Source organism: Schistocerca nitens, chromosome 1, assembly GCF_023898315.1.
Source record: "Schistocerca nitens isolate TAMUIC-IGC-003100 chromosome 1, iqSchNite1.1, whole genome shotgun sequence".
Taxonomy (NCBI): domain Eukaryota; kingdom Metazoa; phylum Arthropoda; class Insecta; order Orthoptera; family Acrididae; genus Schistocerca; species Schistocerca nitens.
The window spans coordinates 538,643,258-538,787,436 of record NC_064614.1 but is presented as its reverse complement, the minus strand read 5'-3'; the positions used below and the strand labels follow the sequence as shown (position 1 = coordinate 538,787,436).

General features: G+C 39.5%; 1 protein-coding gene across 1 annotated transcript; it reads left to right on the top strand.

The window, feature by feature from the left end:
* Positions 1 to 31,059: 31,059 nt before the first annotated feature.
* LOC126236313 (uncharacterized) lies at positions 31,060 to 142,610 on the top strand. Its single transcript, XM_049945528.1, has 6 exons — positions 31,060 to 31,196; positions 38,340 to 38,663; positions 38,755 to 38,789; positions 96,096 to 96,219; positions 110,652 to 110,993; positions 142,474 to 142,610. The coding sequence occupies exons 1-6, from the start codon at positions 31,119 to 31,121 to the stop codon at positions 142,603 to 142,605; spliced, it is 1,035 nt and encodes a 344-aa protein (XP_049801485.1). The 5' UTR covers positions 31,060 to 31,118; the 3' UTR covers positions 142,606 to 142,610.
* Positions 142,611 to 144,179: the final 1,569 nt, after the last annotated feature.

Genomic DNA, 144,179 nt, shown 5'->3' with positions numbered 1-144,179 from the left:
AGTTTGTGGTGTCGCAAGAAGTCAATGCCTAGTACAGGCTCGTCAGTTTCGCACACTAAGAAAGTCCACTTGAGTTTGCACTTTGTGGAAAGAGAGATGACGTGTGAAGTTGAACCCGAGCATTGTAGTTTAGTTGAATTCACGGCTTGCAGTGAAGTATGACGAGGGCGGATGTTCGACGATGCGAAGGACGTGGGCAGCAGTGAAACATCAGCGCCTGTGTCCACTAGGAAAATTAGCAGGGTGGTCTACAGTTCCGTGCTGCCTCACCAAACAGTGTGTGGAAGTAACAGTACGGGTAGTGCGGTTGCATTTCCTGCGGAAAGTTCGTAGCCAGTGGTGGTGGCCGAGGTTCGGTAGTCACAGCAGGTTCAGTTGCAGGAGGGGGCGTGACCACGGGAAGAGCCGGTGATGTCCCAGTTGCTTGTTTACTGCTTCCCGGAGCGAATGGAATGGTCAGCACAGTACGGCCCTGGCTGTGTCTGGCCGCAGGGCAAAGAGCATGAACCTGAGACTTGTCAGGTAGGCAGTGACTGGCGAAATGGAGCAGTGATCCATCATGTAGCTTGTCAGCAATCGTCATTCTTTACTCGACAGGTTCAGGAGGCCTTTGAGCCAGAGCAGAGCGAATGTGAGGAGATAGTTTATCTGACTAGATGGCAAGGAGAGCTGTGTCAGAGAATAGATCGGCACTGACCAGGGCACGTAGCCATCTCCAGAGCTAGGAAGATTTGTCATTGCCTAGTTCCTTGATGTGGAGCACTTGCCGTATTGCTGCCTCAGTTGAGCGTGCAAGCTGACGTAGAACTGTCTCTTGAGTCGGTGCATGGGCGACAGGTGAGAAAAAGTTCAAAGTTTGAGAACGTGTGTTAGTCCGCGGAAAGCTCGACATAGGATCAGAGCTGGGGCCACCTGTGTTGCAGGAAGGCTGCGGAGGTGCAGGCTGTTCAGAAGCACAGTGTGGGAAACGTCGAACGTGGGATGGAATGTGTGAAAGTTCACTGTTCATAGTCACTCCACTCAAAAGGGTGTGTGGATAAGGTGAACGTTGTGGCACAAAACACTGAGGCATAGCAGTGGGACGGAGGTGGAGGTCAGGCACAGATAACAAGTTATTATTCCTGTTGCAGGCCGAGGTATTGAAGTAGGAAGGCAAGTGATGATGCTGAACCGAGGCAGGCACGGGCGTGGTCGGATACTGAGTAGGTTGACCTGTGAACAAAGCATTTCCGGCCATGTGGCAGGTATCTGCATGATACTGCATGGAATGAGGCATGGCAAATCGTTGTCCTGGGGGTGGTAGGTTGTCCAACGAAGCATCTGCAAAAATTGGCATTGGTCCCGCACTGCATAGAGATCCGTAAGAAGTAACTGCACAGTTGATGAGGGAGGGCATGGGTGGCAGGAACAAAGACGTTTGATAGCCGGAGTCATGCACACTCCTAACCTCACTTATTGTTGCAGGCTCGAAAACGTCCGGCAAAATCGGCGTAATTGTCGAGTGAGAGGCATCGTGTTGTAGTCCTGGCAGGTGTACATCACCTGCAACACGATGCATGTCAATCACAAAATCTGGTGTTAGGCGTTGGACCGAAGTCATTGTTCAAAAGCTGTGTTGATGTAATACACGCGAAAATAATGGACGCAGAGGTTGCGGACACAGTAAAACGGTGAAAACAGAAGACATTACAACTCGGGATCACCAGTGAGGAGGAAGTTTGGGTCAGTTACACCAAACAACGCACTCCCATTTTGCAGTAGTTCATTTATTCACCTGAACACATCAAAGGCTTACACAGAACTGACATGGCAGAACTACACATATATAATGTTTAGCTTAGTTCAAAGACGATACTCAGATCGATGCTGGTGTCGACTTCATCGGTGCCACAGTCTCATGCTCTCTGGAGATAAGTGTGGCTTGCACTGGTTGTGGAAGCCTGAGAAGCCATATTCTCTGTAAGATGTCATCTGAATATATGTTGTGACCCACTGTGTGCCTCTTGTTCTGCCTCTTTTGTGAAGGTGTGCTTCAGATATCCTCTTCATACAAGGCCTTGCATATTTGTTTTACAGGTGTCTGACAGGCATAACAATAATTCCTTTTTTATCGCATCAAACTTCTCTGAAGTAGCTGGAATGTCAATAATGTCACTAATGACATGAGAATGTTTGGCTAAATTGTTTAGCACTGCTACAAATTTATGTGTATCATCCACCATTCCTTAACTTTGTAAAATGAATTAAATTACTTGAAACCAGATCTGTGGTTGGTTCGGTTGGAGTGCTGATAACTTTAGTATGACTTACGCTTGCCACTGTTTAGCACTAATCACTCGCTTGAGAGGCGTTGCATTGCAAGATATGTACAACGAAAGTTCGTGACATGCTGAACACCTGATCCACATTTTATGTGAGTATACTGTTAATACTAGTGAGGTTGAGTCATTGGAGCACACATCATGCTGTTCCAACAGCCGCAGAGTATAATGCAAAGTGGGCAGAAATGTAAGGTATGAACCAGCATGGTAGAATCTGGCTCCATGGTCTCTTGCAATAGCACTGGCTGATTGTAAAACTGTTGCACCTCTGCATATCTAGGTTTCACTGTACATGGCAGCACACTGATACACGGTTGTATCCACACCTTAACACAGTTGCTGTCTGTTACTTGTTCACATATTGGTCCTCCATTATCACTACAGTCCATGAAATTAATAGTCATTGCCTCATTTCCTCAGATTTGAGTCTTCTTTTGTTGATGAAGTAATGATGGTGTGAAGTTTGTCATTTGATTCTTCCTTCAAAAGATGGAACCGATACTCTGGCTGATGATACAAATCAGCCAGTGTGAGCAAATGTTCCACGTTGGCTCAGTGTCAAAAAACTCAAAGTAATGAAGAACCCACGAAATCAGGGTCACCATTGTAGTTAACTGGCATAGGCAGTTGAATGAAGTATGAGTAATATCATTTAAACATATGGTAACTATTATTCATAAGCTATGAACAAGCACATTAGCCCTAGTGACATCAACACGAAAGCTGAGAGACTGTGAGAGCCAAACACTCTAAGGAAGTTCTACACCTCAGTCCATTTACATAGGAAAGTCTTGCCTGACCAAAAATTGACCTCGCTTGACCTTGTTATTTCCAATCAGTGTTATTGCCATTGTAGCTGTTACAACCTCATTCACTTTCTCTGTTTCATCAGCCACATTAATGAGAAGATTTTTAACTTCAACATAGTGCGATATTACTGTGCACAAAAGCTTCCCTTATTCTCCAGTACTCACTAAGTACTTCAAAGTATGATTGGAATAATTAGAGAAAGCTGTTCTATATATCATATTCAACCAAGCTCCACCATGAGAATAGTCAATACATTGTCTTCACAATTTTAGCATGATGGTAGAAACTACAGGTCTTATTCTCTGTCTTCCCATTAATTGGTTTCATCATTGTTATACTTGTAACTTTGCAAGTCACATCATAATAATTATATGACTGTAACCCAAAAGCATGACAAAATGTACTGGCAGCGTACTACACAAAGCCTAATCACAAATTTCCTGCTCCAACTAAAACATAAAAATTAAGAAATATGTTTGTGCAAGTAAGTTAAAAAAATCAGTCTGGTATCTGGATACAGAAAGTTTTCACAAAATTATTTTCCGTATCATAACTCCCTAATCACTACATTTCTCATAAGAACTATTTCACTAATTGTGATGTTCCCTGTAGCTAGGTTACCACAAAATTAATAGAGTAACTTGGACAGCATAATAGTGAATGACATTTGTTATTAAAACACCTAATGATTAAATCAAGTAAGTAAATATCTAGGAGAAAGTTAAAATTTTGAAAATGTACAATATTTCACTAACTCGTGGTCAGCAGTGTATGTGTCAGTCCTTACTTTTCTCTTTCTTTCATACGTTTATTAGTAGTCATCTTCAGTCAGTAAGACATTTAGGTAATAGTTCCATAAATTTTCCCAAAGGTACACTGTCGATAGTTTGATTGATGAGCAGAATGCAATTTCATATAATTATTTTACTAACTACTACATACCATCTTCAGTAGGACAGTTAGGGTAATAGCTTACATTTCCTAGTAAAAGGCACATCATAGACAAAGAAATATTGAGTGAACAAAGAAACATGGTAATAATTCAGTAAATAGACAAAGGAAAGTTATCAACAGTTGGTACTCATAATAAACTGTAAGGTTTAGCATAAACTACATCATAGCAAGATTCAGAAGCACACTGAAGCATTTCCATTAATTGATTTTCAAAACATTTACTCCATAAACTGATATCTCCTTCAGAGCTGGTTTGTTAAACTAAGATTGCTGCATTATTTGTCATGTTTCTACCACAAGATTATTTCATAAAAATAGTTATCAGTTGTGGACATAAGTATATTTTGAAAAATTTTAATTACTGTGAAATCTTACTGTATCACTCAGCAAAAGTGGAGTGTATCATAAATAACTTCCAACTAAAAACTAACAGAGAATGCATAGTAATGACAGTAATAGGTTTACAAGCTGCACAAAACATAATTACCGTGTAGTAACATTTATCACTTCAATCAGAAGTATAATGATTATGTAAACATATATGATGCGCAATTTAATTGATGAAAGGAGAAAATACAAAAATGCAGCAAGTGAAGCAGGCAAAAAGGAATACAAACGACTCAAAAATGAGATCGACAGGAAGTGCAAAATGTGGCTGGAGGACAAATGTAAGGATGTAGAGGCTTATCTCACTAGGGGTGAGATAGATACTGCCTACAGGAAAATTAAAGGGACCTTTGGAGAAAAGAGAACCACTTGTATGAATATCAAGAGCTCAGATGGAAACCCAGTTCTAGGCAAAGAAGGGAAAGCAGAAAGGTGGAAGAAGTATATAGAGGGTCTATACAAGGGTGATGTACTTGAGGACAATATTATGGAAATGGAAGAGGAAGTAGATGAAGATGAAATGGGAGATACGATACTGAGTGAAGAGTTTGACAGAGCACTGAAAGACCTGGGTCGCAACAAAGCTCTGGGAGTAGACAACATTCCATTAGAACTACTGACAGCCTTGGGAGAGCCAGTCCTGACAAAACTCTACCATCTGGTGAGCAAGATGTATGAGACAGGCGAAATACCCTCAGACTTCAAGAAGAATATTATAATTCCAATCCCAAAGAAAGCAGGTGTTGACAGATGTGAAAATTACCGAACTATCAGTTTAATAAGTACCAGCGGCAAAATACTAACACAAATTCTATACAGACGAATGGAAAAACTGGTAGAAGCCAACCTCAGGGAAGATCAGTTTGGATTTCGTAGAAATATTGGAACATGTGAACCAATACTGACCTTACGACTTATCTTAGAAGAAAGATTAAGGAAAGGCAAACCTATGTTCCTAGCATTTGTAGACTTAGAGAAAGCTTTTGACAATGTTGACTGGAATACTCTCTTTCAAATTCTGAAGGTGGCAGGGATAAAATACAGGGAGAGCGAAAAGCTATTTACAATTTGTACAGAAACCAGATGGCAGTTATAAGAGTCGAGGGACATGAAAGGGAAGCAGTGGTTGGGAAGGGAGTGAGACAGGGTTCTAGCCTCTCCCCGATGTTATTCAATCTGTATATTGAGCAAGCAGTGAAGGAAACAAAAGAAAAATTCGGAGTAGGTATTAAAATCCATGGAGAAGAAATAAAAACTTTGAGGTTCGCCGATGACATTGTAATTCTGTCAGAGACAGCAAAGGACTTGGAAGAGCAGTTGAATGGAATGGATAGTGTCTTGAAAGGAGGATATAGGATGAACATCAACAAAAGCAAAACAAGGATAATGGAATGTAGTCGAATTAAGTCGGGTGATGCTGAGGGAATTAGATTAGGAAATGAGACACTTAAAGTAGTAAAGGAGTTTTGCTATTTGGGCAGCAAAATAACTGATGATGGTCAAAGTAGAGAGGATATAAAATGTAGACTAGCAATGGCAAGGAAAGCATTTCTGAAGAAGAGAATTTTGTTAACATCGAGTATAGGTTTAAGTGTCAGGAAGTTGTTTCTGAAAGTATTTGTATGGAGTGTAGCCATGTATGGAAGTGAAACATGGATGGTAAATAGTTTGGACAAGAAGAGCATAGAGGCTTTCGAAATGTGGTGCTACAGAAGAATGCTGAAGATTAGATGGGTAGATCACATAACTAATGAGGAAGTATTGAATAGGATTGGGGAGAAGAGAAGTTTGTGGCACAATTTGACTAGAAGAAGGGATCAGTTGGTAGGACATGTTCTGAGGCTTCAAGGGATCACCAGTTTAGTATTGGAGGGCAGCGTGGAGGGTAAAAATCGTAGAGGGAGACCAAGAGATGAATACACTAAGCAGATTCAGAAGGATGTGGGTTGCAGTAGGTACTGGGAGATGAAGAAGCTTGCAGAGGATGGAGTAGTATGGAGAGCTGCATCAAACCAGTCTCAGGACTGAAGACCACAACAACAACAACATGATGTGCAAGTAACTCCAGATGCAACAGATTTAATCATATAAACTGCAAACTGATTTACTTATAATTACAAAGTAATGCAGAATGAATAGTAATGACAGTAAGAAAAGATTAACCTCCAAGCAAACACCAAGTTTTGCAGCTACAAACTTCACCAAAATATGAAACTTAGGACAATTCTCAGATCATTAAGTTATCACAATATGCCATAGTCCTTAGCATACACTATACAGCATAATCAGTAAATTAAACAGCATAACAAATTTTTAAGAAAGTATAATGCAAAATAGTCCCTAGCATAAAATCCTACGCAGAATAATCAGTAAGTTACACTGCATATTGCAACATGATTTCTGGTACTAACCACTGAACAGCATAATTAGCAAATCAATCACCACAACTAACTACAGTTTCAGCGTATAGTGTGAGAATGACTGAATTATTTAATATTCCTAACATGACTTTAGTTCTACCACAAAATAGACAAACCATAAAAGAATAATCAGAAAAATCATTAGTTGTCAGTGTTCTTAGTACAGCATAAATCTTAGGATACAATACACAAAACACTCAAATAATCATGAAGTAGTCTTGGCACAACGTACATTCTTAATATAAACCTCCACACAGCAAAAATAAGAGTTCATAGAGTGAATAAAATAAAGAAAAAAGTCCTTTAGTTCTCACATGGACATGTATCTGGCTCCATAACTTTTGTTTCTGTGTTCATGTTAATCAATCTGGTGTTTTTTTATTTACATTCTGTCATAGCTTTTCCCTCATAGTACCATATCTAAACATAAGTCTACTTTTACATTTTGCAGATAATCTTTCCATAACCCTACTGTTAAAACTATGCATTTTGAACAAAAACAAACATAGCTCTACAGCCATAAACTGCAGCAACCCATTCTCTTAATGTAATTGAAATTATGTAACTTCTTATGAGAAGCACACATTTCGTATGGATTAACAAAATTTACTGCATTGACCAAAATTTATTTTGCTTTATTTTTAAACTGTTGACAAAATTGGCTCTGATACTTCTCCCACCAGTCAAAAACATTTGTTTACAAAATTTAGATAGCTTTTCCAACACAGATTCATTTCTATAAATTTTAGATTTCAGATAGTTATATGGACTTAATGTTTAAAATTCATCTATTTTTTACAGGATAACAATTCACACTTTTTCATTCTTCTGGCAAATACACATACTTCAAAGTGAGAACATTTTATCCCATCATCCATGAGCTTTATTCAAAACTTTGGCTTCCACATAATTATTACAGAAATTAATTTCATCCTCATTAATTTTAGCCACATCATGACGTTAACATTTTCATCGTTAATTGCACTCAACTTCTAAGTTAACTCCCACCTGAGGATTTGACTGCATCTGCCCTGATTCAACAGCAACTGTTTATTTTCAAATTTCTGACTTAACCTCTGCCAGATGAACATTATTTTTCTGAATCACACAATTTCTGACTTAACCTCTGCAAGATGAACATTATTTTTCTGAATCACACTTTTCAAATTGTCTCCTGCTTGCAAAAATTATTTACTCAATTTACTATTTTCCATACTGCTCACTATAAGCGGGGAGTCCATGTTTAGAGTCCCAGTCTGGCAAAAGTTTTCAATGTTGTCATTCCATCGTACAACTGAAGGTTGTCCACATTCACAACTGCAAATACATTTCATGTATTTCATAACAGCTGTAATCAGTGTAGTGCCTGTTCCTCGGACATGCATGTACTGTAGTATCATACTATTCATTTTTGTAAGATTTGTTATTCATTGCTTTAATTTGATCACTCTTGATCTTTAAATACCTAGTTATTTTTTCTTTTAATTTTCTATCCAAATAATATCGAAATTCTGCCATTCTTCACTATGTGATTCTCTGTCTGTTATGGTATATACATTACCAGAATTTCATGCATAGAACTCACTCATTACAAAGGCTTAATGTGGAGTCCTCTGATTCTTCCCATCAGCTACAAAAAATGTAACCGCATGGATACAGTACTTTCCCATTGAAACTTGAACAAACCATCTGGTTGCATTACTTCTCAATTTAATTTTACTAGTTAATTTGGAAAGTATCTTATGAAGTCAGGTCCTCAATAATTTCAACAAGAGTGAAATCATTTAACAAGTTATTAAGGCAGTTGATGTTAACAATCTGAAGGAACAGTGAGTTATTTAGACATAACAGCTGTATGAAACATAGTGAGGAAAGTGAATGAAAAGTTATAACTGCTCTGATCAAACTAATATTCTAATCATGGATACTGCCATAATATAACAGACAGATTTTCTTGACGGAAAGTCTTATCATTCCCCACAATCTTCTATGTTGCTGGGCCCGTGATGATGGCATTCAAAGCAAATTACCTCATTTTTGTATCCATTAGTGTGGTACTGATTTTTTATTGTACAGTTTGTGCTTAAGAAATGACCAACCATGAAAAAAAATGTAGGGTAGACACAAAGAAAAAATATCACACATTGAAAAAATAAATAGCTTCAGTATTGTTCGATTGTATTGTAAACTTGTCCATCTCCATGGTTTGTACAGATAAACTTGTATGGAAGAAATATTCCTTCTTCTGAGCAGATATTATGCAACTAAACTAAAAGCACCTTGAAGCTATCTACAGTCCCATGTCAGTTTACATTGTCCATTGTCAAGCCATGATAAAGAGGCTCTACACAGGAGTTGATATTTGGAGGAAAAAGCTAAGAAAGCAGATACTGTAGTATACCATTTCAAACAAAAAGTTCATTGAAATTTTACTTATCGTTTGATGACTTCCTGCATTTTGCTTATCTGGCAGCTCTGAAATAGCAAATGGTCAGCTGTAATTGGCAATTAGGGTGTTGGAAGTGCTGGCAGATCACATTTATTTCAGGTTTTTAAGATTCCAGCTTTTGCAATGAGTTTTTTAGCCACTTATCTTGCCAACGAGAGACCATTTTATATTTTAGAGATTTAGTGAGTGTTTTGATCCTCATTTTAGATAAAAGCAATTACAATTATCACACATAAGAGAGTAAAAGGTACTGTACCTAAGTGTATATGACACATTTGTTAAGATACTGCAGAATTAAATTTGAGAGAAGTGAGATCCGAATCCCTGTGTTGCCATCTTGATTTGTGTTTTCCATTGTGTTACATGAATCATTTGAAGAGGCTGCCAAAAAGGTTTCTTCAGTGAAGTCATTGGCCAGATGGTCTCCTCAGTCTTTTACAATCTGAAATACTATTCCATCTCTAATAATCTGTCACCAGGATGCTGAATTCTTAACATTCGTTTCTTCTTCATGATACTGATACCTTAGAATGGCTTAGTTGCTGACATGGAGAACAGTGAGAGAGCAGATATGTTTCAGTTTTGTAAAGCTTTTGTCTGAGCACATCTAGATCATTGGGTGCCAGATGTACAGAGCAGTAAGACTAACATGCATGAAGAAGCTTGGTGAATATCTCACAACATCTGATTTACACAACAACCTCAGCTTCAACTTCAATGAAAATATGATCACATGCAGCATCTAATGTTGGGGCATCTGAATTTGAAAGGGACGGGCAAGTGAAGGGGATAGGAAGTAAAAAATATTATGACAAGAGGTAATGAAGAGATGCAAGAAATTTCAACTTTCAGTTTCACTATCAGTTCACTGACAGTTAGCTGAATATATCAAAACTACTACTCCTTCAGGTAAAAATTTTCATTCCAACAACTATGTGCTTCAGATGCCACCACATACCTATAGCTGAGGTAGTTGCTCATGAAGCATGATTCACATTCTTGGTCCAGTAGAAATTGCTCAAGCAAGCACCTTTTATCAAGCAGAGACTGCTGAACATACACTGAAGAAAGAAAATTGAGGTACTCAGGGTAAGTAAGACTGTGCATATCATGCTGCAAGAACAGAAAATCATACAGCCTACAGTACTGGTGACATGTAGATCACCTGAAACTGCACATCTCCCAGACCACTGCAAACAATAATACATAACAGAAGAAAATGAAGCCAACAATCAGAGATAAAAGTGTTAAAAAATTGAGTGTAAAAGTCAGTGGAGTGTTAGCAACAGCAGCCTCCTCCTCTCCACAAACAGAGGTATTATCTAAGAAGCAAAAACTGAGAAAAACAAGTCATAAGTCATGAGATAGTGCAGCACTGGTTTTCTCTGGAAGGTCTGATGATGACATTCTTCATGACCACATTGAAAATTAGGTTTGCCTGGACAACTATCCAGTGCCTCACATAAATTCTCACCTTAATGGAAAGGCAGCGAGAAAGAAATGGAGAAGACTCACCAATAAATGGCTTCCATATTCCCATGGAATATTAATGAAATCATGGTTCCTGTGATTGTATTAAAACACTTGTAACAGCAAGAACTCTGTTTTCATATCTCCAGAAAATGCATGTTAAAGCCTCTGTACTAAATGGACATAGTCTCCTACAGAAACGACGTCCTCCATGGGCAGTTGATTAAAGGTGGTTTGACGCCTCACCACTCTCATTCAAGCAATTGCTGTTAGTGTTTGAATTTAGTTACATCTATCAAATTAAGTAGTGCCCAAAAGAACCTCACCAAAATCGATGCTGAGCAAGGATAAGTGGATATTGTATAGACAAAGGTTGCATTTTCAAATCATAATATGACTATGACGCATCAAGATACTGATGCAGTAATTCTGAAGGCTTTAGATGACCTGTAAGGACTTTTGTCCTTGGAGGGATAGATTCAACTGATTCTCATGCCATTAAGTAGCATTTCCAGCCAAGAACTGCAGTTTTCTTCAATTGCTATGACACTAGGATATATATTAATGTGTGACAGGTAACTGATCAATTGAATTCTTAAAAAAAAAAAAAGGTCATAAGCCATGAGATCATGCAGCACTGGTTTGCTCTGGAAGGTCTGATGATGAACTACATATATTTGCGTTGATTTAGCCTGGCATTTGTTCATGGGAAATAGTCACAGCAATTTCACCTGTAAGAATAGAGACTGTTCAAACCATGAGATGTGTATGTTGATATTCATTAAGGACACTGACCACCATACTTTTAAGCACCTTGAACCCATCAACATCATTGTTGTCATCATTTGTGTCAGTAGAATGCTCTCTTAGGAGAATCTGCAACATATCAGCACACAGTACAGTGGAGTATTTCCAGATATAATGTAAATGATGCACCCTTGAATATCTTTGTTTTATTCAAACAAGTAAAGGAGAGTTGTACTAAAACCACTGTAAGAAATTCAGTTTCCTTATAGCGGGGTGACAACCTTGTTTGCTCTATGGTGTTCCCCAGTCATATCCTCAAGATCTTCTTACTATATAGTTTAACAGTCTATGACACAGAGGTATACATGATGTTAAAGTGCACTGGAGTAGGCAGGATGTATTTGAACCATTAAATTTCTTGTTGCAGTCATTTACAGAGGAGGCAATATATGGCATGAAAAGCAATAAAGTGAATGGCCACCGCAAGTCTAGAGAGCAGCAAAGCTTGACCAGAATGTATACATATCTATCTACAGAGTGGCGTAAGGCGTAACACGCCTTTTACTTCATAAATTATTCCAGATATCAAAACGAGATTTCCCACAATTCATAGTATAATGAGGGGCTACGTTATGTTTTGTAGGGATAATTGCCTGAGCCCTGGTATCAACGGGGATATTGAAACTGTTACTTTTTTTTCTTTTTTAATTGAACCATATTTAATGGAACTGCTTTTAATGAAACTGTATTCATTAGCCCTTGGAAAGACAATTACAAGGATTTAGCACTTGTTAATGTTGATATTGGAATCTTTTCCAAAAGAATCTGACAAATCTATTACAACTGAAAAGCAATACTGCCAGAATTGGCTTTTGGTTGTAAACACTGCCAAGCAGAACTCTCATGCCAAGCTCTGTCATTATATATGCTAAGACAGGCCTGTGATACTAAGATGAAACCTCATTTCCTACATGACATAGATACAGGGTCAGCTAAGATTTTTGTATGTAGAGCTATGATACATATTAGCTTTTGGTGCATCAGACAGGGCTTAGGAAAACTATTTCAAATGTGTGTAGGTTTCCAGGTTTTTGTTAAAACAAACTACAGTTACATCAGGCAGTTTTCCCCATTGCTGTTTACTTGTCAGAACTGAAACTGAAGTGTCAGTTCCTCATATTTCATAATGATAAACAGCCCTATTCACAAAAAAGAAACTACTGTATTAACAATATCATGAAAAGCTAGATTGTTACTCATTGTAAAGATGACATGTTGAGTTGCAGACAGACACAATGAAAAGACTGTTACACATTGAATTTTTGCACTAAGACTCTCTCAGAATAGAAAACACGTACACATTCACACAAACAGGCTCACCTCATGCACACATGGGTGCTATCTCTGGCAGCTGCAGCTCTTCTGTTGAATGAAAGCATCAATCCAGTGGGGTTTGGGGAATGGAGAGGGATAGCAGGTTATGGGTGGGGGAGGGTAGAGCACTATCTGGTGGAGAGTAAGGATTAGATAGCAGCATGCCAAGGGTGTCAGGTGTAGTGTCAGGAGGCTGTGGTGGAAGGAGGGGTGGGCAGGGGGATGGAGAATGAGGAGTGAATAAGGAGAGGAACAGATAAGGGTAAAAGATCAGTGGGTGCATTGGCAGGGGGCAGCACACAATTGAGGGTGAGAGGACTTGAATTGGGAGGAAGTGATAGGACAGAGAGGGCAGAAACTGTTGGGTGGAGGATGTGGGGACGGTAGGTTACTGCAGATTGAGGCCAGAATAATTTCAGGAGCCAAGAATGTGTTGTAAGGATAACTCCCATCTGTGCAGTTCAGAAAGGTTGATGATGGAAGGTTGTCTAGATGGCCTGGGTTGCGAAGCAGCCATTGAAATCCAGTGTGTTATATTGAGGTAGATGTTGTACAGGGTTGTCCACTTTGTTATTGGCCACAGTTTGGTGGTAGCCATTCATCCTGGCAGACAGCTGGTTGCTAACCAGACAAATATAAAAAACTGTGCAGTGATTGCAGCAGAGCTGATATTTGACATGGGTGCTTTCACAGGAGGCCTGGCCCTGGTGAAATAGGATTAACTGTAGTAACTTCCTTAGGACTGAAAAAAAAAAAAATAATACATGACCTATCTGCTTGGAGACAACTGAATGCTTCATAAAGCCAAAAATCTGCTATTGGATAAATTTATCTGTAGATACTACTTGAAACTGTAATTGGGTGGAACACACTTTAAGCAAACTAAATATTTTATTCAAAATGACTGATGACATGTCAGCCACAAAATAAATACTTTTCTCAGTAAAACGTAGTTTCGCAGTTTACTTAAGTATGTGCTCAAATTTTTTACCATTTATTACAAGGCACAGATGCAATCACTGCTCTAGAGATAAATAGATGAAAGTACATTGGATGATATTCCATTGCATACTGTGGCAATTTGATGGTGCATATTGTCTGGTGTAGTTGGGGCTTCAAGATACTCTGCATCTTTTAGTGTTGCCCTTAGAAAGAAGTGAAGAAGAACTGGCCATTGTACTGCAACTTTCCATCCTAACCAACAGTCAGGAAACTATTGTGCTGCAACACAGGAAGAGTGCACTGGGCAGCCATTGTGTTGAAGCCACATGCACTCTTGCTTATTTGGTGGTAGAATGTTCATAAGAAAATGTGTGTATGTTGTTCTGTTGAACACCCTTGGGATCAAGGAAGGTACCACAGTGGATACCACAGTGGAATTTCCTTGGATGTGACACAGTTTTTTTACTCTCCGTGGTCATTGGTATTGTACTTGATGAAGAAGGTAGTATGGATTGCATGCTGTTCGGTAGCGCAAGTTACATAAATTTACATTATCATGATTAGAAAAAGTTGTTTCGTCGGTAAAGAGCGTGCGTTGGATTATGTAGTGTCATCTCCCTGGTGCTGCAGAGCTAACATATAAAATTTTATATGATGTACAAAGTCACACCCTCCAAGTAGCTGATGGAATGACAGATGATAAGGGTGGAATTCATGTCACACAAGATGCAAATTACATTTGTCTGGCTGATATTACCATCCTTGGCAATTTGTCTAGTGCCACCTCACAGACTGAAAAGCATTGTAGCCAGGACAGCTTCTTCAAGCACTCCGTCAGTTGCAGTCTTCATCCTCTTGACACCGAAGCTATTTACTCGCACTATTGACCCAATAATTCATGCAAGTGCCTGGCACAAAGTACAGCAACTATCAGGATAGACACCCCTATAGTGCCATACTGATTCAACAACATTTCTTTGGCACTCACCATATAAAAGTAACATGTCTAACTTTTTCTGCTTGGTGTACATGACTGTGTGCAAGAAATATTGAAGCAGAAATGACCTACTGATAGCTCTGTTAGTTCTGCAATGCAGACATGTAAACAGTTGAAATGCTAGATACGTAGCCTGGCATGAATGTGTTCAGAATGCGATAGCTGAGTCCAGTAACTTCCCTTTCAATTTTAGAATAATTCTTGAACTTTTTTGTGAAGAATTTCAACCTCAAAATTAACAAGAATTGTATCAATGTACTCAGCTTTTCAAAACTTTTGGATGCCATTAAAAAAAGTATATCATTCTGTTTAAAAAAAATCATACTTGTTTGAATATCAGTTGACTCATAATTTAAGACTCTTTATGACATAACAAAAGTACGTGCCTCTTAGCCTCTTGCCAAAAACCTTGTTTATATATCTCAAACAGTTTAAACAATAAAACGGATGTTCTGTCTTATGTGACACATCCTGTATTATCTACACACATTATAAATTAGTCTCTCCATGTTTTTCTGTTAGTATCTGAAGGCAAATCTCAGGATCTACTGTGGGGCTTTTGATACAGTTTTCACTGTTAGAAGACTGATTCACAAGAATGGTTTGTGTATAAAATTTATTACTTCTATACCAGATAAGTTGTCAGACCATTGATACGTAGTGCTATCTGTGTCACCAGTAATAAAAATTTGAGGAAATTTTATTATCAGTTATGTTTGCTCATCAGACATAAGTACTAATTTCTTAACCTGACAGTTTGTATAGGTTGTATAGGTAGATACAGGATGGACCTGTTAAGAGATGACACCCGAGATACATACAGAATGGAAAAATATGTTGAGATGCATCTTTTACAAGGTTATAGGACACAGTGTGACAAATTTTCTGATGGATCCAGAATAATTTTTACTGTTATAGCAACTGAATTATGAAACAGAATTTTTTGTTTTTAAGTAGACGATTATATCTTTTACTGTGCCGTTTGAAGGGTGGAACTCCATAAAATGGTATAAAGATAGCATTGCTATGAACAACTATCCCATCATCAGGAAAAGAGATCCAACAAATGTTGCTGTACTGCTTGGAAGGTTCTCTGGTACTGTGTTGGATCGTATTGTGTAAAGCGCACAGTATTTGCGTGAGGCAGCTGCTCATCATCTTCAGGTGCAAATGGGGATACCTGTTGTGGCTGACCAATTTATAGACTGATTCATTAGAAAAGTACAGGTGCCAAGAGGCGATGCTGTAATCTCATCGCAGGAGAGATTGATATCAGAGAGCCCTGCTATAGAAACAAGCCACTGATTCAGCATGTGCAGTACAAGGGCATTCGGCTGCAAGCCACAGACTCTGTTCAAAGTGCATGGGAAAGATGTTGGTGCCTGGCTTAGCTTTCCTGGTTTCAATATCCCATCGGTGTTATCTCACTGGATTTGTTTATCTGCAGCTGATGACTCCTTAATGCTGGTTCCATTTCAGTTCATAGGTATGAATGAGAAAATCTTGATCTTTCCATAGTTCATGCCATGTCCTATATCAAGACAGTGCTCAGAAATGGCAGATTTTTCTTCATGACCTAGTCTGATGTTCCATCACATCTGCATTGAAAGATAAAACAGCATCATCTCATGAGTGATGCACTCTGTCATCAACCTCTTGGATGAACCTAGACAAAGGAACCATTCTGGCCCTGAACAGAGAACTGAATTTTGCCCTTATGAATTACAAGCTACCTAACAAGGATGTAAAGGAACCGGGCATTGTTGACAGGGTAAGACTTGCCAAAAGTCAGATATTAGCCACAGTTAAGTCTACTAAATAAAAAAATCAGTGGAGCAGAGAGAGAGGAATTCTGTGATTTGTAGAGAGATGAAGATCTGGTTGTGCTTCAGGATGAAATGCCAGGGCGATTCCTAATGCTTCAGAGTATCATAACAAAGTGTCATTTCTGTCAAGGATAATATGTACAAATGCCTAAAAGATCTGCTGAAGAATTGAGGTGAAAAGAGGCCAAAGGAGGTGACACTTATTAAATTCTGAGAAAAGTAAGGTCACAATTTACGGATTATAATTATTCCTGCAAATATTTCATTCTAAAACTTTATATTTCTATTAGCATAATGTTTTATTTCTCTTTCCAAAAATGTAACATTATTCAACCAAATGTATTACTGTTATCAGCACATTTCTGATGAGGCACTGCACTTAGCTGTATCAACCTCTAAGGAAAAATGTTGAACTAAAAAAGAAAGTCAGTTCATCAGTGTATTTCAGGAAATTCTTACAATGTTAATACAATAATAGTACAATAAATGAAAAGTATTAGCACAGCAATGTATTTTAGGAAATACTTGAAATAATAGGTTGTAAGCAACAATGTTTCCTTTCTACTTATCAGAAGGTATTTTATTCTTGATCAGAATCAGTAAAATAAATGTTATCTGGTGCTTCACAGTCTAGGTGTTCTTCATCGTTACCATTCCCTTTGCCATGCTTTTTTCCCCCTCTGTTCCTTTCTATCCTGCCTTTGCTACATATTTTAGCTCTTTGTAGAATGAATTTGTTATGGACAGGGAGAAGGAGAGGAGGAGGAACTCAGAAGCTGTAGAAGACTGTTGTATTTTGCTAAATTGATACGATTCGATATGATTTTTTGCTCAAGTTCTGGAGATATTTGAAACCATCTGCACAGTGTTTGCTAAGGTTTAAAATATTTTTTGGCAAAAGCCACTGGTGCACTGAGATAGTCTTTATATAAGTGAAGTAAAAGTACCTTTCTTTTCTGGTCAAAACCATGTCATCTTTTGTATTCTGGGAACTTTTGATCCAAGGTGTTTGTCTGAAGAGTCTTCCAATTTGAAGAAGGAACTCCACATATCAACTACTAGAAATTTGCAGCTGGCCTTTACTACAAGTCTTTGTCAGTGTTGTGGGACAAACATCTTCTTTTGAAATGTTTTCTTTGCATTTTCAATAGCAACAAAATCTTAGTAACACTCCATAAATGAATGACCTTGTACAAAAAAGCCATGATCAACACACTCAATCTGGGTATTGACTTCAATATAAGAACAATACCTGATCATTACAGCACTCTTATTTTGTCCTCCACAATTATCGATAGATGCAAAAATGCATTTGATGGTAGATGCAAAGTTTTCAATATATTTTAATAAGCAGGTTGCAATTTCCTGGTGACCTTGCTCAGCTTGACCTTTGTGCCACATGAACATTGTGACTATAGAAGTTTCTAAATCGTGGATGCAAAAATTGTATGTCCACAACTGTCTGCAGGAAAACACCTTCTACAAGCAAGTACTGGGGTTGGGAAGTTTTCTTTAAATCAAAGCATGTAACTGCAGTAGTCTCTTCATCTCTAAAATACTCAACTGCATTAGATTTTGCCTGCTTTATAGTTTCTACATTCCTCAGTTGTGATCCCCTTTTGAACTCTGAGTGCACTAACATTTTCATTGCCATTCTTCTTCAGGTTTTCCAGTCTGTCACAAGTCATACACAAATCAGAGTGAGGCTAAGAACTTGAGATCAAAATGGTTTGCAAATATATACTTATAAATGGAATCTTTACAGGTTCAGCTCTTCTTGTTGTACAAAATTCTTTATACAGGTCAATAGGTTTCCTAATATTTAAATTTGAAGAAAGAAACTTATTTGAGGGGTGTCTTGCTCTGGTACCACAACTCATATGCTTAGGGAAATTGTTGATATGGTCTTTTAGTAAATTAGTTAATTCCTGTGAGAGTTTATTGATTGACTCTTCCTTTCCTCTCCGATCTTTATGTGAAACTCTGGTGTTAGAGCCTTTTACTTTTTTTCATACAACATTGTCAATCCTCCAGTTAGACTAATACAAAGTTAAGTGAAAAATTCTTTACAAACACTTTCCCCACATATTTGTTTTTATTTATATATTGGACCTAAGCTGATTAGGGCCATTAGGCCCTCTCTTGCATCGGACCAGGGTTTCACACATACAAAACTTTTTTTTGCATCATACTTACATAAGAAATAACAATTTTAATAGGACAAATAGTATTAAAATTATTTGAGTGTTTATAAAGACAATGAAAGTAAATAATACTATGAACTAATAAAGTAAATACTGGCAGTACTATGCACTTAATTTGCTATCTTTTACTTTCTTTCCTTTTTTAATTCTTTTTTGGTCTTTCAGTGTGACTGAAGAATATTGAAAAGGAGTTTACTATGCACTTAATTTGCTATATTTTACTTTCTTTCCTTTTTTAATTCTTTTTTGGTCTTTCAGTGTGACTGAATAATATTGAAAAGGAGTTTACAAATCATGGTTACTCAGTTTCCAGTTATAATCAAAAATCTCTTGCTACTTCATTTGAGGTACATTTATACTGCACTTGAATCTACATTCTTGAGGATTGCTTTTCAGTGTTTCACCAGCATGAAACCTTCCTCTCCTGTCTGTAGATTCTTTCCCAGAGTTTGTTTTCATGTGCTGTTGTTTGCTTTCACAAGTGTTCTCTTCTGAAGTGTCTTGATCTGGAACAGTGATCTACTTTTGTTTTGGAAGAATAAGCATTATCTGATGCAGTCTCATTGACTATCTCTTCATTATCAGTTGGTAAAGAAATTGCAGTAAAAGAAAACAGGGTAAGGTCACCCATGTTACATTAGCAGTCACTACTACATTAGGTCATAATAAAGAATTTAATATGTAAACTAGTAGTTCTTACTGCCATCCATACATAAAACCAGTCATATATGTTTTGTCATTGTCACTGTCTAGAAATAAACAATAATCTGAGAAATTGAAAATTATTGTATTCATTAAATAAAGTTAAATTTGTGTCAACTTAAAAAGATAATTATTATTTATCATTAAAGTACAAGTTATGTTCACCAGAAGTATCATTCACAACTTTCAATTTAAACTACTTAATACCATTTAAACAACATTTTTAAAACCAAACATCAAAAAATGTTTTTTTTTTTCATCTGTATTCATTTGTAGTTCAATGAGCGCAACAGTCATGAAACTCTTTCAAAGTAAACATCACTGAATTGGCAGCACCTCACCACAGCATTTGTGTAAACAGCTGTATTGTTAGCAATGGAGGTAAATGTGTCACACATTACCGTTGGCTTTCAGATGAAGCTTTACCCCTGTTGGCTTCCAAGGATACCATTCCCCCCATACATCAACTTGTTGCCAGTAGATATCAGCACTGTTGAATTACGACATTTTAATGTACTTTAACTGTATGAATCTGCACTTAACTCATATTTTTCAAATAGTGACTTATTCCCCTTGACTTCTTGATGCCTCAGTTCTGGTCTCCCTGATGATGTCATGAAGAATCTCAGAGATCAAGATCCTAGACCTTCCAGGCTGTAAAGCTTACCAAAAATCCACAAAGATGATGTTCCATTGGGACCTATCACTAGTGCCATTGGTTCCCCCATCAACAAGCTTGCCAATTATCTAATCAGGCTAATGACTTCCATAGTTGATCACTGAAAACATCATTTTTAAAACTCTCAAATGTTCATTGACAAAATCATGCAAATCAGAGCTGATCCAAACAATATTTTAATCAACCCAGATATGGTCACTTTGTTTACAAAAGTTCCTTCGGAGGGCATGTTTGTGACAGATTTAGGGCGCAGCCGTATGGTGCCAAAACTCTGAATCACTTCACTAGTCACATCACAGCATGTATCGGAACATCTGGATCAGTGTAAAGTCAGAAGGAGAAGGAAAACTGCCATTTTTAGATGTTTTGCTTGTATGGCTCAGCCACTCAGTAGGCCACAAGCTGACACACACTTATTTATATCTTAGTGCACAAAGGTTTCACCACACTGCCAAGAAGAGAACTTGTTTTAAATATATTAATATGAGAGTCATTCAATAATTACAGAGATAAGTTGGTCTGGAAGAAAAAGCATTTATTTTTACAAAACATTTTGGTGCACTTCCTCCCAGTCTTCTCAGAAAACTCCATGCTTTCCTTCTCAAGTGGGTAAAGTCCATATTTTCTGTTTCTGCTCGTTTCTGTCTCCAAGACATGTCCAAGCTGGACAATAGTTCCATAGCTATCTCTGGGTCACCACTTTGCTGGATGTGTTGGTACAGTGTGTCACTTTCGTCACTCCATCCTGGAACATATTCTTTTTGGTATCCTCTTGGCATACACTTTTTAGCTGTTGCTGTCACTGCACCAATGAAGCATTGATAGTTCTTAATGTGATGGACGTATCCAGCGAATGGTCTTATCCAGTTCTGTTGAAAACTTTGTCCAGTCAGCTTTCTGGAAATCCCATCGAGCATGCGGGGTTGATCGTATGACAGGAACCATGCAGCCAATTTGTACTACTACAGGTCTGTGTTGGCTGTGAGGAGAGGCATCTATCACTTTCCTTGTGGCATTGATGGGAAAGCCACTTTCGTTGCAGCTAACAAAGCATAAGTCAGGATTTGAATCTTTGTCCCAAGCAGCTGACCTGAAAGTGCCTTGATCTTTGGCATCAAACACTAGATGAAGATCATTCTCTTCAATCCATTCTGCAAGCATGCTCCCATTTTCACCATTTTGAGAGTACTTTCAAAGTTTGTGGTGACTATTGAAGTCTCCTACATGAACTGCAGTCCTGAATGGCTATGAAATCGATATTGTTGTCCACCAAAAATTTTGACAGATAGCTACACTTTCCCATGCTAATGCTTTCGATATTCATTTGAAGGAGGCTGATAGTTGGTCCAATGTTTCTTGTTAATGTGCTCTGAAAAGAACTGTTTCTGCTGTTTAGTTGATACGTCATTGCCAGGAGATCCTATGGATAGTCTGGCTGCCTGTAATCACTGTTGCTCAATTAGCACCACCCAGGAGGCACGTGTAGGGTGTTTTAAAGTTAAACCAATGGACAAGAGCAATACTACCTCCCAGCATGCAGAAAAAATTCTGAAGTAACACCAGACCAAATTGCTTCCCACATCATTACTAAATCAAGAGTGCCTCCCGACAAGAAACATACAAGACATATCAGATGACAGCTTCATGACCCGAAAAAGGTGGCATCTCTCTCATCTGATTATGCCCGTCCCTTCACAATTTCATACATTGACTCTGGACTGAAGGATCTCAAACCTCTTAAGCTGCCTTGATTCAATGGTATCCATGCAGAATTCCTGATCCATATGGGAGCACAAGCTAAGAAATGGTTGGCAGAATTCTTCAATGACATCCTGCTGACTGTTTAACTTCCATTGGAGTTTAAAAAGACGAAGATAATATCTGTTCTGAAACCTGACAAACCCAGCAACATGGTAGAAAGCTATTGCTCCATTGCCCTACTTAGCTGTTGCTACAAGCCTTTTGAAAGGCTAGTGTATAACAGAATAAGCAGCGCTGTCCTAGAGAATGTTCAAGTTGATCAGGCAGGCTTCAGCCCAGGGCGTAGCTGCTGCGACCAAGTATTTTCTCTCACATCCCTCATAGAGTCAAGATACCAAATGAAGCAAAAAACATTTGTGGCATTTATTGGTCTAACTGCCGCCTTCCACACTGTGTGGAGGGAAGGCCTTATCTACAAATTTCTCAGCATCATACCCTACAGAACAATGGCTCTACTGATTAACAGCATGCTAAGTAATCACTGGAAGCAACATAAGTAAGGAGAGGAAGTTAAATAATGGATTGCCCCAAGGATCAGTTCTCTCACCATTACTATTCAATCTATATCTATCTGATCTACCTGACAATTGGTCCAGAAAATTCTGTTATGCTGATGACCTGGCTTTAGCTGTACAACACTAGGAAATGAAGACAACAGGAGAGATTCTAACCAGTGACCAGTCTGTAGTAGATAATTACTTCAAAATTTGGAGACTCCAACCCAGTGTGAGTAAAACACAAGTGTGTTGTTTCCATTTAAATAACCGGCTGCTAAGCGTAAAACTGGAGGTAAGTTTCAGAGGAAGAATTGTTTGTCATAATTGGAACCCAAAAGCTCTTGGTGTTATCCTGGACTGTACACTATGCTTCAAACAACACCTTCTTACCTTAGCTCAAAAGTTGAGGACTCAGAACAACATCCTCCGTAAGGTATGCGGAACTACCTGGGGATATTCAGCAACCACCCTGCGATCTTCAGCTCTGGGCTTGGTGTACTCAAGTAATGAGTATTGTGCACCTGTTTGGATGAACAGTCATCATACAAGGCTTGTTGACACCCAGCTGAATACAACAATGTGCATAATAACTGGTGCAATCAGATCTGGTTGGCCAGAATGGTGTTCGTCAGTCACTGAGTCGCAACCATTTTTGAACTGCTCTACCGACTTGTAAAAATTTGCACAATTCATACAACCTTCGCCATAAACTTTAGACATTCTACATATATATTCACTGGTTTCTTGCCTTCAGCAAGTAAAAAATGAATAACAGAATGTTGTTAAACTAATTTGGACGTTTCAAGCAGACTCGGCTTCTTGAAATGTATTTTTGAGGTTATAAACAAAACAATGATACTTTAGCTGATCAGTGCTCATCCCAGTGATGCCAACTTAAAGCTGTAGAAGTACCAAACTTCCCCTACTAACAGTTTTTTCCCCAGACCAATTTGTCTCGTTACTTATTGAATGATCCTCGTATGTAGAGCTACAGTAGATTATGGTAAGGACAACCTGATTTCTGAGTATGTGGCCCAAAAGAATGGCTAAAGGGCTCAAAATATAAAGTTCGCAACCTCTAAGGAGTGGAAACATGAAAAAGTTGGACAATCATGTGTCAATCTACTTATAGTAATTCTTCCTTTCTGTAGTATTACATTTAACAAAATAGGTAAGTTACTGGGAAAGTGTAGGCATATGGCTTATTTCCTGATCAGCCAAGAAGATAGAGGAGATGCTGCATCTGGTTAAGGAAAGTCTTGATCTTAGGACCCATGAAGTTATGATTCGTCGTGAGTGCTGTAGCAACTTCATCAGTTAATCTATCCATACTACTACCAACATCTGTGCAGAACACTGAAGGCACATTACTAATTGAGAACTTGAGAAATCAGCAGTTGCTGAGCACAGAATAATTTTGGATGAAACTAAAATCTTTTCCCATGTTTCCACTAACTGGGATCTATTATCAAAGAAGCAGTAGAAATTAGAGTGTGCAAGAACAACTTCAGTTGGAACAGAGCTATAATCTTGACACTGCATGGTAGTGAGCTATTGATGCTGAGGAGATATACAGAAATGCATTGAATTGTTGGTGTTCTTACAAGGGCACTGGCACCAGTAATGCAGACATAAATACAAGCTCTGGGCACATGATGTAATGCTGATGTACACCAATCAATAACAGTTCATCTTTGGGCTGTAGATGGTTAACACAACAACAACCATGACGGTCAGTTGTCTCTGATGAAGATGAATGAGGATTTCTTGAACACTGAAAATTATACTAAGATTTGATGTGATGAGAAAACTGAGAATATTTTACACATTTTTTTTTTAAGTGTTTGCATATCGGATCATAAGGGCTTGGCATTGTCATGTAACTCCACCAGTCTTCTAACAGTTTGGTGACATTTGTGATAAATGAGAACCATATACACTCAGGAACATAAAACAGTGCACACAGGGGGAAGAAAGGTAGATATGTGAATCTTTGCAGATAAGTACGGTGAGATCAATATGTGAATGCCAAGTTTGGTGCCAATACACAAGCCCACAGACCCTGCAGTGGTACTGCTATCAGGAAGGGGACCCTATTTAAATGACACATATTAGACGAATCATACATGTGAAGGTCACATCCTGACTTGAGGAGGATGTTAGTAGGTGCAGAATGCCAGGTAGATGTGTTGGATGACATTTCTCACAATTAAGCCAGTTTCAGAGGGGCCTAATTATTGGCATGAAAACACAGGCTGGTCAGCACGCCATGTGGCTCACCAGGTCGTTCGTTCAGTGTTTTCCATCAGACAATGGTGAGAGCAGTGGGCACAAGATGGCATCCATGTGCAAGTTACTAGGTCTGGAGTAACCAGCAAGACAGTGAGGTGAGAATATCAAAAGATTGTTGCAAGTGATCAGTGAACCTACAATGACTCGCCCCACAATACAAGCAGATGTACAGGTGCCAGTTGTTCCACAATCCATTTCCAGACATCTTGCATGTGTGAATTTACAATTCAGGTGTCCTTTTCATGTACTGCCATTAACACTGAGACATTGGTAACTGTCTATGCACACAGCACACACAACTGTCAGCTGGGATAATGGTCTGAGGGGCTATAGCCTACGACAGCTGCTCCCCTCTAGTTATGGTATGTGGAACCTTAACATGTCAGTGTTATGTTCATGACATTCTTCAATTGCAGTTGGTATCTTTCCTGCATGGTCTACCAGGGGCACTTTTCCAGCAAGGTAATGCTCGTCCACATACAGCTCAGGATGCTCAAGACTTCCTATGTTATATTCCAACTCTTTCATGGTTTGGCTGCTCCCCAGACTATGCATGGGACCAGCTGAAATGCCAGATGCCACTGTGTCATTCTGTACATGATTTGGAAGTGGCTGTTCAAGATTTGTTGGCCATTCTGCTTCAAAACAACAGACATCTAATCAGCTTGAGCTGAACCTTTTTGCAGCATGTATTGGATCAGAAGGTGGCTTAGTGCATTATTGACATTGCGCTACATTTGTTTACTTATATTCACTCTATTTGTTTACATGTTTTGATTTTGGGACCAAGTGAATCTCTCATCTGTATCAATATGTCTAATACATCTCATTTCAATTTGATGCTCCCTTTGTGGTGTGCTATTTTCAATATTCTGATGTGTATATTTTTTTACTATTGTATGTGTTGTTAAACTCCGAATCATTTCACGAGTAAATTGTCTGAGTGGTACAACAGCAGAGCAGAGTCTGATGAGCTTCAAGCACACATGAGCCATACATGAGTGGCATTTTTGTTTGGGTCTGGTAAAGTGGGGCAGGTGTTTGTGGAATCACTTATTCTGGTGGTGTAACTGTGGTTTATGGAGCTTTTATCTTGTTACAAGGGTTGAATGAAAAGTAAGCCTCCACCTTCATTAATTGGGTTTGAATGGGAATATTTTAATGAATCAAACACAGAAATAATCCTTAGAATGTGATCTTTAATTACGAATTTTCACTTTTCCACACAATCACCAGCCAATTGAATACATTTCTGCCAATTATGAACAAGTTTTCTGAAGCCATCATGGAAGAAGTTGACACTCTGTTTCCACAACCACAGTCTCACAGTTCTCTTAACATCTTCATCAGAAGCTTAATGATGTCCCCACATATTGTTTTTCATTATTAGAAACAGATGGAAGTCAGACATTGCTAAATCAGGACCGTATGGAGGATGCTGTGGAGTTACTTGAAGAGAGTGGTTTGGCATTGTCATGCTGCAGGAAAATATTTCTCTTTTCCTTTTGGACCCTTGTTAGCTGTCATTTCAGAGTTTGCAGCATTGTGAGGTAACGCTCTGAATTTATTGTTGTTCCACCATCAATGAAATCAACATGGATAACACTATCTGCATCACAGAACACTGTGGCCATGATTTTTCCAGCTGAGGGCTGCGTCTTGAATTTCTTTTTCTGGGGTAGGTCTTTGTGTCGATATTCCATAGACTGACGTTTTGTCCCCGGGTCATAATGGTGTACCCACATTTTGACTCCTGTCACAATTGAATGGAGAAAGGTGTCACCTTCATTCTCGTAATGTGGGAGGAGGTCCTGGCAAATTTTAAGTCTGTACACTTTCATTTCAGGCGTCAGCATCTGGGGTACCCATTATGCACAGATCTTCTGACAGCCAAGCAAAGCAATAATGTGACCCACACATTCTTGTGAAACAGTGATTGTGCTTGCAATTTCTCTCTGAGTGATACGACGATCATCCTGAATCAATCTGTCAACATTTTGCTTCTGAAACTCGGTGGTTGCTGTCACAGAACATCCAACTCTTTGTTTGTCATGCAGTTCGAATATTCCTGCCTCATCATCTTTAATCTTACTCGCCCAATGACACACGGTACTCACATCAACACAATCATCATAAACTGCTTTCATTCTCTGATGAATCTCTTTTGGGGTGACACCTTCTGCTGTCAAGAATTCAATGACTGCACATTGCTTAAATCGCATCGACCGAGTGTCTGCGCAAGGTTCCATACTTTACACTGTAATACCACAACTGTTCAATGCTAAGGCTTCTTGTCAGCTGGAGCTGTAGAGAAGAGGCTATGGAAAAAGCCAGTACCTGCAGTGTACCAATACTGCCAGCTGTTGAAGAGTTAACGAAGGTGGAGGCATTACTTCTCAGTCAAGCCTCATACTATTTGATCAAGTTCCATACATGTTACATCACTGAAGCTCTCTTAGGAGGCTTTTCCCACACTATACAAATAGTTCATAAATCCATTAAAAAAGTCAGTGTTATAATACAGCCACTATAAACATTAAAAATTACTTGCTTGTATCAGAAAATTCAACATATTGTCTGCCATTACTTAGAAAAAACTGTAACTCATTTTGTTTACTCATTCTGGATGTATGTGGGATCGCTCAGTATAGATTTGAAGATATTTGCTTAAAATGCTGTACAGAAATTGAAATTTATTCAGTTATTCAAAGGAACAGATATGCTCTTCAGCTACTGTGCTGATAATTAGGAGCAACTAGTTTTATTTTAACTTTTTGTTGGACTGATTCCCGAATCTGAATTTTTCCATGAAAATATGATACATAATTTTGAGAATATGGTAAAAGATGTGATATGCACATTGCGGGAATGCCCTCCTCCCCTCTTCTCCATAAAAACTAGACACACACTGTATTAATTATATCAGCAAAAAGTATTAATGCTCCATATAAGGAGTAAGTTAAAAATAAGTGCTACTTAATAAGCAGCTATTATTATTGTTTGGAAGGTTCTCAGCCCCAGTTAGCCACAAAATGGTTCAGATGTGCCAATGCCATTGAAAACTCTTGTTTAACAATTGTGTTGCTCTTGCAGCACCTAAATGAAATAATACCATGAAAATGATTACTTCCATTAAATTCATTGAGAGGCCTATTCCTAGTGCAGTGTTTATGAAGGGAAGATTTAATGAACAATAGGTTATTTGAATGGTTGTGCTTTATTCACATAGTCAACAATGACATTGTCCCCATTTAGTCTGTCACCACATTCTCATCTGGGAGATCATCATTTACTTGTGAAGTAATGTCATATGATCTGGTGTCCATGCTTGATTGGGAGGAGAAGGGGTTGGGGACGAGGGTCAACAAGCTGTGTTAACATACTGTTGTGCAATCCTTGAGTCAAAATGTCATCCATCTAACATGCCTCCAGAATTGGGCCCTCTGTCACATGGCTTCCTTCTTTGCCAAGAGAAGATGACCTTTCAGTGTGTGTGTGTTATTGTGGCATTCAATTGTTGGTACAGAACATTTTGGAAAAGCATCCCCAATTAGTAAATAAGGGTACTACATAATTCAGCTGAGAACTATCAATTTTTTTGTGATAAAACTGTACAAAAATAAACTTACGTTCATCTTATTACCTTCTAACTACTGGATGTGTTGAAAATAAAAAGGGTTTGGTCAGTAAGTTTTGTTTTGGCCTACAAGTCATTACTATTTTGCACCTTCTTCATTAATTTAAATTTAGTTTGGTAACAAGTTATTTTAGCTTAGTTGCTATTAACCGTAATTAAGTGCTCTTACCCAGATAACACCTTCACTAAACTTTTCATATCTTCAGTATTTTCCTTAGTTCTATTGTTCTCTTGAAAGCACTTCAGATGTAAGTTAAATTTATTGCTATCGTTTCCCCCCTCAAGCAGCTCCACTCAAATACAACTGTACACTCACATACTACATTCACATACTTCAGCTCAAATATTGGTAAATTCATAGCCATTGGTGTGACTGGTTGTTTCACATACTAATGGGCATCTGTTCATTGTACAGCATGCCATGTAGGGATGGCCACTAGAAATCAGCCAGAACATTTGAACGTACACAGACATTTCTGTTTTCCCCGTTCCTTTCCTGTCTCTAAATTAGTTCATCTTGCAGTGCTTTTATTTTTTATTCTAACCTTTTTATTCCATTTTGTGTCGTGTTTGATCTGACTTGCAGTGGATTTTAACCCATAACATTTCACCAAAAAACTCTATTTTCCATTTTCCTCATCTTCCTTTCTTTTTGCACCTCATGATTCTTCTTCATTTGTCTTCTTAATATCATAACCCTCCTCCTACTGCATTTTTCTACTACCTCACACAACTGTCTCCTGTGTTCTTTCATTGGAGAAGGAATCTGTGGTTCTAAAAGTTAGAACATTCTTGTGTGCTACACAGTTTCTCCTAATATTGAGAGTTGGACTTCTACATACTAGCTAGATCATCTTTCATTTTGTGGCATTAAAATGTTAATCATTTTGTGAAGGTAAACTATTATTCCCATTCATTTTCATTTATCTTTGATTTCAAATTATAATCTTTGGACCAACAGTTTTTTGTTATTTTTATGGTAAAAAAATAAAAGGAGCTTCAAATCTCTAAGAACTTACCAGAGTCTGAACTGTTTGTAACAAAATGATTTTTTTTTCCCTTAAGCAATCTCATTAGTGTTTTTGTTTTATTTTCCTACAATAAAAGTAGGCTTAACTTTATAAAATAAAAGGGATAGTACTTGCTAGCAAGAGGAGTAAATTAACACTACTAGTTCAGTTCTAGGCCCATTAATCTGGTACAGTCGCCAGACAGATGGTTTTCAGTCTGTTTTCCTCATAAAAGTAAGGAAATGCCAGTCATGTTGTTCTTTTCCAATTAAGAAATGCATCACACAATAAAACTTCAATCAAATTGTCTAACCATCCTATCCTATCTTAATGATGATTTGGGGACAGAAATGATATCCAGTCACGGAGTATCCATGATGCGTGGATCTCTAAAATGAGGAAAGACAGAACAGTAGTATCTATCATGAAAAACATGAAAAAAATTACATTTTTTTACCTGTCTATAATAACTGGAAGCAAATGTTTGAAGAACAGAAATACTTTGTTACTTTTGGCTGATAAGACAGGAAGGGGTGAAAGGGACATATTTGTATTTTATTCCTGAAACTTACCATGAATATTTTTGACTGTATTAAAATTATATTTATCTGATTTCTTTTACTCATTCTATTGTATCACTGCCTCTGACATGCCTCACAACATACAATTCTGCATCACCTTCTTGCTTTTTGATCCCATTGTGGCTTTTGCTGTAGGAGAAGTAGTCTGTAGCTCAAAAGCTCCAAACTACGAGAGATGCATAGAAGTAAAAATGACATCGTGAAATCTCTACTTGAAAAATAACTTTAAATTCTGTACTATTTAATTAATGTATGGCTACTCATAGGAATAAATTTTGGCAGGGTGATACTATCAGTGATGTTGTTAATATCTATTGTATTTCTAGACCTTTATTGTGATTTACATCCAAAAAAAAAAAAAAAAAAAAAAAAAAAAGGATCAGATTAAGGAGCTTAAATTGAGAGTCACAAGTACTTCAGTTTTGTATTATTTAATACTATTTTTAATTTTGTAACTAATTTCAAACATTCAAACCCTTTCTCAGAGAACAGGATGGCAGAACTTCATAATCTTGTCTGATTCTGCAATAACATTTAGTTGTTTAGTTGTGTATTTTGAACTGTATCAAATTATTTTTATGATATAAAACTATTTACTACAGTAATGTCTTCTTAAATTGACTGGAAGTGTTTTAATGTTTACTGACATACTACTAGCCTCTAGAATTCAGAAGTGTATCTTGTTCAAGTGTAATAGAACACCAAGAAACCTGACCAAAAGACAATGAAAAGTAATTAAAACTGATGGAATGCTCTCACTATTACTTACATAATGTAATTTTACTTCCTGAATCTAACAGTTTGTAAGTTATTTTTCTTGTTTTTGTCATTTCTCATTAATAATGGTGTCTGTCATTACTTATCCTTTTCAGTGATGCTCTCTTACTGTAAATAAATAAATTTACAACTATTCTTTAAATGTTTAATTTTAGGGTGAGGAAGGAGAAGGCGAGGGTGAGGGTGAGATAGGTGAAGGTGGAGAGGAGGGTGGGGAAGAGGTTCAGCCAGAAGAAAGAGAAGGAATAATATCAGATGAATCTGATGTATTCAATGAACTCATGAATGCTGGAGGTCAAGCAAGAGAAGCTGCAGCTATGATTGCGTCCCTGAAAGCATCTGTTAAAGAATTTCAGACGGTGGGTATGGTATTTTGTGCACATCTACAATTATCTTTATAAATCAGTGTAATATGTGAAGTCAATTATAATGTAAATTTTCTTGCATCTTTGGTCAGATAAAGAGTACCTAGGATAATTTGAATTTTTTTTATTTTTTTTATTTTATTTTTTATTTTTTTTGCATTGCATTGCAATTTTTGTAGATGATTGCTGTAATTGTGAACTGCTTGAATTACAGCAGTCACTTAATACTTTTTTCACACATTAAGTCAATATTATACAAAACTTCTGTTGCCTTTCATATAAAAGTTATATCAATAATCCTTTATGTCATTGTGAAATGAAAGTCCATGTGGGAAACTGCAAACATTTTCAGGGGTGTTCTAGGGATATAGAGGGTGTTCTGAAACTATTCATTCAAATTAATGCAAGAAGTAGAGAACATCAATGAGGAACATATGGTCTCTGAAGTCGCCTTGTAATGTTAGGGAATATTTGGTAGCAGTGCTGATGTTAGGTGTAGTGTCAGTGTTGCTGACCGGGAATTTGTACCGACATTCAAAACATCTCTGTGTATGGTTAGTTGGCTCTGAGGTCTGCTTCACTGATTCATTTGCAAGCATCACTACCTTGTGACAACAATGGTAACTTCCTTGTAAACAGACTAGTTACCACTTGTTAACCAACAGTGAACATGGAGTGGCTCACATATGCTGACATAGCTGATATGCATCTGGTATAAAGATCTGTGAGTGAAAATGGATGATCTGCAGTGAGGGAGTATCTGACAACACTTTTCTAACCAATGTGTTCCGCAACACCAAACATTCTGATGTCTGTATCACTTGCTATATGAAACAGGCACTTTCCACGCATTTATGCATGGTACAGGTTGGAGTTGGAACAGTGTGAACTCCCAAAAGAGAAGACAAGATTCTGCGACAAGTTGACATAACTCCTAGTACACTTTTTGCACACGTCCTTGGTGCCAAACATGGCCTCGTGTGGAATGTGTTACATGACCAACAGCTTCATCCCATGCACCTTCGGCACATGGCACACTAGCACCTGAAGATTTTCCCCATCATGTGCAGTTTGCACAATGGTTTTCACAACAAACTGCCCTGCACCCTTTATTTCTGGTTGAGGTCCTGTACACCGATGGGGCTTTGTTTACTCATTAAAGCCCTTTCAATATCCACAATTTGTACCTTTGGTGGCATGTGAATCCATGAGGTATTTGACCTTGTGCTCATCAAAAGTGATATTGTGTTAACGTGTGGGCTGGTATTCTTGGTGATAGGTTGACTGGACCATATATTCTTCAATTCTGCCTCAATGGATGGAGATCTCACATCTTCACGGAAAATGTGTTGCCAGAACTACTGGAGGATATACCTCTGAATGTTAGACGAAGGATGTATATCCAGCATGATTGGTCACCAGCCTATATCAGCACTGCTGTGAGGAATCATCTGAGAGTTACCGTCGGAAATCAGTGGATCAGCTGAGGTGCCCCTGTGGCCTGCCCACCCAGGTCAAGTGACCTCGCTGCTCCAGATTTTTTCCTCTGAGGGCACATGAAGAAGCTGTTGTATGAAACCACTGTGGAAACGGAAGATGACCGTAATTACCCTCATATCCTTATACAAAAACAAATCTCCTGCGCCTTATCTTTCCAGTCTCCCACCACCTCCCAAAGTCCCACAGTCCGGCCACAGAGGAGCATTCCCCTTGTAACTCAGTACCATCTGGGAGTGGAGCAACTGAATCTCTGCCAGGGTTTGGATTACCTCTCATCGTGCCCTGGAATGAGAAATGTCCTGCCCACTATCCTTCCCACCCCTCCTACTGTGGTATTCTGCCGTCCACTGAACCTACACAATATACTTGTCCATCCTTACACAACCCCTGCTCCAAATCCCTTCCCTCATGGCTCATATCCCTGTAATAGACGTAGATGCAAGACCTGTCCCATACATCCTCCTACCACCACCTACTCCAGTTCGGTCACTAACATCACCTGTGAAACCAGTCATGAGATTTACAAGCTAAGCTGCAGCCATTGTGCTGCATTCTATGTAGGCATGACAACTAACAAGCTGTCTGTCCACATGAATGGCCACTGACAAACTGTGGCCAAAAAACAAGTGGACCACCCTGCTGCTGAACATGCTGCCAAACATGATATTTCTCATCTCATGACTGCTTCACAGCCTGTGCTATATGGATTCTTCCCACCAACACCAGCTTTTCTGAATTGCGCAGGTGGGAACTTTCCCTGCAGTACATCCTATGTTCCTGCAACCCTCCTGGCCTCAACCTTCGTTAGTCACTGTCCTCACCCATCCAGCCCCCTCCCTGTTCCCATTCCAGCACTAAACAGCCGTCATTTCACCGCCACTCCCAGACTTATAAATTCTTTTTATTTCTCTCCTTTCCACTACTTATACCTTCCCCCCTCCACACCTTCTCTCCTGCTCTCTGTCTAAACTGCAATACTGTCCACCACTCCCACCATACTATCCCTCTCCTTCCCTGCCCCAGCCTCCTCCTTACCCCCACTCAGTCGCCACTCCCATCATGCACTGGTGCTGCTGCTCGCATTGTGGTTTCAGTTCTCTGAGACTGCAGTTGTGTGTGCAAGTTGCATGTGTGTGAGTGTGTGTGCGCATGTCTGTATGTGTGTCTACTGCTGACAAAGGCCTTAATGGCCGAAAGCTATAATTGTGTGAATCTTTTAGTTGTGCCTATTGCGACTCAGCATCTCCACTATATGGTGAGTAACAACTTTCCTTCTCTGGTATTGTTACATTCCATCCTGGATTTTCCATTGTTTGATATTCAGGTGTAAACATTGTCTGTGGATGCGAAATAAGAATACATCTTCAGACACTCAATAATTTCTCAAAGAATTTATCGTAAACCATGCGTTGGAAATATATATCAAAATTCCAGGCACTCTGCGAGTCTGAGAATGACAAAAAGCTTGGACACTTGTCAAATGGGCCAGTAGGCTGTGTTGTAAATGGAAGTGTGGTCTTCTGTTCCCAGTAAATATCTTACACTATGTGATCAAAAGTATCTGGACATCTGGCTGAAAATGACTTACACGTTCATGGTGCCCTCCATTGGCAATGCTGGAATTCAATATGGTGTTGGCCCACCCTTATTGATATTAACTTCTCATGAGCCCAGTAATCGTGACGTTGACAACAACTTTTGATTGAACGGGGTATTGTTTTTTCTTCAGGACTTTGTATTATTGTGTCATACTCAAGACTACAAATAGTTTTCTTGTCACTGATCCTTTACTATCAAGTTCGCAACTGTTCTTTGATCCGAAGGTTAAGTCCAGTAAATCAGTATCACTCAATTAAAATCACTGTCATGTTGATAATGGTAAAGATTACTTTATTCAGTCGAATGACCGAGTATGGCTTTAGTCTCTCTCTCTCACGAATTATCGAACTTTCAAAACTGAAGCAATCTGATAGCGTTTGCTTCCAGAAGACTATTGCAATAGTACTCTAGAGTGACTCAAGAGCAACTGACTAAACATTTCCATATCTGAGTTGCATTGTAGGTGCATTGAATTTCCTTTTTGATGTGTCTACAACTCTCTTCCGTGGTAAACGTTATCTTTGACCGAATTACCTCCTTGGATTTAATCTTCGTTCATATGAATTTAAATTTATTCTATACCTGTTTAAAAGATAATGCATGACAACCCTTTCATTTTATCTCCTCTTTTGTATGTTACTCTCAGTATTTAAGTGTTATAGTTGTTAATCAAAACATTATCAGTGTAATTAATTTTTTTTATCACCAATAGTTGTTGTCACTGTCAAGTGACCCACTTCCCTACGTAAAGTTTTCACAAAGTTGGTTAATTGGGGTTTTCTGTCCTTGGGTCATTATACATATCCCCTGGACGATGAAGTGGGTACATGACCTGCTTCAACGTCCCTAGCCAGGTCAGGTCCTTGTTTTTATTTTTTCACACACACACACACACACACACACACACACACACACACACACACACACACACACACAAAATTGAATTGTCACATAATGTGGTACAGTCATCTGAACTTAAGTTTCACAACTTATAAAATTTCATTATTATTGTTCAGTTTCTTTCTGACGCATCGCCACACTGACATTGCGTCTGCACCAGGCCATGCGAGCTGCAAACATGGCCCGGTTCGAAGCCAGTTTCTTCTTCTCAGGCACCGTGGTAGGGTGCTACAGCATCAGATCGTATAAGGCAGCGAGTATGATCTGATAATCTGTGCTCGTCTGGTGACCTGCGTTGTCCAGTGGCTGCTCTCCTGGTAGACTGCGCTAATAACTCAGTACAATCTACTGTAAGATGGTCCGCGTCACCATTGTCGCTTAGTCTGCAACAATTAATTCACTCTTCTCTTATGCACATACATGGCACTACATGTTCATTGTTTTTATCATGGCACATTGTTTCCGCACTTAATTGATCATGTTTATATTTAGTCTGATTAAGTTTTTTGTCGCTTCACACGTGTCTTATCAGTCTATTAACCAGTACAGTTTTTAAACACTGTCACTATTGTATTAGTAATGTTTATCATTGCAAACGATCAACTCATAGACTTAAAAATGGGGAACATTTTTAAGTCTATGAGTTGATCGGTTTATATTTATTTACCTTTCCTCTTGATTTCTCTCACTTTTCTCAAAATAAGTGATCTTTTCTCTTTTTTAATCAATTTCCTTATCCCAGAATGATCATGACAAGATGTTTCCGTGTGCTTGCGTACTTGATGCCTCGTTTATTGTATAACATGATGAGGCATGTTAGCAAAGAATAACCAACAAACATTAATATTTAACTTAAAATAGGCACATACTTAACTACTTAATAACTTTTAATAAAAGCCATCATCTTTCTCAATGGCTTATTAAACAAAAGTCAATGAAAATAGTGCTAATGACTTAACATTTACTTAAGGGTTATAAAAACTACTACTATTGATTAATTGTATCCAAATTCTACATAGAAAATTTCACAAACGTTGTTCATGACTTCTTGCTTCCTATCTTATTCTACTTTATACATACAAAAAATTAAATTCTTGATCAATGAAAATATTTCTTCAATTATATATGAGGATATACTCCTTTTATCTTCTTGTCATCTTCATCTTCCTGAAGGTAACTTCCTGCGTGTGGGATTTCAATAATCCTGTATGGTCCTTTAAATAAGCTACACCATTTTCTATTTAATTTTTTTTTTTTTTTAGATTTGGGATGATTGTTTAATAATACACAATCCCCAACTTTATAGCTAACTCCTAAACCTAGCTTCTTATCGAACTGATTTTTTTGAAGAAGATTTTTTTGAAGATTAGCTTTATGTTGTAACCTTAAATACACTTTATGTATAACTTCCTCACGATCCTTTGTCTTATTACATAAGTATGGTAATTTACCAAGCCACTCATTATTATTTTGCTTATATTTCTTCAAATTTTCCGATTAATTCTATCCATCTATGATGTTGAAAGCGCTGGCAGGTTGATAGATACACAAACAAACACAAACATACACACAAAATTCAAGCTTTCGCAACCAACGGTTGCTTCATCAGGAAAGAGGGAAGGAGAGGGAAAGACGAAAGGATGTGGGTTTTAAGGGAGAGGGTAAGGAGTCATTCCAATCCCGGGAGCGGAAAGACTTACCTAAGGGGGAAAAAGGACAGGTATACACTCGCATACACACACATATCCATCCGCACATACACAGACACAAGCAGACATTTGTAAAGGCAAAATCAGTGGCACAGATTTGTCTATTCGGCTATATAAAAGGAAAACCCTGTAAGTTATTGTTAGATACAGGATTGCTGGTATCTATGGCTAGCCAAAGTGTATTGAGTTTAGGGAGTTTGTATTCACCATGCTGTAGTTTAAATGGTGTGGGTGAATATATGAATTCTTTAGGTTCCGTGTTGCTGGTTTTCTGAGTGGGAGAGGGAGACTGCTGAATATGTGTGGAAGTTCTATCTTCCATGCGTGTTAACCAGTGCTTTTTTTTCTTAAAAAAACGTTTGAGGTTACTCCATAACTGAAGCATGGGATACCACCCGTCTGCTTTTAGTCATGACGTCATCAACATGTCGAACTAAAAAAAGGTATCGGACTCTTCAGTTGACTCTACAGCTTAAATGAAACAGCAATACCCAATACCAAGAAACTCACAAACATACAAGAGAATGTGGTATCGAACACTTCAGTTTACATCACCTCAAATGAAGCATGCAATTTGAGCATACACATATCCGTTTAGCACTACCATCGCCCACTATTAGTGGGCAAAGGCACTACGTGCTTGGCAAACTGGCTGCCAGTGATTCAGTTGTCAAGAATGGTTGCCGCAGCTTCGAAATGCATGAAACAGTCAATGACATTGATTTGCCCACCAAAAACTGTGTGGTGTCGTTCGTATTGCAATTACCAATACGAAAAAATGAAATAAAAAAATCTTTGGCTCTCTTCTAAGTTCTCAGCATTGTAAAAAGATTACTTTGTCAATGAAAAAGTGTAGGGGTATGCATCCCCCTGCGTTCCCCCAGAAAAACAGCACTGGTGTTAACTACAGCTTCATTCCGCATGTGGAAAGCTAGAATTTTGTGTGTATGTTTGTGTTTGTTTGTGTGTCTATCGACGTGCCAGCGCTTCTGTTTGGTAAGTCACATTATCTTTGTTTTTAGATATATTTTTTCCCACGCGGAATATTTCCTTCTATTATATTCACTTAAGGTTAATATTGAAATAGTACATTTGAAAAGATTGTGGCCAGTTTTCAACCTATTCTTACCCTCTCTGAGCTTGTGCTTTTACTTCTTCCTTCTTACAGATTTACACCCACCTAACAGAATTGAGGTGTACCTGTATCCTGGAAAGTGCAAGAAAAATTTGTTGTGCATGTGACCTCAAATATAAACTACCATAGGATAGATATTTTATTTACCAATTAATGACAACATAAATTAATAGTGTATATTGTTCATTTTACTGGAAAATTGCATTCTAGTGTCTTGAATAAATTCAAGCTTATTTGAATATTAGAATACAAATAAAATTAATTTTTAACAAACAAGATAATAATCTTTTACAGAAAGAAATGCTCTCTGCTGAAGATGCAGCATTATTGCAATCAAAACAGGATGAACTCATGGCAAAGCTTGGTGAATTTGGAGCTCTGACAATTAGGATACAAACCCTTTTAAAACTTAGTCATCTGACAGAGTCTCAGCTATGCCTGTTGGAGGGCCCACGTCCTGGTGAAGAGGAGGAGACATTTGATTTGGAAATTGAGGATGAAAGTCTTCCTAAAGTAATAATTTGTGGTTCCGAAGATCATATTCCAAGAATTGTTGTTTGTGAGCCTACAGTGAAGAAAGAAGAACCTTTACTGAAGTGTTGTTGTGCTAAGCATCCAGTAAGGGAAAAAACATACAAATGCAGTTTGATTTTTGATGAACATATTTATTGTACTATACTTCGCACTGTGATGTTGTTTTGTTTTACAGATACTTCTTGGAGGTATTGGTGGTGATACTGCAGGGTATGTAGAGTTACTTATTTGATTGTAGAATTAACAAGTAAATTGTAGCACATTATAAATAATTTCAGTTTATCTCAGTCTCTGATATAGTTTAGCTGTTACAATATCATGATTGTAGATAAAAATTTCTAATTTACATATTGATTACATACTTTTAAGATTTATGAAACTCCTGCATGGCAGTAGATGCAATGGAAAAAATTACTTTTAATTACAGACATGTGCTACCCAACAGAATAAGAGTTGTTGCAGCACAATACAAACACTGTAACTATCCTGAGAAAGTCTACTTACAAAATTCCAGGGGCAATTATTAAGCAATGAATCTAGGAGTATAGTACAGCTCCCTGTGTATCACTCCCATGTGGCCCACAAAGACAAGCAGCTAGACTAATTACTGTGCACACAGAGGAATTTAAGAAGTCCTTTTTGAGCTGTGTATTCAAATAGAACTAGAAGAAACTTTAATATGTGGTGCAATTAGAAGTACCCCACCCTCCCCCTCTGCTACACATGGCACAGTGGTTCTGCAGGATATAGATGCAAATGAAGATTCGTAGAGCTCATTATGCTCACAATCTTCTAGTTCCTGAGAATATTTAATTTGTGCATGGTTTTATTCTGAATCAGTACTGTGTCATTCACTTATCATCTTTTTACCTTTCAACTTTTAAACATAATCAATCATGCATTTAATATGACAAAATCTAAAAAAAGTTTCTAGATGCTTTTGTGCTACTGTAATTATGAAAGATCATTTGCACCTCATGCATGGTTGGGAATGCCTCAAGCTAAAAAAAGAACAGTACTTATTCTTGATATTATGAACAAAGACCCTTGGGTTTGTTAAACTGTTAAATCAGTCATTTTGTTCCCGATTTTTGCGTTTTTTTTTATAGATATAACAGCCAGCAAGATATAGAAGAATATTCAGATAGTTAAGGGAGACAGAAATTTGATTGTAACATGAGGCTTGAATCCAGTGGTAGAAAGAGGAAGAGCAAGGAAAATACTAGGTGCATATGGACTGGGGTGGGGGGGGTGGGGGGGGTGGGGGGGGGGTGAGTGAAAGAGGAAACCGCCTGGTAGAATTTTACATAGAGCATAATATGGTCATCACTAAAACTTGGTTTAAGAATCATGAAAGAAGGTTGTAGTAGAAGAAGAGACCTGGAGACACCACAATGTTTCACACTGATTAGACAGGATGTACACAAAGTCCAGGAACACTTTTACTTATTTATTGCACAAGAACCAAACATTGTACAGATATTGTACATATGTCATTTTTAAGAGAAACACTGAAAGTTTTTTGTCACGTATACCCAAATCACAAACATGGCGAGTTCAGTGCGAAGTGAGCTTTCTGTGCGTTGAAGTTCGACAAAAACAAGTGTGCTATAGCCGTTCAATGGATGTTTGGAACCAAGTGCAGTAAGACACCACCAACAAGAAAGGCCATTTACCACTGGCACAACAAATTCGTTATGATGGGTTGCTTGTGCCCGGCAAAGAGAAGCGGACATCCCAGTGTGGGTAAAGTGAATGTGGAGCAAGTACGAGAGACATTTATAAGGAGTCCAAATAAATTGGTGCATCATGCATTCTGTGAACTTGAAATGGCTCCAATGATGGTGTGGAAGTCCTTGCAACAGAAGCTGTCTATGAAAGCATTCAAATTGGAGTTAGTGCAGAAGCTCAATGATGATGAGAAAGACAAGAGTTCTGAGTTTTGTTCACAGTTGCAACAACTGAATGAGGGTGGGGATGGCATTGTTGATTGCTTAATTGTTAGTGACGAAGCCACTTTTCACACTAATGGGAAAGTGAACAGACATAATTGTCGAATCTAGGGTACAAAGCATCCATATGAAAGCATTGAATTTGAGCATTATTCCCCAAAGGTAAATGTTTTTTGTGCCTTGACATGTCGAAAACTGTCTTCTTCACTGAGAGCACTGTCCTACTTGGACTTGTTGCAGCAATGGCTGATGCCTCAAATGCAGTGGGACTCTCCGTTCATGTTTCAGCAGAATGGGGCTGCACCCCATTTTCATTGTGAAGTTCGTGGGTACCTGATCATTGGACTGCTGCATTGATGGATCAGCCGTGTTACAGAATGGGACAGCTGTTTCATGAAATGTCCTGCCCGATCACCAGGTCTCACTCTGTTAGATCTCACTCCATGTGACTTTTTTCTGTCGGGACACATTAAAGATCTGGTGTATGTACCGCCTCTACCGCGATTGCTATAGTTGATGATGTCATGCTGGGATGGGTATGGCAAGAATTTGATTACTGTATTGACATTTTTTGGGTCACTCATGGTTTGCATATATAATGGCTGGAGAGAGGAAAAAAAAAAAAAAAAAAAAAAAAAAAAAAAAAAAAAAAAACAACTTTCTGAGTTTCTCTCCAAACTGCAATATGTATGACATCTGTACAATGTTTAGTTCTTGTGCAATAAATAATTGAAAGTGTTCCTGGGCTTTATGTACACCCTGTATAATGAAAAGACAGAGATTTTGGAACCGATTTTATATTATAAGACATTTCAAGGGGTAAATGTAGACACTGACCACAATTTATTGCCTATGAACTGTTGATTAAAACTAAAGAAGTTGCAGAAAAGTAGGAAATTAGGGAGATGGGTCATGAATAAGTTGACAGAACCAGAGGTTGCTAAGAGTTTCAGAGGGAGTGTTAGGCAACACATGAATAGAACAGGGGAAGGGAGTACAGTGGAAGATGAATGAGTAGATTTGAGAGATGAAATAGTGAAGGCAGCTGAGGATCAAATGAGTAAAAGAACAATGCTGATAGAAGTCCTTGGATACAACAGGAGTCAATTTAATTGATGAAAGGATAAAATATGAACCTGCAGCAAATTAGGCAGGCAAAAGGGAATACAAATGTCTAAAAAATGAGATTGACTGGAATTGCAGAATGGCTAAGTGGGTATGGCTAGAGGACAGTTGTAAGGATTTTGAAGCATATATCACTAGTGGAAAGATAGATACTGTGTACAGGAAAATTAAAGAGGCATATGGAGAAAAGAAGCAGTATGAATATTAAGAACTCAGATGGAAAAATTGTCTTAAGGGAACCCGGAACGATCCATCTCCTCCATGTTAATTTTAGCAAATAGAAAGAACATTTTTTCTAAAACCATTAAACATATTGCTCTGAAATTTGGACTACATGTTCAGTGAATATTTCTCTACAAAGTTGTAATGCCATGTTAAGAAATATGTATGGTTTTTGTTTTACAATTTTTTTAAACAGATGCTTATTTTTTTCTCTATAATTTTGCACTTTTTCTTTTATAACTTTTGAATTATACAATATTTTTTTTACAATTTGTTATAAAAATGAAGGAAAAGAAGTAAACAATATTGTGTATAAATTTCATTGATATACTGTTACCAGTTTTTGAGAAAATGTTCCTCAAAGATGAAAATTTTAAAGTTACGGGAAATGGCTTCCAAAGTTTTTTAATACATTCCTGCCCCATATGATGGATTATCAGCATCCTCTTCTTTTTCCAGCGTTAGTTTCCTTTTCACTGTTCTTTTCTTCCCTTTTGCTGCATGTTGTAGGCTTTTGTCTCTGCTTCCTGCACCTCTTAGTCTTTCTTTATCAATTAGGCGCATTGTGGAAATGATGTTGTGTCCTGCTTGGAAACCTAAACGTTTCAGCATATCACATTTGATAATGTTTCCTTCATTGTATGTTGCCACTGCATCATACACTCCAAAATGCAATGTTTTTATCTGTACAAACACTCTTTTGGGAATCCTAATCCAAATTAAATTATTTACACTTTCATTTGGATTTTGTGTTTTCCCATTTAAATACTTTTCCAATAAACTTGGCTGTGATAAATCTCTGAATATGGGCTTAATTACATCAATTACAGTATTTGGGAAACTGTTTTTATGGGTATATTCCATTCCTGATTGATACTTACACCATGAGTCATCACCTGGGGGGCACAGTGCATATTGTGAGGGCTCATTTGTTGATGCAGTATGAAAAACTAATCGCCCATACTGCTCTCCTCATATGCTCAATGCTTCTTGTACGAGGTGCATTCAAGTTCTAAGGCCTCCGATTTTTTTTCTGATTAACTACTCACCCGAAATCGAAGAAACTGGCGTTACTTCCCGACATAATCGCCCTGCAGACGTACACACTTTTCACAACGCTGACGCCATGATTCCATGGCAGCGGCAAAGGCTTCTTTAGGAGTCTGTTTTGACCACTGGAAAATCGCTGAGGCAATAGCAGCATGGCTGGTGAATGTGAGGCCACGGAGAGTGTCTTTCATTGTTGGAAAAAGCCAAAAGTCGCTAGGAGCCAGGTCAGGTGAGTAGGGAGCATGAGGAATCACTTCAAAGTTGTTATCACGAAGAAACTGTTGCATAACGTTAGCTCGATGTGCGGGTGCGTTGTCTTGGTGAAACAGCACACGCGCAGCCCTTCCCAGACGTTTTTGTTGCAGTGCAGGTAGGAATTTGTTCTTCAAAACATTTTCGTAAGATGCACCTGTTACCGTAGTGCCCTTTGGAATGCAATGGGTAAGGATTACGCCCTCGCTGTCCCAGAACATGGACTCCATCATTTTTTCAGCACTGTCGGTTACCCGAAATTTTTTTGATGGCGGTGAATATGTGTGCTTCCATTGAGCTGTCTGGCGCTTTGCTTCTGGATTGAAAAAAGGCATCCACGTCTCATCCATTGTCACAACTGACGAAAAGAAAGTCCCGTTCATGCTGTCGTTGCGCGTCAACATTGCTTGGCAACATGCCACACGGGCAGCCATGTGGTCGTCCGTCAGCATTCGTGGCACCCACCTCGATGACACTTTTCGCATTTTCAGGTCGTCATGCAGGATTGTGTGCACAGAACCCACAGAAATGCCAACTCTGGATGCGATCTGTTCACCAGTCATTCGGCGATCCCCCAAAACAATTCTCTCCACTTTCTCAATCATGTCGTCAGACCGGCTTGTGCGAGCCCGAGGTTGTTTCGGTTTGTTGTCACATGATGTTCTGTCTTCATTAAACTGTCGCAACCATGAACGCACTTTCGACACATCCATAACTCCATCACCACATGTCTCCTTCAACTGTCGATGAATTTCAATTGGTTTCACACCACGCAAATTCAGAAAACGAATGATTGCACGCTGTTCAAGTAAGGAAAACGTCGCCATTTTAAGTACTTAAAACAGTTCTCATTCTCGCTGCTGGCGGTAAAATTCCATCTGCCATACGGTGCTGCCATCTCTGGGATGTATTGACAATGAACGCGGCCTCATTTTAAAACAATGCGCATGTTTCTATCTCTTTCCAGTCCGGAGAAAAAAAATCGGAGGCCTTAGAACTTGAATGCACCTCGTATTTTGCCTAATTGCACACCCATAATACCTCTGCAATCTGTCAATTGCTTCATCTGTCAATCTTCCTCTTCCTCAAGGGTCTTACCATCACTAAGCTTCTGGAATCCTAATGTCTGGTTTTGTTTGCGCAAGTGAGCCCCCATGCACTTCTGCACATGACCAATGCACTCCTGTTTTTAATGTGAATTTCATTGCCATAAGGTTTGAGTTTTCTACAGCTTTATATCCCTTAGAATCACTATCTCCTAGATAGTTAGTGTATCGTACATTATACCACTCCTGTGATGTGGAAAAAATTGCTTTCTTTCCCTCTACTTTCATCGCTCCACTCGTGCTGTGAAAAATTGCTTCACAACTTTCACTATGTTCGTCCGTGGTACTTCCCTTATATATACTATGTTTTGAGAGAATAGCTACATTAATTACTTTGCAACTGTCTCCACTGGTAGCTCTCACAACTCCATTTAGAGATTTATCACCTCTAAGTTGCCATGATCCATCTAAAGCAACAGTTAAATCTCCACAATTCCCATTATCTGTCACAGCTTCTTCAACTGCTTTCTTCATTGTTGCTTGTGCAATATCTTCAGCAGAAGATCCCACCAATTCATTATAAAATCCAAACTTGGTTGGTGGTTTTGGCAAGTTCATAATTCCACATAACATTGTCCCTGCACCACTGCCCTTGCCAATGCAATGCAAGCCATACACTAGCCTAACAATTATATCATGCACCTTCTTTCCACTATTACCACTACGAGAAATACTGTTAGAATTAGAAAACAAAATTTCTGCAGCACATTTGTTACACTTCAATAACATTTTACATGCCAAACCAATGTGTGAAGTTATTTTCAATTCCAGTCCTCTTTCTTTGCAAACTTGGCATAATATGTTATTTTTCGACATATTAGAGAGCAAGGAAATGTTAATTATTTCATTCACATCATTACTGTCACTTTCATAGTTTTCAAATTTTTCTTTGCTTTTACAAAGTTTCTTGCTGGAAGAAGTTCTATCATATTCATTTGGAGTAGTTGGTGAAGCAATCTGAGCAGCATCTCCCTTCAAAACAACAAAAGATTTCTTCTTCCACTCATTGTGCCTTTTCTTAAACACTCGATTGCTGAAACGGGGCAGATTGATATCCACAAACCAAATATGTAAAACAGGTACAAGCAAAATTCGTCAAATCTGCAAAATTGAACAGCTAAACAACACAAAGCAAACTCCACAAGTCAACACAAATGGTATAGCGTTTATATTTACCGATATGAACAGTCACTTGTTGCAGAGATAGTCATACAACATTGTAAAACAAAACACTGTCTAATTCCGCAAAGATACCCTGCTTGCAGCCAGCAAGCTGCGTCATCAGAGGTGACACACCAAGTCGCTACAACCGTTTACGTGGCACGTCAACTTTGCAGCGATAAAAAACACACTTAGAATTCACTTAGAAGGGTGAAACTTGATTTGTTTTATTCATAAAACTCCAAATAATTTTATAATTTAAAAAAAAAAACAAAAAAACCGTAATTTTGTCATTTACATCGTTCTGGCGCCCCTTAAGCAAAGAAGATAAGCTGAAAGGTAGAAGTACATAGAGGGTTTATACAAGGTAGATGAACATGCTGGCAGTATTATAGAAATGGAAGAGGACATTATGAAGATGAGATGGGAGATATGATACTGCTTGAAGAATTTGTCAGAGTGCTGGAAGACCAAAGTCAAAACCAGGCTGTGGGAGTAGACAACATTCGATCAGAACTACTGAATACATTGGGGCAGCTAATCATTACAAAACTCTTCCATCTGGTGCACAAAATATACAAGGTGAAATACCCTCAGGCTTCAAGAGGAATATAATAATTCCAAGGGTGTGAATATTACTTAACTATCAGTTTAATAAGTCATGGTCACCAAATATTAATGTGAATTCCTTACAGAAGAATGGAAAAACTGATAGAAGCCGACCTCAGGGAAGATCAGTTTGAATTCTGAAGAAATGCAAGCTCAAGTGAGACAATACTGACCCTAAAACTTACGTTAGCAGATAAGTTAGCTGAGAAATTGTTTGGTAATGTTGAGTGGAATACTCTCTTTGAAATTCTGAAGGTAGCAGAGTAAAATACAGGAAGCGAAATGTGTGTTATTCAATCTGTGTATTTAGCAAGCACTAAAGAAAATCAGAAAAATTTGGAGAAGGAGTTAAAGTTCATAAAGAAGAAATAATAACTTTGAGGTTTGCTGATGACATTGTAATTATGACAGACAGCAAAGAACTTGAAAGAGCAGTTGAATAGAATGGACACACTCTTGAAAGATGGATATAAGATGAACATCAACAAAATCAAAACAAGGATAATGGAATGTATTGAAACTAAATTAGGTGATGCTGAGGGAATTGGATTACTAAAAAAGACACTTAAAGTAGTCGATGTGATTTGTTATTTGGGCAGTGAAATAACTGGCAATAGCGAAAGTAGCGAGGATATAAATTGTAGACTGCCAATGGCTAGAAAAGTGTTTCTGAGTAAGAGAAATTTAGTAACATCAAATATAGGTTTAAGTATTAGGGAGTCTTTTCTGAAAGCCACGAATGGAAGTGGAACATGGATGATAAATAGTTTAGACAAGAAGAGAATATAAGCTTTTGAAATGTGGTGCTACAGAAGAACGCTGAAAATTAGATGGGTAGATAACATAATTAAGGAGGAGGTACTGAACAGAATAGAGGAAAAAAGAAATTTTTGGCCCAACCTGACTAGAAGAGGTGATCAGTTGATAGGACACATTCTGAGACATCAAGGTGCCACAATTTCACTATTTTCAGCCGTGTAGGACTTTCCGCTAGATAACTATGTTTGATGACATCCTGTAGGGTAAAATATTCCAGAGGTAAAATAGTTCCACATTTGGATCTCCAGGTGGGGACTACTCAGGAGAATGTCATTATCAGGGGAAAGAAAACTGGCATTCTACGGATTGGAGCGTGGAATGTCAGCTCCCTTAATTAAGCAGCTAGGCTACAAAATTTAAAAAGGGAAATGGATAGGTTAAAGTTAGATATAGTGGGAATTAGTGAAGTTCAATGGCAGGAGGAACAAGACTTATGGTCAGATGAATACAGGGTTATAAATACAAAATCAAATAGTGGTAATGCAGGAGTAGGTTTAATAACGAATAAAATATAGTAGTGCAGGTAAGCTGCTATGAACAGCATAGTAAATGCATTATTATAGCCAAGATAGACACGAAGCCCATGCCTACCACGGTAGTACAAGTTTATATGCCAACTAGCTCCGCCAGATGATGAAGAGATTGAGGAAATGTGTGATGTGATAAATGAAATTATTCAGATAGCGAAGGGAGATGAAATTTTAATAGTCATGGGGGACAGGAATTCGATAGTAGGGAAAGGAAGAGAAGGAAAAGGAGTAGGTGAATACGGAATTGGAGTAAGGAATGAAAGAGGAAGCTGCATGGTAGAGTTTTGCACAGAGCATAACTTAATCATAGCTAACACTTGGCTTAAGAATCATGAAAGAAGGTTCTATACATGGAAGAGGCCTGGAGGCACTGGGAGGTTTCAGATAGATAGATCATATAATGGTAAGACAGAGATTTAGGAACCAGGTTTTAAATTATAAGACATTTCCAGGGGCAGATGTGGACTCTGACCACAATTTATTGGTTATGAACTGTAGATTAAAACTGAAGAAACTGCAAAAAGTGGGAATTTAAGGAGATGAGACCTGGATAAGCTGAAAGAACCAGAGGTTGTAGAAGGTTTCAGACAGACAATTAGGGAGTGACTGACAAGAAAGGGGGGGGGGGGGAGAAGTACAGTAGAAGTAGTATGGGTAGCTTTGAGAGACAAAATAATGAAGGCAGCAGAGGATCATGTAGGTAAAGAGTTGAGGGCTAGTAGAAATACTTGGTTAACAGAAGAGATACTGAATTTAATTGAGGAAAAAAGAAAATATAAAAATGTAGTAAATGGAGCAGGTGAAAAGGAATACAAACTTCTCAAAAATGAGATCAAGAGGAAGTGCAGAATGGTTAAGCAGGAATGGCTAGAGGACAAATGTAAGGATGTAGAGGCATATATCACTAAGGCTAAGGTAGATACTGCTTACAGGAAAATTAATGAGATCTTTGGAGAAAAGATGACCACCTATAGGAATATCAAGAGCTCATATGGAGAACATTTCTAAGCAAAGAATGGAAAGCAGAAAGGTGGAAATGGAAGTGGATGTAGATGATATGAAATGGGAGATGTGATACGTGTGAAGAATTTGACAGAGCATTGAAAGACCTAAGTTGAAACAAGGCCCCAGAGTAGACAACATTCCATTAGTACTACTGGTAGCCTTCAGAGAGCCAGCCATAACAATACTCTACCATCTGATGAGCAAGGTGTGTGAGACTGGAGAAATACCCTCAGACTTAAAGAAGAATATAATAATTCCACGAAGAGAGCAGGTGTAGACAGATGTGAAAATTACCAGACTATCAGTTTAATAAGTCACGGCTGCAAAATACTAACATGAATTCGTTACAGATGAATGGAAAAACTGGTAGAAGCTGACCTCAAGGAAGATCAGTTTGGATTCTGTAGAAATGTTGGAACACATGAGCCAGTACTTATCTTAGAAGATAGATTAAGGAAAGGTGACCAGGTTCAAATACAGGGAGCAAAAGGCTATTTACAATTTATTCAGAAACCAGATGGCAGTTACAAGAGTCAAGGGGCATGAAAGGGAAGCAGTGTTGGGAAGGGAGTGAGACAGGGTTGTAGCCTCTCCTCGATGTTATACAATCTGTATATTGAGCAAGCAGTAAAGGAAACAAAAGAAAAATTTGGAGTAGTTTTTAAAATCAATGGAGAAGAAATGAAAACTTTGAGAGGTTTCCCAATGACTTTGTAATTCTGTCAGAGACAGCAAAGGACCTGGAAGAGCAGTTGTACAGAATGGACAGTGTCTTGAAAGGAGGACATAAGATGAACATCAATAGAAGCAAAATGAGGATAATGGAATGTAGTCGAATTAAATCAGTTGCTTCTGAGGGAATTAGATTAGGAAATTACACTTAAAGTAATAGGTGAATTTTGCTACTTGGGGAGCAAAATAACTGACGATGGTGGAAGTAGAGAGGATATAAAATGTAGGATGGCCATGGCTAGGAAAGTGTTTCTGGAGAAGAGAAATTTGCTAACATTGAGCATAGATTTAAGTGTCAGGAAGTCTTTTCTGAAAGTATTTGTATGAAGTGTAGTCATGTGTGCAAGTGGAACATTGATGATAAATAGTTTAGACAAGAAGAGAATAGATGCTTTCAAAATGTGGTGCTACAGAAGAGTGTTGAAGATTAGATGGGTAGACCTCGTAACTAATGAGGAAGTACTGAATAGAATGGGGGAGAAGAGGAATTTGGGCACAACTTGACTGTAGGAAGAGATGGGTTGCTAGAACACATTCTGAGGCATCAAGGGATCATCAATTCAGTACTGGAGGGAACTGTGGAGCACAAAAATCATAGAGGGAGACAAAGGGATGAATACACTTAGCAAATTCAGAAGGATGTAGGTAGCAGTAGTTACTAGGAGATGAAATAGCTTGCACAGGATAGAGTAGGATGAGGAGCTGCATCAAACCAGTCACTGGACTGAAGACCACAATGACAACAACAATAACTATAATGAGATTTTCACTCTGCAGCGGAGTGTGCGCTGATATGGAACTTCCTGGCAGATTAAAACTGTGTGCCCAACCGAGACTCGAACTCGGGACCTTTGCCTTTCGCGGGCAAGTGCTCTACCAACTGAGCTACCGAAGCACGACTCACGCCCGGTCTCACAGCTTTACTTCTGCCAGTATCTCGTCTCCTACCTTCCAAACTTTACAGAAGCTCTCCTGCGAACCTTGCAGAACTAGCACTCCTGAAAGAAAGGATATTGCGGAGACATGGCTTAGCCACAGCCTGGGGGATGTTTCCAGAATGAGATTTTCACTCTGCAGCGGAGTGTGCGCTGATATGAAACTTCCTGGCAGATTAAAACTGTGTGCCCAACCGAGACTCGAACTCGGGACCTTTGCCTTTCGCGGGCAAGTGCTCTACCAACTGAGCTACCGAAGCACGACTCACGCCCGGTCTCAGGAAGTTTCATATCAGTGCACACTCCGCTGCAGAGTGAAAATCTCATTCTGGAAACATCCCCCAGGCTGTGGCTAAGCCATGTCTCCGCAATATCCTTTCTTTCAGGAGTGCTAGTTCTGCAAGGTTCGCAGGAGAGCTTCTGTAAAGTTTGGAAGGTAGGAGACGAGATACTGGCAGAAGTAAAGCTGTGAGACCAGGCGTGAGTCATGCTTCGGTAGCTCAGTTGGTAGAGCACTTGCCCGCGAAAGGCAAAGGTCCCGAGTTCGAGTCTCGGTCGGGCACACAGTTTTAATCTGCCAGGAAGTTTCATATCAGCGCACACTCCGCTGCAGAGTGAAAATCTCATTCTGGAAACATCCCCCAGGCTGTGGCTAAGCCATGTCTCCGCAATATCCTTTCTTTCAGGAGTGCTAGCTCTGCAAGGTTCGCAGGAGAACTTCTGTAAAGTTTGGAAGGTAGGAGACGAGATACTGGCAGAAGTAAAGCTGTGAGACCGGGCGTGAGTCATGCTTCGGTAGCTCAGTTGGTAGAGCACTTGCCCGCGAAAGGCAAAGGTCCCGAGTTCGAGTCTCGGTTGGGCACACAGTTTTAATCTGCCAGGAAGTTTCAACAATATGTTCAACAGCAATTGTAATTGGTGTCTAACTCTGTCACAGCTTCCTGTCTGTTAAAATAACAGGTTTTTCATGCCATGTAGACTGATCATAAAAACATATTGAGTGTTGCAGTCTTGCACATGATGTGAATGCCAAACGAGGTGTTGCTCCATACTAGATGATTTATATGTTATCCCATTGTCTCATGATCCAATCAAAGGCTGAGGAAATATTTCTTTCTTTTGCACTTACCTCCTTGCAGCACATCACTGTAAATAAATAGGAATATTGAGATGCCCCACTTGTCCAACACACTAAACCTTTCAGAAGATACAAAAAAACATTCCAGTCTTAAGAATTGTACTGAAATTCCATATTTCTTCTCATATTTTGTTAAAATGAATGTGTAGGGATGAACACCAATGCTCTGTAGGCTATCCTAGTATACTTTCGTGACATAATGTTACAATTTTTTAGTGAACATGTGGGCTTTCTCAGTATTTTGTGATAAATAAACATAAAACAATGTTTGATTCATACTTCATTGCTAATGTGGACAAAAATCAAAGAAATTATGGCTATTTTCCATTCTCTTTGGCATAATACTCCACACACAATTCATTCATTGACACATGTTAGCCAATTGTATAAGTCAGAATAGAAGTTCTTGATGATTTCTTTTTTTTTGTAGGCATGGTAGAAGTCACCTTAGGTCATATATTTTTGTCTTATTTACAGGCATATGATGTTCATAAGTCTGGCTTACAGACTTGGTGGAATTACAGTTCAATTAGCTAATTGCAATGTATGCTCATCTGCTCCATCAATGAATGGCTTAACTTTAAAAATACTATGAGTTTCATATGAATAACAGAAATCTGTGAATTGTGTTCCATGAAAGTGCTGTTTGCTATCTCTTTGTGTAGCCCTTCCTTGAGTTTCAACAGAAACCCTTGAGTTTCAACAGAAATAGCATTCTTTCAGTAGGAATTTAGCCGCCATTGCTTAAAATTTAGCACCTCCTCTATTTTTTGTATTATCACTTCAAAATTCATCTTTACACATGAGTCTGTTATTAATTTTGCATATTCTTTCAGCAAATATGTGTATCCACCTTTCTGATTTTCGTTTTCACCATGCTGAAATCTATATTACAAGGAAGGTAAGAGTGGCCTCTTACTGCAAAGTAATGGGTGATGAACTGATATCTTCCCTTTGCTACAAGCATTAAACAAAATCTTGGAATGGTATGGTTTTTATTTTGGTTTACACAAGAATCACGGAACAAGTGAAGGTGTTTAACATATTGTCTGACATTTTCAGTTACATAATTAAAAAGAAATGAAGTGTTTGTTGGGGTTTTTCATGCTATTCCTTCATAATAGACATAAAACCTGGCTCTTCCAGTCTATAAATCATGCAAATTAGACATTTACTTAAAGCTGGCACAAGTAAAACATATATTGTATTGATACCTTAGGTAATTGCAGGTTCTGCATAAAATCAAATGAAAGGCAAGGAATGCAAGAATCAGTTTTAGTTTTCACTTTGCTTGCATGTAATTTCCTGAAGAATTTATTAGCACACATCTTGTGCATTATTAACTCAGCTATTGGTGTCCTATTAACTCAGCTATTGGTGCCCTTTTAGCGGTGTTGTTCAGGGAGCAACTGTCAATTTTTACATTGAGCTCTTCACAGTGCAATGTGTATCCACTTGTGGTAACGCAAATTTTAAAATAATATGGCCATGGAAAATTTTCAGATAAAACTGACAGTCAACTTGAATATCCCATTTAATGTTTCTGAACCTCTGCCACATAATCTTCACATTAAGTTTAGGGTCAAGATAATGTCATTCTTCATTGGTATAATGTGCTTCCCTGACTCGAAATGAATTGATGTTATTTTTTTATTTCCACTGTTAAAGTTACTGGTTTTGCAATTCCATGACAACATTTTCCCCTCTTATTTTAGGGAGATTTATCTTCTTTTAACAAACTGCACAGGTACCCTATGCAGTCACTGGTGACTCCAAGAACACTTTTCAAGGCAGTTTTGCAAACCTGACTCTTACTGTGACAACCTGATAAGCAATAAACATATGGCTGTCCTTTTGGTTTCTTTGTCCCAAATTCCTTATCATTTCTAGGCTTCTTTCTAGTCACTAGTTTTACTTCTAAGAGGTTTGAAGGAATCCATTCTGTTCATTTTTTGTTTGGAAGTCAGTAAATTTAGCATATAATTCTATCTTGCTGCCCTCTATTATCTTAGTTGTCATGCATTTCATGTGGCAACAGAATTACATATTCAGTTCAATTTAACATTTTACATTATTATGTTCCATGTCTTAATTAAACCTGAATTTTGAAGCTGTACTTAGTTTCTGGTTAGAACTCAACTGCAGTCACAACCATGATGTTTTGTTGAAATGTATTCCATTTCCAATTTATATATGCTTCATTTTTCACTCTTGCTTGTTGTATACTTACATTTTTCTGAAAGCATTTGTTACTAGCATCTCTGCCTGAAATTCTACCACCAGTAACAATACAAATCAATGAAACCAAAGAGTAAGAGGCAATATCAATTATTTTCTCTGTTTAAAACAGTGCTGACAACATAAAATTTTGAGAAAACCCATATCTTTTGTACCTGTGGGGTTTCTCTTCTGTTATGGTGATAGTTAAGGTGATATATTGCCTGCATAACAATACAAAAAATCTCAGAATGTATGGGATTTCTGTACATCATGATCAGGCTATATGTTTAAAGTACAAAATCACAGGTAAATCAATTTTGTCAAAAAGTGGACATCTGGGATCTCTCAATATTCCCATTCAAATAATGTGTGGATTCGAGAAACTGCCACCTAAAACAGTATACAATCAAAGGAAATACACTGCCTGATAAAAAGAGTGAGACACTCAGAAGACAGGTCAGATGTCAATGTAACTTTGTACACATCGGTGAGTATATAAATGGTTAAAGATTTGCAATTCTCTGTGACATGTGGAATGGCCTCCATAGCGCATTACCCATGTAGGGTATATTAGGGGTGTGAACAGTGTCAGATGTTGAGTGGTCCCTCTGAAGGACATGTACATGCCACATACCCATGAGAGACAGCATAATCACCTCCTGAAAGGGGTCTTATTGTGAGTATCCATTTGGCCATCTGTTGAAATCACGCAATATCCAGATTTGTGGGCCATTCAAATGTTACAGTGATACGATCTTGGACTGCATAGCAGTGTGGATGCAACATCAACTATGTCTGTCCACCGCAAGGGAAAATCACCATATTGTTCACCAAGAACATTGTAACATCTTTGCATCTGAACATGGCATTAGCAAACAAGTAATGGGCACTCTGTAACATTCTGTGTCATTTTGCACCATTGGTCAGAGACTAGCAGCAACTGGATTAGGGAGTTAGCCATCCCATGCATGAGCTGCTGTTAACACCACATCAAAAACAGGTGTGTTGGGAATGGTGCCATGACTGGGAGGCGTGGACTGCTGACAAATGATGTCACATTGCGTTCAACTGTTTTTCATTACCCTGGTTAGCCATTATCAGTGAGTATGGTGGCAACTGTGGAAGAGGACTCATTTTCGCAAAGTTTTGAAGAGGTGTAGTGGTGTTACTGCTGGTAGCATGGTGTGGGGAGCCATCATGGGCTCTCTGGCAACAATATCATAGTGCCATTTCTCCACAGAACAATGCTCATCCACACATTGCATGGGTCTCTACGAATTGTCTGTGTGATGTTGAGGTACTCCTTTGGCCAGCAAGGTGTCACATCTCTTCCTGATAGACTGTGTGTAAGAACAGCATGGATGTCAAGTCCATTCCAGTGCCAGTATCCAGGTTATTAAGAACTAGTTACAACAGTTGGAGGCCAACTTGTCTTGGCAGGGGATACAATGGCTTTATGACAACATTCCTAATTGAATTGGTGCATAGATCCAGGCCAAAGGGGGTTGTAACACACCAGGTATCAGTCAGATCACTAAGTCATGTGGTCTATTGGTAAGCACACAGTTTGCTTGGTATTGATCTCTTCAGTTGACATTTTTACACTCTAGTTTAATAACTGAGACCTGTAACTGAAATTTCAATCTTTTATATCCTATTTATAACAACAAAAACAATCAATTATTGACAAAATTATTAAATTGTATAGATAAAAAACCTACCCACCAAGCGACGGCAGTACACACATATAAAAGACTGTTGTAATTGGCAAGCTTTTGGAACCGGTGACTTCTTCTCCAGGCAGAAGGATTGAAGGTGAAGGAAAAAGACTGGATAGGTCTAGGAAAAGGGGTAGATTTCAGGAAAGTCACCCAGAACTGTGGGTCAGGAGAGAGTTAGGGTACGGGACAAGAAGGAAAGACTGATTGTTTGGGACTGCGTCGGACAAGATTTGAAAAACTGAGAGCTTAAAGGTGGAAGACAAGGTAGGATGCAGACAGAGATTACTGCTTAAACATCATGTATGTGTTAATAAGAGTAAAAAGTTTTGACTTAGGTTTTTCCGCGCTCTGTCAAATTCTTCACACAGTATCATATCTCCCATTTCATCTTCCTCTACATCCTCTTCCATTTCCATAATATTGTCCTCAAGTACATTTCCCTTGTATAGCCCTTCTATATACTCCTTCCACCTTTCAGCTTTTCCATCTTTGCTTAGTACTGGTTTTCTGTCTGAGCTTTTGATAATTAATACATCTGCTTTTCATTTCTCCAAACGTTTGTTTTATATTCTTGTAGACTTCATCCAAATGGGATGCAAATCAATAGATGTGGTGTCCATGTACAGACAAACAAATGATTACAATTTCATAGAAATCAGATGAGTTATTCAAGAGGAAGAGCTTCACAAATTGACCAAGTCAGTAACACATTGGTCCACCTCTGGCCTTCATGGAAGCAGTTACTCGGTTTGACATTGTTTGATAGAGTTGTTAGTTATCCTCCTGAGGGGTATGCTGCTATATTCTGTCCATTTGGTGTGTTACATCATCAAAATCCTAATGTGGTTGGAGGGCCCTGCCCGTAATACTCCAAACTTTCTCAGTTTGGGAGTGATCCAGTGATGTTGCTGGGCAAAGTAGGGTTTGACAAGCACAAAGACAAGCAGTAGAAACTCTTGCTGTGTGCAGGCAGACATTATCATTCTGAAATGTAAGGATGGCTTGCCATGAAGGGCAACATAAAGGGACATAGACTATCATTGACATACCATTGTGCTGTAAGGATGCCCTGGATGACAACTAAAGAGGTTCTCCTATGAAAAGAAGTGGCATCCCAGACCATCACTACTGATCGCCAGGACATATGGCGAGCAACAGTCATGTTGGTATCCCACCTCTGTCCAAGGCCTATCCAGTCTCATCTTCAGACTAGATTCTCATTGACTGGAGTAGAATTGCCTTCAGTGATAAGTCCCACTTCAAACTGAGCCCCGGTGACCACTGAAGGTATCTGCAGATGCCCTGGACAGTGGTCAGATACCAAACTAACTGTCACCCGCCATACAGCCTGGCATTCAGTAGTGATGGTCTGGGGTGCCATTTCTTTCCATAGCAGGACCTCTTTTGCTGTCATCAGCAGCACCCTCATGGCATAGTAGTAGATCAATGAATTCTATGGCCTGTTTTGTTGTCCTTCATGGCAAGTCATCCTAGGCTTACATCTCAGCAAAATAATGCCCGCCTACACATGGCTAGATTTTCTGCTGCTTGTCTTTGTGCTTGTTAAACCCAACCTTGACCAGCAAGGTTGCAGGATCTCTCCCCAGTTGAGAAGGTTTGTAGCATTATGGGCAGGCCCCTCCAACCACTGCAGGAGTTTGTTGATCTAATGTGTCAAATTAATAGAATTTGGCACAATGTCTCCCAAGGGCATATCCAAACTGAATAACTGCTTGCATAAGGGCCAGATGTAGACCACAGAGTTATTGACTTGGTTAATTGGTGAAGCTCTTTCTCTTGAATAAATCGTGTAATTTTTTCTGAAATTGTAATCATTCTACCATTCTACCAATATCTATCCCATTTGGATAATTCCTTCATGGCACATTACTTTTTTTTTGTCTTAGAGTGTACATCTATATCCTACCATTTGTCCTCTAGCTATTCTTGCTTAGCCATTTTGTATTTCCTGTAAGTCTCATTTTTCAGACATATGTATTCCCATCTGCCTGCCTGCTTCATTTGCTGCATTTTTATATTTTCTCCTTTCATCAGTTAACTTCAGCATCTCCTGTGAAATCCAAGGGTTTGTACTAGCCATTGAATTTTTACCTATTTGATCCTCTGAAACCTTCACTATTTCATCTCTGGAAACTCCCTGTTCATCTTCAACTGTATTTCTTTCCTCTGTTTCAGTTGATCGTTGCATAATGCTTCCTGTGAAACTTTTAATAACCCCTGGTTCTTTCAACTTTACCAGGTCCGATCTCCCTAGTTTCCTACTTTTTTTGCAGTTTCTTCATTTTTAGTCCACAGTTCACAACTTATAAAGTTTGGTCTGAATCCACATCTGCCCTCAGAAATATCTTTCAATTTAGAATCTGTTTCTGAAAACAGTGTCTTCCCATTATTTAAACAATCTGAAACCTTGCAGTGTTTGCAGGTCTCTTCAACATAGACAACCTTTGTGTGATTTTATATAAAGTGTTAACTCTGATTAACATAAGTTTGTGATTAGTGATTCAGTGAGTTGAGTGGTAGGTGCCAGCTGCCATATAATTGTAGTTCTTTTTTTGAGCTATACTTGCTCACTGCTTTGTCTGTTTTGTAGGTACGTGCAGCACCTTACAGAGTGTGGCTAACTGCATGCAGGGAACAGTGTACCCCTGTCACTGCAATCTGTCAGTAACAAACTAATTTTAATTGGAATATACCAATGATTAAATTATGCTCTGTGCATAATTCTATCAGGCAGCTTCCTCTTTCATTTCTGTACCCCAGTCCATATTCTCCTACTGTTTTTTCTGCCTTCCCCTTGCTGCTACCGAATTCCATTCATCCATAACAATTAAATTTTCCTCTCCTTTAACTATATGTATAATTTCTTTTATCTCCTCATTCATTCCTTCTATCTCTTCATCATCTGCAAAGCTAGTTGGCTTAGAAACTTGTACTACTGTGGCGGGTGTTGGCTTTGGTCTATCTTGGCTAGGAAAATGTGTTCATTATGCTGCTCACAGTAGCTTACTCACATTCTTATTGCTTTATTCATTATTAGACAGTGGCATCAACTTGGGGGGGGGGGGGGGGGGGGGGAAGGTACTTTGTGCCCTCCAAATAGTTAAAAGTAGGGGCCTAGCCCTGCCCCCCTCCCCAATATTCAAACATGCATTTCTCACTGCTCTCTCCCCCTTCCTCATCCTTTACTGGGAAATTTGTTAAAACTTGCACATACATTTTTGCATAATAGTATGCAATGATTATGTAGGAAAAAAATACCGATTTTACAAGCTATTGCATATTTCTTTCTGCTACTCCTCCAACCTCTGCATATGACAAACTGTCATGACAGGGTTTGTCCCCTGCACCTGTACTATCGCACACTTTTACGGTACGGAGGTATGCAGGGAACGAAAGCTCACCATGAGCTCGAAGTGCTTTGGCTGCTAGGACGAGCTCCACTTCCTCCCACAGCAGTCTGCTGGCAACTTGTAAAAGAAACTAATGAGCAATAGTGACACTGAATTTGATGGCGATCGCTAGAAGGACTAGGTAACGTTAAAGACTCTTAATTCATTTTTGTAAATTCTATTGACAATCACTAGGTACAACACCACACAAATCAGCACCAGCTCCAGGGAGTTTGCCGCCCCGTGCGAACATGTCAAGCACACCCCCCACCCCCTTTTTCGACATAGTCAACTTTTCCCACAATATATTTAATAAATGATGCCTTATTTTCACATATCACACTCATTAGTCTCTTTGTTGTGAATATGTCTTTAAGATCAAAACAGCAGTCAGTGATACGTTTACAGTGCAATACATTTTAAGCCATTTTTGTTGGAGGAAACGTTTCTTTCGTAAATTGGAGCACACTGTTTCTGTACCATAGATAATTTTTCAATAAGACCCTTGATTTTATGAATAATCTGTATTTCCAATTTATGCTCACATTCCTTCATTTACGCAAGATGGATTTGCCACCCCCAAAAATCTGCTGCCCTAGTTGATGGCACAGTTCGCCCCTCCCTAGAGCCGGCCCTGACAATAATCAACACCATTGTTACATGGCTACTTCTTGTTAGGCACACAGTACTGTTACGCAGGCCGCAGCTAATGTTGGCAGCGAACGTAAATATTCCGGAGCTGGGCATCGCCAGTGGTCAGTTAGTCTTACTGTGACTCGGTTCAGTTGTTAATCTTTCGTCCCTTACTGTCCAGTTTAAAATGGACAAGTTTATAATTATGAAGAAATGTCACAATGTGGCAAGTGTTAGCGATGGCGAAGCTAGACCCAGTGTTAGTGGTGCTGTGTGTGACAACAAAGACACAGATAGTGACAGAACTGTGGTGGTGACAAAAAACACTGTTCCTGAAAAAAAACAATGCTGTTATCAGCCCTCTTGGAAACAGCAATTTGCGTTGATTGATTACAATAAGGTAAAAGATGTTGTTTTTTGCAAAATATGCAGTCAAATGTTTGAAGAAAATAGTTTCCAGTTTTTTCACAAAATGGAAAAAACTTTCATGGAAACTGGTTTTTCGAACTGGAAGAAAGGGGTAGAAAAATTGAAAGTGCATGAAGCATCAGGCTGCCACAGAGAAGCTGTACTGAAATTCAAATCCTTAAAATCGAATGTCAATGTATTTCGCCAGATTTCCAAAGAAAAACTGACACAAATGAAAGAAAACTGAGCTTGTATACTAAAAATCATATCTTCCCTCCATTGTTTAGCAGTGCAGGGGCTTACAGTACATGGGCATACTGATGAAACAAGTAACTTTGACAATTTATTACACCTTCGATGTGAAGATAACCAGCTACTTTTAATATGGCTACAGCGCAAAACTTACAAATGGTCATCCCATGATGTGCAAAACGAAATTTTGGCCATTTTAACTCATACACTTCTTAGAAAATTATTGGAGGATATCAAGAGTGCACAGTATTTTGCAATAATAGCAGACAAAACAACAGACATAGCCACCAAAGAGCAATTTAGTATCTGCATAAGATTTGTTGATGCTTTGCTAGAGATAGAAGAATATTTTTTTAGGGCTATACTCAATACAAAGTACCACAGCTAAGGCTCTGCTTGATATTATTATCAAAATTTTAAAACAATTTGATTTGCCTACATCTAATTGTAGGGACCATTGCTTTAATGGTTCAGCTAACATGGCCAGATTATATAATGGTGTCTAGGCAAAGTTTATGGAAATGGAGAAGAGAGCTATGTTTGTGCACTGCCTTACACACTGTTTAAATCTAACACTACAAGACACTGTGAAAGCAGCTCCAGAATGTCAAAATGCATTGAATGTTATGAAGGACTTAATACATTTTGTGAGAGATTCACTTAAAAGATTAGATCTTTTTGCCCAACTGAAGGCAGATGCCTCTACAAATTTGAAACCACTTTGTCCTGCAAGGTGGGCCGTAAGATACTTGGCAATGTCTTCAGTTTTGTTCAACTATACAGAACTTCAGGAATTTTTCTAAATGTTTCAAGAAATGACAGTTCAGACACTGGGGCCACAGCAAATGGCTTTTTGATTAATATGCAGACATATGATTTCTTTTTCATGTTTTCACTCTTGGTAAAACTGTATGGTCACATTGATACCGTAAACATAGCACTAAAGATGATATCCCTACACTTAGAGGAGGCCAATAAGATGATTTCTACTCTTGTAACTTCTGTTAAATTTATGAGAAACAATTTGGAATCATTCTTGGGTGAAGTAACTTCAAAATGTCAAGATATGGATGTTGATTGCCCAAAATTACCCCGTAGAAGAAAAGTCCCTAAGAAATACGATGATTCCCTCAATTCATCTGTAGAAACATTCACTGAAGTATGTGACAAATATAGAAGATTGTATTATGAAACAATGGATAAATCCATCAGCTTCTTAGAATTATGGTTCAAACCTCAATCATTCATGTTTGTAAATCAAATTGAACAATTTCTTCTTGGTGATAACAAACATTCATTCGTTATTTTATCTTTCTACGAATCAGATATAGCCAAAGAACGCTTGCTTCTCCACCAAAGCATGTTTCATGAGAGTATCCAAAGTAGTGATTCTGCGAATATTAGTTTGTTGGATGACATAGTGAAATACCCAAAACAGGAAAACCATCTGTTTGACCTACTGCCTGAACTAGTGAAATTCATACATGTAGTGCTGACGATTCCGGTAATGCTCTGCACCACTGAGCGATCGTTTTCTTGTCTGTGGAGGGTGAAAACGTATCTTCGTTCTATAATGAGGCAGGATCGTCTTAATGCCATCGCCCTTCTCAATAACCATAGAGATGAATCGATGAAAATCGACCTTGATGCCATATGTGACGAGTTCATATGCAGGAATGATCTGAGGAGGTGTAAATTTGCCATCAAAAATTAAGGTATTTTTCTTCAACTTTATTTATGTATTTGTTTTGTACCACTACTGATCTATACTCCGACTGAAATGACATTGTGATTGACGTTTAAGCGAGTCAAGGGGTAGAGGCTAGTCGCCAGCCAATCATAGTTTGCATGATTTTCAACTGTTTGCAGTTTTCATTATCCTCACAATTTTTTTTGTTTCTTTAAAGCTGTTATGCTGTGAGGGGAATTTCCCAAGAATATGATGTCATAACTCAAAAGGGAAAGTATGTGTGCATAATACACCTCTCTCCTTCAGCACTTGTGTTGTTCCATATAATTCTCATTGCATAGTTCATTTTAGATAGCTTATAATTTAAGAATGTGATGTGGGAATTACATTTCAGATTGTCTTGTAAGTAAACAAAGCAATTTTGTTTCAGTGACACTTAATTTTTTGGTTTTCCAAAGAAATATTTGATTTTAATCGATTTTTAATCTTTCTGTGTGTGGAATTGTATAGTGGCAGTTTTTTTTTTTTTTTTAAAAAAAAGGTTAATCAGTAACTTATTCCTCACAGACCACTCTGAAATCTTTTCATTTGTGACTTCAGCATACAGCCTAAGAGCCTTTCTATTTCCACCTTCAATCAATACAATGGTGTCATCTGCAAATAGGACTGGTTTTTGAGTGTTGAACATGTAGATGGAAATGCAAAGTTATCTGTCAAATGAATAAATTGATTCTTGCCCCGCCCGCCCCCCCCCCCCCCCCAAAAAAAAAAAAATATTTTCAAGTTGGCGTGTCTGTTATTAGATCTACTCCTGCGTTACCCATATTTGATTTTGCATTTATAAGCCTGTACTCAGGTGATCATGTTCATCCTGCCACGTGCTAACTTCAACCTAACAATTTATCTTTTTAAATTTGCTAATCTACCTACCAGATTAAGGGATCTAATGTTACATGCTCTGATCTGTAGAATGCCAGTTTTGTTTTTCCTGATGACAACATCGTCCTGTGTATTTTCTACCCAGAGATCCAAATTGAGAACTAACATAGGGTGCATCACAAAGAATCATTCAATTTCACGTCTCTGATTCTGAAACTAATAAGCATATACAATGAATTTTGTTTTTTGGTGAACGGGAAACTCGAAAAGGTTTTTCCATGCTTTTCATAGGTGTGCAGTATGCCCCCCTCAAGATGCATGGGGTATGTCAATGTGGTATTCAAATTGTTCCACACTGCAGTGAATGTGTCTTCAGTTTCAGCTTCCACAACTGCTGTTATGCTATGTCTCAGTTCATTCATTGTTGTTGGTAATGGAGGCACATAAACAGAGTCTTTTATAAACTCCCACAAGAAATAATCACATGCAGCCAGGCCCAGTGACCTTGGAGGTCAGTAATGTAAGGCTGAATCATTAGGTCCAGTGTGACCCATCCGTCGTTCAGCAATCCTTTGATTTAAAAATTCCTGCACTTCCAGATGCCAGTGTGGTGGTGCCCCATCCTGTTGTAAATGAAGTCATTCGAATCAGTCTCCAACTGTGAAAAAAGAAAGTTCTCAGGCATATCTAGATATGTGCTTCCATAACAGTGTTCTTGGCAAAGAAAAATGGACATACACCTTTTCCTGTGAAACTACACAAAACGCATTAAATTTTGGAAGTTCCTCTCTTGTACAACTTCATGTGTTTGTTTTGTACCCCATATTCTCACATTATGATGGTTCCCCTTTCTATTTAAATGGATCCTGCCTCGTTGCTAAACACTAAGTGTAGAAGAAATCTATCATCCTCCATCTTGCCAAGAACAAAATTACAGAACTCCACACATTGTTGTTTGTTACCATCACAAAGAGCTTGCAGTAGCTGAATTTTGTATGGTTTCATGTGTAAATGTCAACGCAACACATGCCAGATGGACATCGGGGGCATATTGAGCTGTACAGCGAACTCCTCGTGAAAGTGTGGCAGATGCATTTGATGTCTGTGTCAGACACATGGGAATGGCCTGGCAATTAGACTTTACACAAACAACCAGTTTCTTGGAATTGTTCATGCCATTGTCTAATGCTCTGTGCTGGAGAAGGATCCACATCACACCTAGTACAAAAGTTATGCCAAATAGTTACTGCTGACCCGCACTGAACACAAAATGCTTTCTGTTGTCCCGACGCCATTTTTACTAGAACTGAAGTGGGTGCATACTGCTGCTACCTAGTGAGAACCATGTGAAACTTGAGAGTTTGCTCCTTCCAAATGTATGTTGTTCATGCACATATCTCAGATAACATAATACCTAAGATTTTTTAAAATCGGATGATTCTTTTTGAGACACCCTGTATTTTATCTGCGAAGATGCCATCATGTTCGAGCCATACAGTAGAGCTGCAAGTCGTCAGAAAAATTACCGTTGCAGTTTACCCTTTCTTTCAGCTGTTCACAATACTAGCCCAGCAAGATGTTACAATGGAGACTGTAAATCATTTTAAGAATTGTATAATAATAATACTTATTATTATTATTTCTGTTAACTCTTGTCAGACTGTTGTCCTACTATTACTAAAAAGGCTGCTGCCCCCCTCAAGAAACCACATGTTTACCTGGCCTTTCCACAGTTAGGCACACAGACCCCCTCTCCTCAGCAGTGTCTTGGGTTCATGGGGCAAATTATAAGTGCATTATGTGTTAAAAGTAGTATTTCTTTTAAAGACAATGAGTCCAAACATAAACTGTGACCTACACCATTATAATACTAGAGTTATAGTAACCAAGTAAATAGCCACAGAACAGCATTACATGAAAAAGATATGATTCATGCTGGGCTGAAACTAGCCACTTCCCTTCCTAAATGTCTCACAGTTGTTACATCTAGCATATAAAAAGACCATCTTAAAAGATTTTAAAAGAAAATTCATCTTCTAGATGAGTTCATGAAAAATAAACAGAAACATTATTCCTTATAAGTATTTCAGGCTCATAGTATTAATTCGCAAACACTCTAATGATGATAAAAATTGTAACTCTCTTTCTTTTATATTAGCTAATGTAATTTTTTAAATGTAGAGTTTATTGTTATACTCAGAACTTTAGTTTATGAGCTTAAACTTCAATATTCTTGGCTGAAATATTCAGAAGAATAATCTGTATGATACTGTGATGTTAAGGAATCAACTGTCTTCAAAACACATTAAAATGGCCACTTTATAATTTTAGGGAATAAGTCAGGCATTGCACAAAACTTAACATTCATGTCATTGTCATTTAAAATTGGCTGACAAATGAGCTGCCACCCTATTGCCTCAATACAAAATACAGTCTACTAAAGCACTACACAGGAAGGTTCTCTCATAGGAGCAAGAAGTCATGTGTCAGAGGGCTGTGCTCTAAGTGAAGATAAAGGAGAAGGCCCTCATACTGTTTGCATGGCTGGAAGGAGGTATACCATGGTCAACAGTGTGGTGTCTGTCACTTCCAGTCACTCGTCTTCCCATTTACACATAATGCTGTACCTTAACAGTGAGCCAATAGTATGCAGAGGTTCAAATGGTTCTGAGCATTATGGAACTTAACATCGGAGGTCATCAGTCCCCTAGAACTTAGAACTATTCAAACCTAACTAACCTAAAAACATCACACACATCCATGCCCGAGGCAGGATTTGAACCTGCGACTGTAGCAGTTGCGCAGTTCCGGACTGAAGTGCCTAGAACCGCTTGGCCACCGTGGCCGGCAGTATGCAGAGGGACAGCACACTGGACAGACTGAGGGTTGTGACATGCCTTCTTGGCTACTACATCAGCCACTTTGTTTCTCTTTATAGCCATGTGCCCTGGCACAAAGCATGTGCCCTGGCACAACCATCTTTAGTGGAGAAGGGCGTCCTGGATATCCTGGACTACTTTATTTGTTGGGTACAACTGTCATAGAGACTTCAGGGCACTTAGGGAGTCAGGACAGATGAGGAATTTAGCAAAAATGGTTCAAATGACTCTGAGCAATATGGGACTTAACATCTATGGTCATCAGTCCCCTAGAACTTAGAACTACTTAAACCTAACTAACCTAAGGACATCACACAACACCCAGTCATCACAAGGAATTTAGCAGGCACAACACAATTCATCTGCTCCAATGTCCTCAGCATCACTTACTACTCTGCATCAAAGACAGTGAAGTCTTGAGGCAACCGATTCTTGAGAACATGGTCAGGGAAAATGACAGAGCAGCCAACCAAATCCCCCTGTTTAGACTCATCAATGAATACAGCTACATAGTTGTGATGCAATGAATACAGCTACATACTTGTGATGCTAATTTAAAATGTCAGAAAACATCATATTAAAAACACAAGCAGACTTGTAATCTCCCTTGTACAGCACTAAATCTAAAATTACTTTGGGTTTCTGTGGTAACCTGGGTGGTAGTGAGGTAAATGTGGATTTGGGCGTATACTTGGCTCACACCAAATGATTCCAACTCACACTTAATCTGGGTTCCAAAGGGCCTTGTTGCTCATGGGCAACTGTAGAAGAGGTGTTCCATAGCTGGACGAGCAACAGTATGGTATACTGGTGAATTCTGAGGAGTGAGGGAAAAAGAAAACTGAGTATGTGTTAGATGGTGATCAATTTGGCTTTAGGAAAGATAAAGGCACCAGAGAGACAGTTCTGACATTGTGGCTGAGAATGGAAGCAAGACTAAAGAAAAATCAAGACACAGTCTTAGGAGTTGTCGAACTGGAAAAAGCATTTGACAATGCCAAACGGTGCAAGATCTTCAAAATTCTGAAAAAAATACAAGCAAGCCACAAGGAGAGACGGATAATATACAATATGTACAAGAGCCAAGAGGGAGCAATAAGAGTGGATGACCAAGAACGAAGTACTCACATTAAAAAGGTTGTAAGACAGGGATGTAGTCTTTCACACCTACTGTTCAATCTGTACATTGAAGAAGCAATGATGGAAATAAAAGAAAGATTCAGGAGTGGAATTAAAATTTGAGGTGAAAAGATATCAATGACACAATTTGTTGATGACATTGCCATCCTCAAAGAAAGTGAAGAAGAATCATATGAGGAATGGAGTGAACCATTTAATGAGTACAGAATATGGATTGAGAATGAACAGAAGAAAGATGAAGGCAATGAGAAGTAGCAGAAATGAGCACAGTGAGAAACTTAACATCAGGATTGATGGCCAAAAATTAGATGAAGTTAAGGAATTCTGCTACCTACGCAGCAAAAAACCAATGACATATGGAGCAAGGAGGACGTCAAAAGCAAACTAGCAACTGCAAAAAGGGCATTCCTGACCAAGAGTCAGTGTCAAACAGAGGCCTTAATTTGAGGAATAAATTTCTGAGAATGTATGTTTGGAGCACAGCACTGTATGGTAGTGAAACATGGACTGTTGGAAAACCGGAACACAAGAGAATTGAAGCATTTGAGATGTGGTGCTACAGAAGAGCTACAGAAGAATGTTGAAAATTAGGTGGATTGATAAGGTAAGGAATAGGAGGTTCTGCACAGAATTGGACAAGAGAGCAATATGTGAAAAACACTGACAAGGAGAAGAGACATGATGACAGGACATTGGTTAAGACACTAGGGAATGACTTCTGTGGTCCTAGAGGGAACAGTAGAGGACAAAACTTTAGAGGAAGTCAGAGATTGGAATACATCCAGCAAATACTTGAGGATCTAGATTGCGAGTGCTATTCTGAGATGAAGAGGTAGGCACACAAGAAGAATTCATAGCGAGCCACATCAAACCAGTAGGAAGACTGATGAGGTCTTAAATGCTTGATGCTCCATGAGAAGTTGCTGCTGGATTGTATCTATTCCCCAGCCTCCGCACGGATACTGGATTTGGGGCTGCTCCTGTAAGCATATATGGCCGATCTGACCCCTTCATGGAAGATAGCATCAATAATCTTCAGATAAGAAGATCTTGCTGGTCTGTAGACTGTGCACTGTAGTGTCGCTGCAATCTTACAAAAGCTCTATAAAACAGAAGCAGATGCACCCTGTCCACTTCCCAAGACCTGTGTCTCAGGAAATTTAAAATATTCAGTGCCTTCTGGACCCTTGCCTTCAGGTGCTTTAGGTGTGGTAGCCACAATAGTTTCAAGTAAAAAATAAGGCCCTGAAATCTCACCAACTCTTTAAAAGGTAGAATTATGTCTGTATTCAAGTCAGATAAATGAAAAGTATGCCAAGAAAGGAATAAAGTGAATACACACAAACTTATCTGCACAAAATGTAAAGCCTATCTTTGCAGCTCACTCTTTCAATCTTTTAACTGTAAGTTGCAATTGATGAGTAATTCCTGCCATGTTGGAGGAGGAACAGAAAACTGCAGAATCGTCCACAAATAATTAGCATTGTACAGGACTCCTTACAGTAGATGTGACTGGCTAAGGCAAAGAGGGTAACACTTCAAACACTTCCCTGAGGAGCAATATTCTCCTGTTCAAGACTGACAGCATGTCACCAACTCCCTATAGGTTAGACAATAAGGACAAAATGAATATGTGGATGTGGCCACGGGTGCCCCATTTGTGGGGCTGCCCAAGAATATGGTCTCTCCAAGTAATGTCATATGCCTTACTGTTGTCGTAGAATATTCTGACACAATCCTGTTTACATAGGAAGGCCTGCTGGATAGCCACCTCTATCAGGGTGAGGTTGTTGGCAGTGGATCGACATCTCCTGAATCCACACTCAGAGCATCTAAGGAGCCGCCTGGTTGCTGACATCCAAACCAGACAGTGGTTAACCATTCACTCCAAGATCTTCCCTGCACAGCTCATTACTTCAGTAACTACTGGGACATTTTTGGTCCTTTCCTGCTTTGAAGAGAGGTACCAAAATTGCTTCCCTGCATGAATTATGAAATTGGCCCATTTTCCATATAGAATTAAAACATTGTAAGAGAACATCCTATGATAACATTTTCAAATTCTGCAGAACGCTGTATGAGATTCGGTCATGAGTAGGTGCAGCATCATGAGCAGTTCCAGGACTCCAAATTGTTGAACATTAAATCCAACTCTCCCCTTTCCATGGTGGCATGATAATGACAGAATGCTAGATTATGGCTGGCAGTGGCAACAGTCATTGCAAAATGCTCTGCCATTGTCTGAGTGATGTCTCAGGGCATTTTTCAGAGACATCCCTGTTTTGGCACTGCTGCTGTAGGTAACCAACTGCATTTACTGGAAATCCTGCTGATGGCTTCCCATACTTTTGTAGAACAAGAGGAGGCATTTAGAGTATCCAGGAATGTTTGCTGTTACATCTTCTTGCTCTCCTTGTGTATGTGTTGAGCCCTCACTCTCACTACTAGAAAAGCTGTAAGGTTTTCCTCTATTGGGCAGCACTTAAACCGTCACACAGCCGCACGACTGATCTGGTTTGCAGAACAGCACTTGTTGATCCATCAAAGTATAGGCTGCCTCCTAAGATGACCTGATGACTTTGGGTGGGATAAGCCAGCAGCGCAGTGGATCACTTGTGTGATGCGGTCCACCCATCCCTGGATGCTGCTTTGGTATTCAGACACAGCCAGCTGGCTGAAAAGCATCCAGTTAGCTCTGCTGATCACCCATCTTGGCGGCACCCTTTCAATGATTTCTCAATCCAGTAGGTGAATCCCGGGAGGGAGGTGGTCACTGGAATGAAGGTCATCAGTGACGTCTCAGTGAGCCGAATTTGCAAGGGCCAGGGAGGAGAACAATATGTCGGTGGCTGAGGATGACCATGTAGGTGTGTTGAAATGAATAGTATTGCCTGTATTTAGAGATGCACAGCTCCTCAGATGTAAGGAGGCTCTCTAACACTTGACCCTTGGGTCAAATAATGTTGGAGCCCCATTATATAGTATGGATAATTGAAGTCTTCTAGTACGAGAAATGGATGGAGGAGTTGTTCTAAAAGATCTGTGAAGAGCCTCAGAATCTGTCAGTCACTTAGGTAGTAAACACAGAGAGCAGATGGTAATCTGTTGACCCACATGAACTTTAATGGCAACTGCTTGCAGGTCAGTAACCAGGGATGGAGTAGAGGAGGAGTGTGTCTTGTTGACAATCACAGCTCCATTGACTCTTCTTTCCAGTCAAGTCATCCTTGCAACAGAGGGTATAGTCTTGCAGCACAGGGGCATCAGTTGCTTCAAAATCTGTTTCTTGTAACACAACCACAGGGGGCATTCCTCTGCTTGTGTCCTGAACCCACTGACGTTCCACTGTAACATGAGAGCCATTTATTAAGGGGATGGACTTGCATGCTGTCTCTCCACTGGGGTGGGAAGCGTGCAGTGGGTGGAGGCTCAGTCATGGCATAAGATGGTTGCCCCAGGCAGACTTCAGGTTCCATTGGCTCTGAAGTTGAATCGTGAGAACCATGAGATAGAATGACATTTACATGGTGTGATGGTTTAGGGACTGTTGACTTCTGTGGTTGATGCTTCCCATATGGTTTTATCATCAAATAAATTGTCATAGGAACAACCACAGCAGTGGTGGTGTCAGTACTGATCTGTTTACTGGAGCCCCCAACGTGAGGTGCCAGAAGTTCCTTGTTGTCAGCAACTGTGGTCTTTCCTAAGGTTCTGGGGGGACCTATGGGGCTCTGGAAGAATAGCACCTGTACAAGTGCACTCACGAACACAGGTAGTAGTGCTGACAGTGGCAACCTCTGTTTGTGTAGCGGTTTCAGCTTTTGAAATAAGCTTTTTAATAGTGAATATGGGAGGCTGCATGGGTTTGCAGATCTTTTTGGCTCCATTGTATGGGTTTTCAGCTCCTGTCTCTTCCTTTCTTTGAGTTAGATGCTGTAGTCCCTACTCCAGATGATCCACAGACCAATTTTCACTCTTTGGAGAAGAACAACTGATTTCTTCATGGGCGGCCTTACCACAAATGACACTGACATTTAAAACAGCACATTGGGTTGGGACATAAGGCTGCACATTTACACAAAGAAAACTTGCCCTGACATGCTCTGATAGCTTCACGCTTTTGCAAGTGAGGATAAAGGGGTCTGATTTAACTAGACTGCGATTCACCCTTTTCATTATATTTTGTGCATCAATGATACCTTCTTGGACCCACTCAGTTTTCAGTTCCTCTTTGGGAACATCCACCGTATCTCTGCATGATACAACACTTTTGCCTTAGTTCAATGTGCTGTGTAGCTCTGGTTCAATTGCAAATTCCCAAAGGCATTTAGGTTTCTTGAGGTTCATTGCTTGTTGAGGACCAGGAATTTACTACCAGCAGTGTCCAACTGCACAATCACTTGATAGATTTTAACGTGCCAGCAGTTCCCTCTAAACTCTTTTGATGTTGAAAGGTAATACTTTCTCAAAGGTGCTCTCTTTCCTTTTAACTATTATAAACTCATTCTGAGTAACAGCATGTGTTCTGTTACAATAAGTACAAGCCTTGTGAACAATTACTGAGTCAGGAAGACTGGCTACACGAGCCTTGTTGTGAGGTTAGGTGTTGATATCCACAAACGATACACACATTCCATTGGAAGTTGATAAATTAAAGTTTGAAGGTTCCATCTCAGTCCGACATGAAGCTAGGGAAATAAGGGTTGCCTTATACAACTGATGCGCTACTAATGACTGTTCTGCCTCTACATCTGCACTTTCTATCAGCATGCAGTACACCTTAGGATTGAGATTTTTTTATAGAAGTTTTTACTATCTTCATAATATGGGCAGTTAAGACAAGATCCCCATTCTCTGTAACACACAATGTTCCACCACTGTGCTACAAAGTGGTAGCTGAACCATGCTCACAGCTTAAAGTTACAGACAGCTGGTGGCACCTACAGGTCTCCAGCTCAGTAAACCCAGGATTGCCAAGCCCATAGCTATCAAATGAATATTGAACTTCTTGAGGTGCTTGCCATTTAGAATGACCTGAGGGGGGGGGGGGGGGGGGGGTTACATGTGGTCTATCAACTGCCATGATTGTCCACTCATCATCTTGTGCTGACTGAGATAGTTTTGTACACTAATGACATCTTGCTGCTTTGTTATTTGGCTTACACAAAGCTTGTGATATTACAAGGCAGTTACCACATTTTGTACAGATTACATAAGTGAATTTTTAGGACTATTTGTCCTTTTAGGTACAACAATTTCTCTGTTATCTGAACTGTTTTAGTTAAATATGTTCACAAGTACGTTTCCATAGGGATCAGTACTGAGTGTACCACCTTTTGTGATGGCAATAAATGATATTGGAGCTACTGTTGGACTCAGTCTTACTGGTATTGTATTTATATTACTTGTGTTTATATTACTGTTCTGCATAACTACACACCAAGGATCAGCAGCTTCAAAGATCCACATAGATGAGGACCCAGCTACACCTGTGTACTTCTATGTACCAAATCACATCTCAGACTCATTTGTGTGTGCCTTACCCACTAATATGGATGGACATATTCCTTGGCCCCAAGGAAAATACAAATATCTCAACATTCCAAAAAATATTTTGCTTGGTCCTACATTACCCACAGCTCCAAGGTTAACAACCATGTCAGACACCACCATATACATGTTTTTGTTGTGGTCATCAATTTAAAGACTTGTTTTATGCAGCTTCCCAAGTTAATCTATACTGGCAAACCTCTTCATTTCCACATAACTGCTGCAACCTACATCCATTTAAACCTGCTTACTGTACTCCGTCTACAGCTTCTAGCCCACTCTCCCATTCCCAGACTGACAGTTCCATGATGCCTCAGGAGCCATTCTTTCAGCAAATTTGCACCATAAATTTTTTTGTCTATTCAGTTCAGTGCCTCCATATTGGTTACACATTCTACTCAATGTAACCCAATGTATTCTTCTGCAGCATCACATCACATCTTGAAAACTCCTGTTCTCTTCTTGTCTTAATTATTTATCATCCATGTTTCACTTTCATACATGCCTACACTCCTCACAAATACTTTCAGGAAGAACTTCGTAACACTTAAATCTATATTCCATGTTAACAAATTTCTCTTCTTCAGAAACACTTTTGTTGCCATTGCCAGTTTACATTTTGTATCCTCTCTACTTCACTTTTATTTTACTACCTAAACAGCAAAATTCATCCACTCCTTTTAGTGTCTCATTTCCTATTCTAATTCCCTCAGCTTCATCTGATTTTTCTACTTTCCGTTAACCTTGTTTTGCTTTTGTTGACTTTCATCTTATATTGTCCTTTGAGGACGCTGTCCATTGTGTTCAACTATACTTCCAAGTCCTTTGCTGGACAGAATTACAATGTCATTGGAAAACTTCACAGTTTTTATTTCTTCTCCCTGAACTTTAATTCTTTCTTAAATCTTTCTTTGGTTGACATTACTGCTCACTCAATGTACACATTGAATAATGTCAGGGATAGGCTACAATGGTGTCACTCCCTTCTCAACCACTGCTTCTCTTTTATGCTCTACAACTCTTATGACTGCCAGCTGGTTTCTCTACAAGTTGTTTGTTTATTTATTTATTTATTTCACGTTCCGTAGATCTCGTATTGCGAGCACGTCACATGAGATGTGGAACGAGTCAAACATACAAAACAACAAACATACAAAAAGACACAAAACAGTTTTCATTAAATATATAAGAAATGTTCTACATAACTGCATATAGTTAATACAAAGTTTAGAGGAAAAACAGATATTGTAAATATAACAGCAGATTTCGTTGAGTGTTAATACAAAATTTCATGTTTTAATTTGGAGAAAAATTGCAAGCACATTTCTTTGTTAACAAGATGGATAATTCTATCTAAATGCTATTTCCCTTTTTGCATCATAAAACTCTTCTAATATATAAACAGACATATTTAACAAATATTCCTTTAGTTTTGCTTTAAAAAGAGAGTCATTTTCTGTTAAACATTTTATCTGGTCAGGGAGATGGTTAAAATTTTTTGTTCCTGGCCATTTGACACCTCTCTGAACAACTGTCAGGTTCTTAAGTCTCAAATGAGGATTTTCTTTCCCTCTTGTATTATATTTGTGATAGTTCTTATTTGATGGAAATTGTGCAGGGTTCTTAATTACAAAACACATCAGCAAATATATGTACTGGGATACAGTGGTCATTATTTGCAGCTTTTTGAAAAGGTTATGGCATGATGTCCTAGGGGGTACTCTGCACATAATTCTAATAGCCCTTTTCTGGGCCACAAAAATTTTATGTGCCAAAGCTAAATTTCCCCAGAAGATAATTGCGTAACACATAACGGAGTGAAAATACCCATAGTATGCGGACTTCATAGTGGTTAAATCTCCAATGGAAGACATCATTCTGATAGCATACGTAGCCGAGCTCAATTGTTTTAGGGTCTGTTGTATATGGAAGGACCAGTTCATTTTGCTGTCAATATGTACTCCAAGAAATTTAGACACATCCATTCTTTCTATTGGTTGATTTCCACAAGTAACATTTATTTCTCTCACTTTTTTGTTTTTGTATGGAACTGGGAGTTTAGAGAGAGACCATTAACACTGAACCAGTTAATCACTTCAGAGAGTATGTTGTTAACTGACTCCTCAAAATTAACATATGATTTTCCACTCATGAAGATGGTGGTATTGTCAGCAAAAAGAGTAAATTTGCAAGGCAGGCTTGCACACGATGGTAAATCATTTATAAACATAAAAAACAACAGTGGCCCCAGAATTGAGCCTTGAGGCACACCACAACTAATAGAAGTCCATTCAGACCGAGCAGAGGTATCCCTTGACTCATCTGGGCTGTTTAAAATTACTTTCTGTTTTCTTTCCTGAAGATAAGATTGCAGCCAGTTACCTACACCAATTCCTATCATTTTTTGATTTAGACATTCAAGTACTTCATTTGTAAGTGCAGCCCCTTTGAAAGCCAAGCTGGCTCTTATTGATAAGACTGTTCATTATGAGGTGTTAAGTAATTTTATAGTGCATTAATTTTTCTAGAATTTTAGAGAAGGCTGTTAACAGTGAAATAGGGCAGTAGTTAGTGAGCTCAGCTCTATCACCCTTCTTGTGTAGGGGCTTCACAATGGCATACTGAAGTCTTTCAGGAAAAATGCCTTGTTGAAATGAAGCATCAAAAATATGGCACAGAATATCACTGTGGGTTTTTATGGCTATAGTGACGGTCCACGCACCAAAAATTCCAACTTATTACGATAAGGCACTTTTATTACGGTTCGTATATTTACAGAAACACAAGAAAAACAATGCACAATTTCACGACACGTGTATCACTACTCAAGACGCAGACGGGACTGCCAAAGAAGCTCGAGTCCCCAAAGACCTTTTACTCTGCGCTTTGCCGGTGAAGTTACTGGCAGTCGACTGTTGCCACAGAGCCCCCCCCCCCCCAAGGAGTGCGGAGCACTGGGGGACGGACGTGGGTGTCTTCCTGTGTAGTGGCGTTGTGGGATGCTCACTGGTTGATAGCAGCATGTGCTAAGTGTCCCTACTGTCTGTGCAGGGTGGACTAGCGCTCGTATAGTCCGCCATCCAGTGAGGGGGCGGACTGGTTGACCTGCGCGTGTGAACTGGACGGGCACAGGAGATGTTGTTGCAGTACCGGCGGAGAGGGGGATGCGAATCTTGAGCATCCCGTCGGTGCTGAACGTTGCGGTTATGGCAGCCGTATCCACCCCATTTGGGATAGGGACTGTGCGCAGGATGGTGATGTGTGACGTGGGTGTGGACCCACGTGAAGTGTCCCCTATGCGGAGGACGAAGATGGATCCCTCGTGGAGCTGCAAGGAAAGCTCGTCGTGTTGGCACTCAGAGGCGTTGATTGCGATGCAAATTTCGGCGACAGTGGATGTAGGGTGCACTAGGGGGGGTGGGGGCGAAAAGTAATGTAGTTCAGGAGAAACATTGGAGCACTCTGTGGAGGTATTGGGTACCAACACTTGGGATGGTGTAATGTCACACGCAACATGAGGTTGAGCCTGAGATTGTGGATTGTCACACGCAGTGCCTGTTTGGAACGAGGGTAGCATATCATCGTACGCAACCGCTGAGTTGCCCTCGGGTGTAGGCTCGGTGCACGTACGATCATGGTGGGACACAGGAGGGTGGGTGGTCTGTGTGGGATCGGGGTCGTCACCATCTGATGGAAGAGCACTCGACTCGGGGGGGCGTGTTATAGATTCTTCGATCGTCCAGGCTGGTTTCACGCGTTGGAGGGAAACTGTCTGCAGGCGACCACTGACGAGAATGTCCATAGTATTGTCCCTGCGAGACAATACTCGATGTGGGCCAGAGTAGGGTGGTTGTAATGCCGGTTTGACCGTGTCATCCCATAACATAACGAACTCACAAGAGTCCAGTGCCGCATGCCTGAACACGCAAGGGCGGGTATGTGGCCATGGAGGAGGCGTGCGGATCGCGGCTATGTGTGTCCGGACCCATTCAACTAGCATGGGGAGGTCGGACAGGTCGGCGATTGCTTCGTCGTTGACGAACTCTGCGGGGAGGACTAGGGTCTCGCCATACAGGAGCTCTGCGAGTGAAGCCTGGAGGTCTGTCTTGTAAGCCATGCGTATTCCTAGCATAACCCAGGGAAGGGCATCGCACCACTCACCACCGTGACACATGAGTGCCGCTTTCAGCATTCTGTGCCACCGCTCGACCAGTCCATTGCTCTGGGGGTGGTAAGCCGTAGTGTGGAATCTATCCACCCCACAGAGGACGCAGAGTTTGTTAAACAGCAGGGATTCAAACTGTCTTCCCTGGTCGGTGGTGATGGATGTAGGACAGCCAAATCGAGCTATCCAGGAGGATACAAATGCACGTGCTACGGAATCTGCTGTGATGTCCTGCAGGGGGATTGTCTCCACTCAACATGTAACGCGATCAATGCCGGACAGGATATACCTGAAACCATCCGACATGGGTAATGGTCCTATGAGATCCACATGTACATGACGGAAGCGGCCTTTCGGGATGTCGAATTTACCTAGACCGGGTTGTGTGTGCCTGCCAACTTTGCTGCACTGGCACTGTAAACAAGCACGAGCCCAAGTACGACAATCCCTCTTCACACCTGGCCACACAAAGCGTTCTGTAACCAGGCGCGTAGTAGCCTTAGCACCAGGATGTGCCAGGTTATGTAAAGTACTGAACACTTGGCAACACAGTGCAGGGGGAACAATAGGCCGAGCGGTGCCCATGGATGTATCACACCACAGTGACTTGGCCGAGCCCGGAAAGGTTGCACGAAACGATCTGAAGGGAAGTATCTGGGTCCTGTCGGAGGTTGTGCAATTCAGTGTCACTGTCCTGTAAGTGGGCCAATTCATCAAAATTAATGGGGGATGAAATTGCAGTGATACGTGATAGGTAGTCAGCCACCACATTTTCTGACCCTCGAATGTAACGGATGTCTGTTGTGTATTGGCAAATTAAGTCCATTTGCCGGAACCTACGTGGGGGAAGGTCAGTAGCGGGGTTACGGATAGCCTCCGCGAGGGGGCGGTGGTCCGTGAAGATTGTTATATTCCTTCCTTCAATGTCTGTGCAGAAATATTTTACAGCTTCATAAACTGCAAGCAATTCTCTGTCGAATGCTGACCATTTACTTTGAGCTGTAGATAATTTTTTGGAAAAAAAAACGGCGTGGTTGAGTCGTGTCATTGACATGCTGTTGTAGGACTGCACCGATTGCGAAATCACTTGCATCCACTGTAATCGAATTGCAGGCATCTGGCAAAGGATGGGCGAGAGTGACACCACGTGCTAACGCTGATTTAAGGTCTTCAAAAGCTCTCACCATGCTGTCAGACCACGGTACTCGGCGACTGCCTGAGGTTTGTTTTCCGGCCAATGCATCAGTCAAAGGGGCTTGAATTTCTGCCGCCATCGGCAGGTTACGACGGTAGAAATTGACAGTTCCTAAAAACCGGCGTAATTCGCGAAACGACACTGGGAGGGATAGCTCACGAATGCAGTCAACCCGCTCCTGCGGGGGGCATATACCATCTGAGGAGACTGTGTACCCCAGAAAAGTGACAGCGGTGCAGCGGAGTTGTGACTTGTCATTACTGATCTCGACTCCGTTACGTTTCAATAAGTCCTGTATCGTGGCTAGGTGGAGTTCATGTTCCCTGTCAGAGGGGGAGAAAATTAGTATGTCATCGAGGTATGCGTAGCAATATGTGCAGTTAAAAAGAAGTGAGTCTATAAAACGCTGCCAAGTTTGGGCCGCGTTTTTGAGGCCATAAGGCATGTAACAAAATTCGTACAGGCCAAAAGGTGTGATTACTGCTGTCTTTGGGATGTCACTCTGTTCCATTGGTATCTGTAAATGTGCCTTGCGGCAGTCCAAGACACTGAAGATGCATGCTCCGCTAAGTACTTGCGCAAAGTCTTGTATGTGAGGTATCGGGTAATTGTCTAATACCGTCCGCACGTTGAGGCGACGATAGTCGCCGCACAGGCGCACAGTGCCGTCCTTTTTGGGAACTGAATGTATGGGGGAGGACCAGTTACTGTCCGATGGGCGAACAATGCCTGTCCTTAGAAGTTCCTCCACTGCAGCTTTAGCAAGGCGTAGTTTATGTGGTGGCAGTCGGCGCACTTTATGGCGCACTGGAGGCCCATCTGTCGTGACAATTTTGTGTGTTGTGCCATTCGTAATAGCGTTCAGCTTGGCTGGCGAACTCATTTGGGGCCCGTCGTGAACGGGGATCGGTAGCACACGAGAGTCACTAACCTGATGTTCCAGGGAAGCAGTCTGCTTCGGTGTCGACAAAGTTCCACGAGGTGCATCTCCGGTGTCAGGTGGTGGCGGCGTTGGCAGGCGTTGTACGAGGCGTCGTGCCTCGGTGAGGGCTCGTTCCGTTCGACATTGTGAGGACGGAGATCGTCGACTGCAGGGCGTTCAGGCTGGAGATGGGCGGTGGAAATCGTGAGGCTGTCTGCCGATGAAGAGCACTTGATGGGAGCTGTGCCCAGATCGTCGGGCAGCCGAGGGGGAGGGGGGGCCAAAGAGGCGACTGAACATGCAATGTGCGTGGACGAGGCGTGGTGCAATAATGCGGCTGACTGAAGATCTGGAGACAGTCCGAAGTGGAAAAGGAAGTCGATGCCTAATACTGGATCTTCGACATCAGCCACGTAGAAGGACCAAGTGAACTGTTTACCAGGTATGAGTTCAATAGGTAACTTGGCCAAACCCTCGACACGAAGTGTCGACTTATTTGCTGCTTGAAGGGACAGTTTGGTTGATGTCGTGTCCTTTACAGAAAATGTGGGAGGTATGACACTAACGTCTGCTCCGGTATCAACGAGAAAATACCGGCGCGAACCTACATCCAAGGCGTACAGATGTCCTCGTGGGGTGGGGGATCTGACAGAATGCAATGTCTGTGGGTGCCCCTGCCTGTATCCGCGGGCCGTGGCGCCTACTGCGGCTCGCGTGTGGCGTTTGGGAACGCACAGGGCGGACGGCAGTAGCGAGCGGCGTCCCTGAAAGTGGTGTGAAACCAGCATATGCGTGAATCGGCTATACTCGTCCCGCCAGCCGAAGCATCAGGCGGGGGGAAGGCGGGGCGGGCAGGCGCTAGCCCGGTTGGGGTGGGGAGCGGCTGTTGCTGACCCGCTGGCGGTTCCCAGTCTTGGCCGCTAGGTGGCTGCTGTTCCGTGTGCTGTCCGCGATACGCACGCACCCGTCCTCTACCGCCCGACGGTGGAAGTATACACACAGGGTTACCAATCTCGGCGGTGGTAGACACTGTGCTGTGTCGAATAATGGCGTATGCCTGATCCGCCAGCCGTAGTTTATCCTCGAGTGATGCTGCGGTATGTGGAAGCAAATGTAACTGTAGTTCTTGTGGCAGCTTCACCAACCACAATGCCCAGAGCGCTAAGTTCGGCAGGATCTCGGTACCGACCTGTGCACGCAAGTGTCGCCACAGCTTTGAGGGTGTTCTGTCGCCTAAAGTCTCATCGTAAATTATGTTGTGAATAATATTGGCCGGCGGATGAGAGAGGCGTTCGATAAGTAATGCGCGAGCAGAGGCATATTTGTTGCTCTTAGGAGGGTTCAGCAATAAGTCACTGATAAGAACAGGGTGGTCGTGCAGGTGGTTCACTAAACACACGAAACGGGTGCTGTCGTCCGCAATACCGTGTATGTCCAACATGTTGTCCACCAAGGTAAACCATGTCACTGGGTTGTCCGGTTGTAACGGCGGCAGCTTTGGGAAACGGCCGGGGGCCAGTGTTTGCGGGGCTGCCGGAGGGGCACGAAACGCACGGGGATTCTGCACGGTGTTCACTGGTGCGAAATGTGCCTCAGTGGCAGGCGATGTGTTGCGTTGAAGGTCCGTTAGCTGTGTAGGCGAGATGTGGTATCCAGTCCATGTAGGCACGGAATCTGTGCGGCCACACGTCAAGCACGGCGCGGCAGGCGCGGGCGGGTCAACTGCCGGTGCAGCCGGAATCTCGAGCAGAGGCGCGAGATCGCGATTGAGTGCCGAGTGACGGGGCAGAACCACGGCAGGTGCATCGCCCGAGGTGTGCGTGGGGCGGCAGGACGGGTAGGCGTATAAATGGTCCGGCGCAGTTGGCGCGAGTGTCCCTTCGACCAGCGCGAAGGGGGGCACGTTAAACGGCAGCCGTGCATGTGGACCCAGAAACTGGCCAGCCGCGTGGTCCATGCTGTGGGGTAGAAACTTGGGGTTTCCAGGGTCCTGTGCTGAAGGGGCATTCTGTTGAGCGTAGAATGCCGTAGAAGGTGTCTGCAACGATGTGTACAGCGCCCGGTGTGGTATGCCGGCAGAGGTTAGTGTCGTCCGGCCAGGCGAGGCAAACACGGGCGATACGAACGTTCCCGGTGTATTAGTGGCACACGGGGTGAAGCGTTGCGCTTCACAGTCGAATGTCCATTCTGTGGTCGCAGCGTCGTGCACTGCCATAAAAACTGGAGGCTGCGACATTGTCTATTGGCGCGAAACCGGTGATACACAGCGAGCGACTGCAACGTATTTTCGCGACTCGGGGTCACCAATGTGGGTTTTTATGGCTATAGTGACGGTCCACGCACCAAAAATTCCAACTTATTACGATAAGGCACTTTTATTACGGTTCGTATATTTACAGAAACACAAGAAAAACAATGCACAATTTCACGACACGTGTATCACTACTCAAGACGCAGACGGGACTGCCAAAGAAGCTCGAGTCCCCAAAGACCTTTTACTCTGCGCTTCGCCGGTGAAGTTACTGGCGGTCGACTGTCGCCACATCACTAATCCATATACATGAAAATTTCAATAAATTATTGGATACATTGTCCACTCCTGCAGAGTTCTCTCACTTTAAAGACCAGATGACTGTTTGAATTTCCTCTACAGTGTTAGGATTAACGTACATTTCTGGTATTATGTTGGAGTATGCATCCTGACATAAAGTCATAGCTTCCTCAACAGAGGGCCTACAGCCAATTTGATGGGTTACTGACAGGAAACGTTTGTTAAAAATTTCAGTCACACTTTTTTGATTTTCTATTAAGTTACCCCCATGCCTGATTTTTAGGTTAACCTTTCACTCCATGTACCTTACCCCTGGCACCTTCAGAATTCCAAACTGTGTGTTCCAGTCAGTGTTGTCAAAAGCTTTATCTAGGTCCATTAAGGTGTTAAATGTAGCTCTGCTGTTCATTAACTTCTGTTTTAAGGTAATTCGTAGGATCTGTACTGCCTTGCATGTTAATACATTTCTCCAAATCCTAAACTAATCTTTCCCGTGGTCAACTTCTACCAGTGTCTCCATTCTTCTGTAAATAATGTGTGTCAGTGTTTTACAACCATGATTTATTAAAAAGATAGTCCAGTAATATTCACACATGTCAGCATCAACCTTCTTTGGAAATGGAATTATTACATTCTTCTTGAAGTCTGAGGGTTCTTTGTGTGCCTCCTGCACCTTACACACCAGGTGGAGTAGTTATCCCATGGCTCTCTCTCCCAAGGATATCAGTAGGTCTGACAGAATGTTGTCAGTTCCATGAGCCACGTTTTGACTTAGCTGTTTCAGTGCTCTCTCAAATTCTTCTTGCAGTATCTGACAGCTGTAAGTGACAGCTGTTGTTTCCCACTACGTTCAACAGTTCATAGTGCCAACACAACAAAGCCTTGTTGGCTAATTTTGCAAGGCAAGTCATTGAGACAGTTGCACATGCAACTGCTGAAAAAGGTTACTGTCCCTCTTTCGAAACCATATGTTAGTCTTTCCTCTCCACAAATAAACCTTTGATCTGGGTGCACCTATGATACAGCAATCTATGTCATTGAAGCACGCAAGTCACCTCAATGTAGCAAAGTCTATGGCTCATAGGGATTACATATATATAGTTAGCCCCAAAGCACGCTCTCTCCTGAGCATGTGCAGGATATTCATTTCAAAATCAGAAGCCATATCTAGAGCTCTATAACACACGTGAATTATCTGAATCTAGAACTTTTTCTTGTATAATGATTGTTTGAGCAGAAGATTGCGGCCAGTAGACCACTGCTCCTTGTGAACTGTATTACTCTTTAAACATTGATTATCCGGTACATTACTTTCACAGAGCAGGCATTCTCAGCACTTTCATTTGGTTGTTAAGCCACATGGGAATACTAGGTAATGAATGTGCTGATAAATTAGCCAAGGCTACAAACAATATGGAAACATTAGAATTGAAGACACCAGGAACTTATTTGTCATCACTGTTTTAGCACCGTATCCTTAAGGCTTGGGGAATGGGATGGCAAATAGGTACGAGGTCTAAAACCTTCAGCTGAAGGCCACTCAAAACTTTGTACTTTGCCACCTAAATATTGATCACACCAAACTCATCCACAAATTTGTCCCATGGCTATTGTTTCAATAGCTGTTGAATGTGTTTTACATTTTCATGATGGAATGGACATTGAAACGAGGTCTAATACCATTCACTTCTGTATCAGCTCTGAGGCAATGCTGATTAGCTTCCATCTCTACTCATACTTTGTCCCCAAACTGACACATAAAATGAATTCACTATATACGTGTTCCCTCATGATGTTTATTGTAAATAATGTACTGCAGTTCAAAAGGAACTATGATGTACATAATGACAATACCAGGAAAAATTACATTCATTACTCCACACTAAGGTTGTCTTTAGTACAAAAAAGAGCACACAGTGCTTCCACCAAAATTTTTGATCACTTGTCCATTGATATAAAATGATGTCTGACAGACAGCAAAACCAAATTTTGAAAAAAACTGAAAAAAATTTTGTCCTCGACAATTCCTATTCCATAGAAGAACTTACAATGTAATGTGTAAAAGGTGGTGGTACACAGACGTTCTATCAGTCTACATATAATTCAGGTCTCTTACTTTTCTGAATTGTTACACAGAGGTTTCATGCCCATTCCTCAAGGTATTTTATGCACTGTTGTTAGTGCATTGTAGATCCAGAGGGCTGTTCTCAGCACAGAAGTCTCCTTCAGCTGCAATGATCAGCTTGTGCTTGTAAGTCACCCTTTTTCATTGGTTTAGCTCCTTTATATCCAGTACTATTAATACACCTCTTAGTCTCCCTTTAAATCTACCTCAAATAGTGGCACAAGCAGGGCTATTTTGAGATCATTTTTTCAAACAAATTACTGATGATTTGGTGCCTTCCACTTTCATCACTACAGGATGGCATTGGCTAGGGAAGAAGCATGTGATTCAGTTTAAGGAAATAATCATATTTTAATTTATGTAAAATGTGTTAAGTATAACAAAATAGTGTAATGGGATTCTGTGCAACTTCTGCAATAAAAGGAGTCTTTTTGTTGTGCTAAAGTGTAATAGTTAACAAAATACAAAAGGAAACATATGCTCAACCAGTATGGCTGACAAGAATGCCTGCCGTCTTGCTGCACATAGACATGCCCATAAAGAGATAAACTATATATTACAGCTCTCCAGCTGGAGAATGTGAGACTAAAGAAACAAGTTAGTGTAGCAGACTATAATATGATGTCTAACAAATGTACTGTACTTGTAGTTCTCAAACCACTATTCAAACATGCAGTGATGTTAGGCATTGGGGATCTGTTCCAAGGAAAAAAACCACAAAGAAACTAAAAGACTATTAAATCAGATTTGAAGCGCTAACCATATCTAAAAATTATGAATGAAAAGTGTCAAATGATAACGGAGAAAACTTGTTAACAGATGAAAGGGAAGGACCCAATACTTGCAAATTGAAAAGCTGTGTGTCAAAGTCAGTAAGGAAACACAAAATAAGGATCTTTTCAGGCAGCAACAGTCACAGTATGTCTGATATATTGAGTTCAGTGCAGAATGACTCAACCAAGTTTGAAGTAGATGGGCTTACTAAACCTGGAGCCTGTCTGAGTGATGTTGTGGGTAAAAGTGACTTCTGTGGATGGTCAGCTAAGGATTTTATTATAATAATGGGAGGATCAACTGATGTCAGTAAAAACTGAGCATCTGATGAGACTTCTGCCCTCAAAAGAACACTAGCGAGCCTCACACATAGATTAGATTAGATTAGATTTACTTTCATTCCAATTGATCCGTAGTGAGGAGGTCCTCCAGGATGTGGAACATAACAGTGAATATACAACATCAACATGACTTGATGGAAACCTCATATGTGAACAAATGAGTGTTGAAAACTAATATTAAATACAAAGAAGTCTGTGATCATTTTAATGATGTGACATTAATCAGTACAAGCTCTTTTAAGAGGGACCATTACACAAAACAGACCAACACTTTAATGGGAAACTCGTTTTATACAAAGAAACTGTAAAAGATTTAAGTGACAAATTAATATCTTTGTACACTGCCCACAGTGTTGAACAAGAGTGTCTGTCCCAATGATATCTGCAGTGATGACCAAGCCTTGTCCATACAGGCCTTAGTGAAAGTACAGCCATCATCATTAACTACACAGTCATGCAATTATAAATCTGTGTAATAATTAATAGCTAAAGACTGTGGATCTCTGTCTTTCTGCCATTTAAACATTCAATTAATGAGAAATAAACTTCCAGAACTAGAACTACTTGTAGAAGAATTTCGGTGTGGTACACTTTGCCTAAATAAGGACAGATACCCTTGGTCTAGGGGTAGTGTCTTTGATTAGTGATCAAAAAGTCCCTAGATTGAAACCCGCCACTGGTTAAGTTTTGATAAATAATGTGCAATGGCAGCTGAAGACTTCTGGCATAAGTCACCCTCATTCTGCCAATGGCATTGTCAAAGAGGGCAGTGGAGCAGACAGATGTTCAGGGCACTCTCTTGGGAAACTGCCCCTAAAGGCAGAAGAATCAACAATGATCAATGGGATGAGGATGCAGAAGGCGATATAAACACTGCATAAAAGACACACAATGTGTACCCACACAACATGTGGTCTGTAACTGAAAAAGTGTCATGATGATCTCTCCATTAGCAGTAAATTTCGGAATATCCCCCATTCTGATCTCCGGTTGGGGACTGTCAAGGGGGAGATGATCATGAGAGAAAGATCGATAACAGAAGTTTGAACATGGTAGGGAAGTTAGAAGATCTGAAAATGGAAATGCAAAGGCTCAATCTAGTTACAGTAGGGGTCAATGAAGTGAAATGGAAGGAGGACAAGGATTTCTGGTCAGATGAGTGTAGGGTAATATCAATAGCAGCAGAAAATGCATAACAGGAGTAGGATTCATTATGAATAGAAAGGTAGGGCAGAGAATATGTTACTGTGAACAGTTCAATGATAAGATTGTTTTTATCAGAATCGGCAGCAAACCAACACTGACAATGATAGTGCAGGTGTAAATGCTGATGTCACAAGCTGAAGATGAAGATATAGAGAAAGTATATGAGGATATTGAAAGGATAATACAGTATGTGAAGGGAGATGAAAATCTAACAACCATGGGGGACTGAAATGCAGTTTTAGGGGGAGTAGAAGAATGAGTTGAAGGAGAATATGGGCTTGGGACAAATAATGAGAGAAGGGAAACACTAATTGTGTTCTGTAACAAGTTTCAGCTACTAATAGCAAATACTCTGTTCAAGAATCATAAGCAGAGGAGATATACTTGGAAAAGGCTGGGTGATACAGGAAGATTTCAATTAGGTTACGGCATGGTGAGACAGAGATTCCAAAATCAGATACAGGATTGTAAGCTGTACCCAGGAGCAAATTTAGACTCAGATCACAACATAGTAGTGATGAAGAGTAAGCTGAAGTTTAAGAGATTAGTTGGATAGAATCAGTACGCAAAGAAGTGGGATATGGAAGTACTAAGGAATGACAAGATATGCTTGAAGATCTCTAAGACTATAGATACAGCAATAAGGAAGAGCTCAAATGGTTCAAATGGCTCTGAGCACTATGGGACTTAACATCTGAGGTCATCAGTCCCCTAGAACTTAGAACCACTTAAACCTAACTAACCTAAGGACATCACACACATCCATTCCCGAGGCAGGATTCGAACCTGCGACCGTAGCGGTCGCGCGGTTCCAGACTGTAGCGCCTAGAACCGCTCGGCCACTCTGGCCAGCGGAAGAGCTCAGTAGGCAGTACAGTTGAAGAGCAATGGACATCTCTAAAAATGGCAACCACAGAAGTTGGAAAGAAAAACATAGGTACAAAAAAGGTAACTGCGAAGAAACCATGGGTAAAAGAAGAAATACTTCAGCTGACCGATGAAAGAAGGACGTACAAAAATGTTCAGGGAAATTCAGGAATACAGAAATACAAGTCGTGAGGAATGAAATAAATAGGAAGTGTAGGGAAGCTAAGATGAAATAGCTGCAAGAAAAAGTAAAGAAATAAAAAAAATTATATATATGATGTCAGAAGGACTGACTCAGCATATAGGGAAGTCAAAACTACCTAGGGTGAAATTAAAAGGAGGATGGTTACATTAAGAGTGCAAGGGGAATTATACTGTTAAATGCAGAGGAGACAGCAGATAGGTGGAAAGAGTACACTGAAGGCCTCTATGAGGGGGGAGATTTGTCTGATGTGATAGAAGAAGAAACAGTAGTCACTCTAGAAGTGTTATGGATCATGCATTAGAATCAGAATTTAAGTGAGTTTTGGAAGACTTAAGATCAAATATGGCAGAGGAGATAGATAACATTTCATCAGAATTTCTAAAATCATTGGGGGAAGTGGGCAACAAAATGACTATTCATGTTAGTGTGTAGAATGTATGAGTCTGGTGACTTACCATATGACTTTTGAAAAATATCATCCACACAATTCCGAAGGCTGCAAGAGTTCATTGATTTTAACAGGAGAGCTAAAACAGCTTAGGTCTGACCCGCCACTGCCCGCACTGAATCTAGGTTTATTGTGCGGTATCACTCCCTGTATATCTAGTAAAGCCAACCAGTGCCCTTAAATAGTGCAAGGAGTCCCTCTACCAGTTTTTTTGTTAGACACAATTTCTTCAGGTCTAGTTGTCCCGAAGATTCTGTATCTTTTACTCTCCAATGCCATGCATTCGAAGATTAGGTGTGATGCAGTTTCTTCACCCTCATCACAGATCCTACATTTAGGGTCCTCTTCCGTTATACCCATTGTGTGTAGGTGTTTTTTGAAGTTCCCATGGCCGGTCATCAGTCCAGTCATGAGTTTGATCTCTTTCCTGTTCAGTCCCAGGATTACAGAGCTTCTATTAAAACATGGCTTGGGCATCATTACCTTACAATGTTTTTGTTTATTGACCTTGGTCCAATATCCTAAGTGCTGTTTCCTAAGCCAGTTCTGTAGTTCTAATTTGATCACAGCCTTGGTGATTATCAAGACAGGTACTGGTCCAATTAATGGAGTTGTTGCCTCCATCCTGGCCAATCTGTCAGCTTGTTCATCGCCACAGATCCCTGAGTGGCCAGGGACCCACACTAGGTTCACCCTATTGCTTCCCCCTAGCTCCACCAGAGCCCTGTGGCATTCTGCAACAAACTAAGATCTTGTTGCAGGAGCTGCCAATGATTTCAGGGCTGCCTGGGTGTCTGAATAGATGTAGATGCTTAGGTCATTGTAGCATCTACGCATATTCTCTTCCACACATGCCCTGATTGCAGTAATTTCGTCTTGGAATACAGAGGCCAGTTTCCCTAGAGAGATGATGCTCTCCAGTCTTGGCTGAACCCCGTACAACCCTGTCCCCATGCCTTGGTCTGTTTTTGACCCATAGGGTGCAAACTGTTTTCAACCTCTGCTCCCTACTTCCAATTATTTTGTTGTAAGGCTTGTCGAAGCAGTTGGGAGTTATTATATAGTCGGCAGGCATTTCCCCAGCCATACCTATATTTACCTCACTATGTTAGTGTGTGATTCTGGATATCCGAATGAGACCCAGTTTTGGCCAGTTTTAAGTCTGTATGCCCCAGCTGCTGCTTCCATCTTAACCAAAGGTGAAGTGGAAGCATATCCAGCATGGCTTCCATTCCAGCGGTTGGTGTGCTGCTAATTCTGCCCGTTATGGCTAAGCAGGCCAACCTCTATACCTTAGCAAGCTCTTTAGCAGCAACCTGCTGTTCTACCTTCTTCCACCACACTACGGCCCCATAGGAAATCCTAGGTCTAACCACTGTGGTCTATATCCACTGCATATCCCTGGGATTTAGGCCCCAGGTTTTGCCACAAGCCCTCCTAGTACTCACTAAAGTACTTTTTGCCTTGGAGCAGATACTCTTAATATGAGGGGTCCAAGTTAGCTTCTCATCCAAGGTTACCCCTTCACAGGTAGAGTTTCATTGAAGAGCTTTAGATTCCAATTTGCATGCTGAATATGTATCTTCGTAAATGGCACCACAACAGTCATCTTAGGATTAACTCTCAGATCCTGTTTAATGCACCATTTTTGCACAATGTACAACTCTCCTTGTGCCATATTCCTGACTGTGTCAGTGAAATTGCCAAGTTCTACTATGACAAGGTCATCTGCGTATCCTTGGCAGAAGCATTGTCTGGAATTTAGTTCCGCAATGACATTATTCACCACTAGATTCCACAATAGAGGAGACAAAACTCCTCCTTGTGGGCAGCCTCTAGTGGTAGCCTCTACCTTCCTTCCACTAAGCATGTCCCTGGGCTACCTACATATAGTCGTCCCAAGATCATGGACCTTTGCTGCCCTTATCATGGAATCAAAGGTCGTGTTACTGAAGGCCCCCTCGATATCCAGGAAGATGCAGAGGGCTATTTCTTGGAAGTGAAGTGCTTTTTCCACCTTCCCAACGAGTTGGTGGAGAGCCGTCTCACATGATTTACCTGGTTGGTGCGCGTGTTGGTTCACGTGTAGAGGGACCCTACTTAGCCTCCTCTCCCCAACATATACATTAACCAGCTTTGGGATGAAGACAACCTTCACTGCCCTCCAAGTATTGGGAATGACTCCTACTGCTAAGATAACCCTGAATAGCCTGCATAGGGCTCTTATAATCTTTCCTCCTGCCTGTTGCAGGAGAGCTTGAAAAATTCCATCTGGGCCAGGTGACTTGAACAGTTGGAATGTTCCCACCGCCCACTGGATTTTGTCGAAGTTCACACACTCCTTGGCCAATTCCCAGTCCTCTCTTTGAGTGCCTGAGAACCCTTGTCTCTCTGGGGTCACATACTGGTCTGTGTTATCAGTCAGAGCATATTGAGGAAAGTGAGTTTTGAGGAGCAATTCGAGCATCTCATGTGTTGTCTTTGTATATTCCCCATCCTCCTTCCTCAACGTATCTCCTGGATTGGTTGGTACTCTAGTGAGAATCTTGTGAAGTCTGGCTTGTGAAGCCATGCCCTCCACTTCCTCACAGAATGCCTTCCTGCATGCTTCCTTTTCTTGTCTTACTGCAAGATTGTAATTGACAAGGGCCTCATGATATTTAGCTCATTGTCCTTTATGTCTCGCAATATTAAACAGTCTCCATACCTGTTTTCTTTGCGTTTCCAGTTTGTTATTCCACCAAGGAACACTCCTATTTGTGCACTTCCTGGTGATTGTGCAGTTGTACTGATATGAGATCACTATGGCAGAGGTAACAGCCTCTGCTACTTCCTCAAATTCTACTGGCTTCCTTATCGTGGTTTTAATTTCCGATAAGCCTAAGTCAAGCCTAAGTTAAGGTCGCTCCTAGTCATGGTCTGTCTGGTTCCCATTTTAATTTAATGTACATGTGGTCCGACGAGGATGGCTCCAACACCACACGCCATTGTTTGACATAGTTACCCATTGTCATGGAACCAAATGTTATGTCAATTACTTCTTCCCTTCTGCTATTCCTGAATGTAGGTTGATCGCCCCTATTCAGGACCTCTAAGTTGTTAGCTAAGAGAAATTCAAGAAGGTACTCACCTCTACTGTTGGTGTCCTTGCTGCCCCACACTAGGTTGTGGGCACTGGTGTCACATCCCACCAGCAGTTGGTCACCTTGCCAATGTCAACTCTCTACCAGTCTCTTCACCTCCAAGTGAGGGGGAGAACTGTCTTCGTAAGGAAGGTATGCTGAGGCCAAAATAATTTCCCTCGTGATACCCTCACACTGCTGCATTTTGATGGTCACTAAGTCCCTAGAGCAGAAATCCATCACTGGCATCAAAGAAATGCCATTTATAACATAGATGCGTGTTCTGGAGTTTCTTAGATTCCTAGCATCGATCAGCTTACCTCCAGTGCCTCCGAGGCCTGATACACCCCTTTGTATAAATAGGGTTCTTGTATCAGGGCCATGTCCACTTCCTGTCTCCTCAGGCAGTGGCTCAGGGCAGCAGAGGCCCCTTTACAGTGCTGCAGATTAATCTGCAGCACCTCCAGGCTCCGTCTTACTGCTATCTTTGAGGTCTTTGAGAACCCTGATGGTGACCTGCGAGAACCCGAAAAACAGTTTCAGGTTCTGCTCCCACATCACCTTCAGGGACTTCTCACCAACCTCCACCACCAGGGTTCGTCCTTCCGGAGCAACCTTCTGGTTAATCACTCTCCATTCTTCTGTCAGCACTTTTGGGTTCTGGGCCTCTATTTTCCTGAACAGAGTCTTGGGAGAGACTTCCTTAAGGATCTTAGGTAGCCATAATGATATCTTTATGATCTTAAGAAGCTCCGCTGCCATCTTGACCAGCAGCTGTGTATCTTCCCACGGGGATATCATGGGCACCTTGTCCTTGAGCCATTCTACTGTGTGCACCCCCTCACAGACAAAAATGAGTGCACCACGATCTAGATAGACCCTCCTGAAGTTGGGACCTGGGCCAGCGCCCCCCCCCCCCCCCCCAATCTTTTCAAAGAGGGCCGTCCGTACTAGTTCCTCCTGCTGTGAGGTAATGGCCACCAGTGGATAACCTTCCTAGATAACTGCCATCCTAAAACCCGAGACTGCAGTACCATAGGTCTGTTTCCCTATTTCTTGCCTCAGTTTCTTCTGGACTTGCTTATCCAGGGAGGAGGGAGTCTTTGATTCCTCCCTTATCCACTTACTACCTGTCTTTGACGTTGTGGGGTCTGCGTGTCCCCTTCAACCTGAGACAGTTTTTTCCTGGGGGTCTTTGGTTCTAGTCCCTTTACTTCCCTCCACTTGGGAAGCCATTCTTTTCCTTCCTTTTTCCTCTGTTCCCTGAGTAGCTTCCTCCTCTGGGCCCCAGACAAGCCTTTGATCTTAATCTGGTCTAGCTTCTCGGTTACAGTTCCCACTTCTGGCTCAGGTCTATACCCTGATTCAATAGTGGAAATGCCTTCCATCGGTTCTGTCCACGACGTTTGGGTATCTGAGGTCTCAATTTGCCCCTCAGTTTCTTTTTCTTTATTTTCTATAGTCGTGTCCAAGTTGGTCCCACGAGATTTGGGGATCTAGAAGGTCCACACCACGAATACCCCGTGTGGTGTAAGGCTAATTACTCAGGGAGGCCACCCGGTATCCCTGAGGCTCCATTTGCAACACATCTTCCCATGTGCCACTCACCCCTCAGCATGGATCGCATCACACCTTGGGTTGGGTCAGGGAATAGGGTAGGACTAGGAGTGGATAGGGAAGATAGGACATTGTGGGACATTCTTAGTCTGATCCATCGGCTGAGGCATTTCTGGCAGTAGGTCCTCTACCTTCGGCATAGCCCTCAGCTTCCCGTGGATACGCAAGCCTCTCTACCTGCACGGACAGTGCTTTGTCAAGGTGGTGTCCCCCAGAGAGGAAGAGTTGACAAGTGTGAGAATTATTACACAATCAGCTTAACAGCTCATGCATCCCAGTTGGTAAGAAGAATAATATACAGAAGAATGGAAAAGAAAATTTAGGATGTGTTAGATGATGATCAGTTTGGCTTTAGGAAAGGTAAAGGCACTAGAGAAGCAATTCTTATGTTTCAGTTGATAATAGAGGCAAGACTAAAGAAAAATCAAGACACATTCTTAGAATTTGTTGACATGGAAAAAGCGTTCAACAATGTAAAATGGTGCAAGATCTTCAAAATTCTGAGAAAAATATGGGCAAGCTATAAGGACAGATGGATAATATACAATATGTACAAGAGCGAAGAGGGAGCAATAAGAGTGGAGACAGGGATGTAATCTTTCACCTCTACTGTTCAATCTGTACAGTGAAGAAGCAATGATGGAAATAAAAGTAAGGTTCAGGAGTGGAATTAAATTTGAGGTGAAAGGATATCACTGATATGATTTGCTGGTGATACTGTTATTCTGAGTGAAAGTGAAGAAGAATTACATGATCTGCTGAATGGAATGAACAGTCATATGAGCAGAGAACATGGATTGAGAGTAAATTGAAGAAAGACAAAAATAAAGTAGCAGAAATGAGAACTGCTTGAAACTTAACACCAGGATTGATAGTCACAAAGTAGATGAAGTCAAGGAATTCTGCTAAGTAGGCAGCAAAATAACCATTGATGGCTGCAGCAAGGAGGACATCAAAAGCAGACTAGCACTGGAAAAAAGGGCATTCCTAGCCAAGAGAAGTCTACTAGTATGAAACATAGATCTTAATTTGAGGAAGAAATTTCTGAGAATGTACATTTGGAGCACATCATTGTGTGGTAGTGAAACATAGACTGTGGGAAAATTGGAACACAAGAGAATTTGAGATGTGGTGCCACAGAAGAATGTTGAAAATTAGGTGGATTGATAAGGTAAGGAACGAGGAGGTTCTGCACGGAATCGGAGAGGGAGGAATATGTGGAAAACATTGACAAGGAGAAGGAACAGTATGATAGGACATCTGTTAAGACATCAGGGAATGACTTCTATTGTACTAGAGGGAGCTGCAAAGGACAAAAACTTTAGAGGAAAACAGAGATTGGAATACATCCAGCAAATAATTGAGGACATAGGTTGCAAGTGCTACTCTGGGATGAAGAGGTTGGCATGCAAGAGGAATTCATGACGGGCCACATCAAACTAGTCAGAAGACTGATGACTCAAAAAAAAGTGCACTGATTGAAGGAACATGAACACAATAAGATATTCCAGCTGGCTATAAACTTGTAACTACTTTTAACATGCTACTGTAAGTCAAATATATGAAAAGGTGGGGTATAAATTACTGATGAAAAGTGACCATTATACAGTTAAGATAATAGATGACAAGCATTTAGTATGTGAAGGAGAAATTAAAACTACTGCCATTCACTTCCCTGACAGCAAGACATGGTAGCAAGCAAGTACTGTGTGCTCAAAGCTAGTATTAACATTTTTATACAGCAAATAAATAATCTGATAATGTACCTACTTAGATACAAGAGTCATAAATTTTTAATTATTGGTGACATCAATACTGATGTGTTGATTGAAAATTCTAAAAGTAACCTTCTACTGTGCTGATTAAAACTAAAAGTAACCTTCTACTGGAGACCCTCAAGTTGTACAATTTCTCTTATCTTAACTATAAGCCTACCAAGACATCAAACACTGGCAGACTTTGTATAATTTTAAGTGTTGTTAAATCTATGTTGTCTGACCATTATTGAATATTCCAGAAAGTAAACTGATCCAAAAAAGATCATGTTCAATCAATATAACCTTGACCTGTGAGACAGTTAAAACCACTAAATGTAAGAAATCGCACACAAAGATTTTTAGCAATAGACGGGTGTACCACTGTCATGGGGAATGACTCATTGAATGATGCTTATTTATGGCATGTCATTACAACTATATTTAATGAGTACGTTTCCCTCATTGTTAAGCACAAGAAATCAAATGTAAGGAAGGGACAAAACAAAAATGTAACTACCTGGTATACACCTTACTTGAAAAATTTAAGAATTTTGTTAAGAATTTACTATAACAAATGCCATACTATTAATGAGAATAGACATTCATATGACAAATTAAAAAATACAGAATATATGTCATTTCTGTAAAGAAAAAAAAAAAAAAAAACAAATGATACCTACATTTCCCAGTCCAGTAAGAGAGGTAAAGCTTCTTGGAAAATAGTTAATACAGAAGCAGGGCTCTCTGCAGAAAATCTACCAGCTCTACCAAATATAGGTGAGCTAAATAATAGTTTTATAAATTCTGGGAAATGTCAAATGAAAGTAATTTAGATGACAATTTGGACAGGCTTCCCACTTTACAAGAAGCAGAGCTTGAGGTAGACTTGCCAAAACTTGGATAGTAGACTATTTATAGTAAGGCCATACTGGATCTTGCCAGATCACTGAGCAATGCCACAACCAAAGATATACATGGTTTTTCTAATTCTATCTATATGTATTCTGTTGTCTCAACTTATAAATAGGATGTTTAGAGACAGAACATTTCTAGACAAACTGACAATTGTCTTGCCTGTATACAGAAAAGAAGACATAAATTCACCCCAAAATTACAAAGCAATAGCTACAGTACCAATAATTTCGAAAATTATTGAAACATTTATGAAAGACCACTTAAATTATTTTTTTAGTGTAACAACTTATTCAATAGGACCTAATATGGGTTCTGAAGTGTGCTATCAGCATTTATGGTTGTACAAGAAGTTCTGTTTATCATTACTAATGGATCTGAAAATAGGCAGTACAGCTATGCCTCTCTAGTAGATCTTCCTAACACATTTGATACTGTCTCGCATAGAATTTTCATTAAGAAACTTGAAACATATGGAGAAACTAAAATAGAACTAGCATTACTGAAATCATATTTGGCAAGTACAAACTTGATGGTAGCTGTAAATTCAAATAATTAATCTGATCTTCTGAAAGTAAAATATGGAGTCCCACAAAGATGTACTGGGTCCGTTCTTATTTGTTGTCAATGTGAATGACCTCCCTAACTTACTACCGTATAAATCTCTGATGTCCATTCGAGACAGACTTTTATCACATCATCTAAGGATGTGAATGCTGTCAAACAAATGAACAATGCCATGATGGAAAAGGTAGCTCAGATGGTCCACAAAAATAGGCTGACGTTAAATAATGGTAAAACTGAACATACCCTCTTTTCTCTTAGAAATTTTATAATGGACAAAATCACTCAGTAAAGTTGTCAGGTATCTACCTTGAGACTAAATTATGCTGGAACACCAACACAGAAAAGCTCTGTAGGAAGCTGGCAAGAGCTTTATGTCTTTTAAGGAAACTCAAGGAATGTGTGTGTAAATAACTCATGATTAATGGCATTCTGTGCCTTTTTCCATACACACTTACATTATGGGATACTTCTTTTGGGAAACTCTACTGGGGCAAAAGATGTCTTTACCTAACAGAAGGAGGCCATATCAGATGTATATTTAGCTTAAGCAAATTAACATCTTGTAAACAATACTCTGTTGAACATAAGACACTTAAAAGTCCCCAGCCTCTACATACTAAAGGTACTTATGCTTGATAAACAGAACGTCCATGAGTGTGAAAGTAAGTCAGATGTGCATTTACATGGTGCCAGAAATAGGAACTTACTAGACATTCTTTGGGCTCAGTTAAGTAAAGTTAAAAATAATTTTTACATGCTGTCAAAACATTTTTCAGCAGTACACCTTATGGCACAAGGGAATTACATGAAAATAAATTGAAGATGGTAGTAGAGACATGGCTGAAAGAAAAAAAGCATTTTTAACACTAATGAATTTCTATCTACTGAAAAAAGTGATAAACTTTTATTAATGTAACTGTGAATACAATCTTATACATAACCTATATATGTCTGGCTTCAGCTGCCAGAGACTATGGTTATGTGTCTGTGAGTTGTCATTGCATGAGTGTGTGTATGTATGTTGTCTATTTTTGACAAAAGCCTTTTTGACCAAAAGCTCACTTTCTGACACTCTTCTTGTTGGACCTATCTGCAACTCAGCATCTCTGCTATCTATATAATCAGTAGCAACTATCCTTTTCATAACATTTTTACGTTCCATTCTGGGTTTTCCATTGTTTGGTTTTGCCTTAGGTCTCTTTAAATTAGAGTCAAAATCATACAAGTGACAGCAAATGTAAGGAATGCTGAAACTCTTTTCAATTTCATTAAATATTTGATTTCATTAACTGGTTACATAAATTTTTATGTTTAATTGTTTCAGTTACAAAGGAGACATCACAATGGATTCCCTTTTGAAGCAGTTAAGTAGTCTGCAGCAAGAAATGAAGCTGATAACTGAAGAAAACAATTTTCTGAGCAAAAAGTTGTCTGAAATTACTGACAAGGTGAATATTATCCCTTTCTGAAAGTTTGCTCCCCTTGCAATATAAGCAAATAATGTAATTAATATATATTTGTGTGTGTGTGTGTGTGTGTGTGTGTGTGTGTGTGTGTGACAATTTTTTTCCATTTGTGTCTTGATGAACTGATATAAAATGTTGTTCAGCTGAGCTTATATGATACAATTGAAATTTTATTTTGCAGTAGTGTAATAAAAGGCACTTCAGGTAACACTATATTTTTAATGTGCAGCAATAATGTGTCACAGAGAGTAACATCACAATCAAATTATATCACAAAACCTGATGCTTCTGTACTTGCATTGAAGTGGCCATGTGTGGTATCAAGTAACAGCTGTATGGTAATATGCTGTGACACTGGGCAGCAGCTCTTGCAAATTATGCCCAAGAGGATGATCATTTCCAGATGGAACAAACTTGTATTCTAACTTTTATCGCAGTTAAACAGTGAATATGCTGTAATTAATGGGAAACTGATTGTGGGCTATTGTCAGAACAGTCATGTCTCTCTTCTCTCTCCTTCTGAATGGTCCTTTGAGAGCCCAATAGTACCAACTGACTGTGTCATCCTCAGCCAATAGGCATCACTGGATGTGGATATGGAGGGGCATGTAGTTAGTGCATCTCTCTCCCAGCCATTGTCAGTTTTCATGACCGGAACCACTACTTATCAGTCAAGTAGTTCCTCAATTGCCCTCACAAGAAGTGAATGCACTCCATTTACCAATGCATTCAACAGACACAGACAGGTGCTACCAAGCCCAACAGCACATAGCTTTGGTGATCTGATGGAAACTGGTCCCACCAAGGTGGTTGGCCAGTCATGTTAGGCACCCATTTAATGGCAAAGGCTTTTATTGATAGTGTCAGTGGCAGTGTTTGGACAACATATGGGTACTAGAACAAAATGTTTGCAATTACCAGATCCATTGGCTTTCAAGGCGGGTCTATAAAATTGGCACAGATATGCTGCAATGGCTTGTCTGGGAGCATCCATGGTGGGAAAATTTATATCAGGCACAGCCTGATTTTCTTCAGAAGTGTGGCTCATGTGTTCAGTACCAAATAATAGACTTGGTCAATATGCATGCCACTGGGTAAGATCTTGTGTAGGCATTAACCTTCCAGCGACCTTTATACAGGAGTGCCAAAAAGTTATGATGAAGGATTTGAGGGACAACAACACATTGTTGATCGGTGAGAATCATAGCAGCTTTTACTCCTAGTGCAACTGACAGTACATGTGTGTGAGCAAAAGAGGGGTGAAATTTAGATTCCTTAAAGCTCAGATGGGGCTACTTTTTTTTATTTGTTTTTGGTGTGATGTGATATTTGCTTTAAGATAGGGCCCTGTTTTGTAAATTTTGCAATAATTAGAGCCATACTAGCAAAACTGTCAACTTTTATTCTAAGGTCATTATAATGCTGGAAAAATACTAGTTGTTGTTTGTTTAATTCTGGGGCTGGTCCCATTGGAAGTTGGGAAAAAGAATATTTCCACATTTCACAGTTGGTCTTTTAATGTGTTTAATAACTTAAAGAGCTAAGAAATAGTGTTCACCAATGCAGTCTCTATGCTGTTCGTTTTGGAAATACTGTTATGGTTATGTAAGCCAAACATTTTGACTCATGATTTAGGGTCAGTAATAAGGTAATTTTATATTACAGAGATACATGTTGAACTTATGTATGGCATACACTGTAAGGCAGCAGAATACATTTTTTTATGTTCCCACAGTTATACATGAGATTACAACATATACATAAGTATTTGCTGGCTGTAAGGTTTATGTTCTGTGTGTTGTGTGATATTTGGAGTAAGTAAAAGTATATATTCTGTTGTTATGTTTAATGGTTGAGGTGGCTTTTCTTTTTAATTACTAATAATCAAATAAATTTCCTTCATGCGCAGCAACATTCAAGTATTTAGTTACTGAGAGCACTAATTGATTAAAGGCTGAGTGAAAAGTCTCTGACAAGATTACGTTTAGCTTTTGTGTATGTGGACTTTTACTCTGTTTTACCTGTATTCAGCTGAATATGAAGTTAAGTTTCAACCAAAATCAGTTCCTGATTGAGAAACCAAATGACCATTAAGTTGGAGATTGGAAGTTCTCTGTACGAGCACATTTAGAACTTTGGGACTGCGTGTGTGGTATCAACTAATCCAAAGAAAGCTGTTGAGTCATATTGTGAAGAAAAAGACCAATAAATCTGATGAAGATGCAGATTTCATTGCAGGTATTATAGTATCTTCACATTCGATGAGTGAACATGTGGTATATTGACTCAGGTGCCTCATCGTGAATGACAAGTTGATTTAAATCTATATCCAGTATGTGGGGCCACTGATACAGTGTATAGGGTCCACTGATATGTACCATAGCAGTGACCAACAAATATGGAAATGTCATTTTCTTTGTGATTGTGATGAAAACAGAAGAAATTAAATGATGGTTGGATAATACTTGCACATACTTAAAAACATACAGCTCATCTCTTGTTGGTTAGTCCAATAGTTACAAATGGCTGCAAAATAAATTTTACACATAGTATTTTTTAATGACTGTGATGGAACGTTTATTCTTCTCTAACTATCAAATCTATTCATCAAGAATCAGCAACATTAATGGGCATGGGTTCCTTTGAAGTAAAATATTCCGGAGGTAAACTAGGTTCCCATTCAGATCTCCGGGCGGAACCTACTTCGAAGAGATTCAGGCCGAAAGGAACTTTCAGGTTGGGAATATGGAATGTTAAAAGTTTGAACAGGCCAGGAATGTTCCAGACATTATTAGACGAATTAGATAGATACGATGCAGACATTACAGCTATTCAAGAAACTCGGTGGCAGAGGGAGGGTAGCATAAAGAGGGGTAACTATACATTTTTCTATGGAGGTGCGGAAGCTCACAGTTTCAGAACAGGTTTCACACTACATAGAAAAGTGCTTCACGCAATCAGAGATAAAAGGTTCATTAGTGACGGACTATCAGTTATAGTGTTGTCCGGCAGGTGGAATAGACCTGTAGTAATTAATGTACACACACCAACTGAGAACACTGAAGAGGTTGTTAAAGATGGCTTTTATGAAGAACTGTGGGATGAGTTCTCCCTGTACAATACAAAATTTATCATAGGCGATTTTAATGTGAAGATAGGGAAGGAGGAAGCATTCCGGCCTACAATTGGGAAAGAAAGTTTGCATAACATTTCGAATAATAATGGCACAAGGGTGGTTAATTTTGCTGTTTCAAAAGACATGATTGTTGAGAGCACATATTTCAAAAGGAAGGACATTCATAAAGCAACTTGGGTCTCTCTGGATGGACACATCCAAAACCAAATTGATCATGTTCTTGTAGATCGGAGATGGCACACTAGTATAGAAAATGTTAGGAGTTTCAGGGAAGCAGACTGCGATTCTGATCATTTTCTTGTAGTTGCCAAAGTTCACCAACAGCTATCTACAGCAACATCAAGGTGTCACAATGCAGAACTTGTTAGGTTCGACACTGAGAACTAAATGATGAAAACTTTAGAAGAAGGTACATGATAGAAATTTCAAAAAGGTTTGATGCTCTCAGGACACACGAAGATCAAGATGAGGATGTAAATAAACAGTGGATCACTGTGAGGAATAATATCAAAGAGGCAGTGAAGGTCACAATAGGTACAATTAAGAACAGGAGGAAACTGTGGTTTGATGAGGAATGCAAGAAATTGGTAGAGGAAAGGAGAAAAGCACAATTAGATTGGGATAGAATGGGAGACAGAAAATGAGAGGAGTTCTTGAACTTGAGAAGGGAAGTTGGTCGTAGGCTATGGGTAAAGAAGAGGGATTATTTGAACAATCAAATTACAAAAATGGAAACAAACAGTAAAACAAAAAACATTAGGGAACTTTACCTAGACATAAATGGGTATAGGAAGGGCTTCAAGGCTAGGACAAATGCACTTCGAGGGGATGCTGGGGGAATACTGACAGACCCCAGTGCTATATTAAGTAAGTGGAGGGTGTATTTTGAGCAGCTATTAAATGTACACCAGGAAGCAGGAAATGAGCAGGTGTACGAAATACATACAGCAGAACCCCAGAGACCTGAGTCAATGTTAAAGGAAGTAAGAGATGCAATCAACAAATTGAAAAACCAGAAAGCACCAGGATCAGATTGCATAACTGCAGAATTAGTTAAAAATGGGGGACAGACATTGGTGGAAGTAGTTCACAAAGTGATATCTAAAGTATGGACTCAGAGATGATACCTGAAGAGTGGCAGGAGTCGATTCTGATCCCAATTTTTAAGAAAGGTGACAAAATGGATTGTAGTAATTATAGAGGGATATCACTATTACCAGTATGTTCCAAAATTTTCTCGAATATTCTGCTAAGCAGGCTTACAATATATGCAGATGAAATTGTGGAGGATTACCAAGCCAGCTTTTGGAGGAACAGATCAAATATAGACCAAATATTCACCGTGCATCAAATTTTGGAAAAGAAATGGGAATACAATAAACCAGTTCATAATCTTTTCATAGATTTTACAAAAGCATAAGATTCAGTATTGCAATCAAAATTGTACAGAATTCTTTTGGAACTTGGAATACCAAAGAAGTATGTTAGACTTATAGAAGCGAGTTTGAAAAACACAAAAGGTAGAGTACGCGTGGGGAAATTGGAGACAGAAGAATTTGTAATAAAGAACGGACTTAAGCAGAGAGATGCCCTGTCTCCGCTACTTTTTACTTTTGTCCTAGAATATATTGCACAAATGGCAGCAGATAATTCAGAGGGTGTGGAGTTAAATAGAAGTATTAAATATTAGGGTATGCAGATGATCTAAACATCATTAGCGATAGGAAAGAATCTGTAACAGCAAATGAGAATGCGTTAATCAAGGCTAGTGAAGATGTAGGTCTAAGGATAAGTGAAGACAAAACTAAATACCTGTTTACTACTAGAATGCCAACAGCAGTAGATCAGGAAATGTTAAGAGTTGGAGACATGCAGTTTGAAAAACTGAACACATTTAAGTATCTAGGCGTGGACATCACTTCGAGAAATGAAACTGAATCCGAACTGAAGAAGAGATTATGGGCGGGAAATGTGTGCTACTTCTCACTGAATAGATTACTTTCACCACGGATATTGTCTAGGAATTTAAAGATTAGAATATACGAAACTATTATTCTACCAGTTATGCTGTATGGGTGTGAGACTTGGTCTCTCACTGTGGAAAATTAAAAGCCATTTTGAGTATCTGAAAACAAAATTTTGAGGAAAATTTTCGGAGCAAAAAGGGATGACATTAGCAGAGAGTGGTGAAAACTGCATAACAAAGAGGTTCACGAACTCTATTCAAGCCCTGACATAATCCGTATTATTAAATCATGTAGGCTGCGATGGGCAAGTCACATAGCTCGAATGGATGAGGGCAGGGCAGCGTGCAGAGTACTGGTAGGGCACCTAGAAGGAAAACGTCCTGTGGGGAGACCGAGGCGTAGTTGGGAGGACAATGTGAAGGCTGATTTGAGGAGCCTAGGTATTGAAGATGAATGGAAGGAAATAGCCCAAGACAGGGACAGATGGCAAAAATACGTTGCTGCGGTAATGGACTCTCGAGTCCGGTATGACCAGTGAGTAAGTAGGAGGGAACGTTTGTGTCCATTTATACTGATAAATAACATGGATTTGTTAATCACAAACAAAGACGTGATTGCTAATCTTACATTTGAAATGCCATCAAATTGTGCCACTGGCACATGGAACATTTTAAATTTTACTGATGTATGCAAGTTACCATAATGTACCAAGAAAGGAAAATTGTCTCTTGCAAGGAGAAAAAAACCTCTCACACGCATGACATGTCTCAAAGTGGAGCAAATCAAACAGCCATTCAATAATATAAGGGGCAATCAAAAAGTTCCTGTTTGAGCTCATCGCTGCAGTGTATATGCAACATAGCATGACTCTGATGTGGGTATTTGAGCATCAAGATGAACGTAAGGGCGTAGTGCGACATTCATGTCTTTCCGAAAGGTGACCAACGTACTGTTACTCATTTCTTGGCTGCTGAAGGACAAACACCAGTACACAGCCTTCGGAAAACAAAGAATGTGTGTTGTACAGCAGATCTGTTGAAAACCATCATGGGACTGTGCACCAAGTTCCGTCCTGGTCACAGGTTGACACAAGAAGCAGCATATTCCTTGAGTGCAACAGAGGCTGGTGGGAGACACTCAAGCACCCACCCTATAGTCTAGATCTCGCCTCATGTAATTATCACACCTTCAGCCCCTTAAAAAAGGCCTTGAAGGGTTGAAAATTCCTGTCGCACAAGAATGCACAGCAAGCAGTTATAGACTTCTTCACACAGCAGGACACAGAGTTTTATCAAACGGATATTGTCAACCAGGTGCATCAGTGGCAAGATTGCCTCAATGCTCACAGCAATTTTGCTGTATTGGCATATTGATTCTGGACTGTATGGCCTCCATATGGAAACTTTTTAATCACCACTTATATTTTTTCTAGAGCTCCACAACTATTACAGATGAACACATTGGCATATGTAGCCTCGTGTAAACTGTATCCCTGTGAGGTATAAATTTTCTTTATTCCCACATATGATAATTCCAGAATTGTGCAGATGGAATTATCACATACGATCAATTGTAAGGGAGATGGCAGGTTTCAGTTCATTGGCAGTATAATGCGAAAGTGCTATCAGTCTACAAAGGAAACTGCTTGCAGATCACCATCTTAGATTGTAGCTGAAGTGTGTGGACCTCATTGCAAATAAGACTAACAGGGGGTATTGAATGTATAAAGAGAAGGGCAGCACAAATGCCCAGAGGTTCTTTGATTCACAGGATAATGTTACATAAATATTGAAAAACCTGGATTGACATCCTCTTGAAGTTAGACTCCAATCATCCTGCAAAAGCCTAGTGACAAAGTTTCAAAACCAGTAATCAGTGGAGAAAGTGGAGATATTTTTCACCCCAATACATGTCATTCTTGCAGTGACCACGAAGACAAGTTTAATTCCCAAAGAAAAAATACCAGAAATAGGACTCAGGTTGGGAAAGAAGGTATTATGAGTCTACTAAAGTATATCATTTGGTTGATCTTGCCATGTACAACATTATTAAGAGTAGAAATGAAGTATTATTAGAAAATGTGCAAAACTGATATAAAGTGTACTTATATTGTACATCTGAGAGAAAAATATGTGAAGAAAAGAAACAGGTGAAATAAGACAACATGCAAGAAACATATGCAAAAGAGGCAAAGCTGAATATCAGCCAGCTAACAATGATCATGACTACTTACCTGACGTGACAATATCAGCAGGCACTCCAATACAAGGTTATATCTTATGTCCATAAACAGAGGCTGTTTAATACAGACATTGGATGACTGCTTGAAATAGAACTCAAAAGACCAAGAACTGATCCTTTTGTATATTGTGCTACTGAGACATCAATTATATTATTTCTTACAGGGTGGGTGGATAAAATGCTATTCCTTATAGTGTGGGTAGATAAAATACTAACTTCTGGTAGACATCAGTGACACTTAGTAGAAAATAAAGAAATGATCAGATAAATTTTGCGTGAAAGCTGTTGGGGAAGTGAGTTAGTTGTTGGCGAGGTGAACTAGTTGTTGGCATGAACAAAAAACATCATGAAACTGCCTTTGTTAAGTTTTATATTTAAAAAAACTATATTAATGAATATTAGATTATTTTGGTATGCCAGAGTGCAGATCTAATCAAACTCCTATTGAAGTGAATGCAAACTTTTACAAAAATTCTATATCAGAAAAGACAACATGCCCTACAGACAAATCCTACACTATTTTGATAACAATAGTCCATTATGTATTGCATTGACTCCATTAATTTACACATTTTAAAAGTATTAAACAAAGCTGCAAAACACATATTGAACTACCTAAACACTACTTTACAAAGACTGCCCTTCGCTGAACATGACTCAAAACTGAGCTCAAAGACTGTGTTCATGGGCTCGGCTATGCCACACTTCATAACTTATTTACAATCAAAGTTCTTGTACATCATTAAATAATTACTTAAATTAAGTTACTATTGGAAACTGACATTTTATTAAAAAAAACTGACACATCATACAATGTTACAACTTCAAAACTCTTTAAGCAACATCTTTATTCAATGTTTTAATTACATGTTAATTACTGTAAGATTTTTATTGGTTATTAAATTGTTGTATCTGTGTGTTAGGACACACTTCTAACTTAAACTTCATAAACATTGCTTCAGAACTAAAACTATTTTGACATAATACATTCTTATATTCCAGAGGAGTAACATCAAAAAAGTTCATTTGGCTTTATAAAGCAGCATCAATGTCCAAAGGCAATAGAGTGTTGCGTACTATCATTTATAGGTGTTGGGTTTTTCAGTGACACAGGTTGGGGTACATTATTAACTGATAAATTATTCTCTATTTCTCCTTCTATACAGTATTTAACGCACATTTTTAGTATGTTACAGATAAAAATCAAAACATGCAGTTCTGAGGAGTTTTCATTGTCTGTTTCCATTTCCAAAGGGCTTTCCTAGATGTTAAATCAAGTCAAAAACAGAATCAGATTGATGCAACATAAGACATGTAATTCTTTCCAGAACATTCTAGTACATGACATAAGTCAATCATTAGACAACTCCTATTTCTAGAATGTATAACAAATTTATTTTATATTATGTTTTCTGATGATATGTCTGTATGTAAATATTTTTAGTAATCACATCAAATGATAGAGGTTACATAATTTATAAATATGAAAATTAGAAATTTGCTGTTTTAATACTGATTACATACCAACAGTAAAATAAATACAAAAACATAAATAGGAACGTTTTCTTCAAATGTATTTGAAACTGAATAGTAAAAATAGCAAAATTAATGTAGCATCATTTACAGAGTATTTGTCTTTGCTTATTTTTCAAGTGATTTTCATAGTTTAAGATTGAACAAAATTAATGTAGAATTGTTTTCAGAGTGTTTGCCTTTCCTTATTTTTCAACTGATTTTCATAGTGTAAAGACTGAAGTTTTAAAATTGTATCAATAATAAAATGAAAAATTATGTTTATGGAAAAATTGTGCCAAACAGCCAGAAAAATTAATAAAAATTCACAAACATGGAGTACACTATTTACTTATGAAAAGAAATTCACATTTGGCCTGAATTTAGGTGGTACCATGAGGTTTGTTAACTGAGCAGGTGTGCTGACAGGGCTCATGATAGTGTGTTGCGGATTCTCACACAAGCTTTCTAAGTTAACAAACAGTAGTACCTGATCCCAGGAACTGTTGATAAAATGTTCTAAAAAAAGTAAATTTCCATTGGAAGAAGTGAGTTGAAGGACGAAAATCATAGCTACATAACAGTACAGTAGATATGTAGTTCATATCCAAGTGAAAGTAGAAATGAACAAATCAGCAGTTATTTAAACTGTGTGTGAAAGATTAGCCATTAGTCCTTGTACTGGTAGTTTCAATATTTTTAAAAAGAACAGAACAGTGAATACAATTGAGACATGGTAGAGTGTGAAGCACATTTGGTATGTGCTGAGAAACAATCTGAGCTATAGGGCTTCAAGTATTTGATAGACCAATAAGTGTATTGGAAAACAGACCTCATATATACAGGGTGTCCCATTTATCTTGACCACCTTAAATAATGGTTTGTCCAGATGCAAATTACAAAATGTTTCAAGCAATGTTCTTTAGCCATCAGGGGGACATCAATCAGCATGATTGCCTTCATTGTAGCTTGATTTTTTACAAAGATGTTAATGGTGGTATGACTTTTTTAAATGGCACCCTGTATTTTTTATTCGGTAATTCATTTTCTCTCCTAAAGACCTATTCAAAAATGTATCACAGTGTATCATTCACTGAAGCACAACATTATTAATTACATAACTCAATGTTGACTTTGAGCCCGGGATCACAAACTTGTCCACTAGCTGGAGTTGTCAGAAAACAAATGAAAACCAATTAAAAACATAACACAAAATTGACTTTGACTCTCCTGTACCATTGCCCAAGAGTAGAACATTCAAAGGTGCTCAAAGTGGTGACCCTGGACACCATTACACTGGCACACTTGTTAAATGAAAGAATTATTTACTGCTTCCATTCTTGCCTGCTGAAGAGAATTACAAGCAAGCATGATACGTTCCCGCATGCCCTCTGGAGTTGTTGGAATATCGCGATAGACAACGTCTTCAATGCATCCCCAAAGAAAAAAGTCCAGAGGATTTAAATCAGGAGACCTAGCAGGCCAATTAACTGTTCCTCCTTGACCAATCCGCCTGGCAGGATACCTTCGGGTTCAGAACATGACGTGCATGCAAGGCATTATGTGCTCGACATCCATCATGTTGATACCACATAAGCATTCTGGTTCTTAGTGGCACTTCATCCAGAAGAGGAGGAAGAATTTGTCTCAGGAAGTTGGCATACGCTGTGCCGTTTAGACTACCATTGATGAAATAAGGGCCAATAATTGTAGTACCAAGCATCCCACACCAGACATTAACTCTCCATTGATGCTGATGTTCCACCTGTCTAAGCCATCATAGATTGTCACTGGACCAATAATGCATGTTCCTTGTATTTACCTGTCCTTTGTTTGAGAAGGAACACTCATTGGTAAATAGAACATTGGAGAAGAAGTTCGGGTTGGTGAGGATTTGCTGCTGTGCCCACTGACAGAACTGTACACGATTCTGGAAATCATTCCCATCCAATTCTTGATGTAGGTGGACATGGTAAGGATGGAACCAGAGACGTTTAAGAATACAATGTACACTGGGTTTAGGAATGCCAATCTCGTGTTCAAGCTGTTGTGTGCACGCATGTGGATTCATAGCAATGGAAGCAATAACAGAAACTTCGGCAGCTTCGTCTGTGTGAGAGCTATGACGATTACATTGTCATGTTTTGAAACTTCCCATTTCCTGAAGCATTGCAACAAGATGAGAAAACATCCATTGGGAAGGTGGGTTCTTATCAGGATATCGCTCTCTGTACAGTTCTGCTGCCTGCGCAGCATTTTGCCTACCTCCAACAACAATAAAAGAAACGTTATGTTGATGCAGTTTGTAGGAAGGACAGCCTTTACTGTATGCCTACTCCACACAAAGTATTTAAAAGGACTAAACTACTGTACTAAATGTACCTGTACGTAAGAAAACAGTATTGCAATCACTGTTCTGCTAACTTACATTCCCCATAGATGAGTAGCATTTCTACCATCTCTTCATTGGTGTACATTCTACTCACACAAATCTTCAACTGATAATAGTTAACAGAATGATTGGTGTGCATTCTACTTATGTTTACATTTGTCATCTGTCATCGTCAGCACGTGGATGTGTTCCATTACCCTGAGTACCTGTACTAAGCGCTGGGAGTGTCAACATCAATGTTGTGTTATATAATTAATAATGTTGTGTTTCAGTGAATGGTACACTGTGATACATTTTTGAATAGGTCTTTAGGAGAGGAAATGAATTACTGAATGAAAAATACAGGGTGCCATTTAATAGCCACAAATTATTAATTAGCAATAACAGAAAAGATGCTGTAATTAAGAGTTGAGAAACATTCCTCTCCAGCATTGTGTTTTTATTATAATTTTATTTTGCATTTCCATGCTTTGAGCATGACGGCTAAAGAACATTTGTTTGAAACATTTTGTAATTTGCATCTGGACAAACAGTTATTTAAGGTGGTCAAGATAAATGGGACACCCTGTATATCATACCACTTTATCTGACTTTCATTTCTTTTCAGGAAACTCCTTAAGTAAAAATTCTGTATGTATCTTGAAAAATGTGCAGCTGATTTTGATGTGAAATACAGCAGAGGTATTGTTACAGCGGCCATAGTTAGCAACATAGTTTCCCTTTTGAATATTTTGAAGTTTTTTTTCCAAAGTATAAGTTAGGAGATGATTATCCAAATACGTAAATAGTTTTGAGGATATTTATGAGTGTTACAATGTATGTGACTGCAGCATCTTGTGAATGCAACTTTGCATTTTAAAGATGACTGTGAAATTTAGCTACCTTGTTAGTAGAATATGACTTAGCTCTTCAGCTTGATGTCAGTGAGTCAGCTCAAAGCACTGGAATGCAAAATAAAGTTATAATAAAAACATAATGCTTGAGAGAAATGTTTCTCAACTCTTAATTATAGCATCTTTTCTGTTATTGCTAATTAATAATTTGTGGCTATTAATAATTTATGAGGAGTAAATAAAATCTATTCTTTAACACTTAATTTGTTGTGTGCAATATAGTTTGTTTTAGTAATATTTTTTTAAAAATGCTTTATTTTGATGAAAGTTACTTACAAAACTGTAAAGTTAATTAAAGGTGTGTGCAAAAATTGCAGAGAGGTAGTTTATCAGGGCAGGACAAGAGACAGCTTTGTCAGCACTGCCAAGGGTGCAGGATTACCTTGTTATGCTTCAGTTTGTAGCCTGTCAAAATAGTGGATTTGGCAATTCTTATCTGCATATGATTCTCTAGATTCTAGCCTCATTGTACATTGACTGTGTGTTGTACAATATATAAATTCAGTGCCTGCTTTGGTGTATCACCCCTATTTTCACATCTTTCTTGAGGAAGTGCTGCAGTGTTTGAAGATAATTTCTCTTCAGTTCCTGTAATCAGAATCTGCTGGATGTTTCACTCAACCAACTATTTGTTTACTTGCAGTGATAGTTGTTTATCTCCATCTAAGGTATATTACATAAGTGGGAGGGAGGGAAGGGGAGATGACTTAGCTCTCTGGCTGCAAGTGGAAATCAGTATCAAATAATATTGTTACATTTTTTAAGGAAAGCTACCATATTTACTCGAATCTAAGCCGCACTTTTTTTCTGGTTTTTGTAAGCCAAAAAACCGCCTGCGGCTTAGAATCGAGTGCAAAGAAAGTGAAAGTTCTGAAAAATGTTGGTAGGTGCCGCCACAACTAACTCTTGCCGTCGAATATATGTAGCACTACACAGGCATGCTTTGCAGGCACGAAAATAAATACTGGCACCAAAACCTCTGCGTCAGTAAATAAATTAAAAAAAGAAGTGGAAGACGAGCTTTTTTTCTCCGCCCCGAGTTTCGACCACTGCATTTTCATACATTATCCAACGAAGTAAATACAAATTCCGTATTGTTCATCTTCAAATGTAGCAGTATTTCAATGTACTATGAAAATCCAACTGGCAAGACTGTTTGGGATGTTTGTCAATATGGCCAACTCTACATCCTGAATTTTTTCCTACCTGTGAGAAGAGATGGTTGCTAATAGGAACTTTTGTGAATTGTGAATCACATGCAGTATTCTCTTCACCATAAGAATAATACGAATATAAACATTTCGCCATGTATTCTTTCGTGTTTGCTGCCATCTTATTTAAATCCTGTCTGCCTAATAAACTACGAAACTAGAGTGAGACAACAGCAAACGCAGAAAAATATACATATCAAGTCATGTTTATATTCATATTATTCTTATGCCTAATAGTGATACAGTCAGAAATGAAGCATGGCAATTGACTGGATTTTTAAATCTAAGATGACTCTAATTTCTGTGCAGAATGTAATGTACTAAAGAAGCACCTGCAAAGATTTTCAAACGGAGAAAAATTTTCACTAAACTCTCGTTCAGAACATCTTCTATCATACGCAATCTATTATTTGGTTCTTGTTGATCATTATCAAAGAAAGCAGTGGTGTAGGTAGCAACAAATAGCAGTCTCTTGCCATTGTTTCGCTAATGAGACGATTCCTCTCCTTTTTTAAATTGTAAGCAGCAGTAGCATGCACAAAAGCAAGCCACTTATCAGATCAAAGAAAAATAAGCAATCAATTCAAACCAGACGAAGCATGTGAAAAAGGAAGGGTACCCGTATAAATACGGATGGAGTGCCTGATGCATAGCAATGGCTACCTGGTAAAGCTTAACTGCTAAGCTTACAACTCGAACCAAACTACTGTGGCTGTATCGTCATTCATTCGACCTAAATTGTGTCTCATATTACAATGGACCAACTTTCTTTCAATTTGGAGGTGCGGCCTAAAACTTTTCTCTCCCCTTGAATGTCGAGTCTCAAATTTCTGGTGCGGCTTAGATTCGGGAAAATTTTTTTTCCTTGATTTCGAGTCTCATTTTTTAGGTGCGGCTTAGATTCGAGTGCGGCTTAGATTCAAGTAAATACGGTACTCCTTATGTGACATTTTTTATTACCATGTTTCACTGTTTACAGTTTAGGATATAAACATAGTTGTTAAGAATTTAAATGAAACTGACATTTTTTATTTCATTCTTTCTGTTTTTACTATTTTTCAGACAAGATGCAGTGTCTGCAATAAACCAAAACCTCTTTGTCGCTGTGATAAACCAACAGCTCCTCCAGTATGTTGTGGATCAAAACCAGTACCTCCCAGCTGTTGTCCACCGAAACCAAAGCCTGTATGTAACTGCCCACTTCCACAGAAGCCTCCATGCCTCTGTTGTCCACCTTGTCAATGCTCTGGACCACCAAATATACCTTGCTGCTGTGGGGGATCTGCTACAATTCCTAAAGGACCTGTTCAGTCAACATGTCCAGTAGTACCTAAACCAGAGCCGCTTTGTGCATGTTGTAAACAAGCAGACAAAAAGGACAGCTCTGCTGCCATTGCACAAATGGTAAGAAACTTATTAATTTATATCAGGCATTTAATATCATTAATAAAATACATTCACGAGCAACTAATTAGACACACCTCCTTTGTTGTCTGTAGCGTATCTATTACATGCTGATGTTAGTAGCAGCACATTGTTACATGAACTCTGTGAGATACCAAACCCATTAGAAAATCATCTTGATCCATGACCCTCAATTATTGCCAACAACCCAAAGAGAAAAGGGTGGAACTGAGTCCTAGGTATAGTCAGCTGCACTGAAGATAAACTCAACTGGTCTGAAGTCTGGTGACACTGGGGAAGGAATCACACAAGCACTCTAATTTTGTTGACTCTTCCTTACATTTGAGTACTGTTCTCTCTCCTCTCATTACTTGGCTTTGAACTTGCATAATTCAGGGTAGCATTTACCTAACTTTGAAGAACACAGCAATTATGTGGGTACATGATTTTACCATTTAAAAGTGAAAATTAAGTGCATTACAAAACCATGAGTTTATTTTAGTATACGCAAATCAAAACCTCATATAATAAGTCCAAAAAACACAAGAGAATCATGAATAAAAATGTTTTATTGTTTGTTCTTGTGAACAGCACAATTATTATTTTGTCTGCGTTCACAAAAACAGTAAGAGGATGTTTAAAACTATGTACTTGAAAGATATTTGGCTTCAGCTTATGCCAGACCTTCAGTTGTCTTGGAATTTTACATGTGGCCAATTTGGAGGGCTCTATACTTCTTAAACATTTCCGTCTCTCCCCAACCTGCATTCTGCTGCCTTACTCCACTACACTTTGGGCATCCAGATTCCCGGCTCCTTTGCTGATTCCCCTCTATCAATAGTTCAGTGTGACCCCCCTTGTTCACACTACCTCTGAGTGCTCCTGCCTGACAGCTAACTTTGTCAAATCATGACTTAGTGCCAAGACAATGATGCCCTTCGTTTCAACGACAACATTCTCTATCAGCTGATTGCCAATGTGTCAGCCAACCTGGCACATGCTCAGTGCATGGTTGACGACCTCACTGGTGCATGGCCATCCCCTGTTAAGGGTTCTCACTGCACATTTGCTGTGCCCTCATTGCCTCCTTTACTGCAGACACTTCAGGTCAGTGACTCACAAACTACCAATGTTTCATGTGAAGATTTTCCCTCTCACTTCATCTAGCTAGGTGTCCTCACTCCCAAGTGCTACAAAGACCCCATTGGCACAATGTCTAATGGTACCTCCCATAGATCGTCCTCCCATCCATTAAAAAGTTATGCATCTTACAGCTACAACAATTCATCATGCAAAGGCTGCCATGCAGGAACTCTTAGATGCAGGTATTGTGCGCCAATCTTGGTAGCAGTTGTTTGTCATGCATTCTCTTGGTTCCTAAGAAAGATGGGACCTTTAAATTGTGTGGAGACTATTGCTAGTTTAATGAACATACTGTCAGAAAGCTTACCACCAGATACAGATGCACAAGGATGATATTCCAAAAACAGCCATCATCACACCATTCAACCTGTTTGCTGTATGCCTTATGGTCTGAAAACATTGTCCAAACAAATTAACAGTTTATTGACTCTGTACTGTTTTCTTTAGCTTACCTTACCTAGGTGATACCCTCATCTTCTCTGCCTCTACCAAAGAGCATGAGTGGCACTTAGCTCAGGTGTTCAGACAAAGGCATAGAGATCAACCATGAAAAAGTCACAACTTCAGTGCCGTAGTGTTACCTTTGTTGGCCACACTGCCACTTCCGAAGGAGTCTGTCCAACATCCAAGCACGTAACTTTTATTAATGCACTGCATCGACCTGAAACTTATCCAACCTCAGATGGTTTCCTGGCATAGTGAACATTTTCCAGCATCATATTTCTCACACTGCTTCTTTTCAGGCGCTCATGACAAATGCTCTGTTGGGAAGAAACAATTCCTGTGCACACAAGGTACAATGATCTGAAGGTATGACATGTGTTCAATGTTCTCAAGACAGCTTTTACCAATGACATCACTCTTGCACATCCAATTGCCAATGCTTGCAACTCCATAACTACAGATGTAAGTGAATCTTTGATTGGTGCTGTTGCATGTTGGTGACACCTCACAGCCACTATGCCTCTTTTCCAAAAAAATTTACACATCACAATGCAAATGGTTGGCCTTTGACAGAGAATGTTAGGGACCTATGAGGCCATCTGTTACTTTTGTGAGGACATAGAAGGGTGAGAGGTCATAGTTTTCATCAATCACTGGCCACTCCCAGAAGGGCTCTATTACACTGTGCTCTATTAACCTCCCACCATGCCGTTCCCAGCACATGGACTTTATCTGCCAATACACGACAGACATCCACCACATTAAAGGAGCTGACAGCATCAGGGATGACTATATGTCACGTGTGCATTCTATTTCCTCCCCCACTTGACTTAAAAGAACTAGCTCGCCTACAACTGCAAGACCCTGACATCCAGAACTTGTATCATGATTCCTCTTCCTCTCTGACTGTGCAACATTTCCTGTTCTTCATTGTCAGTTACGTGTGACACATCTATGGGTATACCTTGACATGTGGTTCCCACTGGCATACATGATCTGGTAGCCCTAGTGCCTGGACTACCATGCACCTTATGATCAAACGCTTTGGTTGGGATTTAAAAGTGACTGTCCCACTTGGGATCATGCATGTTTGCACTGCAATGCAGCAAAATTGGTCCACATGCCCAAACTCCTCTGCGATATTTTGAGATCTTGAAAGGTCAGTTTTGTCACTTACACCTTGACCTCGTTAGTCCATTTCCCCTTTATAATATTAGCTGATGACTGTTACTTCAACTTGTGGCTCATAAATAATATGCGGAGAAGATAGTAGAACTGCATGCTGTGTTGACACAGAAAATACCCAACCATCCAAACATTCCCACACCGTGATGACTGAAGAAGGTAGGCAAGAAAACATCTGTAATGGAACATGGATCAGTGGCATTGGACTCTCTTCTCTGATGAATGCAGGATTTATCTGGAACTTGACAATCTTTTCACATAAGTGGCAGCTAACCAACAGAACAAGTCTCAGGCAGGTAGTCCCATGGCATCAGCAGGGCAACAGGAAGTCATGTATTGGGCTTTTATCATGTGTGGATGTCTTACACCTCTCAACACAATCAGTGGTAATTTGGGCTGTGCATTATAGGGGTAGGCTCCTACACCCTAGTGTCTAGCCTTACAGTCATTGTTTTGGTGACTAGTTCATCTTTCAAGGCAAAAAATACACTAGCACAATGTTCCCATGTTATGAATATGTTCCTTCAGGATGCAGGAACAAACCAGATGGAATGGCCTATGGTATCTGCTGATACGAACGTGGTTGAACATGACTGGGACCAGTTAAAACATGCAGGTAATAATAACAGGAACTTTCCAAACGTTTTTCATGACCTCAGCAGTGCCACCGTATCCTTTTAAGTACATTAGAATATTAAGGTGTAATAGGAAATGCTGCACTTTTGAACACACTCTCCTTTTTGAGTTATTGTTTGTTTTTATTTTGCAGTAACTTAGATTCCTAACTTTCCTCAAATCTGGGCCAACACACATCACAGATATGCAAGTGACATAAAATGTTTTTTATGAAATCTTGTATGCAGATGTAGCATTGCCTATCAACTTATTCCACCTACACCTGATGAGGTATAATACAAAATAATATACATCTTTTTGTGAATAATATAATCTAGATTGCTTAATGAATTTTTATTTATTATGACATGTTTTAACTACTGCTATCATCAGAAAGTGATCTAGACAAAATTATTTGCAAAAAATTATTATGGGTGCAGTCTCATTTAAGGAATCTTTTGCATTCATTAATACATTATAAATTGTGATTTAGAACATAGTTTTCACAGATGATATATGACAGGGTTTGATAGAGTAAATTCATACATACCATTATTCTGAAAAATAATTCAATACATGCAATAAATATCTTCAGGGTGTGTGAACGCATTGTCAATATGTCAAGTCCTCTGATGTTTTGACCACTGTTGCAAATGGCTTTCCTCAGGGTGTATACCTTACTACTGAATGAGAAAAACTTTAGTTCTTATATACTAGGACAAAGCTGTTTTTATAATCTGATAGGATATTGAGGATAATGAGGAATGGTGTTAAATGTCCTTTATTGCTGTTAGTTTTATTTCTTGTTATTGATGGAAATAGGTGTCCATGGTGTTTGATGTATTTCTTGCCACTGGTGAAAATAGGCAAATGAGAAATGAGAGCACTGTTTACTGGCTGCCTAGTAGTGGCTGAAGTGTGCCTGTACTCTATATACCTAAGATGGCTGTGGTCTCCCAAGCAAGAGTTGTTGCCCCATAACACAGTGAGTGCTGGCTGTCATCCCGTAGCACTATGACTGCTGGCAGCGAGTCGCTGGAAATCTATACCTATCTCCTCTATTCATGTTGGTGGATCATTTAGCTATTTATTTCACCTCTATAATTTTATCCTCAAGGCAAGTGCTGTTTTGTGAATGCAGGGCTTCTCGAGATATTATCTGTTTGCTGCAATCACTCTGGTGTTCTGCCACCACTGACTTGTTATGCTGTCTTAGACGAATGTATCTTTCATGTTCAGAAATCCATGTGTTAATTGTTCATCCTGTCTTGCCTACATACTTGGAGAACATCGGGTACCACACATGCCTCTAAGATGTCCATGATGTGATTTCGTAGACTGCAGCAGTATGTGGCCTGTCAATTGTATCTTTTGTTAAGTGAAGTATATCTTTTATGGTGGCTATGGTATGAAGATGACAGGCAAAACCATGGCAACAAAGTATAAAGGCAATAGAAAAGAGCAGAAGGACGTACAAAACACTGCCCTGTTAACATACATATAAGGGGTCACTGAATGTATGGGAAAAACTCTCCACCAAGGTGGTATCGGTCACTTTTCTGAAGCAGTAACAAAATAAAAGATGTACTTGGCTTAACAGAAGATGCAGTTGACAAGCTACATGCTGCTGAAGTCTGCAAAATCGACTGTGAGTGTGAACTAGCATATTTAGGTGAGATAAGACAACCAATTAGCATATGGATATCTGAACATGAAAGAAAAATTTATTAGATATAACATCAAGTGGTGGAACACTAGGATAATTGCAGCAAACAGAAATCATCTCAAGAAGTTTGTAATGGTGTAAAAGCCATTTACCTTGAGGAGGAAGATTATACAGGCAATATAAATAGCCAAATATCCTGCCAACATGAATAAGGAAGACTGGGACATATTTCCAGAATCTATTACTATTCTGAGAATGTTTCTTTTTGGTGTTTCTGATGTATAACATAAGCAGTGCCCAGTGTTAAATCGATGAGGTTCTGGATATGCCATCTAAAATTCTTTACATGAATAAAATCATTTTCTATATAAATAAGATTGTAGTTTGCCTTTCAGCCTCTTCCCATTATACAGAATCTGCCAGAAAAATGGTATACACACTTTAAGGAACAAAAAGTATTACTTATGTGTTTATTTTACATTTAATAATTGATCACACATGTTGTACAACCTTCAGTTTACCACAAGGTTACTTTAAATGTTCAAAATGTTCACTGTTGGCAGTTATACACATAATAGAATGACGAGCGATCATCGCAACTACGTCAGTGTTACAATGGAGATTGCTGCACATGTTGCTGTAATCTCTTGGTGAAGTTCCTCCAGTGTGCAAGGTTTACATTGATAGACATTATCTTTCACAGTTCCTCACAAGTAAAAGTCCATAGGTGTTAGATCTGGCAACTGTGGATGGAACTCAATGGGCCCTCTTCGTCCAGTCCAATGCCCTGGAAAACTGTCATCCAGGAAAGCTCGTACGGCTAGGTGTTAGTATGGTGGCGCCCTGTCCTTCTTTATCAGCTCCATAAAGCACACCTATACCTGGCAAAATTGATGTGCATATCATTTCCAGGTGCACTTCTCCAGTGACAGTAGCGTCAAAGAGAAAAAGGGTCCTACTAGGCCTCTAGATGATATTCCACACCACACATGAACCCCTGGTAGACTGACTGCTTTATCTACATAAACATGTGGATTTTCCGGTGCCCAGTACACTCTGTTATGCCAATTCATTGTTCCATTAAGTTTAAAGCATGCCTCGTCACTCCACACTACCTTTGTCACAAATTGTTTGTCATCAGTACCATTTGCTGAAACCATTTGCAAAATTGCATTCGGTGATCAGGATCATCGTCATTAATCATGTGCAGTAATTGTGGAATGTAAACTTTCCATTTTGCAGTTTTCAGAATTTTTTGTACAACTGTTCTGTTAATCCCCACTTCATGTACACATTGCATAGCAGACTTCTGTGGAAAATTAACAAACGTTTCCAACACGAGAGCCAATGAAGCAGGACTTGTAGTTGTATGCTGTCTTCCTGATCTTCCTTTGTGAATATCACAAATCATTCTACGAAATTCATACTTGTCACTGATGCATTTAATTGTTAGGTGGTTTGGCATTTCTCTTTCAAACTCTCGCTTCCATTGACGTTGCACTTCAACAGCATTATCAAACTTGAAAAACCACTTCACAATACATTTTCGTCACTCAAATGTCAAGCATGTTCCAGCCATCTTGTTTTCTCAATACTAAGATGAAAGTACTAACTGAGACAAAGACCATACTACCACACACTCTTAACTCAAACTGAACGACAATCTTGATATCTCGATAGAGCCTGACAAAGAGTGTATACATTTTTCTGGCAGACTCTGTATATTCTTAAAGGATTTGGCAGTTCATTGTGCTCAAGCAAGTCATTAATATATGTGATTTGATCTATCAATTTAATTTCATTCCTTTCTTCAAGTAACGGTATTTATATTAGAGGCTAGTTCACTACATTTATTTGTTTAATTTACATTAAATGAATGTCGATGAAAACATATAATACATTGTTAAGTAGTTACTGTAGCAGTCTTCAGAGCAAGAATGTTACACTCAGATCCATAAGCCATATGTATTTATCCATTTGTTCTTTCGCACATCATGTTCTTTAAATACCATAATGAAGGAAAACCTTCAAGGATGTGGAATGAGTCAAGTAATAAATTAACAGCCAGAAGCACCACTTCACATTACCTCTGTAAAGTATATCAGTTAAAAATTATTATCAGTGCTAATACAATTACACTAATAAACATAGGAATTTGTTCCTTTGAAAAAACCTTTGATCCTTCTCCTATGTTACTTAGCTGCCATGTTTATCAAGTACCATAAACAAAGCATTTATTCAACTTTACCCAGCTCTGTCAATCTATATACAGGTAAAGTAAAGGTCTGTTTAATAAAAATATTAGACTTGTGTGGAATTGGAATTTACATCTCTGAGTGCAAAGACTCTGACAAATTGAAGAAGGAGTTGCTATTGAATATTTGTAGATTTTCAATTTTACCAATACTAATCTATAAAATTCCATTCTAAACACTAAATGGGGATTTATAATCTTTATGTAAATTATTGTGTTTTTAGTGTTGTAGTTGTGAATTGCACAGTTCATTTTAAATTTAGCTTTGTAAAAACCACAAACATCAATAAGGAATATATGTACTGGCATGAGAAGTGAAAGAATCTTAAGGATCCTAAAGAGCCCCCTACTGGTTATCACCTGTACACAATATTTTTACTGATGCTCCCCGTAGAATATAATACTTCTTTGCCATATCTGTGTTATACCATAAGGCAGTATCAAGTAAAGCTTGGTAGCCATTTCATCTGTAGGTTGACTCATTGAAAGAGGTTTTTAAGTGCAAATCGAAAGAACAGCTTTTTGGTTTGATTATATATGTGCTGGTACCAACTCAAATTTATTATCCATATGGATGCCTAGGAACTTCACTCATGGAGCCTCAGTCAGTGTGCCCATTAATCTTTACTTTTAATTCTGTTTCATTTTAGTCTTTTTAGTAGAATTTTGTGATTATACAATCCAAGGACTTAGCAAGATACCAGAAAATATTGCCGTTTCAAAAATTTTTGAGTACACGAGAAGGAGAGAGCTACGTCTATGATTTAAGGTCACTTGCTTATTTGCACGATCATGAATGAGTGTTACTGCTACATACTTCAGTCTTCCAGGAAATATACCTTGACTCATTTACAGTTTACCAACGCAATTCAAGTGTGATGCTACCAAGTCTGAACAATTTTTACATTTAGTACTTTGAATGAAGTACCATCATACCCAGAAGTGTTATTGCTTTTCAGTTATCTTATGATTTTTGTCATCTCTCTTGCAAATTATTTGGTAAAACTAACCTTTGGTGGTGGAGTACACAGTGTCGATCTGCTTTAGATTATACATGTTTTGTCACTGTGTTTTCAGCTGTTAAGAAAAATGCAATAAATTTGATGGCTAATGATGTCTAAATATCTACATATATACTCTCCTAGCCACCAAGTGGTGTGTGACGGAAGGCACAATATGCGCCAAAGTCATATTTCCCCCCCGTCTGTTCCACTCGCGGATCGCGCGAGGGAAAAACGACTGTCAGAACACTTCAGTACAAGCTCCAATTTCCCTTATCTTTGAATGATCATTGTGCGATTTGAAAGTTGGTGGTAATAATATATGCTCTACATCCTCAGCGAAGATCGGATTTCAGAATTTAGTGAGCAGCCCCTTTCACTTAGTGCACCATCTATCTGGAAGTGTGTCCCACTTCAGACTTTCTATGAGATTTGTAACGCTCTTGCAATAGCTAAATGTACCAGTCACAAATCTTTCTGCTCTTCTTTGGACCTTCTCAGTCTCTTGAATCAGACCCAACTGGTCAGTCTAACATCTTCTGTGTCACAGTTTCTGTCAATAGGAATTTGAAAATTAATTCCTGTACCACATTTGTTTCTTTCAGGCCTAACGACACTTCAAATTTTCTTTACTTTTTTCTGGGTATTTTGAATTATTTGTGGATATTACACAGTTTCTGACTTTCTAATGGCACCCTGAAGAATTTTTTCTTTTGTACAGATAAAATATTCATTTTGGGACCCACATCTGTTTCAAGAAACACTGTTGGAAAATCAGTTGTTGTTACACTATGTCCTTTTACTCTTTTTGCATGTTACTTTGGAGAACAGACTAAAGCTGTTCATCAGTACCATTTTATAATTGTATTATTCCACTTACCTCTATAATTCATTAATATAATTGAACTATTGATAAATCATCCCATAGAAAAGAGTTTTTAATATTTGTGTAGGGACTAATTTTTACAGCTGCTTAAGAAGATATTCACTAGTATAAGATTAATTACAGAATTACTATGGTTTGACAATGGAAGATTTTTGTTTCTATGAAGGTTGGAACTTTAATAGTGGCAACTATTTATTTGCAGCTCGTACAAAATAGACACGTGTTTCAAAGTTTTACTGGCCTTCAAAGTAGTCACCAGCATTGTGTATAACTCGTTGCCAGCAATGTGGAAGTCGTAGGATACTCTCAGCAGTGCTAGTTGTGTTGGCAGTTCAAGTGGTGCGGTCTGTTGCTCAACAAATTTGTAGCAGTTCTGAAGCAAATGCTGTGAAATGTTTCCTTCAGTTTAGAAATCGAGTTGAACTCATGAAGGCTTAAGTCAGGGGAGTGCCGTAGGTGGTATAGCACTTAGCAGTCCCATCAGTCAAACAAATCAGTAACAGCTTGCACTGTACGTGCTTGAGCATTGTCCTGCAAAATGATGGTCGGGTCCTGCAGAAAGTGTCATCACTTCTGTCTCTAAGCTGGTCATAGGCTTTGTTCCAAAAGTGAACAGCATAGAGAAAGAAGTGGTGACACTTTCTGCACCTAGTGACTTCAGCCCTTGTGAGTTCAACTCGATTTCTAAACTGAAAGAAACACTTCACAGCATTAGCTTCAGAACTGCTATAAACTTGTTGGGAAATAGACCACGCCGCTTGAACTGTAAACACCGTATCCTGCTACTTCCACATCACTAGCTACAGGTTATACATCTGATATAAAAATCACATTTTTAAATAATCATGTTTGTATAACACAAGATAATTGTAACCATTAAATTAGATGCAATGTTTGCCATTTATCAGTTTAGATGTCTGCCAACAAACAATTGTGTTTTGCTACTGTTTGAAAGTTTGAAGGAAACCATTACAGGTATCTTACATACCAATATTCATGCAGCTTAAGAAAATTTCCTACTTTTGCAAAATAGTTTACTATCACAGCCATTTATCTTGCTGAATGGATTTCAGAATTAACCATTTGTTTTCAACTTGTCCCCCTACTGGGATGATAAATGTTTTTCACTGTCACTTTTTTTCTCTTCTGCACATCCACCACTTCTTATATTTCGTAAATCATTGACAACTTCTGGATAAGTTTCAGCAAAATTTAGTGAAGTACAGTATCAAGTTTCTTCATTGCCATACGTTCTCTTCAGTGATGAGTGTTGCATATGCCTTCAGCCAGACAATCATCGGAGACATGTTTGGAGGCAACTCGGTCAGGCTTAGACACACTGTACAGTGAGTGCAGCAAGGTGGAGGTTTCCTGCTGTTTTGGGGTGGCATTATGTGGGGCATTATGCCACTGGTGGTCATGGAAGGTGCTGTAATGGCTGTACGATACGTGAATGCCATCCTCCGACTGATATTGCAACCATATCGGCAGCATATTGGAGAGGCATTTGTCTTCATGGACGACAATTTGCTCCCCCATTGTGCAAATCTTGTGACTGACTTCCTTCAGGATAATGACATCGCTCGAGTAGAGTGGCCAGCATGTTCTCCAGACATGAATCCTATTGAACATGCCTGGGATAGACTGAAAAGTGCTGTTTATGGACGATGTGACCCACCAACCACTCTGAGGGATCTACGCAGAATCACTGTTGAGTAGTGGGACAATGTGGACCAACAATGCCTTGATGAAATTGTGGATAGTATGCTACGATGAATACAGGCATGCATCAATGCAAGAGGATGCGCTACTGGGTATTAAAGGTACCAGTGTGTACAGCAATCTGGACCACCACCTCTGATGTTATCGCTGTGTGGTGGTACAACATGCAATGGGTGGTTTTCATGAGCAATAAAAAGGGCAGAAATGATGTTTATGTTAAACTCTCAGTGAAATTACATTATAAGAAGTACTGTGAATTCCTAACATGTGTAACCAGGAAGGTCAAACACATGCATTATGCACAAAAAACTAGTTGGTTGAACAACAAAGTAACACCATATGGAAAATAAAAAAAAGTGAGATAAATAGGAACAAAAAAATCAGAACAAGAAGGTATACAACAGTATTCTGTTAATGGTACAGGCCAGAATTCATTTTCTTTTTCTCTCACAACAGCTGAAAAAATGGGGACATTATGACCAGTCTTCCACAGAGGCCCTAGAACTTCTTAATAACATGCAAACCACACCAGCCACAGCATTTAGTTTCAAAAACACAACTCCTAAAGAAATTGTAAAAAAACATAAAATTACTTAAAAGCACTCAGTTGTCTGGATATAATAGTGTGTCAAGTAGAATTTTTAAATCATATGCAGACTTAAGTTACATATTATGTTATTTTTGTTGTTGTCGTTGTGGTCTTCAGTCCTGAGACTGGTTTGATGCAGCTCTCCATGCTACTCTATCCTGTGCAAGCTTCTTCATCTCCCAGTACCTACTGCAACCTACATCCTTCTGAATCTGCTTAGTGTATTGATCTCTTGGTCTCCCTCTACGATTTTTACCCTCCACGCTGCCCTCCAATGCTAAATTTGTGATCCCTTGATGCCTCAAAACATGTCCTACCAACCGATCCCTTCTTCTAGTCAAGTTGTGCCACAAACTTCTCTTCTCCCCAATCCTATTCAATACCTCCTCATTAGTTACGTGATCTACCCACCTTATCTTCAGCATTCTTCTGTAGCACCACATTTCGAAAGCTTCTATTCTCTTCTTGTCCAAACTGGTTATCGTCCATGTTTCACTTCCATACATGGCTACACTGCATACAAATACTTTCAGAAACGACTTCCTGACACTTAAATCTATACTCGATGTTAACAAATTTCTCTTCTTCAGAAACATTTTCCTTGCCATTGCCAGTCTACATTTTATATCCTCTCTACTTCGACCATCATCAGTTATTTTACTCCCTAAATAGCAAAACTCCTTTACTACTTTAAGTGTCTCATTTCCTAATCTAATCCCCTCAGCATCACCCGATTTAATTTGACTACATTCCATTATCCTCGTTTTGCTTTTGTTGATGTTCATCTTATATCCTCCTTTCAAGACACTGTCCATTCCGTTCAACTGCTCTTCCAAGTCCTTTGCTGTCTCTGACAGAATTACAATGTCATCGGCGAACCTCAAAGTTTTTACTTCTTCTCCATGAATTTTAATACCTACTCCGAAATTTTCTTTTGTTTCCTTTACTGCTTGCTCAATATACAGATTGAATAACATCGGGGAGAGGCTACAACCCTGTCTCACTCCTTTCCCAACCACTGCTTCCCTTTCATGCCCCTCGACTCTTATAACTGCCATTTGGTTTCTGTACAAATTGTAAATAGCCTTTCGCTCCCTGTATTTTACCCCTGCCACCTTCAGAATTTGAAAGAGAGTATTCCAGTTAACATTGTCAAAAGCTTTCTCTAAGTCTACAAATGCTAGAAACGTAGGTTTGCCTTTTCTTAATCTTTCTTCTAAGATAAGTCGTAAGGTTAGTATTGCCTCACATGTTCCAACATTTCTACGGAATCCAAACTGATCTTCCCCGAGGTCCGCTTCTACCAGTTTTTCCATTCGTCTGTAAAGAATTCGCGTTAGTATTTTGCAGCTGTGACTTATTAAACTGATAGTTCGGTAATTTTCACATCTGTCAACACCTGCTTTCTTTGGTATTGGAACTATTGTATTCTTCTTGAAGTCTGTGGGTATTTCGTCTGTCTCATACATCTTGCTCACCAGATGGTAGAGTTTTGTCATGACTGGCTCTCCCAAGGCCATCATTAGTTCTAATGGAATGTTGTCTACTCCCGGGGCCTTGTTTCGACTCAGGTCTTTCAGTGCTCTGTCAAACTCTTCACGCAGTATCTTATCTCCCATTTCATCTTCATCTACATCCTCTTCCATTTCCATAATATTGTCCTCAAGTACATTGCCCTTGTATAAACCCTCTATATACTCCTTCCACCTTTCTGCCTTCCCTTCTTTGCTTAGAACTGGGTTGCCATCTGGGCTCTTGATGTTCATACAAGTGGTTCTCTTTTCTCCAAAGGTCTCTTTAATTTTCCTGTAGGCAGTATCTATCTTACCCCTAGTGAGACAAGCCTCTACATCCTTACATTTGTCCTCTAGCCATCCCTGCTTAGCCATTTTGCATTTCCTGTCGATCTCATTTTTGAGACGTTTGTATTCCCTTTTGCCTGCTTCATTTACTGCATTTTTATATTTTCTCCTTTCATCAATTAAATTCAATATATCTTCTGTTACCCAAGGATTTCTATTAGTCCTCGTCTTTTTACCTACTTGATCCTCTGCTGCCTTCACTACTTCATCCCTCAGAGCTACCCATTCTTCTTCTACTGTATTTCTTTCCCCTATTCCTGTCAATTGTTCCCTTATGCTCTCCCTGAAACTCTGTACAACCTCTGGTTCTTTCAGTTTATCCAGGTCCCATCTCCTTAAATTCCCACCTTTTTGCAGTTTCTTCAGTTTCAATCTGCAGTTCATAACCAATAGATTGTGGTCAGAATCCACATCTGCCCCTGGAAATGTCTTACAATTTAAAACCTGGTTCCTAAATCTCTGTCTTACCATTATATAATCTATCTGATACCTATTAGTATCTCCAGGATTCTTCCAGGTATACAACCTTCTTTTATGATTCTTGAACCAAGTGTTAGCTATGATTAAGTTATGCTCTGTGCAAAATTCTACAAGGAGGCTTCCTCTTTCATTTCTTCCCCCCAATCCATATTCACCTACTATGTTTCCTTCTCTCCCTTTTCCTACTGACGAATTCCAGTCACCCATGACTATTAAATTTTGGTCTCCCTTCACTACCTGAATAATTTCTTTTATCTCGTCATACATTTCATCAATTTCTTCATCATCTGCAGAGCTAGTTGGCATATAAACTTGTACTACTGTAGTAGGCATGGGCTTTGTGTCTATCTTGGCCACAATAATGCGTTCACTATGCTGTTTGTAGTAGCTAACCCGCACTCCTATTTTTTTATTCATTATTAAACCTACTCCTGCATTACCCCTATTTGATTTTGTATTTATAACCCTGTAATCACCTGACCAAAAGTCTTGTTCCTCCTGCCACCGAACTTCACTAATTCCCACTATATCTAACTTAAACCTATCCATTTCCCTTTTTAAATTTTCTAACCTACCTGCCCGATTAAGGGATCTGACATTCCACGCTCCGATCTGTAGAATTCCAGTTTTCTTTCTCCTGATAACGACGTCCTCTTGAGTAGTCCCCGCCCGGAGATCCGAATGGGGGACTATTTTACCTCCGGAATATTTTACCCAAGAGGACGCCATCATCATTTAATCATACAGTAAAGCTGCATGTCCTCGGGAAAAATTACGGCTGTAGTTTCCCTTTGCTTTCAGCCATTCGCAGTACCAGCACAGCAAGTCCGTTTTGGTTAATGTTACAAGGCCAAATCAGTCAATCATCCAGATTGTTGCCCCTGCAACTACTGAAAAGGCTGCTGCCCCTCTTCAGGAACCACATATTTGTCTGGCCTCTCAACAGATACCCCTCCGTTGTGGTTGCACCTGCAGTACGGCCATCTGTATCGCTGAAGCACGCAAGCCTCCCCACCAACGGCAAGGTCCATGGTTCATGGGGGAAGATTTTTGTTATCAGTCGATGAAAACTGTGATATTTCCATATAGACTAAAATGTGCTGTAATGACATCAGCCCATGAAAGTGGAGAGAGGCATGCAATGTCTAGTTATTACCCCATATCTCTGCTGCCAGTGTTCTTAAAGGTATTTGAGAGAATAGTGTATGATAGGATTTATAGCCACAATACACAAAATGGCTTCACAAAAAGAGGTATAGTTAGTCAAACAAATGAAATTCTAGGTGAATTAAATTTCAGAATGTATCCGATGAGAATCCTCTGTGACGTTGCTAAAACATTTGACTGTCTAGATCATAACACATTGCTAAAAGAGCTTCCATGCTATAGCATCAAAGAAAAACATCTGTCTTGGCTAGAATCTTACTTATGGGAAACAAAGAATTGTCTTAATGAAGGAAGGCAGGTTTAATAACAAACCCAGACAGGAGAAATGTAAAAAATGAAGTCCTCTAGGATTCAATCATTGGACCACTGATTTCCATGACCTACATTCATTATCTATCAATTACAATTAATAGCAGAGTAAAGATAGTGATGTTCACTGGGATATAAATAAGCTGATCAAAGGGTCGAACTTCACAGTGCAGGATGCAACCCAGACAGTCACTAAACAGGTCTACAAATTATTCACAGTAGATAGCCTAACTCTGACTTTTTCAAAAACTATTATACAGTTTCAAACAACATGTAAAAAACTTCAAGTTGTTGAAATGGATACTAACAATCAGAAAAGTAATGAAACTACTTACACAGAGTTCCTAGAAATCCAAATGGACAATCAGTTAAGTTGGAATGAGCAAATCGGTCATTTGCTTATGAAGCAGCTCAGCTTGCTTTGCACTGAGAGTCTTCTCTCACTTTGTAGACAGAGAAATAATGCCACTGTTATTTTTGCACATCCCTATTCTATTACCTCCTACGAGATAATATTGTGGGGAAATAATGGAGGAGTTGAAAACATTTTCACACTTCAAAAATGAATAGTGAGGTTAATATATGGGGTCTCTATCGGAATATCATGCAGTCATCTCTTCCGGTCTCTTATGGTATTTACTGTAACAAATCAATGTAATACAATAAAGTTTTGTTCAAGCAGTTGCCTTCAGCTGATAAATATTTGGAAAAAATCATTTTTTGTGTCAACACCTGTACAATTTTTACTATGGCATCTATTAGTAGTGGTGACAAGGGTGCATTTCGAAAAATGTATGCCACATTTGCATACAGAACTAGATAAGCCCTCAACATACAGGTATTTTTCACTATCAGACTGGAGTAATCTACAGTGATAAAATACTCCATACATATTATGTGTTTACTAAGTTACTCAGCTTTGTGCAAAAGTCATGAATTAGCAAGTTTTACATATGATAATATTAACAAGTAATCATATTCATAAAATTTATGTATAATAAAAATTGGCCATTGATAACTGTGATTGAAACACGTCAAAAATTATTTCATGTCAAATTTTACCTTCAAAAAATTTTTTGTCTCATTTTTCCCACACTCTAGGCTTTGGCCAACCAATGACACTATTATTAGGTGTGAGTTTATTTCACAACAACGAATACAGAAACTTAGTGAGGGACAGTCTGTACTTCTGTTGTTGGTGCACTCTGAAATTATTAGTGTAACCTGATGCAGTTATCAGATGTGTATAAAATAGAACTTCCCGATTATTTGCCAACCAAGGGAGAGAACGATTTATTTTCAAGTGTATGTAATGTATGCCCTAGAAAATTGTAAAGCATAGGAGCTCAGATTATCTGCATAGTATGGAAATAGGTTCAAGTACATTATGTATTGCGATATTAGTTATGTACATTGCTGTAAAAGCTGAATTTCATTTCATTACTAACAGCTTTGTTAACTTCAAAAAGTGACATACAAGAAATCAACAGAGTGTAAAACTATCAATCATAAATAACATATTGTCTTTTGATTCTTTCATTAATTTTTTACAAATTCTGATGTTTTATAACCAAATACAATTAAGTTTTTTAAGTTAAAAATACCCACCTTAATCCCTGTGGTTGCTCACTAAGAGAAATAAAATGTCAAAGTAAACTTGATAATCCAAAAAGTTAAGTTATTTACTTAGGAACATCTTTAAACTATTCATATTGTCTGCATTGTCTTTTTAGTATTGTAATTTTATCTCTGAACTGTATTATGACCTGTGTAGTATATATACTGATGAAACAGTTTCTTCATCTATATATCATGCTCTGACTGAAATTGTTGTTGTTGTTTGATGTTAAGATCAAGTGTATACATGTTATCACACTTTGATTGTTTAAATTTACTACAGTATAATTCACTGAAACAATTATTGTGACAGTTTGTCACAGAAGGTAGGAGACGAGGTACTGGCAGAAGTAAAGCTGTGAGTACCGGGCGTGAGTCGTGCTTCGGTAGCTCAGTTGGTAGAGCACTTGCCCGCGAAAGGCAAAGGTCCCGAGTTCGAGTCTCGGTCGGGCACACAGTTTTAATCTGCCAGGAAGTTTCAGTTTGTCACAGTTTATACCTGATGTTGCAATATTCGACAGAGATGTATTTTTGAGGAATTGATGTATATTACATATGTATCTGATGCTTTAAAAGCCTTTGCACCTACTTCCATATTGTAAGATTGTAGGAAATCACGTACTTTTAGTATCTTGTTTCTTGCCTTGCAGTATCTCCTGTGTAGATGGTAGCCAGCACCGAAACCAGCAGAGAATAAATAAAATTGCACAGCTGATGCCATAAATAATGATTTTTTTCTAATATAATATACTGATTGATAATGTTTGTAGCCAACAATAGTGAATTCTTTCAGGCATATTACAGCATTCTCAACCATGCAACAAGACAGGTGAAAAATTGTTGTAATTAGGTTTACTTAATGTGGTGACCCATCATTTGAATTCGGAACTATTTCCAGAGCACGGGTTTCTAGTGTATGCGTCTCCATACATGCTTTTTTGGTGCAGTCTGAGTATGTGAGAAGAATGTAGTGTGACGGTAGTGCCATTCTGTAAGTTGCAGTGAATGTGTTTCTGTAATACATTCATCAACAGTGACAATGTATGTATTTTAATCCAATTACCCACCCATTTCTGTGTGTCAATACTCACTTCACACATAAAAATTATAACAGGTTATGGACCCAGTACATGGGTGTGGTGAGCGTGTTTGAGTTCAAGGAAAAAAAGAACACGAGGTGCAAGTTACGGATGAAGACAACGTATCTGATATTCTACCTTATCCAGTGGCAAAGGAAACAATTCAAGATGACGGAACCAACTGTCAGGATTGATCACCTGTGCAGCAATAACTATTTTGCATGGTCTGTGTTCATTCACTGATACAACATTGTGAGGAATGGGATGCCATAGAACCAGAATTTGGAACCTGTTATGATCAGTGGGACATGGAGAAAAATAAGAAAAATAAGAGGGCCTTGTCAATCATTTTAATGTTGGTTGAAAATTGCTACCTAGAGACGATTGGCACTCAAAACTTGCGATGTGGGTTAGTGAATAACAAGAAAGAAGATGATATGGCTATGGATGACCAGGTAACGAAGATACTGGCTGTCAATAGATGAGTGAAGCATGGGGGCCTTACCTTTGATCACAAAACAGTTGCAGGCTTCATGCTCCTAGGAGTGGCTCTAGAGAAGTATGAAGGTATCACTAGAAGTTTAGAAAGAGACGAGGACAGATTGACCACAGACCTTGTTATCAACTGATAAGAATTAAAAGAGAAGGACCTGGAACCAGATTTGACGTCCACTGAGAGCTGAGAAGAAGCCAAAGCATATGCAGCACAAGGTGAATGGCATAAACAACACAAGTTTGGGTGGAGCCACTTTAGAACCAAGAAGATGAAAAGAACACAACCAGCAGAAACAGACTATGTTTCTCCTGTGGTGAAGCAGATCACATTGCCAAGGAGTGCCCGCATTCCCACAGAAAACAAGGAGTGAGTGCACCAAGCATGCAGAATGCTCCCAAGAACTCAGCATACAGGGCAAGTGGGTGTATGCTCAACAGTGCTAAGAATTATCCAAACAGCGAAGATGGAAGTGCAGAGGAAGATGATGAAATGATACTGTGATACTGGCCAGAAGTGGAGGAGGTGCTGATGGAAAAGTGAGGTTTCTGGGTTCAGGAGCATCACATCATATGACTAGTCACCAGAAGATACTACAGGTCTTAGAGATGGGAAACTGGAGAAATGAAACTGGCTGATGTGAAAGTTACTTAAGTGAGTGGTAAGGGAAGTGTTGTCATGAAAGCAGAAAGGTCATGTGGGGATAACTCAATCCAAGTAACAGACGTGCTTCTGGTGAACAAACTGTATGGGAACTTGTTGCCTGTTAAACAAATGGACAAGAAAGGAATGTGCATTAGATTAAAAAACAGTGATGTTAATGTGTCTGTTAGTGAGAAGGAAGTATTGACAGGAAGATCATCAAGCAGTGATGTCTATTAGTGATGTCTATTTAGTGCACTGTGAATAGTAAAAAGTGAATAACAAGACAGTGATGATGTCCCACAAAGACAAAACTCATCAACCAGTGGAACATGAAGCAACAGCCATATATGCAGAAGTTTTGTGGCACGAAAGACTTGGACACAGAGTAACTTCACCCAGAGTATGTGGAGTCACCAGGTATAAAGAGTAATGTTTTGTGTGTGCAAGGAAAAATGAAAAGACAGCCTTTCAAACAAAGCCAAACTATCACTGAAAATGTTCTGGAACTGGTACATTGTGATGTGGGATATATTAGACAGACCTTCTTAGGTAGAGCACAATACTATACTACTTACCTGGATGATCACTCAAGATATTCGGTAATGAATGTGCTAAAGCAGAAAAGTGATGTGTTTGACTTATTTGTGGAGTTTAAGGAGTGTGCAGATTGTGAGATAGTGAGAAAACTGCGAAGTTTACAATCAGACGAAGGGTTTGAGATCATCAACAGCAAATTTGAACAGTTGTTCAAGAAAGAGGGCATATTACACTGGAAAAGCACAGTTTACTCTCCCCCATCCAATGGGAAAGCAGAGCACCTGAATCACTTATATCCAATGTGATGTGTGTACCATTCCAAGGTGGTTTGCCTGAGAACTTTTGGGGAGAAGCTTTGATGTTGGCATACTACATACGAAAGAGGTGCCCAACAAGATCCCTTGGTGGAAAAATCCCATATGAAGTCTGGAAGCAGAAATAACTTATTAAAGAAGACCCGAAAATGCCCAAAGTGTTTGGCTGCAGAGCCTGGACAAGCAAATTGACATCTGACAAACTTGGGGAATGGGCAAAAGAATATGTTTATCTTGGAGTAGAAGCAGCATCAAAAGGATATTGCCTTGCCGAATCTTGGACAAAGAAAAATCCTTTTGAGAAGAGATGTCATTTCTGATGAGACATTATTCCCTCTGAAGGCTAGAGTAGACGACCTGTGTCTTCCAGGGAAAGTAATCAAGAAGTAGATGGCAACAGCTGATCCACACAGCAATGAGGTGACAGCAGACGATGCCAATATGATGCAGTTGAGTTTTCCTGATCTATCAACAGGTGGCAACAACACACCACCAAGGAGTGCAGAACTGGTAGCAGACGATGTGGTTGAGTCAACAACTATTTGAGGAGATAAGAGCCAATCGAATGTTGTAGAAGAAGACGGATATGATACTGAAGGCAGTTTAGTTATCAGCAGTGGAGATAGAGATGTCCTTCCAATCCATCTGTGGCATACAGCAAACCAGTGCTTAACAGTGTTGATTGAAAAGTCTTGGTTGCAATTTTTTTCAACCAAGACTGTTTTTCAACCAATACAGATAGAGATGTGTGTATTGAATATACAACACACAAACATCACAGTTACTAAAGCATAAATTGAAAACAAAAATTACTTACCAACAAAAGCCTCTGGCAGTACCACCTAGGTTGTCCAAAACACACACTCACACACACACACACACACACACGAAGCCACACCTACATGTCCTGAAAACTGAAATCTGTAGCATATAGCGAAGTAGGATTACAATTGTCTTCATATCTGGCATAGTCAAAGAAGTGTGGTTTGTGTCTCTTTGCATATTTTTCTGCTACCATGTGTCAAGAGCCTTTAGTCTCAGTTCACAGGGACAATGGTGTACAGGCATGGAGAAGGAGATGAGTAACCTAAAATGCTGCAGGACATGGCACCTGTCAACAGATCAAAACCTAATTGTGTCATAGGGCGTAACTAGTTGTTTACTACAAAGAGAAACAGAGAAGATGAGATCACTAAATTTGATGCAAGGCTAGTAGCTTTGGGTTATAGCCAAATAATTTTGAGTATATGTGTATGAGGAAGTATCCGATTCCACCCATCTGCTTTGACCTGTGACGTAATGGTGTTATGGTGCGTGATGTCACTACAGCATGGAGCTTTTGAGTTGGTTGTGTTTGTAAATGTTGTGTTTTGATCGTGTCCTCTGATCATGGATGTGGACTTGCTGATTTTAATGTGTGGTACTGGGTTCATCTGAAGTTTGGTTCTCATTGTGCTAACGTGGTTTTGAATTTAGGTAGTTGGTAGAGTAACATGGGTTGTGGAAGTGGGTTATTAAGGTTTTCTTGTTTGTGAGTTTGGCGTTTTTGTAATGTCTGATTAGTTTTGTGTTTGTTGGGGGGGGGGGGGGGGGGGAAGTGTAACTTTTTTATTGGTTTTTGGTTGGATACGGATATGACAGTGAAGTTCACGAGTGTATCATCACGTTCTGAGGTGAGTGATGATATGTTGTCTGATATAGTTTCTACAGATGTTCAGTCTTATTGCTGAAAATGTTAGGTGTCCAACAACATGAGAATGACAAGAGTTCCAGCGGCTCGGACGAGGGACATGTATATGTGGCTTTGTGTGTGTGTGTGTGTGTGTGTGTGTGTGTGTGTGTTTTGGACAACACAGGTGGTACTGCCAGAGGCTTTTGTTGGTAAGTAATTTTTGTTTTGAATTTATGCTTTAGTAATTGTGATGTTTTGTGTGTTGTATATTTATGGTAGTTTGGTTGTGTTTTAATTGATGTAATGTTTATGGGGTATTTGGGTTTTTGAGTTGTTGGGGTTTTGGTTCCACTTTTTTTTCTGTATCAATAGCTGCAGTTGAGCTATATAGGTCAAGGAAACTGTCCAATTCCACATCTTGGGTTATAGGTGTTTTTTTTATTATTATTATTATTTTTTTTTAGCTTTATAGGTCAAGGGAAGTGCCCAATTCCTCTTTTCGGGGTTAGCTGTAGGGAAATGTCAGATTCCTGTAGTTTTATTGGTAAAGCAGATGTTGTAATTTAAATTTTCTTTGATATGATTTGTTTTGGGAAGGTGCAGTGTTTTTTTATTGTTGTATATTTAGCTTGTCCCCGCCCTAACTCCACTTTTCTGTGGTTGTCCTGTTTCATTTTATTTTTGGCGTGAGGCATTATTGTATCATTTTTCTTTTTGTTCGTATTTGTTGGTGTGTGTATTTAGTGATGCCAGTATCACAATTTTGTGCATGCTGGAAGTAACTGTTTCCACCATATAGATAATGCCAAGGGTCAAAGCAGATGGGTGGAATTGGGTGCTTCTGTAATGCCAGGAAAGCTACAGCCCAGTAATGAGACAAAGTAGCTTGAGGATTCTCATAGCAATTGCAGTATTTAGAGAATGGAAAATCACACACATTGATGTAGAAACTGGTTATAGTAATAGGCGCATAAGTGGCGCCGTTTTCATGGAGAAATTACAATTGTTTACTGAGGGGAATAAAGTCTCTTTATTGCATAAGAGATTGTACAGGCTTCACCAAGCAGATTAGGATTGGAATGATTTTTTCTGCTCTGTGATGAAACAGTTTGGAAGAAAGTGGAAAGGATTCTTGTGTATTTTTCCCTAATAATTTCATTATTGGGGTTCATGTGGATGATGTTGTAGTAGGTGAGGAAGAGAGGATTGAAAAATTCAAGAATATCGTGAAATCTCACATTAGCATTAAAGAAATGGATGAGATGTTGTTTATTTTAGAACTTAAGATTGAGCAGTCTCAAGGGCAAGTGAAATTAAACCAAACTAGTTACTTTCAGCTGACATTGTGAGAGTTTAAATTGCATGACTGCAAGGGCATAGCTACACCACATAATGACAGCTATTTTGGTGAAGATGAGAATGACAAGCCATTTGACCAAAAACTGTAGTAAAAGACAGTGGGTTGTTTGTTGTCTGTGTCCACATGTACTCAATCTGATATTGCATTTACTGCAGGAAGGTTGAGTCTGTTCAACTCTAAACCATGTGTTTCTCTTTGGGCCAGAGTAAAAAAGGGTGTTTTGTTATCTGCATCAAACTAAAGATCTTATGTTTCAGTGCCAGTTGTTCTGATCCTAGTGCATTCAGTGATGCTGACAGAGCAAATGACCCAGCTGCTAGTAAATCTACAATGAGGTATACAATTTTGTTAGCTTGAGCAGCTGTCACCTGGAAGAGTAAAAGGGAATCCATGTAACCAACTCCAGAGTAGAAGCTGAATACATTGCAATGTTCGAGATGTGTAAAGAGGTGGAATGGTTTGTAACTTTTTACATGGAATCATGTGTTCTGAATTTATTAGACTACTCCTGCAGGTCAAAGCTGCTAACACAGGTGCCACTGAGATTACTAAGAAAAAGAGTGTATCAGAAACAATCAAAAATTTCAGAGTGTGCTACCATAAAGTCAGGCAGACTGTGCTGGTTGGTTTTCTGAAGATTAAGTATGTTTCAACTGATGACAATGTTGCAGATATTTTAACTAAAGGTCTTAGCAGTGTTAAAACTGAGGGATTCAGAGACACGTTAGGATTAAAATAAGTATTATTTCATGTTGGGCTACCAGCCTGTTAAATTTTGTCTTATCTGTGTTCTTATGTTTAATAATGTATTTTTGCAATGTAAAACTGGTAAATTATTCTCTCATGATGCCCACCAAGGGGAAGTGTTGTAATTAGGTTTACTTAATGTGGTGATCATCACTCAAACTCAGTGCCGTTTTCAGAACATTCAGAAGGCAAGGGTTTCTTGTGTATGCTTCTTTTCTCTGTCTGTGCTTCTTTGGTGCAGATCGAGTAGGGTGCGAAAAAACACAATGGTAGAAGAATGTAGTGTGATGGTAGTGCCATTCTGTATATTGCAATGTGTGTGTGTTCTGAAACATTTATCAACAGTGACGATGTGTGTGTTTTAATTCAACTGCCCACCCATGTCCATGTGTCAATACTCACTGCTCACATAAAAATTCAAAAATTTCTACCCAGGCTTTGCAGGTCTCACCTAAAAACATTCCTTACTGATCAAACTTTTTTTATAAAATGAATGAGTTCTTAGATTTAAAATGTATTCCTTAGAGTAATACTGTATTCTATCTTCTGATTTCTCTTATATTACTAGTTCACTACCTGTACAACATGTGATTTACCATACTTAATATAAATAAAAATAAAAGCAATTATTTAAGAACTGGCCACACAAGTGATTTGTAAATAGTTTCCATTGTAGATTGACTGCATTTTCTCAGCACCCAGCCAATGATCCTATGTCTGCCACCTACCTTATCTATAACTGAGCCTATGTGATCATTCCATTTCATATTCCTACAGAGGGTTTCATCTAGATATTTGTATGAATGACTGATTGAAATTGTAACTCATTGTTATTATAGTCACAGTATACTCCATTTCATTATTTTGTGAAGTGAGCAGTTTTATGTTTTTGTGCATTTGAAGCAAGTTGACATTTTGAAAACTTATTAAGATCTGACTGGATATTTGTCAAGCTTTTTTGAGATTATGATTATAATTCACTACATCACTTGCAAAAGGTACGAGATTACTGTTAATATTGTCTGCCAGGTCACTAGTATATAACATGGATGGCAAAAATCCCAACACACTTCCCTGGGCATAATTGAAGTTACTTCTACTTCTTTTCATCCATTGTAATATGTTGTGTGTCCCCTACCAGCTTTACAAAGACAATTGCTGTGCCATTAAATTGCACATATTATAACTGCCATATTATGTTCCAGTTAGTTTTCTTCTAAACATCTGTGTACTATTTGTGTTTGCCATAAATTGCACTATTTTTGGATTTATTATGTAAGTCTCTTAAGTGAGCAAAACCTCAACATAACAAAATGTACAAGTTCAGAATATCTTCAGTATATGAGTAAAACTTTCTCTTGTTCTAATGGAAACCATTTTCTTAAGCATTGTAGTTTCAGTTCTTAACGGATACTTGTGACCTATTTAGCATAACAAAATCTGAAAAAAGAATACCGTATTTACTCGAATCTAAGCCGCACCTAAAAAATGAGGCTCGAAATAAAGAAGAAAACAATTCCCGAATCTAAGCCGCACCTGAAATTTGAGACTCGAAATTCAAGGCGAGAGAAGAGTTTTAGGCAGCACCTCCAAATCGAAACAAAGTTGGTCCATTGTAATATGAGACACAATTTAGGTCGAATGAATGACGATACACCTACAGTAGTTCGAGCCGTAAGCTTAGCAGTTAAGCTTTACCAGGTAGCCATTGCTAGGCGTCAGGCGCTCCGTCCGTATTTATACGGGTAGCCTTCCTTTTTCACGTGCTTCGTCTGGTTTGAATCGATTGCTTATTTTGCTTTGATCTGATAAGTGCCGTTTTCTTTGTTATAGGTGTTTATGTCACGCTAAGCTGAAAATGCATTACTGTACTGTGTCATGCATTGTTTGTCGCATTCTGATAGTGCGTATTTACGGCCTGTCGCCGCTCGCGGCGTGGCTTGCTTTTATGCGCGCTACCGCCGCTTACAAAAAAAAAAAAAAAAGAAGAAGAAGAAGAAGAAGATAGAGGAATCGTTTCATTAGCGAAACAATGGCAAGGGACTGATATTTGTTGTAACTTACACTGCTGCTTTCTTTGATAATGATCAACAAGAACCAAATAATAGACTGCGTATGATAGAACATATTCTGAACGAGGGTTAGGCGAAAATTCTTCTCCGTTTGAAAATCTTTGCGGCCGCTTCTTTAGTACATCAAATTGTGCACAGAAATTAGAGTCGTCTTAGATTTAAAAATCTAGTCAGTTGCCGTGCTTCATTTCTGACTGTATCACTATTAGGCATAAAAATAATACGAATATAAACATGACATGATACGTATATTCTTCCGCGTTTGCTGTTGTCTCACTCTAGTTTCATAGTTTATTAGGCAGACAGTATTTAAATGAGATAGCAGCAAACACGAAAGAATACATGGCAAAATGTTTTTGCCAGTCGGATTTTCGTAGTACATTGAAATTCTGCTACATTCGAAGATGAACAATACGGAATTTGTATTTACTTCGTTGGATAATGTATGAAAATGCAGTGGTCGTCTTCCACCTTTTTTTTTTAAATTTATTTACTGACGCAGAGGTTTTGGCGCCAGTATTTATCCTTGTGCCTACAAAGCATGCCTGTGTAACGCTACATATATTCGACGGCAGAAGTTAGTTGTGGCGGCACCTACCAACATTTTTCAGAACTTCCGCTTGCTTTGCACTCGATTCTAAGCCGCAGGTGTTTTTTTTTTTATTACAAAAACCGGAAAAAAAGTGCGGCTTAGATTCGAGTAAATACGGTAATGTTAATGTGAAGTTCTTTGTTTAATATTCTAAAAACATCACACCAGCTTCAATGCCTGGGTGAGTTCATTTCCACATATAAGCAGCTAAAAATCACTCTGGTTACTGTTGTGTGACTGGAAGCCAGTGTGAATAGGTTGAGTGAACTTTCATGAGTCCTGTACCAGAGATAACAAATGTACCTGTTACCATCATCTCCCATGGCTACTGTCTCCTCTCCAGGAAATGTGGGTCCCATACAGTTAGGAATTGTGCTGTGTCTCATGCTAGGGCGAAGTGAGAGCAAAATGGTAATGATCTATAATTGTAAGCAGTTTGACTGTATGGCGAATAATGGCTCCCAACAGGGAAATGGCAGCAAGGAATAACAAGAATCACTTTGTGCAGTTGTATTGTTGGGGTCTCATTCTGCATGTTGAAAAGGCTATCTCAGTAGCCATTGAGACCAAAGGATACAACCAGCAGCAGATGTGGAACATGGAACAAACAACTGTTCTCAGAGCTCCAAGATCATACTTGGGCCATTCCATTGTCTGGCGGAAACTCTTAATCTGTGTGTTTGTCCTTCGAACCGATTGTGGTTACATGGTTCTTAGCTAAATGTAAGGCTTCAACCAGAGACTTTGTCGACTTCTGGCATAGGGCCAAGAACTGTTACGCCCCCTACATGGCTCAGTCATGCACATCTCATTGTGGGCTGCTATACAACTGTGTGTGGAGGGCTTTAAGGCATTTTTTGCTCATACAGATGTCAAGCAATCAAATCAACTGTCACTGGAAGAGACTACTTGTCATCCAACAATCAACTGTGATAATTATACATTTATGCATGATGGGTATGGCAAAATGTGCAAAACAACAGTAATAAAAGTAAATGCTTTAGGAGCAAAGGAGACCACTCACCAAAAAGCAGAGCCATTGAGTCAACAGGCACATACAAAAAGAAAAAGAACTTGCTAGTTTTCAAAATGAACCCTTTCTTGAGGTGGGGTACACACACACACACACACACACTCAAGTGCACCTATGTCCCGACACAGAGCCAGCTGGATGCACAGTGTCAAGATTGCCGTTTGGCAGGTGGACTGGGATGGGGTTTTACCGAGTGGGGGTGGTAGAGTGGTTAGAAAAAGAGGGAGGTGGGAAGCAGGAAGAAAGTTTAGGGTTGGATAGCTAGTAGCACGGAGGGAAGAAGTTGGTTTGCTGGCTAGGATTGCAGGAGGGAGGGGTGACAGGTGCACTGGATATGCATATGATGCATGGGTGTTGGAGCCTGTGCAGAGTGGCACACAATGTAGGTCGTATGGAGACATGGGCTGGGAGGGTGATAGGATGGTGGAAGGGGAAACTGTTGGATGGAGGGTGTGAGGACAGTTGGTTAATGGAGACTGAGGGTTACAGGAGCCAAGCACATGTTACAAACCTAACTACCACTTGCCTAGTTCAGATAAGCAGGTGGCGAAGGGAAGAACTGAGATAAACTGGTTGTGAAGCAGCCATTGAATTCAAGCACATTGTGCTCATTTGTATGTTGTGCCACTCGGTGGTCAATTTGGTTCTTGACCACAGATTGGTGGTGCCTACTCATTCTGATGGGTGGCTGGATGGTTGTCATACTCGTGTAGGAAGCTGTGCAGCAATTGCAGCAGAGTTGCTACATGGCATTGCTACTTTCACAGGTGACTGCGCCTCTGATGAGTTACAAGAAGCCTGTGGCAAGACGAGTAGAAAGTGTGGGTTGGTGGACTGGGCAGGTCTTACATCGTGGTCTTTCAAAGGGAAATGATCCCTGTGGCAAGAGGTTGTGAGTGGAAGTACAAAGGGATGGCCTAGTGTTTTCTCATCACTGTAGATACACCATGTGTAAGTGGCCAGGCTGTATGGGAAGGGTGTTCTGGTGTGGAATGAATGACAGCTGTCAAAACGCAGGTACTGTTGGTGGTTAGTGGTTTTAATGTGGGAGAGGAGTGGCTGGAGAAATCAGAAAGGTGTATGTCAACGTCCAGAATGGTGGCCCGCTGGATAGAGGAAGTCCAGGTGAAGCAGATGGGAGAGAAGATGTTGAGGTTATGAAGGAATGAGGATAGGTTGCCTGGGTCCTGAGTCCAGATGATGAAGATATCTGGTAAGGGGTTTAGGGTTTTGGGAGGCTAGGAAGGTTTCCTCTAGATTGCCCCTAAAAAGATTAGCATAGGGGTGTATCATGCAGGTGTCCATGACCGTGTTTCAGTTTATATACCTTGTCTTCAAAGGAGAAGTACTAGTGTGTCAGAACATTGGTACAGTGTATAAGGACTGAGAAAAAAGAGCAGAAATTGTTTCAGTAGGGGCACAACAACCACCTACAGTGGAGTGTCCTGGATTGTTCAGTTTATGGATTTTGGGGAGTATGTAGAATATCTAGAAGGTGGGTGTACCGGGTGTCACTGGGGTGAGGAGGAAGATGGACTTGTGGAGAGAGGTTCTGGTATGAACCTAACAGTTTTGTAGGGACTGGATGTTATGTTGGGATTCCTGTCGCAGAGCTTGTAGGTGGAGGAACTCCAAGATCCATAAACTCAACTATCCTGGGCACTACATTGTAATCTAAATCTACAAAGCAGCTTGTTATAGTGCCACTACCAAAACAATTTCCGCTCTTGTTGACCGACACCTCCATCCAGTTGCCCAAAACCTAGTCTCTGCATCTAAGATACTTACCACATCCTTCACCAACCATCCACCATCCCGCACCCAATACATCCTGGATCCCTGTTGATGCTACCTCCTCATACTCCAACATTCCTTATCCCCATTACCCTGTTGCTATTAAATGCTACCTCTCTCAACATCATTAATACTTCATCATACACCTTATCAACTATATCCTGACACACAACTGCTTCTCATTTGAGGGGACATTAAATATGTTGCACAGCGATGTGCAGCCGCTTGGCACCCTCACATGACAACATGTCCTTGAGCCATCTACAGAAAGTGTTCCTAGTCGCCCAAAATCCCAAACATTTATGTTGCTTCAGATTCACTGGCGATAACCGCATCCTCTGGACTCAGGGCCAACATGCACTATCATCATTCCTTCACAAAATCACTGTCACCTCTCCCATCCACAGCTCAACTTGTGACCTGTCTGGACATTGACCTCCACCTCTCTGATGGCTCCATCCATAACTCTGTCCATACGAAACTGACTACCCAACAACAGTGCCTGCATTTCTACAGCTGTCATCTCTTCCAGTCCCCTACAGCTTGGCCACTTGTGCATGGCATATCTGCAGTGACAGGAACTTGCTTGCCAAGTATGCTGAAGGTCTCACAAGAACCTTCACAGACAGGCACTGCCCCACAAACTTAGTCTGCAAACAGATTTCTGTACTATATTCTCACACATCCCTAAATCTCCCATCACACCCAGGAACCACTCACAGAGGAGTGCATCCCACGTCACCCGATATCACCCTGCAATAGAACAATTAAACCATATTCTTTACCAGGGCCTTGATTATCTATCATTGAGCCCTGAAATGAGGGACATTATACCCAAGAGCCTCCCCATTCCTACTAAAGTGGTATTCTATCACCCACACAACCTACACAACATCTAGTTCATCTCTACACCCCTCCTAATCCCAGCCCCTTGCTACAGGAATCTATCCATGAGAAGGAACCCAGGTTCAAGGCCTGCCAATCCACCTGCCCGGTATGTCTTAACCAGTCCTGTCATAGGTTTCTCCTACCCCATTGGAGGCATGGCCACTTGTAAAAGTACCCATGTCATACTCCAACTCTGCTGCAATGACTGTACAGCTTTTTATGTTGGTGTATCAACTGACCAGCTGTTCATCAGAATGAATTGCCACTTCCAAAATGTGGTCAATAACAAAGCTGACCACCCAGTAGCCTACATTGCAGCTGAACACAACGTGCTCTGCTTCACATCCTAAGCCATCTGGATCATGTTTGACAGCATTGACGATTTCTTTCAAGCGGGATGCTAGATGGAGAGTCACTGAACAAGTATAGAAGTAAATTCAGGTGTGACTCAGGAAATTGTGCTGGGATCTTTGCTGTTCATATTATATATTACATGTTATATATCGATGAACTGACAGACAATATTAATAGTAATGTCGTACCATCTGCAGATGATGCAGTTGTCTATAATGAAGTAATGTCTGAAAGAAAAGTATACAAGTATCCAGTCACATCTTAATAAGCTTTTCAAGCAGTTCAAAGATTGGCAACTTTCTCTAAATTCACAAAAAAATTTTAAAAAAATGTAAAATTGTGCACTTCATGAAACAAAAATGGTAATATCCTTTCACTACAATATCAGTAAGTTACAATTGGAATCAGTCAACTCATACAAATATTTCGGTTTAGCAGCAGTTTGTGGAGATATGAAATGAAATGATCTCATATGCTCAGTTGTAAGTAAAGTAGGTGGCAGACATTGGTTCATTGGTAGGATGCTGCTAAAATGGTACTAGCCTACAAAGAAAGCTGTTTGTAAAAATCCTCTCTTGATGTATCCTAGAATATTCAGCGAGAGCATGGAATCCAGGCAACAGTAATATCAGATACTGAAAGTAAAGAAAGAAAGATGCATGCGTAGTCACAAGTTTGTTTCACTCGTGAAAAGATGTTGAAAGGTTTTAACTGGAAGCACTTGAATAATGACACAAACTATCACTCAATACCTGCTTATGAAGTCTCCGGAGCCAGTATTAAGTGATGACATTACTATGTGGAAAAAACTTTTTGGGGAAGAGTTTTATATTTTTGAACAATATATGCAAAATGACTGGAAAACTGGCGTATTTATTGCACAAAAGACATGTTTAAACTATTTTCATGAAAGAAAAATTTCTCTTTAAGCATCTCTTCACAATGTTTCATATTTTTCAGGAAACTCGCCTAAGGAATATGATCACTGATGTCAGCAAAATGCAATGCCAACTGCGAGAGCTTCAGCAGCTGCGTCAAAAATTAGAAGAAGAAAAATCAGATTTATGCCCTTGTTTTGATGAGCTGTTTTGAATAAAAAGAATCCTGAAAGTCATTCTGGAACTAATGGTTTATATATACTGCTGGAAAAAATGCAACACCCTGAAAGACAAGGCCATTTTATTGACATTTGAAATGACAGATACTTCATCATATATATGATAACAAATGCAGACCAAATAAAACACACATCACAGCGCCCAAACAATCACATTAATAGAAAGTGTATCACCCCCTGGCAGCAATGCAGGCATGTATTCTTGTGTATAAAGGATCATAGAGATGACAAATGGTATCTTGCGATAGATTAGCAGAAGCACCTTACACCTTATTTTGCAATTCGGCAATAGTTCATCCAGACTCTGGAGAATGAGTAAGTTCCTGTTTCACCGTGCCCCATACATGTTCAGTTGGTGAGAGATCTGGTGATCTTGCTGACCAGGGCAGATGTTGGATAACATGAAGAGTATGTTGCATTACAGCAGCCATATATAGATGTGCATTGTCCTGCTGAACAAGTATATCATCTTCATGTTGAAGAAATGACACTGGTGTGGAGACAATGACTTATGCAGTTTAGCAGGCATTGATTACGCTGCAGGAACACCAGATGTTACTGCAAGTTGCAACTGATGCTGCACCCTCCTCCACCACAAAGCCTGGATTGGGACTTGTGCATCATAGATGACTGCACTCTGGAGTAGGCCACTCAGCAGGTCTGTGCCATACATGTGTACATCCATCACAGAATCTACTATCACACTGAAGACGACAAAGTGTCATTCCACTCTCCAGTCAACTCCTTCACACCACCAGAATAGCCATACTTGTGGTGTCATGGTATCCTGGCCTAAAGCACACATGGTTTTAGTCCTGCTGCAAGCAGATGGTTCCCAATGTTCCTTGGTGACACATCAGGTGTAACTTGTGCCCAGATATCTTTCCTGGATGATGTTCACTCAACCACTGCTGCTCTCAATATGCACAAATCTCAGTGTATGTCTGTACTACAAGGACGTCCACAACGTGGTCTAATGGTATGGAAATGTTCCACAGACCATTGCTGAAGGCAGCAGCACACCACTAATGCATCACACTCATCAACCTGTGCAGCAACCCATCGATACATCCATCCTGCTTCCCACAGGCCCATTTTGTGACCCTCACTAGCACTACCCTGGAGCCAATGTACATAGTTGTTGAGGGTGTTACATTTTTCTTTTGGCTCTGTATAATCAAACTATACATATAATGACAGTCATGTTAAAATTGTCTGCATATGCCTCAAATAGGTACCAGAATAAATTGACTTTTGGACAGCATGGACAGTGTGTGTGTCTTCCAGAAATGTCTTATGGGGTGCTGCATACAGAGTAACCATAAATATTTAGTGTCAGTAGTGAGAGGTATTTGTCCCACAGCACAACTGCTATCTATTAGTTTTTTGAACCAGATGATGTCACGAGATGTGCAATTTCTCTACTTGGCAAAACCTATGTTAGTGAGCCATGCTTCATTATTTCATGTCACCCTTTTCTTTTTACTATATGTTGAAAGGTAAGTTTTGAATTTCTTTTTTTACAATTAATACATGGTACAAATATTTA

Coding starts and splice junctions, on each gene's coding strand:
- LOC126236313 (XM_049945528.1), top strand. CDS start 31,119: ATGAATGCTGGAGGTCAAGCAAGAGAAGCTGCAGCTATGATTGCGTCC. Junction 38,664..38,754: donor GTTGTTGTGCTAAGCATCCA/GTAAGGGAAAAA, acceptor TTTGTTTTACAG/ATACTTCTTGGAGGTATTGG. Junction 96,220..110,651: donor TGTCTGAAATTACTGACAAG/GTGAATATTATC, acceptor ACTATTTTTCAG/ACAAGATGCAGTGTCTGCAA.